General features: G+C 36.3%; 1 protein-coding gene across 8 annotated transcripts; it reads left to right on the top strand.

Moving 5' to 3' along the window:
* Nucleotides 1–74,921: 74,921 nt before the first annotated feature.
* Nucleotides 74,922–124,346, top strand: Tmem196 (transmembrane protein 196). 8 transcript variants are annotated; one of them, XM_040742304.1, is made up of 6 exons: nt 75,779–76,490; nt 114,090–114,146; nt 115,289–115,370; nt 117,728–117,982; nt 119,134–119,207; nt 121,588–124,346. In XM_040742304.1, exons 4-6 carry the CDS (start codon nt 117,728–117,730, stop codon nt 121,592–121,594), a joined length of 336 nt encoding a protein of 111 aa, XP_040598238.1. In that variant the 5' UTR covers nt 75,779–76,490; nt 114,090–114,146; nt 115,289–115,370; the 3' UTR covers nt 121,595–124,346. The 8 variants fall into 8 exon arrangements, with proteins under 8 accessions (XP_012979406.1, XP_012979407.1, XP_012979409.1 ...); XM_040742303.1 differs by having other exon boundaries at nt 115,225–115,370; XM_040742305.1 differs by having other exon boundaries at nt 75,840–75,894.
* The last annotated feature ends 19,833 nt before the right edge of the window (nt 124,347–144,179 follow it).

Here is a 144,179-nt window from a genome sequence, read left to right as displayed (position 1 = left end):
GTTTTTTTTAATTGTCTATTTCAGTTTTCAACCCTTGCACTGTTTGAATTGTTTCTTGCAATTTTTGGTTTATCTTTTTGTCCATTTCTTGCATTTTTTGGTTTGTTTTTACTTCCATTTCTTGCGTTTTCTGGTTTGTTTTTTCTTCCATTTCTTTTAAGGAGTTTCCTATATCCTCTTTTAGGGCCTCTATCATTTTCATAAGGTTATTTTCAAGGTCATTCTCTTCTGCTTCATTTGCATTGGAATGTTGAAGTCTTGTTGGTGTGGAGTCTCTAGAATCTGGTGGTGTCATATTTGTTTTGCTGTTGCTGAGTGTATTTTTGTATTGTCTCTTTCCCATCCCTTCTTCTAGTGGGTGCAGAAGGAGCCCCCTACTGGTCTGGTGCTTAGGGGACCAGAGTTCCCTTTCGGTGGGTACAAGCAAGTCTAATACTCGGTAGTTCTCCTCATCCTAGTCCGAGTTCTGGTCCCATGGGTGGAGAAGAAGACAGGGAAACTGGAGTGACTAGGCTCATGATGGGAGAGAAGGCTCACTGGTGGTCTGCAGGCACTGGCCCCCTGGTCCTGTTGGTGGAAGAGAAGACCAGGAATCTGGGGTATCTTGCTCTTTCCAGGAGGGGAGGCTCTGTAGCAGTCCCCAGGCACTGGAAGGAAGGCCTGGATACAGGGCCTGGTTTATCTGGTCCTGGTCTGTTGGTGGAAAAGAAAACCAGAAATCTGGGGTGCCTGGCTCCTGCAGGGAAGAGAGTCCCCAGGTTGTCTCCATACACTGGAAGGCAGGCCCAGACACAGGGCCTGAATTATCTGGTTCCCTGGTCCCATTGCTGGTCCCGTTGGTGGAAAAGAAAACCAGGCCTTCCTAATTTTTTTATTTATGTGGTTTTGATAGATTTTTTAAAAGTCTTTCCAAATAAATAATCATTACAAATATGGGTAGAGTTTTATTTCTTCTATGTTTTTAATAGATTTTAGGTTTTGATTTGTTTTGTGTTTGGTTTTTTATTTTTGTTTTTGAGACAGTTTCACACTATGTAACTCTGGCTGTCATGGAACCTTTTATGTAGACTAGGCTGGCCTGAACTCATAGAAATCCACCTGCCTCTGCTTCTCAAGTGCTGATACTAAATGGATGTACCACTATGACCAACGTTTATTTATCTTATTTCAGTAATTCTAAGCATTGTAACAATGATGAAAAAGAGAAATCAAAGTGGGAAAGCTAATTTTCTCCACATTCTCTAAGAAAGCATTAACTCTCCCCCATGAAAGAGGATCCTAACCATAGTTTATAATGACTTTTTTTTGGAATAGCAAGATATCCTTCCCACTGTTTGTTAACAGATTTTATTATGAGTAAACAATGCAATTTGTCACACACCTTTCTGTTGCATTGAAGACATTATGAGGGATGGATTTTTGTTTTGGTTTGGGTTTGGTTTTGTGGGGGGTTTGTTTTTGTTTTTTAATTTTTCAAGATAGGGTTTCTCTGTGTAGCTTTGTAGAGGAGGCTAGCCTCCACCTCACAGAGATCTTCCTGCCTCTGCCTCCCAAGTGCTGGCATTAAAGGTGTGTGCTCAATTGAGGGTTTTCTGTTTTTAACACAGTACATTATAGTGATTGGTTTTCCAATGTTCAATAAAATTTCCACCACCAAAAAGAAACCCATTTGTTTATAGTATCTTGCATTCTTTATGTATTATTGAATTCTATTTTTAATATCTAATTTCTAAACTACTTTTATGCTATTCTGCTTTCTTAATTATTTTTTAATTTTTCAATCCCTTTTTAATTTTCACATAAATATTTGAGTATACTACCCTGTTTTTTCCAGGTTTTCTCCAAGGATCATGTTTTCAACTTATTATAGAATAATTTTATTTGGTTATGTCAGATACAAAGTGTAATTTTGAAGTATAATTGAAATTTATATTTTTAATACTTTGTATTATACTCATGTTAGTCAGCCTTCTATTACTATGGCAAATGCCCACAATAAATAACTGGTAAGGACAATTCTGTCTGTGGTTACCTGGCACCCTTGCATTGTGACCTGTGGAGAAGTAGATCATGAGTGATCACATGGTAGATAGCAAGCTGCTGGCCTCATGATTGCCAAAGAGAGGAAGCAAAGAGAGAAGATGAAACAAGATAGGCTCTGAAGATCTCATTCAAGGATACCACCAATGATCTGATTTTCTTCCTTTAAGTATCATTGTCTAAAGTTCTATGACACCCTAGCAACAATTTTTGAAAAATTAGTAGGATAAAATAATGTAGCCTATATACCACAATACTTTACCAGATGTCCTCTTAATTGTTGTCTGTGTGTTTATTCATTTCTTTTGGGTTTAGTTTGTTGCTATGAGGTATACTCATTTCATATTTCTTACAGATCTGCTTCCCTTGTAATTTCTCTGAGAACATCTTTATGTGTAGCTACAAGCTAAACATGATTTTTATTTTTTACCTCTTATTATTTTTATTTTATTTATTTATTTTTTGGTTTTTACGAGACAGGGTTTCTCTGTATTGTTTTGGAGGCTATCGGTCCAGCCCGGCCTCGAACTAAACACATTTATTTATTTATTATGTGTAAGCATGAACATATATATGAGTGTACCATGGCATGCATATAGATGTCAGAGGGTAATTTGGAGGAATTAGTTCTCTTCTACCCTGTAGGACCCTGGGACTGAACTCAGGTCATCAGGCTTGTCATCAATTGCTATAACTTGACAAAAACTCTCAACACTAGCCGCTAACTTCTGTATTTTAAAGAGTTTGCCAGGCAATGGTGCACACCTTTAATTCCAGCACTGGGGAGTCAAAGGCAGGTGGATCTCTGTGAACTGAAGGTCAGCCTGGTCTACAGAGCAAGTTCCAGGACACCCAATATTACATACAGAAATCCTGTCTTGGAAAAAAAATTTAAAAAGGAAAAATAAGAATGAATTTATAACACTAAAAAAGTAAACTGCAAAATGCTAAATAGAATTTTACTTGTTATGTGACTATTTTTAGTTTACAAATTTTTATTACTCTTAATTTTTGAGATTATAATATAATTACATTTCCCCCTCCTTTTGAATCCTACAAACTATCCCATATACTCCTTTTGTTCTTTTTCAAATTCATGGGCACTTTTTTTCATTAATTGTTGTGACATGCATATATGCATATATACTCCTGAATATAACCTGCTCGGTCTGTATAATGTTACTTGTATTATGTTTCGAGGAGTGATAATTTGGTTTTGGGTAACCAGTTGGTGTACTCTTCCCTGGGAAAGACTATTTGTCCTACTCTCAGTGATCCAATAGTTGCCTATAGTATTTTTGTGTATTGTTGAGTCTCATGGTCTTTCCCCATACACTTTACCATGTGTAACGTGTATTCTTCCCACCAGCCACTTGGGTTCTGCTGTTGTCTCAGCCCCCAAATAACACATGGCACACTATATTAATTATGAAGCTTTTGGTCATTTGTTTGTTTTTTTTTCGGCTGGTTTTGACTTATTAACCCATAACTGTTAATCTGAGTATTTTTATGTGTTTATTTTTTCTTACTGGAGAAGGGATCTAAAGATAAAAAAGAACTCCTTTGGCAATCCAGGCCATTTATAAAAGTCTATATCATGAAGTAAAAACAAATGGAGAAGTAAGTCTCATTAAACAGAGTGATATAAATAGCTGTTGACTCAAGAAGGAAACAGTGGCACAGTTTTAGCCTTTATTATAATGGGAGATAAAGTCATACTAAAGTCATCTGTATAAGGAACAACTCTTCATAAATGAGGGCAGTACACATTTTCAGACAAGTTAAACCAGTATTTCTATGGCAGAGAGTACAACATATGGTTTGAGATAAAACATGAACATAAAAAAGAAAGAACCCCAGGAAAATGAAATATTTAGGTAAATATAAAATATTATTGCCAAGTAAGTACAGTTTTAAATTTCACTTAAAACTATGCCCTGGTAACAGCAAAAATAACCATAGAAATATGACAATCACTGAAGTAAAAAACTGAAAACAAATATAGACTAAATCTAACATAAGAACTTATACTATTCATAAGAAAACTTATTAGTTGAAGGTGGGCCTGACTGATTAAAAAATCATGTTATTTCTTTAAAGAAACCACAAAAATAAGTATAAAATATGTTAGACAAAAGATAATAGAAGAAAGCACAGTGTGTTAAAAATATGTGATTCACTTAAAAGGGAGTAGAGCTGAACATGGGACCTGTCCTTACTTTTTTTGTATACAAATTGCTTTATAGAACCAATGAGAGTCTATTAGAATAGACTAATTTTCCTTTGTGAATGGTTATCAATAGCTTTTGAATTAGTGATGGGGAATTGTGTCCATATCTCTCCTCAACATTGGAATCCCACCTGTCCTAGACCAGTGAACACCCTATGCATAGTGACACAGTCTCTATGAGTTCATATGTGTATCTGTCCTGCTGTGTTTAGAAGGCCTTGTTTCCTTGACGTCTTCTATGCCCTTTGGCTCTTAGAATCTTTCTATCTCATCTTTTGTAGCATTCTCTGATCTCTGGAGGAAGAGAAGATTTAATAGGGAAATCTCATTTATGACTGGGTATCTCATGATCTTTCACTCTCTCAGCCCATTGTCCAGTGGGTCTTTGTGTTTGTTCCCATCTACTGCAGTAGGAATCACTCTGGAGATGGATGAGCAATTCCCTATATATGACTATAGGAGAACATTAAATGGAGTCATTTTATTGCTATGTTCTTTAAGCATTACAGTATTATCTGATTTTCTCCTAGCTCCCTGACCTATCTAGTTTCAGGTTCTTGGCCACCTGAGCAGTTTCAGGTATCTGTTCTATCATGGAGTGGGCCTTTTAAATCCAATCAGATATTGTTTGGTTACTATGGTAATATATATTATTTATGATTTATTAAAGCTTGCCTAAGGGTTAAGAAAGCAAAGTCGGCCACAAGCTGTAGAAGCCAGGCACACACCTGTAATCACAGCAGCCAGAAGCTAGGAGGTAATGGTACACACCTTTAATCCTAGGGGTAAAGACTTTGTATGGACAACAACTTGATTTCTCTATACTCCGTGAATTCAGCAATAAGGTAAGGCCTTACAAAGTAATAAAGTCTTACCATCAGTTTATGAAGATCAGCCAATAGCCTTGTCAATATCCTGGGTGGTTTAGGAGGTACTAGAGGTGGATAATTTACTTAAAGGGGAGAGAGATGAGAGAATTACTAAAGATATGTTTTTGGGCCAGTGAAGGAACTAGATTAGTTAGTAGGATAGGATTAGATAGTAGGATAGTCTTTGGTCTATAATAACAGGAGGAAAATGGTTGTCTGTAGAATCTGTCATCATCTCAGCAACATTTCTTATCCATTATGATTTCTGTTATATCATGCAGATATAATCCTGAGTATTATGTCCCTCACAATTACTGGGAAATAATCTATTAGTGAAGAAGATTTATGTAACATTTGGAATTTGAGAGTTAAATCAGTCACTAAGTAAATAGGCTTGTGGCTCTCTTGTGTATTAGGGCAGCATAAATTTCCAATTCTTCCTGAAAGGCACTCATTTGATCATTTTAAAATGCACCTTAAACCTTGCTTCTAGGGTTCTTTCTCTTGGACTTAAAGTAAAATCAGTAAATATGATTTTATAGATTTCTTCAGTCACATTCATATCTCACAATAAAAAAATCTGAGACAATTGACTATAAGGTCCAAAGAAATAATTTCTCAATATTATGTGGACATTAAACTTTGGATACATTTTAAAATTATTAATGTGTTCTCTTCTCTCCCTCTCACACTCTCTTTGTTCCAGCAGTCTTCATTAAATTGTTCTAGAGTGAAACCTAGCCATTATAAAATTTAAAGTTACTGGAGAATCATATTTTTATAGACTTTGAAGATGCCCGAGTACAGAATTTGTCCTAATTTTGTTTCTATTCTTAGTGTTTCTTACACTCTAGATAAATAAATTTTAATTAGAAGAAACAATAAATGATGGGAAATGCAGGCATTGATGGATGTTTTTCTCTTTGATTCTATCTAATGGATCTGGAGTACCATTCTATCTAATGGTTTCTTTAAGTTAGTGATTTATAGTCTATGACAGATTGAATTTTCAACTATGCAATTCCTTACACTTTCTTTAGAAAATGGTCAGCTAAAATTCCAAGACTAAAAATAGAATTGTGGCCTGAGATCTACCATATTAGTCAGCTCCATCTACTACCTCATCCACAGGTAGTAAATCATGGTAGTTTGGTTAAATGATAAGTGATTTCCCTGGTTTTCATAAGTACAAAACTCTACTACACTTATTGTTCTTCCTCATAGGAAGACATGCATTTGACAGGAATCTCATCAATTGATGGGAAGTAAGTGGTAGGTACCCTCACCATCATAAATAGTACTCCCAGCCACTATTTTCATGCCTTGTGCATTGGCTTAAAGTAGATGGACAAGCCAATGAGAACATGCTATAAAGATTCTGAAGATCAATAGAAGGATCCTAAATTTTTGAATCACCACTTTGGGCAAATGTCTCCTCTGCAGTAATAGCTGCTTTTAACTCTATGAGTGATCCTTTTTGTGAAGCATTATGAGTTTTTATTGGTTATGTAGTATTAAGTAGAATATTTGTTATTTTTGTAAATTGTCTCCATATAATTAGTTGTTTTTGTCTGATGGGCTGTTATTGCTGGTAAAGAACAGGATTTTATTTCAAGTTTCATTTTGAAACTACTAAATAAACAAGAAAAATTATGGGGCATACCCTAGATTGTAAATGATAGCATTGTCTAATGAGGCTCCAGATATGGGTCCTGAAATGATATTTCTCAAATCAAAGTAAGTATTTGAATTGCATTAAATAGTATTCCAATTCAACTTTCAATATCTTTTCTTTGTACCTTTAGTGTTTTCATTTCTATGTGCCTTGGGGAGTTTCTTTTCTGGTCCTGTCTATCTGGTGTTCTCTATGCCCCTTGTACCTTAATAGACATTTTTTCTTTAGATTGAAGAAATTCTTTCTATGACTTGTTAAAATATTTTCTATACTGTTCACATTGGTTTCCATTTCTTTCCTCTAAATCTATTATTCATAGGTATGTATTTTCATAGTGTTCCAGATTTCATGGTTATTTTGTTACTGGATTATTTTATATTTAACATTTCCTTTGGCTGAGCTATCTATTTCTTCTTCCTTGTCTTCAGGAACTGAAAATGTCCTTCCACTTAATTCAATTTGTTGGTAAGGCTTTTCCCTGAACCTCTTGTTTGACTACCTGAATTTTCATTTTGAGTTTCATTTCAGTTTGACTCCCACAAGAAGATGCTGCCTACATTTAGGGTGGGTCTTTCATTTCATAAATTTGACCATGAAAGCTACAGGGTTCAAAGCAACTTAAATTTAGTTGATTCCAGATCTAGTCAAATTGACAACCAAGATTATCTAACCAAAAGTTGATCTCTTACAAACTTGATACCCAGTCCTTATAATTGTTTGATTTCTAAATAAAAACAATAACAAAATCATAACAGGCAAAAGCACCCTAGGGAAATGGATAAACTGTTCTATCAGAATAGAAAAAGAAGACAGAATTCCTAAAACTAGTTTTTGAAGGACACTTATGAAAATTCTTTTTCCAAGATAAAGGAAAAGACAATATTTTTCTTTTTGTCTTTTTTTTCCTTCACCCTTACTAACCAATCCATCTAACCTGTTACAATTCTTGCTGCATTCGTTTACCATTATTAGGATCCAGCTTGGGCTTCCAATTGGGATCAAAGACCAGTGACTCTATCGAAATCCTGCCTTTGGTACCAGATTAGGAGAGCTGAGATATCAACCTTTTTGAATTGAGCCACTGCTGGATTCTTGGCCTCTCTGGTATGAGGCAGCCATCATTGGACTCTCTATATTGTATTTTCTAAACCTATTTAATTATATATATACATATGTATGTGTGTGTGTGTATGTATGTGTGTGTACATGCATATATATGTAAGTAAATTCCATTGGTTTTCATCCTAGAGAGACTCAATGCAACATTTTAGGAGATAAAAAAGAAAAACAACAACAACAATGAAAAAACTAAACTTTAAGAATGTTTATACAATGTAATTAGACTCTGGATCCTATTATCTGTAGATGACCTATAGTTTGGTATCTAATCCTGGACTGAGAACCTTTTCTTCTAGGTAGAAGTGAATGTTTCAGTGAGTTCCATGACAGCAGTATTAGAAATGACATGGTCAGAGAAAGTATAGAAACTAAGGAAAATTGTAGACAGAAGTTTATGTTCTGCCTAGTTCTGCAGCCTTTTTGTCCCAAACACATTGAGACTTATATTAATTATAAACTGTTTGGCCAATGGCTCAGGATTCTCATTGGCTAGCACTCTTAATTATTTACTCACTTCTATTAATCTGTGTATCTCCATGTGGTCTTGGGCTCTTGATTTATAGGCAGGTACATGCTGTCTCTCTTGTGACTCATTCTCTGCCTTCCTCTTCCCAGAATCCTCTTAGTCTGATAGCCCCACCTATACTTCCTACCTGGCTACATCCTGCGTATTCATTGACTAAAATAGCTTTACCTCTCAGCCAATAAAAGCAACATATTTGCAGCATACAGAAGGACCTCCCACATCAGAAAATGATTCACTTCTATTTTGGGGGATTCAAGAAGAGCAGACCTAATGTAAACATGAGATACAGCATACCTGATACAAAGGAGCTAAAATTACCACTCACAGGTTGCACTGTGTTTAAAAAGGAAAGGTGAAAGACTGTTCCATTTTTAAAATTTTTCTTTTACTGAAAATAGATTTTTCTTAGGAGTGTGGGGGGAAGGGAGGGATGTAGGAGAAAAAGGGGTGAGAAGGGGAGGAGGAGGAGCACATGAGGGATCAGGAAGGTCAGGTTGGAGGAAGGGCAGAGATGGAGAGCAATGAAAGAGAAACCTTGATAGAGGAAGCCATTATGGAGTTAACAAGAAACCTGACACTAGAGAAATTCCCAGGAATCTACAAGGATGACCCCGACTAAGAATCTAAGCAATAGTAGAGAGAGGATATTAAATGACCTTCCCCTATAATGAGACTAATGACTACCGTAAATGCCGTTCTAGAGCCTTCATCTAGTAGCTGATGGAAGCAGAAGCAGAGAATTACAGCTAACCACTGACCCAAATTCCTGGAATCCAATTGTAGAGATGAAGGAGTGATGAGAAAAGGGGTCAAGACCATGCTGGGGAAACTCACAGACACAGCTGACCTGAGCATGTGAAGCTCACTGACAGCTGGAGAACCTGTATTAGACAGAACTGGGCCCCCTGAATGTGGGTATCAGCTGGAGGGCTTGGGCAGTCTATGGAGCTGCTGCCAGTGGAAGCAGTATTCATCCCAAGTGCATGAACTGGCTTTTTGGAGCCTATTGTCTATGGAGGGATACCTTGCTCAGCCTAGATACAGGGGGAAGGGTTTCCGTTCTGCACCAAATGATGTGACAGAGTTTGATGACTCCCCATGGGAGGCCTCACCCTCTCAGAGGAGTAGATGGGGTAAGGATGGGAGGATGGGAGGGAGAGGGAAATGGGATTGTTATGTAAAATGAGATTATTTTAATTTAAATTTAAGAAGTGAAAAAAATGGTAAACAAAATGTCAGTCAACATTTAAAAAAGGAAATAGATTTTTTTATACAATATATTCTGAGTAGTTGCCCTCCTCCAGCTCCTCTGAGATCCTTCCTACCTCCCTTCCCATCTGAATCAATACCCTTTTTGTCTCTCCGTAAAAAGCAAACAGGCATCTGAAGAATAATAATCTTATAAAGCAGAAACATATAGAGAACAAAACAAACAGAAACAGAAGTAAAAGAGCCCCCAAATACAGTTTAAAAGGTACAAGAAATGCATATACCCACAGAGACACATATGCATACACACAGAGGTTCCATAAGAACCACAGAGCAGAAGCCATAATATATATGCAAAGACCTCATAAGATACTACAAAAATGTTTGTTAAAGTCCTAACAAAACATGAGACAAATAAACCTCCAAAGATGTCATTGAATTTATTTAGTGATGGCTTTCTATTGCTGGGCATGGGGCCTCCCATTAGGAGTGGTTTTTATACCCAATGAGACTCCACTGGATAGAACTAATTTTCATTTACAATTGGTTATCTTATCTGGGTTAGGAATGACGTGAGAGATCATACTCACTTTTGTCGGTGCTGAGAGGCTCGCTGGTGCAGATCTGTGTAGGCCCTGTGCATGTTGTCAGTTTCTACGAGTTCACATGTAAATTATTCCTGCTGTATTTGGAGGCCTTGTTTCCTTGGTGTCCTCCTTGCCTCTGGCTCTTACAATCTTTCTTCTTTCTCTTCTGCTGGGTTCCCTGAGCCTTGAGTGGAGGGATTTGATGGCAACATTCCCTTTAAGACTTTGCCATGGTCTTTTACTTCCTGCATATTGTCGATCTGTGAGTCTCTGTATTTGTTCCCATCTACTGCAGGAGGAAGCTTCTCTGATGATGCAGAACAAGGCACTGATCTATGGATATAGCAGAATGTCATTATGAGACATTTTATTGCTATATTCCTTCAGCAAAACAGTAATATTTGGTTTTCCCCTAGATTTTGGTCTGTCTGGTCTCAAGTTCTTGGACACCTGAGCAGTTTGGAAATGTGTTCCATCTCATGGAGTAGACCTTAAATCCAATAAGATTAATTGATTAGTCCCACAAGCTTTGTGCCACTATTCAACCAGCATATCTTGCAGACAGGTCACCATTGTAGATCCAAGGATTTGTATCTAGGTTGCTGTTTACCATTTTCCTTTGGTAACATGGGGAGTATCTTCTAGTTCCATGAACACTAGTTTATACAATAAAGGCTCTATCTAGGCACCAACCTGTCTTCTTCATGTTCAGTGAGTTGTGTAGTTGTGGTCTTCAGCAATAAGGCTTTACTCTCAGTTTGAAGGGAGCCACAAATAGCCTTGGCAATAGTCTGGTTTGTTTAAAGGTTCCCATGGGACCCCTTTGGACAACAACTCCATTATACATTCCCTGCACGGGAAGCTTCATTTGATGACAAGATATATCCAGCTGTTTTTAATCCCTAATTATTTGACAATTTGATTTAGATTACCTTTATAATACATGAAAATTCTACTGTATTAGGTTTCCATATGACCCTTCAAATAGCCCTCAATTTCTAGTTGTCCCTCCCTGAATTCTCTATATCACCTCTCCCTTCCTTTTTCCATCTGAACCTCTCACTGCTGGCCCTCACATCCACCTATAACTATATCTTCTATTTTTCTTTCCTAGGGAAATCAATCCCTGTACACTATTCCCCTACTCTATACCCAACCTCTGTGGTTACACAGATTATAGCTTATTTATTAAAGACTTCACAGCTAATAACCACATATAAATGAATAAATACCATATGGGTGTGGTTACCTCACTCAGGATAATTTTTCTACCTATATCCATTTACCTATAAGTTTCATGGTTTAATTTTTAGTGACTGAGTAATATATTAAATTTTGTATACATACCACCTTTTCTTTATTCATTCATTCATTGATGGATAGCAAGGCTGTTTCCAATTCGTGGCAATTATGAATAAAGCAGCAATTGTTGAGCAAGTGTCTCTGTAGTAGAATGAAGTGTCCTTTGAGTATATGCTGAAGAGTAGTAAAGGAGGATCTTGAGGTATATCTAGTCCCAGCTTTCTGAGACACCGCCATATTCCACAATGGCTGTATGAGTTTGCACTCCCACCAGCAATGGGTGAGTGCCCCCCTTCCTCTGAATCCTTGCCAGCATAAGCTTGTTTAATTGATTTTTCCCATTCTGACTTCTTGTAAGATGTAATCTCAAAGTAGTTTTTATTTGCAGTTCCCTAATGACAAGAGATGCTGGACATTTTTTAAGTGCTTCCCAGTCATTTGTTTCTTTTTTGATTATTCTCTGTTTAGATCTGTAACCTATATCTTAATTGTGTTGTTTTCCTTATGTCTAATTTTTGTAGCTCTTTATAGGTTTGAAAGAAGGAAACTTTTATATATGGTGCCAAATGAAGGGTAAGGATCTTGAAGAGAAAAATTATATAGCAGAATCTAAAGTGGTTATAAAATATAAAGAATTCCTTCTGCATGGTGATCACTTTGAAACCAGTGGGGATGTGAAATTCTTTTGTAATGGAAGTGTTATACACTTGATTTTCCCAGACACGTTTATGTTCTATATTAGTGAGAGAAAGCTAGAGAGAAAGAGGTTATATTTCAATTATAATACTAGATGAAAACTAAATAGAGTACAAGGGCTTGGGAAGAAAGCAATGTAGTGAAGGTTAAACTGGGCAGACAAAGATTAAATTCACAGATGAATACTCAGACAAAGAATCAGTTCCTTATCCATAAGACTTAGTATACACAACCATTTCCAGTAATAGTTTCAATTTTAACTCCTTTTTAAAAAAATTATAAAAAGCTTTGACTGCTTAAATTTTTTTTGCATTTTTCCATATATTGCATGTTATCATAAGGACAAGTACAAGGTCCTTATTAAATAGTAAGTAAAAATATAATGTTCTAACAATGTTCTTTTAATGTTAATTTTGTTGTTCATATATGATCCTGTTTTTTTCTTTTTTATTTAACTTTTTACACATGTTACTCTCAGTTCCCTCTCCCTCCACTCCTCCTCCAGCCCCCCAATCCTCCCAATACCCCACCCCACTCATAAAGCTTCTATCTTAGAAAATTTGTTGACTTTTTAAAACCTGATAATGTTTAACCCTGGGCAATTCTTATTGCAAGTGTTGGGAAGATTAAATGTTGCAATCTTTGTAAGTTTACTGGAAGTAGTCATAAACTTTGTGTTAGAGAAGTATCTCAGTGGTATAGCCCTTGTCTGACAAATTTAAATTTCAAATATTGGTATCTATCTATCTATCTATCTACCTACCTACCTGTCTATCATCTATCTACTTATATACCTTTTATCTGTTTATACATATATAATAGATTATTGTCACTTATAACATTCTATTTAATCTCTTAATGCTGTAATCCTTTCTGTATACGTCTAGGTTCAAAGTCTGTTTTAATGATATTATGGACATATAAACTCGGTACAGACCATTTTCAGTTTTTCTAGCACAAAATTTATCATCACCTGTCTTTTATAGTTCCAATGTGTTTGCTTCCCTTGCTAGAGAAGAGAGGAACCACGTCCATACACTCTTTTCAATAATCTCCAGTTACTATAATGAACAATGAATTTCCTGTTTTGGATGTTTTCATATAAAATTTTCATTGGACATAAAAATACCAGAATATATAAGGTTTGTATATTTGCTAACAGTTATAAATGCATATATGTCTAGGTATACCACATTATATATTTTTTGTGTTTAAATTTTTATTTCAATAGAGTTTAAGTAGCCTCAGTTACCAATATAAGACTTTACTGCTTTTACTGGAAATTATTTTCTTTAATACATCTTTAAAATAATTAAAAGTAAAATAAAATAAAAACTTTAAGAGGAAAAAAACTTGAGAAAAGAGATAGAAGAGCCAGGGAAAGATAGGTAACAATGGAAATAAATTGGAAGCAATGCTCACTGCTGCTGGTTATAAGAGCTTAAAAAAGATATAACAAACTGAGAAATGTGGGCTCCCTTGAGAAACTCCAAAGTCAAGAAAATAAATTCTCCCCTCCACCCTCTAGATATAAAGAACTTTTAATCTACAGAACAATAAAACAGTAACTTTATGTTGTTTTAAGTCAGTAACTGTGCTATTTATAGAACAGAAAACTGTGACTAATCCAATAAATTACCTGTTCATATTTCTAAGACATAGGCTAATGCCAAGATGGCTTTGGAATTATCCTGTGTCCCTGACTCTGTGAATAGTAAGGTAATTAAGTAATAATAACTCCCAGTTAGGCATTTATGGCAGGTACTCTGCTAAATAAATATCTGAGCCCTAAAATCTATTCTGTAATTAACAATTATTGTGACCATGTTGTATGTGAGGAAATTGTCTCAGAGAAGCCAATCAACATGGCCAAAATAATAAAACTAGAAAAAAGAGAAGTCAAAAGCAAGGTCCTTGACAAAAATAACACCAAACATTGCCCTCCTACTTCTGAATATTAGAATGCACAAATGGGTCTTTTGAAACTAGAACCATGCTGTCATCAGGGCTGGGCTCATTCTGGAGGCCATAGAGGAACCTATATAAGTATATAAGGCTGTTTCAGAAGTTTTATTCCATCCTATTTTCAAAATCAGATATTCATGTAACTACTCATTCTATTTAACTTTATGGATGTCAGTTATTAGCTACTTTACATAATCCTTAGGATCAAGAAGTAGGTACTCTGGAAAGGCAGTTTCTCAAATATCTCTATCTTAAAACCTAGAGATATATCTTCTATAAATATGAATTTAGATGTAAATATGATTTTCAAATATCTGTTTATATCTTTCATGTACATTCAAAGAATAAAAGGCCCTGCAGGAATTATTTGAACAAATATAGAAATGTCAATCAAGCAGCCCTCAAAGCAGGTTCAGGGTCCTCTACCTGATAAGAGAGCACATAAATGGAGAAGCTTATTCTTAGTCACAACTTTCTGCTTACACCATTCTGACAGCCATGTTTAGTTTTCTGCTTTCTCTAATTCTAAAACCTCTAAGCCTACAAACAGCAAAACCTTATGTTGATGGCTCATGAGATGTAACCACAGATTCAGAACATCTGGGTATTAGGGGGACGTTGTTAACTGGCTTCATGTCATTGTCACTCTAGTCCTTTGGACCTAGTTCCAAATATTAATATTAAATTTAGAAGCTGTGTGGGTACAAGCCAATTATCCAGCTTCTCTGGCCCTTCCTTCATCATCTGTCAGACTGTGGTGGTATCTATCCCATAGAACAGCTACATGTCTTCAATAGCATTTTGTTGAATACTGCACCCAGCACAGACAAGTACTGACTGGAGGCCTTTTAGGTTTTGTTTTTTGAAGATGTAATGTTGCCTGGAGGTTATTGAACTAGAGAGTACATGCACGATCAGTGTTTCAGTAAAAGCACATTCCTGCACAGAGACTTAACTAATACATTTGCAGTCAGAAAACTTTATTTTCCTCTAGGAATTTTGATCAAAACTGTGTGACAAGAACACGAAAGAATTTATTACTTTATAAATCCACTCACCTAACTGAGACACAATGAGATTCCACTAAAATCAGGAACAAGGCAAGGCTGTCCAATCTCTCCATACCTTTTCAATATTGTACTTGAAGTTCTAGCTACAGCAATACAACAACAAAAGGAGATCAAGGGGATACAAACTGGAAAGGAAGAGGTCAAACTTTCATTATTTGCAGATGAAATGATAGATTACATAAGTGATCCAAAAAACAATACCAGGGAACTCCTACAGCTGATAAATACTTTTAGCAAAATGGCAGGATACAAGATCAACTGAAGAAAATCAGTAGACCTACTATATACAAATAAAAAAAGAGCTGAGAAAGAAATCAGAGAAACATCACCCTTTACAGTTGCCACAAACAACATAAAATACCTTGGGGGTAATGCTAACTAAGCAAGTGAAAGACCTGTATCGTAAGAACTTTGAGTCTTTAAAGAAAGAAATTAAAGAAGACATCAGAAAATGGAAAGATCTCCCATGCTCTTGGATAGGTAGGATCAATGTAGTAAAAATGGCAATCTTGCCAAAAGCAATCCACAGATTCAATGCAATCCCCATTAAAATACCAGCACAATTCTTCATAGACCTTGAAAGAACAATAATCACTTTTGTATGGAAAAACAAAAGACCCAGGATATCTAAAACAACCTTACTCAATAAAGTAACATCTGGAGGCATTACCATCCCTAACTTCAAGCTCTATTATAGAGCTGATAGTCCTGAAAACAGCTTGGTATTGGCACAAAAATACACAGGTAGACCAATGGAATCGAACTGAACACCCTGATATTAACCCATACATGTATGAACATCTGATCTTCAACAAAGAAGCTAAAAATATACAATGGAAAAATAAACCATCTTCAACAAATAGTGCTGGCATAACTGGATGCTGGCATGTAGAAGAATGTGGATAACTCAAAAGCAAATCTCCAAAACACCAAACGAGGCAATTAAAAAGTGGGGTACAAAACTAAATAGAGAATTCTCAATAGGGGAGTCTAAAATGGCTGAAAGACACTTAAGAAAGTGCTCAACATCCTTAATCATCAGTGAAATGCAAATCAAACAACTCTGAGATACCATCTCACTCCTGTCAGAATGGCTAAAATCAAAAACACTGAAGACAATTTATGCTGGAGACAATGTGGAGAGAGGGGAACACTCCTCCACTGCTAGTGGGAGTGCCAACTCGTACACCCACTTTGGAAATCAGTATGGAGATTCCTCAGGAAAATGAAAATCAATCTACTACAAGACCCATCAATTCCACTCTTAGGCATATATCCAAAAGATGCACATTATACAACAAGGCATCTGTTCCACTATGTTCATAGCAGCATTACTTGTAATAGTCAGAACTTGGAAGCAACCTAGATGCCCCTCAAGGAACTGAAGAGTGGATAGAGAAAATGTGGTACATTTATACAATGGAGTATTACTCAGCAGAAAAAAAAAACAATGGAATCCCGAAATTTGCAGGCAAAAGGATGGCACTAGAAGAAACCATCCTGAGTGAGGTAACACAGTCACAAAAAGAGAAACATGGCATGCACTCTCTCATATATGGATTTTAGACATAGATCTGGGGAATGCCAGCCTACAATCCCACTGCCAGAGAGTCTGGGAAACAGAACCTTCATTCAGTGGCTGATGGAAGCAGAGGCAGACTCCCATAGCTAAACACTGAGCTGAACTCAAGGAATCCAGTGACAGAGAGGGAGGACTGATAACCAAAGGGGTTAAGACTGTGCTGGTTTGACCCCGAGAAACAGCTGACCTGACAAGGGTTAGCTCTTGAATACCAGACTAATGGCTGTAAATCCAGCATGGGACTGATCAAGACGCCCTGAATGTGGGTGTCAGTGAGGAGGCCTAGGCAATCTATTGGGCCTTGGGTAATAGAGCAGTATTTATCCCGGGCATACAAATGGATTTCGGGTGCCCATCCAACAATGAGAGATACACTCTCAGACTGGACTCTTGGGGGAGGGTCTAGGCCCTGCCCTGGATGAAATGACAGACTATGGACACCCCCATGGAGGGCCTGCCCTCCCTGGGGAAATGAGAGAATACTGGGAGGGGGGTTGGTGGAAAGGCGTGGGAGAAGGAGAGGGAAGGATAGAGGGACCTGGAATTGACATGTGAAGCAACCTTGTTTCTAATTTAAATTTAAATTTAGAAGTAAAAATTAAAAAAAAGAAAAATGTTTTAGATTTTTTGCTGAAATTTAAAGGAAAGAGTAAATGTAGAGATTAATGTTTATAACCCTTACAAATCCAGTTATTGCATTTACAAATGAGCCAGTGATGTATAAACAAAAGAAAAAGGAATAGAAGAGAAAAGTTTTGGGTTGGTTCTTGTGTCTTAGGTTAAGGTCCATTTCAGTGAACTGGAGTGTCGTCAGGAGAATGGACCACAGCTTAGATAATTATTTGGGTTTTTCAGAGGATTCCAAAACCAATTTAAATCTGATGCCATTAGGAGTAATATGAATTTTTTTATTAGTAAATTCAATGAGATCATGAAGGAGATTTTAATGTAGGTTTGTGCAAACTTATTTTGTAGAAAAGGAAATTGAGGTCTAATGACATGTGCTCTGATCCATTTTGTGAGTCATCCAAAATTAGAAGACTCAATATTTATCTGTCTAACCATCTTTTGACCTCTGGAGTGTTATCCAGTTTTAACATCACCTTAACTTACAGGCTCAGTTCAAAATGACTCTTAACTATTTTCCAGAATGCGCATTCAAAATGGTTTTCTCTTCAGGTTTATCAAGGAATGCTTCCTGATTTTTTTGTATGTGAGTAAGAGTAACCATTATTTCCAAAGGAAGTTAATATTTCCTCAAATAACACTGTCTAATAAAAATATTTTCTGAGAGACATGTTTGAAAAGTAAAAAGAAACAGGCAAGAAAATTTGAATGATTTATTTAGGCCAGCAACCAAGCATTAAATCATCTAAGCCTGTAATTCCTGATACAAATTATTAGGCATTTCACATTCAGATTTTGATAATATCTTCACCACACAGCATGAATTTTTATACTGTAGTACATTTCACATTGGGTTAAACATATTCCAAGTGCTCATTTGTCAGTTATGGATTGTGTTTTCCATATTAGCTACCGTAGAACTAAAGTTAACAATTCTTATTCAAATTCTAAATAAAAATTCAATTTCTTGAGTTACTTCATGAATAATAATTATTAAATAGTACCACAATAGGCAATGTTGGATTCCTAAAATATTAAAAAACACCATTTAACATGGTTGATCAAGTGTCTGTGTGGCAGGATGAAGCATCTTTTGGATATATGCTCAAGAGTGGTATAGCTGAATTATGTGGTAGAGCTATTCTTCCTGTGGAACCACCACAATGATTTCCATAGTGACTATATGAGTTTGCACTCCTAACATCTATGTATATGTGTTCCCATTATAACACATCCTTGCCAGGATTAGCTGTCATTTCTTTTATTTATCTTGGACAGTCTGACTGGCTTAAGATGAAATTACAAAGTAGTTTTAATTTTCATTTCCCCAAATGACTAAACATTTCTTCAAGTGCTTGCCATTTGAGGTTTCTCTTTTGAAATTTCTCTGTTTAGATCTGCACTCCAGTTTTAGACAGGGTCATTTGTTTTCTTGATTTCTAGTTTTTTGAGTTCTTTATATATTTTGGAAGGAGCTGTGTTCACCACTATATTACCAATGCAAATTATATATTTTGGATATTAGCCTTCTCTCACATATGTAGTTGATAAAAATCTTTCCCCATTGTTAAGGCTTCCACTTTGCTCAAATAAAATCCTTTGCATACAGAAGCTTTTCAGCTTCAAGAGATCTAATATTTTATTCATTTAGTTAGTTTTTTTCAAGACAGGATTTCTTTGTGTAACAGTCCTGACCTTGAACTCACAGAGATCCATCTGTATCCTAAGTGCTGGAATTAAAGGCATGCATCACCACCACCCAGCATAAGAGATACCATTTATTAATCATTGATCTTAGTGCCTGTTGTGGCCCATAGAAATGTCTTCACTTCATCTTGGCTTAAGGTCAGAGAGTTCTAAATTGCCCTTACTCTTCCAAGGTTAAAGTTATAAGACCTAAAGTTCTAAGGTGTAGCTACTATAGGATGTTAGGTGTTAGGCATGGATATCTTTTCTAAATAACAAGAGACTTGGTCTAAGGTGTGGTTACTCTTAACCCACAAGGCCAGATAAGGAGAGATTTAGTCTAAGGCATGTTTATTAGATGTTTGGAGAATTAAGAAAGAAACTCTGTTTCTTCCTTGTATCATAATAAAGAAGTCCCCTTTTTGGTTTGGGTATGTTAGAATTTTGAAAAATAAACTTGGGGTATTCATTATTCACCAGATTGCCCTCCTGACTCCTTTGTATATATCTGTCTTTTCCTTAGTATCTTTACCCACTGTTTCTCAATTCACACCCTCCCTTTCAGGTACTAACTGGACAAGCTGACTGTATCTGGCTGAAGCCCCAAAAAGATGGGTTATGACAAGTGCCTGTACTAATGGTGTCCTGTTCATAAAGTCTTCTCCTGTGTCAATGTATTCAAAGCCTCATGTTTGTGATCTACTTGTGTTGTGATGGTTCTTCCCTCCAGACTGGTCTCACAGCCTTGTCAGCCCCAAATAAGCACACAGACACTGTAATAATTATGAAGTTGTTGGCCAGTGACTAGGGTTCTTATTGACTAGCTCTGTCTTAATTATTAACCCATTTATATTATCTAAGCATTTCCACATGGTCTTATCGTACTGGAGAACACCTGATTCACTTCCTGTCTTCCCAGACTCACATGATGACTCCTGTCTGCCTACACTTCCCAGAATTCTCATCATCTCCTGACCCTGCCTATCTTCCTGTGTGGCCAAACAGTGTTTTATTCATCAACCAATAAAAGAAACATATGCAGAATAACATTTTACATCATACTTGGAATTGAATTTTGTCCAAGGTGAAAATAAGGGCTTATTTAAATTATTTGACATGCAGCCTCCGAATTTGTGTGAATTTCTGACTTGTTTATTGAAAATCAGGTGCCCTCTGGTGTATGTATTTATGTCTGGGTTTTTAATTCAATTCTATTGAGCAATGTGTCTGATTTTTTTTTTTTTTTGGTTTTACGAGACAGGGTTTCTCTGTATTGTTTCGGAGGCTGTCGGTCCAGCCTGGCCTCGAACTCACAGAGATCTGCCTGCCTCTGCCTCCCGAGTGCTGGGATTAAAGGCGTGCGCCACCACCGCCCGGCAATTTTTTTGTCAATACCATACTGTTTTTATTACTATATCTTTGTAGTGCAACTTGAAATAGTGTATAGTAATACCTACAACAGTTCTTTTATTGTAAAGGATTATTTTAGCAATCCTTAGTTTTTCTGTGTGCGTGTATTCTCAAATGAAGTTGAAAATTTCCTTTCAAGATTTGTGAAGAATCATGTTGGATTTTTTTTTTTTAGGAGGATTGCATTGAATTGGTAGATTGCTTTTGGAAACATGGCCATTTTTTATTATTCTATAATATACAATTTACAAGTATGAAACATCTTTCAGTCTTTTGATATCTTCTTCAATTTCTTTCTTCAGTGTCTTAAAGTTTTTATCATGTGTAAGTCTTTCACTTCCTTGATTAGACAGACCCCAGAATATCTTATATTTTTGAGGTCACATGGAATTCAGGAGCTGCCTTCTGGTCTTAGTTTTTCTTCCCTTGTTTCCTTTTCTCTGGTAATGAGTTTTCTCAAAGATCTGTGTATCATGTACAATTCTTGCATGGATGATATGTGTATTTCTCCTCATTCATAGAAAAATGTGCTGTTATTTGTGGTGATCAAAATTCTGCTTGAGTCTCTCTTACACAACTGAAAAGCTCAGCAAGCATTAAAAAAATGCCTCAGGTGTAATATGCACAATAACAACTTCAGAACAAGCTGGAAATATTGAAATTACTAGGTAAATAAGATGACTAGTTAGTCTTTAATAGATGTAAAAATAATGCAGAAATAGGTTCTATATTCTCATTAATATTCCATAATCATAAAACAAAAGAACATTTTAGATACAAGTCTGAAGGAGATGAAGTATGTTTTATTTTAAGCCAAATGTAATGGTTGTGCACTCTAGCTTCTCATCATTACTTGTTATTTAGGTGGAAGACACATAAGCTAATTTACTCAGACACAATGACCAAGGTATTTTGCTAAAATTTTGTTTAGCTTTCACATTAAGTCAAATAGATATATATATGAAAGAAATATTCACATACAATCATTTTTAAAAAATCACCACATTGTACTCCTTACATACAAATATATAATTATTATCAATAAAACAAAAGAAAATCTGGAATATAACCTTATGTAAATGGTTTATAACTTTCAAGCATCTGTCTTGCATCTATGCATAGTGTTGTACAATCTCAGTTACTGCATAAAGCTAGAGTATGGTGATGCTACTAAACCTTTAATTAGCCAAGAAAAGTGAAATGTTTAATGTTTATTTTTCTTGTAAAGGCAACAGTGTATTATAATAGGTGATACATATATGACTTTAATCTAAATATTTAAATACAGATTGTTAATATCATGCTAATAGGTAAAGTTAAACTAGGCATTTTATACCCAGTTAAACATAAAATGATTCTGGGCTTTGGAGCTTGTTTGGTACCAATGATGATCCTTGTTAAATTACATTAATTCAACCACATCTTTAAGAATGTCAATAGACTTCTAACCAGAACTTTGAAAAGCACAAAACCATTCATTCATAACAGTTAAATGAAATGAAACATATTTTGTTATCTTTTCTTATTTTGTCTAGCCTGGTCATCTATTTGAGAAACAGCTCTTGAAATGCTGTTTAATAAGGAAGAAAGTGCATCCTTTCTAAAAATCACCATCCTGGGGATTTAAAATAAAGTCCTGAGGATTAGAGTGAATTTACTCAGAGGGAAATTATATAGTCATTAAAGCATAGTACTGTTACAAATCATATCAAGGGTTTTACCAAGAAAGCCTGTTTAATTCTCTTAATACTGCATTATTAAAGCTTAGAGTATGATGTTACCAAAGAGATTATATTATTTAAAAGATTGGCAAAACCCAGTTACCAGTACAGAAGATTACATTGCTATTATAACGGCTAGCTCTGCTACTCAATTTTATTAAAAATCAACATTAAATAAAATGGAAGTCGAACAAAGTGCACATTTATTTTAATAGGGAAATATTGTCTTAATTATAAGGTCATACAGCTTAAACACATGTGTACACATGCATACAACCACATATATTCACCTAGAGTGGTTAACTGATGTCTACACACTAGCTTTTATGTCAGTAACTTAGCACTTGAGAACTTTCATCCTAGCATGGACAAAAATAAGTTCCAGACAGAGAAATTAATTAAGGTTCCTCCTAGTTCAACGTCTGTTTGGCCAATAAGTCAGAATTTAGGTGCTCCAATAATTCAGCTTAAAGAAAATTATACCCATTTAAAACATTTGAAGTTTAATGTTCATGTAAATAAGTTTTTCATATTTTTTAATTTAACTTTTTACACATGTCACTCTCAGTTCCCTCTCCCTCCCCTCCTCCCCCACCCCCAATCCTCCTAACACCTTACCCCCACTCCATTTCCCCTCCTCTCCCCAGGGAGGGCAAGGGCTTCCATGAGGGATTTTCAGAGTCTGTCACATCATCCCGGGAAGGGCCTTGGTTCTTCCACATATGTCCAGGCTGAGAGAGCATCCCTCCATGTGTATGCCAGGAATAAATATTGCTCTACTCTCCAAGGTCCCACAGATTGCCAAGGCCTCCTCTCTGTCACCCAGGTTTGGTGGGAGGGATGTCTGGATCAGTCCCATGCTGTCCCCTCAGTCATCAGTCGGGTCCATGTGTTACCCCTTGTTTAGGTCAGCTGCTTCTGTGGGTTTCGCCAGCCTGATCTTGATTCCTTTGGTCATGACTACTCTTTGCAACTGGGTTCCAGGAATTCAATTTGGGTCACAGCTGTGGGTGTCTGCCTCTGCCTTCATTAGCCACTGGGTGAGAATTCTAGGATGGCATATAAGGTAGTCATCATTCTCATTATCACGGCATTTAAAGTAACCTTAATGCCAGTTGATGTCATTCTTGTAGATCTGTGAAGATCTCACTAGTGCCAGATCTCTCCTCTGACTTATAATGGCTCTCTCTATTATGGTATCCCTCATCCTTCTCTCCTCTATTCTTACCCTTTTCTCCTCAGTTCTTACCCTGGTGCAACCTTCCTGCTCTCCATGTCCTCCTCTCCCCTCCTCTTTTCTCCCTTTCTCTCATCTCCTTCTGCCCTCCCTTTCCCCCCCCCAATCCAATTAGGAGATCTCATCCCATAACCTTCTCTGGGTTACTATGCATGTCTCTCTTAGGGTCCTCCCTGTACCCCAGACTCTCTGGTGGTGGGATTGTGGGCTGGAATTCTGTCTTTTGGTTAGGGTTGATAAAGGTTTGTCTAGCTTGTTGATTTTCTCAAAGAACCAACCTTTTGTTTCATTGAATCTTTGTATTGTTTTCTTTGTTTCTACTTTATTGATTTCAGCTCTCAATTTGATTATTTCTTGGCTTCTTCTCCTCCTGGGTGAGCTTGCTTCTTTTTGTTCTAGAGCTTTCAGGTGTTCTGTTAATTCTCTAGTGTGGCAATTCTCCAGTTTCTTCATGTGGGCACTTAGTGCTATGAATTTTCCTCTTAGAACTGCTTTCAAAGTATCCCAAAAGTTTGTGCATGTTGTGCAAAGTAGCAGGATACAAAATTAACTAAAAAAATCAGTAGCCCTACTATATATATAGATAATAAAGGGGAAGAGAAAGAAATCAGAGAAACATCACCCTTTACAATAGCCACAAACAACATAAAATATCTTGGGATAATTCTAACCAAACATGTGGAAGAACTATATGACAAGAACTTTGAGTCTTTAAAGAAAGAAATTAAAGAAGATACCAGAAAATGAAAAGATCTCCCATGCTCTTGGATAGGAAGGGTCAACATAGTAAAAATGGCAATCTTGCCAAAAGCAATCTACAGATTCAATGCAATCCCTATCAAAATACCAGCATAATTTTTCACCTCCTGAAACTGAGAAGCTTCTATAAGGCAAAGGACACACAAACAACATGACAAAATGGCAGGTCACAGAATGGGAAAAGACATTCACCAACCACACATCTGACATATACAAAGAATTTAAGAAGCTAGTCACCAAAACATCAAATAATCCAATAAAAAGTGGGGTACAGAACTAAACAGAATCCTCAATAGAGAAATCTATAATGGCTGAAAGACACTTAAGAAATTGTTTAACATCCATAGTCATCAGAGAAATGCAAATCAAAACAACTCTGAGATACCATCTTACACCCATCAGAATGGCTAAAATCAAAAACGCCAATGACAGCTTAATTTTGAGAGCATGTGGAGTAAAGGGAATATTTCTCCACTGCTGATGAGAGTGCAAACTTTTACAGTCACTTTGGAAACTAGTGTGGTGGTTTCTCAGGAAAATGGTAATCATTCTACCACAAGATCCAGCAATTCCACTCTTAGGCATATACCCAAAGGATGCACATTCATACAAAAAGGACATCTGTTCAACTATGTTCCTAGTAGCATTACTTGTAATAGCCAGAACCTGGAAGCAACCTAGATGCCCCTCAAATGTAGAATAGAGAAAATGTGGTCCATTTACACAATGGAGTACTATTTAGTGGGGGAAAAAAAACAATGAAATCTTGACATTTGCAGGCAAATGGATGGTACTAGAAGAAACCATCCTGAGTGAGATAACCCAGTCACAGAAAGCAAACATGGTATGTGCTCACTCATATATGGACATTAGATATAGAGCAAAGGATTACAAGCCTACCAACCTACCATCCACTCCTCCCAAGAAGCTAGGAAACAAGGAGGACCCTAAGAGAGACATACATGGCCCCTTAGAGAAGGGGAAAGGGACAATAACTCCTGAACAAATTGGGAGCATGGGGGTGTAAGGGAGGTAGGAGAATGAGAAGGAGAGAAGAGGACAGAGGAGAACATGAGGGATCAGGAAGATTGAGTCTGGGGGATCAATAGAGGAGAAAATGAAAAGAGATACCTTAATAGAAGAAGTCATTATAGGTTTCAAGAAAAATCTGTCACTAGGAAAATGTCCAGAGATCCAAAAGGATGACCCCAACTAAGAATCTAAGCAATAGTGGAGAGGCTACTTTAAATGCTCTTCCCCTATAATGAGAATGATGATTACCTTAAATGCCATCCTAGAACCTTCATCTAATAGCTGATGGAAGCAGAAACAGAAATCCACAGATAATCACTGAGCTGAACTCCTGGAATCCAGTTGTAGAGAGGGAGGAGTGATAAGCAAAGGGTTCAAGACAATGCTGGGGAAACTGACAGAAACAGCTGACCTGAGCAAGTGGGAGTTCAGGGTCCACAGTCTAACAGCTGGGGAACCAGCATAGGACCAAACCAGACCCCATGAACATGAGTGTCAACTAGGAGGCCTGGGAAAATCTACAGGGCCTCTGTCAGAACAAACAGTATTTATCCCCAGTGCATGAATGGACTTCAGGAGCCCATTCCTCACAGAGAAATACTGTCTTAGCCTAGATACACAAGGGGAGGGTCTAGGCCCTGTCCCAAATAACTTGACAGACTATGATAATCCCCCATGGAATGCTTCATCCTCTCTGGGGAGTAGAGTGGGATGGGGGGTCGGTAGGGAGCATGGGAGGAAGGGAGGGAGAGGCAACTGGGATTAATAAGTAAAATAAAATTGTTTCTAATTTAAATCAAATTTATAAAGAAAAGTTTCTCCTTGAAAATTTAATGATTAATCTTTGAGTCACATTCTCCATTTTATTCCAAAATGTACAATTCTATTGTATCTTACTTAAGATCATTATTATTTGTAAAAATGCTTATTTCCATTGCAGATCATGGTCAGCCCAAAGATATATAAGTGCATTTTAATCAATTTTATACCCCTAGTTCCTGTTTCAGTGTTCAGGGAATTGTCAGAAGAGGCATTCAGAAATGTGTAAGGATTTTGGACAGTCATATCAATCCTCCATGGATGTTGTTAGTCTACAAACATATGAGGAATAATGATATCATGAGTCATCCTATTGGGAGGTAAAATAATTCAGGAGTGTAATATTCTGTGTTAGATGTCTTTATGAATTATCTTGCAACAAGATGCTTTTGTGACTGGAATGTCTAGAGAGAGAAAAGATCTTGGACAGTCAGAAGAAAATTAATTGTCAGTGGTAGAATGATACAAAGACCCGCCAGGGCACGCAGTAACAGACACCAACACTGACTTACTTCTTCAGGAAGATAGGACCTTCTGATGAGGAATGAAGACTAGATAGAGTTCTCTTTCATCTTTCTTCATTGAGATATATCTTGTTCATTGGTTAATTCTTTTCCATTTATAATTGTGCTTAGAGTATATTAGTTTGGGAAACTGTTTATTTCATTTCTAAATTGAGCATATTTACCTATTTAGTACTTATGCTGGCACTATGCTTAAATGCTTAGAAAATATTTAAAGAAAGCTCCCTATTTTTTGCAGTAGTGTTGGTGTCCTCATCATCATATTTTAGGGTTTTAGGAGGAATATTTTAAGAATAATAAACAAGATCTTCGACAGTCATCTTCACTATTTAGTGCTCAGTAGAAAATCAATTGTTTTATTATAATACTTTATTCATTAGAATTAGAATTTGATTTCATTCATTCTAATCTATGATAATCACAACCAGATAAGCCCAATTTTGAGAACAGCCCATTACTTCCATAATGCTGTTTGTGTTCATTGTGTGTGCTAATTGAGAAAACCAAAATTTCAATTTGGAAGTGTATTCAGTACACATCTCTGCTTTATTCTGATACATTCTCTACTTTGCTTTTGCAGACAAATTGCTATGACTGATCTCAAATATAGAAAAGTCAATTAAAGCAATACTTCCATGAATGACAAAGATACGTGGTTAAGCTCTTCAGTTATGTCTCTGTATATTAAGCAGATTTTCAAAGTCTTGAAGGATACATGTTTTAAAATCTGTGTTGGATTTTTCCTATCTGAATCATTATTGGCTTCAGTATCAATAAAACTAATAATTGGGATAAAATTGGTTCTTGAATTATAAAGAAAGATAATTTAAGGAAGTGAGAGGGAGCAATGTAAGAAATATTTTGTACCTTTTAACAAAATATTGTGATTTCATTTTATGAATTTAAAATGATTTTCCTAAGATTATAAACCAAGTTCTGGGCTGGTTGATTCTGAAGTTTCCATATTAAATATTTTCTTCCTTTAGTGTCTCTAGTGGATATTAAATAGTGGTTATTTAACAAAGTATATTCAACTAGAACCAAATTATACAAAATTATAGAATATCGACTGCCATGATCAGGGTCTAACATGACTGACTCTGTAGATTTCACATTGTAATAGAGAGAAACAATGAGTAAATGAGTAGGCCATTCAGTTTATTATGTTATGTAGGAGAATGTGAGTGTAATGGGTAAGGTATAGTGGAGATTCAAGTATTCGGTAATTGGTTATTTCTGAGCTCTTTTAGAACTTGTTAACAAATACCCTATAGTGGAAACAATCTACTTCACCAAAACAGTAATTTTATGAGGAAATGATATAGTCCTTACTTAATTTTGAAGTTATTTTAGTTAGTATATACTAGCCCAATTCTTTAACAAGTTTATGCCGTATAATTATATATTGTTTTAGCTTATCATAGTCCAAATTCTATCCTGGAGTCACCAGAACTCCCAAATTATCATGATTTTAAGGTAATACACATATAAGCAAACTTTTATGCCTGCAAGATTATGTGAATTTTAACAAACTCACCATTTCTTCAACAACTATAATATATTTCAGACATTTTTGTAGGCCTCCATGTCCTCCTTTGTCACATCATGAACTACCAGTTCTGGCTGTTATTTATGGTCTCTATGGATTTATTTTATCAGGATGTCACAAAATTGGAATCATATAGTATATAGCTTCTTTCAGAATGTCTGAAGTCATCTACATCATTTTGTGACTCACCAACTGTTGGATTTAATTTTAACTGTCAACTTGCTTGGGTCTTAGGATGATCAGATAGTGTATCTAAAATTATTCTGGATAGATCTATGAAAGTATTTAAATTTAATTAGAAATTTGAATCAATATACTAAGTAAAGACGATTTCCCTTAAGATGTGGGTGGCCCTTTTGCAGTAGTTGAAGTCTTTGAAAAATGTGAAAGCCTAACCCTATCATCAATAAAAGAGTGCTACTTATCTTCTTTGACCTGAGACATCATTCATTTGCAGATTCTGTCTCCAGCCAGTTCTTATCTGGCCTAGAAACTGCTGGTTGCAGATCATAGGATGCTGACTTCTTGGTCTTTGAGCATCTCAATGTTCTTTTCATTTGTTTCCTGTATATGCTAATTTTTAAATGTTTACTTGACTTGTGTGTATCTCCTTTGGTGAGATGTCCCTGTATATCTCTTGACCAATTTCTAATTCTTCTGCCTACTTAGCTTTTAGCTTTAAAAGTTCTTAGTATATTTTAGATAAAAGTTCTTTATTGCTTCTAAATATTGACATGCATACTGTTTATTACCCTATAGTATTAAACAGACATGTATAATGTCTAAACCTCTGGTTTTCAGATTTGCAATAGTATACAGAAATAGCATTGTGATTTTAAAAGACCCATTAGCAATAACAAATTCTAAAGGTAATGATTTTTCTCAAGAATAAGAATGATGGGCCCCAAATATACCAACAGACTTGACATCTACAAATACTTGCTCATCCATGTTTCTAGGAGAGTGAAACAAACTAAATGTCCTTCAGCTGATTAATAGATAATTAAAATGTGGTTCATTTACATTATGGGATACTATTTAGCTCCAGAGGAAAAAAAAAAGGAATCATGAAATTTGCAGGGATGTGAAACTAGATAAGACTATATTGAGTGATTCATCTGAATCCAGGATCATTATATGTGCTCTCTAATCTGGAGTTCCTAGCTCCAAATCTTCATATGTGAGTACATAACCCAGAGTAACTACAAAGACTGGGAAAGTAAAATGTGACCATTATGGGGAAAGGGAGAAGAAGCAGCATAGAGAGAAATATTAGTACATGTGATCTGAAGGGGGAAACAGGAAAGTAGGGTAAGAGAGGTAAATATAGAAGAAGATGGATAATAAATACAACAGTAAGTATGTCTGAAAGTCATAAGGAATCATACTATAAACTATATAAAATACCTGTAATAGCATAAGTTGGTATATCAACACACATATATAATCTAAATGAAATATTTTCATCTTGGCTGACAATGATTCCCCAAGAACCAATACCATCCAACACTAAACATGAGTAGTCCTCTTTTGAGTTGTTGGTCAGAGTTGCCCAAGAGACTCCCCAAACATTACAGTGTGTTGCTATTGTCCCTGGTTGCCCTCCAAGACAGAAAGTAAGTTCCTACTGTTGTGCTACATACAGACCGCAGAATTATGCAGTGAGAGCTCAGCACATATTTCAGAGGTAAACATCTCATAGATGCATATTTCATATAGACTAGACATCATTTAGCAAGGCAATGAGGAATATTATCACCAGAAATTCACATCCCATTAACCTTATCGACAATACAATGAGGAATGCTGCCTTCTGAATGTGTTAGCTGTCCTTGTTGCAGAACTCTTTTCCGCACATTAAAGCCTGGAGATTTTTCTCACAGCACTACAGCACTACAATGTGTTAATTGTTTACTGAGCACAATTTCCCCTATACATTGGTATATTGGATGACTCCCCCAGCAATTTGTGATTCTGGCAAGTAGGAAATCACAGTCAATAATACCCTTACTCTATTAAGCAGGTCTTTGTGGTGATATACTGTTTATAATTTATTAAAGCTTATCTGAGGGTACAGAAAGCAAAGCTAGCCACAGGTCATAAATCCAGGCAATGGTGATACACACCTTTAATCCCAGAAGCCATACTAGCTATCCATAAAGTGGTGGCATACACCTTTAATACCAGGAAACAAGAGGCCAAAGCCACAGGAGCTACAGGAAATTGATCCAGTTTAAAAGAAACAGCTCACACAAAGGTGATCTCAGCACTTGGTATCACACGCCTTTAATCCCAGCACTAAGGAGGAATTAAAGGGAGAACCAAAGGGTCGTATAAGAGATTTAGTCTCCAACTATGCTGAGAACAGGACAGCCTTTTCAACCTGAGATAGATGTAAGAGCTAGTGACCAGCTGCTTTGCTTCTCTGATCTTCAGGCAAGTTTTAATGAATCATAAATAATATATCACAACTGGTCTTTGTATAAACTTAGAAGTCTGCCAACCTGAAGTGATCTTATTTGGTAGAAAGTTGCCCAAGGACAAGAATTATGGCACGTCTGAAGTTCTTGAGCCATTGTTCTCAGAGAGAAAGAGAGAACAAGAGTGCCCTGGATTCACTCTGCCAGCAGATAGGGAAGTGCTGACCTTAAAGCAGATGCTTAACTCTTAGTACTTATTTTTACCTCAGTTTATTGAAGCAAGAAATTTACTGCTTGTATTTTACCCTGAAATATAGCATAGGATGTAATCCTTAGAGCCAGAAGATTCCTTTTAGCTAGCTAACAGTTAGTGAAAGTGCTGATATGAGCCAAACATCATAATACACTTTCCCTGTATGTTTACATATGTTGCCTAGTTACCTGACACTCAGCACTGGCATGCTAAGAAAAAGATGATTCTTGCTTTGCTCCTGATTTTCACTGATTATAACTTTTAGTATACTTACCTAGTTACATTTAAGAAAAGAGCAAAGCACAATATTCCCCCTCTTAGATTTCATTAATGACTTAGTCTCTCTCTCTCTCTCTCTCTCTCTCTCTCTCTCTCTTCTCTCTCTCTCTTTATCTCTCTATTAGCCTCACTTTCCTTTAAAAAAGTTATTGGAAGCTTAGAACCACTCCCACTCTGAGCCATGAAGAAAGGCTAACAGTTTCCCCTTTGTGTAAAACTTTTATCTGTTTCTATTACCCTGAAAAACTCTAGCCTTTCACCTGGATATAGCAAGAGAATTGCTGGTTGTAAGTGTATATAAGCTGAAAACTTTCACAGCACAAGAAACTAGACTGTAGAACAATAAAGAGCATGACCCTCAGATTGTGTGTGAACTTACTATAGAAGTCTTTTACCCCCCCCTCCTTCACTCCTGGGACTTATTTCCCCTTTGGAACCCTGACTAGGGGCTTGAGCAGGTCTCTTAGTCCTTACACTGTTGAAGACACCATGCACTTCAGAAATAAGGTCCTGAGCACCCCCAAGCTGACTTTGACCTGAAATCCTCCTCCCTGAGTACTAGCTTTCATGGCACCAGCAGGCAAAATGCAAAGTCCAAAGGAGGGAAGCAACCAACAGTCTTATGCAGCTGTAATATTTATGAATCCCAACAATGACCAGCATGGAATTATAACCTAAAAAAGCATTAATGGTACTCATACTTTGGCAGTAACTAACAACTCTCTAATTGGGCTTAATTTCAGTTCAACAAGAGGGAAATCATGCATGGTACTGGAAACTTAGCCAACTACCAAGTTCTGCTAATAAAGTCATAGCTCTAAGATGAGAACCTACAACATTGTAAATATCTGTCCTTAAACCCACATATAAATATAGTTCTAACTCCTCAACATGAAAAAAAAATATTTGCATCAGATAGAGACCATTGCAGAAACCCACAACCAATTAAAATGCAGAGTTCTGGAGCCCAGTCCCAGCTGATACAATTACAACACAACTCTTGCACATATGGTTTGGTAATCATTACAGAAGAAGGAATGGAAAAATTGTAAAAGGTAAAGGATCAAGGAGTTTTTTCCATTGATTCAGAATTGTGGCATACTTGATCGTTGCTGATGCCAATAGAAATCACTCAGATTTCATAGTAGTGAAAAACATTGTATCATGTCAGAAGTACATCATATTAAAACCTTCAATATGCAGCATATTGTTTTCCTTTAAGCCTCAATTAAATTTTAATCTCCTGCTTTCAATAAATAAGAGAGATAAGGCCAATCCAAAGAATCTCTATATTGGCAGGAAAAATATGTATCCATTATCTCTCACTGATTGCAGAGACAATCAGAATCATTAGGTTACCTCACTCAGGATGGTTTCTTCTAGTGCTGTCCATTTGCCTGCAAATTTCAAGATTCCATTGTTTTTTCTGCTGGTGGTGCACGCCGGTAGAATTTGCTGTAAGACATTACAGTTTAATTGTAAGAAACAAGATAAAATGTGAAGGGTCTTTACCATATCTACATATCTACTCAGAATTTCTTTCCCTTGCAAGGTTTGGTGTGATCATTGCCATACCTCACTCACTGCCTCATCAAAAAAACAAAGACAAAAACAAAACCCAAAAGGACAAAATAGAACAATACCACTAAGATTAGGGAAGTTGAAATCACCTTGGAAACTGGATTGCACTTATCTTGCTGTATAATGTCTGGTATCCTCATATTAAAGGCAAACCAACACCATGATACCAACCAACACCATTATTTAAAAATAAGTTCCTCTATTTAATTTGGCATATCTAATGTTATCCTTGTTCAGCTCATGTTTGGGCAGTCTCATTGATAAGGGTTTTATGGATATGACTTCTGGCATTACTAGGAGACACATTCTCACAGCAAACTTCTAGATCTTCGGGTTCTTTATATCTTTCTGCTCCCTTTTCTATAGTGTTCCTGAGCATTATGCTGCTTTGTAGATGTAGCTGTTGGGACTGGGCTCCACAACTCTGATTAGTTGTGGTTTTCTGTAATGATCTCCGTGAGTGCAAGAGAATGTCTTATTCAGGAAAGAGAATAGCAATTGGTTATTCAATACCAGATGCTCGGGTCTGAAGACATATATACAAATAACATAATAAAGGCTAAGTAGGTTGTATATAGAAATTTATCAATTCTACTTATTTTGATGCTAACTTCCAGAAACACCTTCCCAGCTTGACCAGATATCCCATCATTCCTTTAGAAATCAAGTAGACACAGTATGAACTTATTATCACAGACCTCATGGATAGCATTCTTCTTTCACACACATACTTTTTCTTTGGAGAACAATTGTGGAGGAATTAAAAATGATATGTATTTCTTTGTTTATTCCTATCACCATATACAATTTAACTCTTAAACTCACAAAGACAAATGAAAAAAATAACTCATAAAAATGCCTCAATTCGAGTCTGCTACATGGAAGTTAATAATATGGTATGCATTAGAGAAAATGAAAACCATTCAAAGAAAAACAGTTTGAACATTTGAACAATGACTGAATTGAAAGCTTAAAGTTCTCATCAGTCCTCCATAACTGCAGTTGGGGTAGCTAGAGCTTGATAAAAACTCATGTGATTACATGCCCTGCACTGATGATGTGAGTTTTATCCAGGCACTTATGGCCAGATGAGAGAACTTAGAGTACTCAGAAACCTTATGTATGAGATCTGTTAACTCATTAAGATTCTCTCATGTGTCTTGGCCATTCTGAGAATACAATTTTCCAACCCTTCCTAAATTAGATGCTGGCAAAGTTGCCTAGTACAGTGGCATGTTATGCTGAATAAGAAGCAAGAAAACCTGTGCAATGCACAAACGCATTCTCAGACTTTCCCAGCAGGTTTTTTAACTCTCTAGAGTATAGTGACTATCTCTACACCTGAATTTTATTAAATATCACATCCAACTATAACTCAAAATAGAACCAGAGCTGAACTCAACACATGATTTAGCAGCCACCTGGCATACATTGCTGAAAAAAACCTTAATTTTGGAAATCAGTCCTTCTACATTTGTTCCACATAAAATAAAAACAAAAAACAACAATAAAATCACAGCTGATGGTGAGTGTATCATTACCCATTCTTTTAATTCAGTAGGAGTGGGGAGGTTTAACCAGTAAGGTAATTCTTTAGTAAAATGAAAAGAAAATTACCTTGTTAGTCTGATCAAAACACACAAGGAAAATGCTAGGTAAACAGGAAAGGAATTTTTCTCTATAGATGCTTACTGTTCACACTATGTGTGTAAAGGGAAGAGAAAATAGACTATTCATAAACAGACTATACATTAAAATTTGACCATTATAATGTGAGAAAAAACAAATATCAGTCTTCTGAGCACAGAGAGGCACGATCAACAACCTCTATGCCCTTCCCAGGAGGTTATATCTAAATCTCCAGAAATAAACATTTCTATATAGCAATAATACGCAAACAAAAATTTAGAGACACTCTAAATGATTTTCCATACAGCATGACTATTTGAAGATGGCATCTAGTTTTTTAAGCTGCATTTTTTATTTGTTCTTTTGATGTGAGGTATACATGCTGTAGACTGCTTGAGGAGGCTAGAAGACAACTTCTAGTAATTAGTTCTTTCCTCTGCCACGTGGGTCCTAGGGATTCAAATTTGCATTTTCAGACCTGGCAATAACTACCTTATCCTTTAACCATCTTGCTGACCTGAAATATATATTTTTAAATAGATACATACCTTTTGTATATTTTTCAAAGATCTTTGGGGTTTACAAAGGACTGTGACCTAAATATGTTCATTAAAATGTGGTTCAATATATTTGGAAATGCAATCTAAAAAGATCTAGGAAAATGCATTTCTTTCAAGTTACACATGCCTGATGTACATGAAATATTTAGTCCTCCAATGCCCACCAAAGGGCTTTGTGTTGAAGGCTTGATCTTCAGTATGGTGCTCGGGAAAGGTGGTGAAACATTAAGGAGGCAGTCTGAAAACAGTTAACACCTTTGTAGCTAGCCCTTCATGGCAGTATTGAGATTCTGACATCTTCCTGGTTTTCTTTTCCATTTCTGGACAACCATGAGCTCAATATTACTCCCCCACCATGTATTTTTACCATGATATACTGTAAGAGATCTAAACAGAAACCTCGTCCCTTATATGTTTGCCAAATCACAATTTACTACATAGATTTACTGAATCTGATCAGACTATTAAAGTCAAATACCTGGGCCTTAACTCGAGAAATTGATCTAGGTATTTTGGGAGATTCTAAAATGCATGTGGAAATCGCTCTGTCTCTATCTGTCTGTCTCTCTACCTCTTTCCTCCTCCTCCTTCTCCACCTCCTTTTTCTTCCCCTTTCCCACAACTGAGACTGAGACTCGTTCAAATTCACTTTCCTAGATGAGTCTAGGATCTTAAGGCAGAGGCTCATGGTCAATCCTACTCCTCTTTAGGCTTAGCTGAGTCCCACAGGCTCCCCCTTTTACTTTAATCAGATTTCCTTTGGATGAGCCTGTCAGGTGTACACGGATCTGTGATTTTCATGGGAGGTTAGTCTGTTTTCCTCAGCAGAGTTCTCATTTAGGTTTTGAGGGATCTGTCTTTTCATTGGAGTTGCTTTTATGTATTCCTGATTTGCTAAACAAAGAAATCACTGTTAGGATATCAGCCAGTGTGTACATAAGTGGAGCAAGGAGAGAAGATTAGCAGGAAAGAAAAGATGAGCAGGAAAAAGAAACCAGACATTTTTTTCCTTCATCAGCTGAGATTCAATCTGCGAAACCAACTTCTCCTCAGTGTTCTTGGACACATCAATTTTTGATAAATGTCTGACTGATGGATGAAAATCTACTTTTGCTAATAAAAACTTGATGAACATGAACATAACAAAGTCTCTGAGGAAAAATTTAAAACTCCAAAATTATTCTGGGCCATGAGAGGATCATGAGTGATCTCTTCAGGTGTAAAGCTCAAAGACAAAGTTTGTGCTTTCTGCACTAGCACAAATTACTTTCTAAGAAAGCCAGTGACAGCTTTTATGTTTGATTCATGGCTATGCTATTTCTGGATATCTGTTAAGTGTCTGCTGTTATCAGAAAAAAAGAAGCCTAATCCTAGTTTGTTATGAATGATCTGTTTTCTTCCATGATTTTTAAAACAATATTTTGTCAATTATCTGATAATTCCATATGATGTATTTTGAATATATTTGCTGTTTCCTTTCCCAATTTCTCCAATAACCATCCTCTCCATCATCCCACCCATGTCCACCCAACCTTTATGTTTGTAGTTCTTTTGATGAGCCCCCTCTCACCTTATTTTCTTGCCCAGCTAATCTTGAAGTACAGCATGCTCTGGCATGTGATTGACCTACCATGGGCTATATAATTTTATTCTCTCTTCAAGAAACTATAAAATATTATTAGCTCCTCGATAGCGGTGGGATTTTATGCCTACCCTCTCCCCTTCAATGCTGGGATTTTGGCTGACTATAACTTATGCAGATCTTGTAAAAGTTTTCACAATTACAATGAGTTCATATACACAATTGCACTGTTATGTCTGGAAAATACTGTGTCTTTCTGATCCCTGATTATTGGGGGGTATATGGTCTGGATATCCCATTTAGGACTGAGAACTCTAGAGTCTCTTATTCCGTACACACAGAACAGTTAGCATGTCTCTGTATTAATTGTTATATACTGTAAGAAGAAGCTTCTCCGATGAAGGTAGAGATATGCTCTGATCTATGGGCATAGCAATAAGTCATAGGGTTCACTTAGCAGGTTAATAGTATTAGATTCTCTCTTAATTCTTATGACTTATTAGCCACAAATTCTTGAGCCATTTTAAAATGCTGTACATAGATGCCATCTCATGGAGCAGGCTTTTGATCCAATCATAAAATGGTTGGTTATTACTACAACATTCATACAGATGTTGTACCAGTAACCATATTTTGTCAGGTTGCTACTGCTTGCAAGGTTTACATCTGGGTGAGACTGAGGATTACTTTTCTCTTCCATGAGCAACCATATTACCTTCCAGTAAAATGAAGGCTAGCCAGCAAGGATGAAGCTTCCAGGTGAATGCCAGCCTGATTTCTCTATATTCTATGACTTGAGTATGTGTCATCTTCAACAATATAGTCTTTGAAGATATAGATTATTTCCTGCCTGGTCCCACAGCCCTTTTAGACCCAAATAAATACACAGAGGCTTTAATTATGAACTGTTTGGCTGAGGGCTCAGGCTTCTTATTGGTTAGCTCTCTCTTAATTATTAACCCATTTCTATTAAACTATGTATTGCCATGAGGAAGTAGCTTTCCTGTAATGCTCTGGTATGTTATTCCTTTGGCGGCTACATGACGTCTCTCCAGCAACTCTCTGCCTTTCTCCTCCCAGCATTCTCCTGGTCTGGCAGCCCTGCCATACTTTCTGGACAGTCAGCATTTATTCATTTCATAAGAGAAACATATACTCACAGCATACAGAAGGACATATCCCATCATCTCCTCTTTTCTGTCTAAATAAAAAGGAAGGTTGAAACTTTAACATAGTAAAATTATATATAACAAAACAGTTATCAAGTAAGATGTAAGATCTACAGTTAACAATATTTAGTCCATTAATGTTAGGCAAAATTTAAAGAAAATATTCTATTATCTGTCCTGTATTTGTGAGTCTAAAGTTTTATGTATAACTTATCTTTTATCATAATTAAGGAAAACCATAACCACAACTATCTGTTTTCTGTGGTTCATCAAAGACCACAGAAGGACAATATATAAACTCTAGAATTGACAGAGACATCTCGCTGTCTGAACAGTCACCCAAAGTTCCTTTGTAGCATTGGGACATCCATCTTCAGCCTATAGGTCTAGAGTGTCTGACAGACTTATTAGCAAAGCAGGAAATTTGAAATTGTCCTGTCCATATTGGCAGTTTGTCAATCATTTTTCTTTGGGTCCTGCAGAATGTCTGTCAGACTCTTCCATGAGGCAGGGACCCTTGAAGGACTGTCCCATCCTGTTTTGGCAAGTTCAGCAGTCACTTTTCCTGTGGGCCCTGCATGTTCAGTTTATACAGCATACAAACAGCCCAGGCAAGAGCAGTTTCTAGTCTTGCCATATTTGTTGCCCATCTTCCACTATGACATAATTGGTCTTGCCCAGAAAGTTGTATCTCTTTGTTATGGAAAACCCTAATAAACCATTTTAAATGTCATATTCTGTAGGAGTTTGAAAGGTTTGAAGATTATCTATCCATCTCAAATATATCTCTGTATATCTAGAAAACTAACATAACTGGAAGTTTTGACTATTATAGGTAACTATCTATAATCTGTATTTAATTATACATTACATTTTTAAAAGACCTGCATAAACACAATACCTAAAAAGAGTAGAAATATACATATAACAAAATTTGTATGAATAAACTAAAATCTACACCAATGCAAAATATTCATTTCTATATCATATTTCCTTTTTGTCTTTAGAAAGAGAATGATGGTGATCATTAATCATTTATAACCAAACCTGTTTAAATGAAAACAAACATTAATAAACACTATTTGGGAATGTAGATATAGTTCTTTCTAAACTGCTTCCTGTTGTTTGGGGGTGCTATCAATCCCAAGGGGATCATGAGAAAACCCAGAACCATGGCCAAATCCTGGCTGTAATAGTCTGAGGCCACATAATCTCAGCTCCTTTGGCTGTTGGATCACCTGGGCCACTGCTTCAGGGGGTTTTGCTTGATAAAAACGTATTAGTCTGGAAGGAATCTGTAGCTTTTCATCTTCTGTGGAAACAAAAGCAGAATCTCTTTTCCAAAGTAACATGTTCAATTTTGGACTTCAATTTTGAAATCCAGGCATTTTCAAAATATATAGGTTGGATTAATCCAGCAGCATTTTAATCAAATGTCTTTTAGCAGCTGTTGTCAAACAATTCAAAGACAACACAGTAGCATACAGTATCTAGACTCTGAGTATTTTCCATTTTTATGTGGCTTTTTTTGTTACCCTATTTCCTTTATCTTTTGTGTTTTTGGTTTTGGGGGGGCAGGGTTTCTGTATGTATTTTTGGCTGTCATGGAATTCACTCTGCAAACCAGGCTGACCTTGAAGTCATAGAGATCTGGCTGCCTCTACTTCCAGATTGCTGAAACTAAAGGCCTGTGCCACCATACCCAGTAACTCTATTTCTTTTCTAAGCACTTTCTCTATCCTTTTCCTTTTTCTCCCAAGCCTATGTATATTTTTGAACATGGTGTACACTGTTTTGAGGTTTTCCTTTTTCTTTTCTTTTTTTTTAATCTATCTTTACTGTATGTATATTTCTATCTTTTTCTGACCACATGAGTCTTTAATCTGCTAAACAGCATGGCTAAGATCAAAGCTGTGGCCGGCAGCTGGCTACACCCAGTTTGGCTTTCCAACTTGGCAGAGTAACTTTACTGCCAGCTCTGGGATCTGTGCTCTCCACCTCAACTCCTCTCTATGCTGCCACCATACAGCTTGTAGCACACTCCCCATAAACCTTTTTTTTTGTCTGTATAAGTAAAAGCTAAATCTGCCATGTAGCATGCTGTGCAGCTTAGAGATGAAGCCTATGTGTACCATGGTGGGAATCACCATGCTGTGCGCAAGCCTGATTGTCATAGCATCTCTGCACCATGTCCTGCATGAGACTGTGAGACTAGGAAGCCCACTGGAGCTCTGTTTTACATGGGAATTCTTCCCAAATGTGGGACTGCATGTAGGTAAAATTTTCTGTCCCACCTGGTTTCACAGCTCCTTAGTTCCAAATAAACACACAGAGATTAATATTATTATAAACTCTCTGGCTGATGGCTAAGGTTTCTTACTGGCTAGCCCTCTCTTAATTATTAACCCATTTCTATTAAACTATGTATTGCTGTGGTACTCTATCAACGACTACATAGTGTCTCTCTGTCTCTCGACCCTCTGCATTTCTCCTCCCAGCATTCTCCTAGTCTGGTAGCCCCACCTATACTTCCTACCTGGCCACTGGCCAATCAGCACTTATTCATTAACCAATATGAGAAATGTATATTCACAGCATACAGAAGGACATGCACCATCAGCTCTTACTCTCAAGTTATAGAGATTAGCTAAGAATATTGACAATATACTCTAATTATTGGACACCTATGTGGGATTCCATTGGCCAGAAACTTTAAAAAGGCAATCAATTTCTAGTATCAGGATTTTTGTTTGCTGGCATGAGATGTTCAGTTGGGGTATCATCACCTCATTGCAGAGTAACTTCACTAGCTCAATATGACCTTTTAAAAGGGCCTTTAATGCTACTTATTACCCCCTAACCATATTCACTATCCTGTCCTCTCATGTCCTGCCCTATTGCTGCTTGATTTATAATTACTAGAAAATAGGAAAAGTTTCCTGTGATCTTTGCTCCCCATCCTCTACCCATTCTTATTCAGCTCCCTGGGAAAGACTGGCACCAACCCTGACACAGATTTTCCAAGATGGTTTCAGGTCTTAACTACCAGCCATTGGTGGCAAGCATCTTTAAAATTGCCACAAAACATCTGCCAGCCTTTTTATTAGAACTGTGTGAAGAAATAATTCAAGTAATTTTGTCCATTGAGAATTTGCATTCAATGGTGATAAACTTACAGCATTTATGATTATAAAATATGAACATGCCATACCTTTTTCTAAAATGTTATCATCCTATATCCTTGAGAATAGTTAGCATGAAATTTTCCTGGATGGTCAAAAACTAAATTAGTTTATAAACTCCAATTTCTTGACTTATTCTCCTTTATGGGTCTTTCCACTTGAATTTCTTAAGAAAGCATGAATATCTTTGGATTTCTCAGCCTGAAAGAAAGGTTAAGATAGAAATCAGATTATAAAGATTCATAATTTCTTAACTTCAAAATTTTATCAGACATCCATACTGATTTCCAGGGCTAGAAACACTGTAGTGCAAATCTTTAATGCATAAAGTATGGAGCATTCAAGTTGGAAAACAAGATTAGACTTACTTTTTCATTTAAATTAGAAACAAGCTTGTTTTACATGTCAATCCCAGTTCCCTCTCCCTCCCCTCCTCCCCTGCCCCCCACTAGCCCCAGATCCCATCCCCTTTCTGCTCCCCAGGGAGGGTGAGGCCTTACCTAAGGAGTCTTCAAAGATTAGACTTATTTTTTTACTTTCTGATCCTTTATATTTCATTTGAAGAGCATTAAATTTCCCATATTTATGGACTTCATGTGATAAGTATATATAAAACATTCACTGTCAAACTCTCAAATTAGGACAATCATGCACATGTCCTTCAGCATTTGTCAAAGTGTATGTGTGTGTGTGTGTGTGTGTGTGTGTGTTCACGTGTATGTGTCTGTGTGTGTGTTTGCGCTCGCGCACACGTGTATATGTTTGTGCCTGTATACGTGTGGTTAAAAATATTCCTGTCAACAATTTAAGCTAATAGATGCTGATAAATTTATGTATTTTGTTTTACACAGAAAATGAGCATGCATCCTTGTTTATAAATGTGTTTATTTATCAAGCTTATAAATAAAGAAAAGGTTTGATCAACCTATACCATTCCTTAATTTGGCAGTAAACCTTTTATATTACATAGATTTTTTTTCATCTAATTGCAAATCTTGTAGCATTCTTCATTCTTTTTTTTAATTCACAGGTTTCTGGTGTTAACTTTGAAATGGTATTTATGATGTTTGTCAGCCATCTCTAGAGCCTTGATGACTATTTAGGGTAATTCATATGCAAAGTCAACTCTTTCTGGGCTCAGAAAGAAGTAAATTATATGGAGGTGTCTTATTGTTTATTCTGATGCATTTCAGAATGCATCATTACCCAGACAATGGAACACAATCATAGAAAATCAGCTAATTAATATTTTATAACAGCCATTATTTGAAATTTAAAACTTTAGTGTTACTGTAGATGTCTTCAAGCTATTATAAGATAGAAAACTAAATTATCATTGCCTAGAATTCTAAACTGTTTAATAGTTTTAGCTCAATTACAAAGAATGAATATTCCATTTCTCAGAGATAAATGGACAAAGTCTGTTTATAAAATTAATATTATAAGATAGTTAAAATAAGGTAATATTTAAAGGGAAGACTTAAGTAATTTTATTCATAATAAAAATAATAATGTATCCTTAGGAGTATTAGCTGTGTTCTTGCTCATGATAGATTTCATTAAATAAAGTATAGAACATAATTTGTCCCTTGCAGAACACACATTTTATTATATTTTCTTTGTTAATTTAATGCATGAATAGAGCACATTCGATTATGCCCACCTTTCCCTCTCCAGTTCCTCCTGGAGATAGATGAATAGATAGATGAACAGACAGACAGACAGACAGATAGATGATAGTTAGATGAGAGATGAGAGATAGATGATGTATATATATGATGTAGCTATAGAATGATAGAGAAGATATAGCTAGATATAGATATAAGTATAACTTATAAAAGCCTGCACAAAGTAAACTCTACATTGGTCAAAGACCTAAACTTGAAACTGAAACTACTAGAGGTTGTTTATATTATCATTCTATGCAAGCTAACTGCATTCAGTTTTGTTCTTAAAATGATACTGCAATCCCAGAAAGTTTTCTAAAACGAAATTGTCATCCTGTGCTTCCTGTTCTTGAGTTACTTCAACTAAGGTTTAAGAACAAGACCCTTGTTTCACTCTGGCCTTTCTCCAGACTTGAGTGTTGTCACATTGTTCTATCTTCTAGTGCCATCTGCACAACACTTCTATGTTTAAGGGGTGCTGGATTCTACACCACTTGGGGCTTTTTACACAATTTACATGTTTCTAGGATGCTACTACCAACCCAAGCACCTCCATTCCTTAATTAGGGTAGTTTTCCATCTAGAACAATAGCAGTGTGACTTCTAGCAGGTTTTCCTTTATGGGATAACACTTTCCTGTGCAGCAGCTACTACTGTGGCTCTTCTTACTTTCTGATTGTTGTATATAAAAACTTACAAAGCACAACAGCTATGACATTCACTGTACCATGTACAAATACAAGCTCAAATAGAATATGTACTTGTACTGTACTTTTTATTTGAATAATTAATTGTAAATTATGTCACTTTACAAGTCATGCCATCTCTGTATTATATAATAATATGGCCCATGTTTGTACATGTTATATAAAGAACAATAAATATAAATTTTCCTTTCAAGAAACTAAAATTAGCAGTAAATGCAAAAAAAAGCAAATTCAATGTAATTGAACTAGTTTGAATACTCTAATTATATGTTGTTCATGAATTTTCAATTTGACACATCAATTTTAAAACTGTGATTTTATTGTGTTATATTATAATGAAACAGAAGACTACTTGAATTGCATGAATTGTTTTTTAAATATATCTTAACATACTCAACTGTCTTATTTTTATTTGTAAAACAATCTGTTAAGAAAAGAAAGGACTATGGGAAATATTTCAGACTGAAGAAGGATTTTAAAAGCACTTGCCATTTCCAGAGTAATAAGTGTTATCTTAAAATTGTGGTGATATATCATTTATGATTTAAGAAAGATTACCTGAAGTATCAGAATGCAAGCCAGCCATACTAGTTAGCTGTAATAGAAGCTAGCTGGTGGTGATACACTCCTTTAATTCTAGGACTCAGAAGACAGGCAGATGGATCTCTGTTAGTTCAAGACCACACTAAGCTACACAAGGACAGGACAGCCCTTTCAGTCTGAGGAAGAGGTCAGAACTGGTGGCAGCTGCTTTGCTTTTCTAATACTCAGCTTGAAGCTTGAATCCCAACATCTTTCTCTGGGAATTTTTTATCTGTGTTACATCAAATGCTGTAAAGGTCTACTTCCAAATATTACAAAGGAAGGAGCCATTATTCAGAAAACTTAAAGTCAAGATTTCAAGGGCTTCTTGACTCAGTGCCAAGACCCCCTCTGTACAGACTCAATATTCTTTCAATGTTTAGACAAATCTGTTGGAAAACCTTGTTTACATTTTTCACAAAACACCAAAGCTTTGTGTTGTGGCCATGCATTTCCCATGGAACTACCCATGTTCTGGAGGTGATTTTTCTGCCTTTTTCTCCACCATTTCTGTAAAAGAAAATTGCATCATTTCGTCTGATTCTTAATAGGTCATAAAAGGTAACTCAAGGTTAAAAAGTGATTTCAAGGACTTGAAAATCCTTCAACTTCTTTTTTCCCATATATTTTTTATTTAACTTTTTATGCATGTCACTTTCAATTCCCTCTCCCTCCCCTCCTCTCCCACCCCCCAATCCTCCCAACATCAAAGTCTAAGTAAAATTATAGTGGAAGGATATAGTACATCTAATAAATACGCATATATATTATATATTATAAAGATTTCTGAGCTGCCGTCACCACGGGCTGCCGGTGCTGGACAGGACCCTGACCAGGGGCACCAGGCCTTCCGACTTTGTGTGAGACTCTTGGTCTGGGCGGTTTTGTTTGATCGTTTGTTTTTTTTGGGGGGGGGATCAGGCCCTACTTTTCAGAGTGGCCTGGACCAAAGCTGAGACCACACCCTTGGGTGGGTCGGACACATTGTTACAGTCCAAGGGCACTGAGAATAAAGCAATAAGTCAGAACCTAAAAAAAAAAAGATTTTTTATATTTTTTTCCATTTTAAAAGTAGCTATTATATTACATTCATGCATTTTTCTAATCATTGTGGGACTAAATGAAATGAATAGCTACCGTTTTCTCCTCTTGGTACTAACAGTTTAATGCAGAATGTGACAAATGTCACCATAAAGGAACAGGTGAAACAGAGCAATGTAGAGAAAGTTACTTCTGCTTGTCGGGTGTTGTGACATGAATAAATAATTGACCCAGAGACTGATATAGGGGTTCTAATTTCAAGCTGAAGTTTAGAAAAGCAAAGCAGCTGACTACTAACTTCTTACCACTACCTTAGGCTGAATGGCCTGATCCTGTCTCCATGAGCTCTCACCAAGCCTCAGACTGTAACCTCTCCTCAGTGTGACTGGAGACTGAATGCTTCTACTGAGCCCTTGCTTCTGTCTTATATACTTCCCTAATGTTGGGATTAAATATGGGAACTGTAATTCTCTTTTTAACTGGTGCACTCTTGTGTAGGTCTGAGTGGCCTTGGACTCACAGAGATCTGTCCATCTCTTAATCCTGAGTCCTAGGATTAAAGGTGTATACTATCACCTCCTAGTTTCTGGCTGTTGGGATTAAAAGTATGTGCCTGGCTTCTAAGACTTGTGGCTGACTCAGCTTTTCTGAATCCTCAATCAAACTTTAATAAATCATAAATATATCACTACAGAAGTATGTGTGAATCAAGGCTTGTGAGAACGACCTTACCTAAATGAGTAAATAGAAACAACTAGAGGTTTTGAGAAAGTTCTGTGAGTGTAGAAAATGCAATGAAAGTAGTTAGTGATGGATACAGATACTTGGATGATTTAGAGAATAGAATAAACAAAGCAATCCCAGAAAATGTCTGAGAAAGCAAATTAGGACCCAAGTTCAGTTCGTGTAGTTCTGTGACTTGGGAAGCTGATCAATAGCTAAACCTTGAGATATATGATGAATTGAGTTGAGTGTTTCCTTGAAAAGATAGGAGATTACAACTGCAAGGATTAGATAATTTAAAGTCTTTGGTGAGACTAAATTTTCTCTTTAGACGATGTTTAAAGACCAGTGCTTCTCACACCCAAACTGGCAAAGATTCTGGATTATTTTTATGGCTCAATTCTACTTTCCCATTTCTCTTAATTTACTAAAATAGTAAAATATTACTTACAATTATTGGCTATTTCTTCTATAGAAACAAGTTTATATACTGATAATCAAACTTTATCAAAAAAGTTGAACCATTATTATAAATGTTTAACCTGTTATATTAATTACCCAGAACATTGTAATGAACTGGTTAAAATGAAAATTTTAATTCTCCATAAACAGAGTATTATTGTAGAAATGTTAAACATAAAAAATGAAATTTGGGGGATTTCATTTTTATTTTCTTATGTTTAGTATATTAACAGAGATAAAATTCAAACAGAATACTTTAATTCCAAATAAACACAAACAATCTAGCACAAAATTTATTGGAAGTTCAGTAAGTCCAGTCTTCGATCTATCTTGTCTAAAAATCCTTTCAATTCTATTAATATATATCTTCCTTTCAAGTCAATCATTTCACTTGTCACTTGAATTTTCTTTTTTTTGTTTTGTTTTGTTTTGTTTTTTTCAAGATAAGATTTCTCTGTATTGTTTTGGAGGCTGTCCTGGAACTTGCTCTGTAGACCAGGCTGGCCTCAAACTCACAGAGATGTGCCTGCCTCTGCCTCCCAAGTGCTGGGATTAAAGGTGTACGCCACCAATGCCTGGCTCACTTGAATTTTCTTAATAGACATATAAACAAACTTTCTTTTTCTGCTTTCTCTTCATGAAACATGGCTTCTTCTACATTTATCAAGATGGATTGCTACAATTCCATACTTTGTTCAATATTAATGGAATATAGTGGACATATTCGAAATACTTAAAAACCACTGTGTCACAGCAATAACAAATCCAAATGCACCACAGAGTATTCAGATTCAGCCACAAACAATGGTTGCCTTGTACATATCAACTGAAATAAATATTTGGTCTATATCCTATTGAAGCTTAGAGGAATCATTGCCATCTAATAAAGACTGACTCATCATTAAGCTTTTATGTAAGAATTGTCATGACAAGTCTTAACTCTTAAAGAATTAAGTTTAGGAAGTGGAACTTTAATGGGCTATATTATGCTTTCTGCTTATAGCTTCAGAAACCCCTGACTTGACAGCCTGGAAACAGGGACCATAGCATGCACTCTGCAATGGCTCATGGGAATAAGATCAGTATGTATCTAGGTTATCAATGTGACAAGCAAGAGCAATGACAAATTTGAAATTCACATATGATGTCTATATGGGTTCTCCTCTCTCTCCCTGATGAGTGATTCTACATACAAAATAAGCAGAGAATTAATATATTGTCTTAGTAAGTTTATTTAATCAACTCTGTGCCAACTCCTTTTTTCTACTTTCCTTCTCTGAATCAATACTTTGTGTTTTTTGTCATATTTATAAGTGAACCTCTAGAAAAAAATTGGTGAAGTTTCTTTAGGTAATGATTCACTAATCAGTGTTATACTAGTTTGTTTTCTGTTGCTGTGATAAACACCATGAACAGAATCAACTTAATAAGGAAAGAATTTATCTGCATATACTTCCTGATCACAAACCATCATTGTGGGAAATCAGGGCAGGACCACCACAAACAGAAGCAGACGCAGGAATCGTGGAGGAACATTGTTTACTGGCTTTTCTTATATAATCTTATATAATGTGACTTGCTCAACTTGCTTTCTTATATAATCTGGGCCTTCCTACCTAGAGATAATACCACCCATAGTGTTCTGGACCTCCTATCAATTAGCGGTTAAGAAGATGTGTCACAGACATGGCTGCAGTCAAATCCAACTAAGAGACTACTTCAGTAAAGGTTTCCTCTTCCCAGATGGCCCACAGTTTGTGTCAAGTGAACCACTGAAGCTAACTATCAGTTGTTTTCTAAAATTAACTCTTCATAGGATTCCATTGAAAATCCCTTTTCTCTTGAAATTGTCAACCCCTAAGGGATCACTTTTGGAACTTCCACATTATGCTGACCCCATCACCCCTGACAATGGGTGGCACATGCATAGTAGCATGGCCACATCATGGCTACTTCACTCTTTACAGGTCAGGGTAAGGACTCAGTGCTCATGCGCGAGCTTCCCCCTTTTAAACTCACGCCCCTCATCCCCCTCCCTCTCTGCTACCAGTTGGCCAACACCTAGCCCCCCCCTCCACTATCTCTTCTCCCTTCTCTCTTCTCTTATCCTCTTCGTCTCTTCTTCTATCTCTGCCTCTCGCTCTCCTTCCCTGTAATAAACTCCATGGTTAATGTATCTCTCCTATCCCTCGTGTTACATCTTGCCTTAGTAATCTTCAACAAAAGAACAACAATCACTATTAGTTGATTTATATTCATACTCATATACACATCTGTGACTTCAAATAACAGCTTTCTATTTTCAGTCTGTACTGTTTATTTCTAAGAAACATATGTTTTACTTTTCTCTATAGTCACCTCATCCAAAATATAGTTTTCCTCCTGTATCATATGTTCACAAATGGGTATCAACACCAAATCCTGCCATTAAAAACAGAATCATCAATGTGGAATTTCCTTTATCTCTCACCATCTCTACCTCCTGACCTGGTTTCACAACCTTCAATAACTTAATAGTTTACACACATCCATTTATGTGGTCTTCAGTGAGTATGTCATTGAGTGGCTAATTGATGGAAAGGGAAATGAGGGAAGTTTGGTCTCTAGCTTCAAGAAGAAAAAGATCAAGGACATGTCTAGAATATTTTTTATTTTCATCTTACATAGAAATGTTGTGAGATTCCAACTGGAGACATGGTTGAAGCTATTTTGTAAAATGTGTTACATGCCATTTTGTAATAGTGTACATGTCTATCATCTTCATGTCATAAGTGAAAAAACCACATGTCATTCATCTATACAAAATATCTTCCAACTAGTCAATAATTGGAAAATGTTAATTAGTATAAAGAGAAGAAATCAATGCTGATGTAACAAATATCTAGATATGTTAAATTATCTCCTTTGAAGACGATAATATAATATATATACTTACAAAATACATATACATATGTATATTTGATACATGTGTGTGTATGTATCAAGTTCTCATTTCAAGTTTTTGAAAGTTATTAACCATTTTTTCCATTGTATTGTTAAGAAGCCATTAACAGGACACACCAATGGCATAATACCCCAGTATTTCACTGAAAAAGAATCAGGATCATTGACCTAAAGGAAACTTTGAGTCACCAGCAATTTTGGGTGATTTGAGAAAAAAGAATATCCCTCTATATTTTTGTTTGTTATTTTTATTGACTCCTATATCTTATGACTTTTGAAGAGAGAATAGTACTAACATTCTAGAAACATGGCTTCTCAGACAATAGAAAGAAGCTACTTGCCAATGCACATAACAGGACATAGTGACGATGTGCCCAAACAGAAGTCTCACAGTAGGCACTAAGGAAGAATATTTAATGGGATAAATGAAAGATTTCTTCATTTCTTGAACCTGACAGGATGTTATTATCTAAGTATTAAATATCAACATGCAATAAAAAATCTGAAATGAGTCAAGAGAAAATAAACTGTGAACTACACTTTAAAGCACGACTTATTTCTAAAGTGTTCTGTAACCTGGTTATTGCTTTCTGGATTGTTATAAAAATAGTATGATTGGTGTGTTCTCACTGCCAAGGATGTTGGAAGAGTTCAATGAGAGTGAAGGGAATAAAATGACTGATGAGATGTTTACTGTGCAAATCTCAGCTCAACAAATAATGCAATATTGCTTTTTTTCACTAATTCATATTTTATGAGAACTTTTTAAAATGTGTTCTTCCTTCTCTGTTGACATTGATTATACTTAATAGACTCTGCCACACTTAGAAAATATTTGTAATTATATATCTCACTGAAATTACTAATTTATTTACTGGAGTATGTCTTATCTATCTGTATCTACTCCCTAAATATGAAGCGATGTTATCCTGACATTTGTTGCCTAACTTAACTGAATTTATGATGCTATTTATAACTGCTAATGAAGGATAGGTTAGTGCTCACCCATTTTCCAAAAGAAAAAATAGCTTTAATACTTGTTAAAAAGAGTATGTAAACTTAAGTACTGTCTGCACTGAGATAAATTCCTATCTAGCTAGCATATTAGCAATCTCTCTTCCCATTTCTAGTAAAGCAATTTAAATTTTATTTATAAAACAACTATTCTACTTTCATTTTTGTGGTCTATTTTGGACTGAAGCATCTCCTAGCTTCATGGATTAGAGTATTTGATTTTGTTGTTTCATTTTTAATGTGTGTACATGTGTGCAGACATGTTTATGTGTGTCAGTGTGTGTGTGCACATGAGTGTGTATATGTGTGAATGTGTGAAGATGCCTCTGCTTCCTTGTAGATAGGCTTAAGACTCAGTACTCATATACTGTGTTCTCAACCATAGTAGATAGTAGATGTAAAGCAAAAGATAACCAGACTAAAAGCCACAGTTCCCAAGAAGCTAGGTAACAAGGGGAACCCTAAGACAGACATGTAGATCACCCTGAGAAGGAAGATTAGATGATATCTACCAGTCAAACTGACAGCAGGGGATTGACAAGGAGGAGGGGAGGGAGGATGAGAATAGGAGGGGAAAAAATGGCTTAGGTAGGAGGAATACAGTGGAAAAGCAATGAAAGATATATCTTAATGGAGAGAGCCATTATGTGCATAGGGAGAAGTCTGGTGCTAGGGTAACGCCCAAGAATTCACAAAGAGTACCCCAGCTAAGACTCCTGGCAATAGTAGAAAGGATGTCCGAACTGGCCTACCTCTGCAATCAGACTGATGAATACCCAAGCTATCATCATAGAGCCCTCAACCCATAATTGATGGAAACAAGAAGCAGAGATTCACAACCAAGAACCAGGTTGAGCTTTGGGAATTCAGGTAAAGAGAGGAAAGAGGGAATATATGAGCAAAGGAGGTCAAGACCATGATAGAGAAATATAAAGAGAATACTGAGCCAAGTACATGGAAACTCATAAACTCTTGACCTAAAACTATGGAGACTCCAGGGTACTGAACTAGGCCATTTGTATGTAGGAAACAGTTGTGAAGTTTGGACTATCAGAGTGGCCCCTAGCAGTAGGACAAAGATACAAGCCTAGTACATGAGCCAGCTTGTTGGAGATCATTACTTAGGGTGGGTTGCCATGCTCAGTGGCAGTAGGACCATGATATAACCCTGGTACATTATCTAAATTGTTGGAAACCATTCCTTATGGTGGGATGCCATGCTCAGTCTTAGTGCATGGAAGAGAGGCCTGACCCTGCCCCAACCTATTGTGCCAGGCTATATTGACTCCTCATGGAAGCCATTACCCATGAGGAGGAGTGGACTGAGTGTGGGCTACAGGGTAGGTGAGGGGGTTAAAGGAGGTGGGTGGAGGAGTGGTAGGAGGGAAAACTGTGGTTGGAATGTAAAATGAAATCAAAAAATAAAAAAGGAAAAAAGAAACTAAGAATCATATCCTCTTATGAGCATAGATTAAAACACAGTAAACCATTATCAAATCAAGTACAAAATTATAACCAAAATGTACATATTTCACTAGTATGCATATTAGAATATCATGTATGATTTTAATATTCCCAAAACCTAAATACTGAGTGTTCAGCAACAGTTGGCTATATAATTGTGGTATAGAGGCATTTTGTAAGATATTACACAATAAAGAGAATACTGATCTATAAATACATGCAGCGATATGGATGAAAATCACAATGCCAAGGAAGACGAACACTATTCTCTATTATTGTATTGATATTAAATACAATAGTTACAATATATGTTATTATAATTCAAGATTCTGGTCACTCTTTTTTTTGAAGATTTATTTATTTTTATTATGTATACAGCTTTTTGCCTGCATGTGTTTCTGCAGAGGACACCAGATCTTATTATAGATGGTTGTAAACCACCATGTGGTTGCTGGGAATTGAACTGAGGACTTCTGGAAAAGCAACCAGTACTCTTTACCTCTGAGCCATTGAAGTTTGATGAGACAGGTAGTGAATAGAAGCATATATTTAGGAACTTAGACTCTAGTCTCAGTAGTAGTCACATATGTATACTCATTCTGCAAAACAACACAAATTTATACACCTCAGTGAACTTTTCTGAATACATTATATAATTCCTTCCAAACGTAAAATACTGAGACACTGTTCTGCAAATATTGAAGATGTTAGTAACAAGCTATAAGAGCTCACACTATCTAAATTTAAAACTCAGCTTTTAAATTGATTGATAATAATCCAATTGTGAGGAATAAAAGTCAAAGGACACTGATCATAACACATTCATCAATACTAATTTTGATGCCTATGTCATAGACTTCAGATTTGTTCTTCAGAATCACCAGTATAGATAAATGAATGATGTATTATCCCTTTCTAATTCATTTTTGTATTCTTTATCCAGAGAATAATTATCTTAAGCACAATATCCCAAGAGGTCATATGTTTATAAACAAGTACCACACACAATGACTACCAAGTAAATGTAAGATCAAATAAAATTTGCCTCCACATGGTGAAAAAAATAGCAATAATACCAATGTTATTTTTGTCTTATATGCCCTGGTGAGATTATTAATACCACTTTCAACCTGGCTGTTAATGTTGTACACAGAGAAGGTGTTTTGTTGTGGGGTGATATTTTTTGGGTGGGGAGAGGTGCTCAGAAGCCTCCACCAGTGAATTAAATGGTGCAAGGTAGGGTGAATTACAAAGATAATTTGTGTAGTTCCATGCACGTAAGCATAAACAAGAAAAATAACTGACTAAAAATACATGGAAGTTTGTTTTGTCAAGAAAGACTAGGTACAATATAAGAATGGTATAATTCTAAATGTGGGTGTCAGTGAGGAGGCCTAGGTAATCTATTGAGCCTTGAGTAGTAGATCAGTATTTATCTCAGGTATACACATGGACTTTGGACTCCCATCCAACAATGAGAGATGCACTCTCACCCTGAACTCTTGGGGGAAGGTCTAGGCCCTGCCCTGGATGAAATGACAGACTATGGACACCCCCATGGAGGGCCTCACCCTCCATGGGGAAAAGAGGGGGTATTGGGGGGGTTGGTGGTAGGGCACGGGAGGAGGGGAGGGAAACTGAGAGGGACCTGGAATTGACATGTGAAGCAACCTTGTTTCTAATTTAAATTTAAAATATATATATATATAAACTAATTATTGAAATTGAGAGACACACACAGAGACAGAGAGAGATAAAGAGACAGAGACAGAGGAGTATTAGTAACAGTAGACCTTAAATTTTTTTTCAAGAGCTGGAGTTAAATGCCAGAAATCTCCTGAGGGAAACCACTCACTGGCTGTAATATCTTCTGTTACAAGAGATGGTATAGATTCTGTTCCTCCAGACAATATGAACAAAAGCAGGTTCAGTGGTCAGTGAACTGCAGGGAGTCATTCTTGGTTGGATACTCATGGAATTTAGTATCTAAAATATCAATGTTGATCTCTGTCAAATGTGTTCTAAGAAATACCTAGGTTGAGGTTATTTCACTTATTTTGTACTTAATTTGTCTATCAAATTTTTGTGCTTGAGAGGATAAGAAAAATATAATCTTCTAACATTTAAACTATTTTAAAGGTAATGATAAAAATAACCTGGTTTCTCTTTGTTAATTAATAAAATTGGGCACCATACGTTGTAGGTAGGTAATAAGTGTTTCTAAGATAAATGATGAAAGAGAAAGTTTAGGAGAAAACACACACACAGTAGGTTCATTCTTTTATTGAAAATGAAGTACTGTGCCATGTCAAATCAAAATTTTAAAATCATAAGTTTCAACTTTTGTTGGGTTATTTAAATGTTGAATAAAAATACATACATTCTGTAGTATTTGAAAATCAGTTACCTTGGCATTTTTTCTTAAAGATCTGCAAAGGCCCTTTTTTCATTTCTTTTTTATTTTATTTTTTTAATTTAATTTGGAAATAAGATTGTTTCACATGTCAATCCCAGCTCCCTCTCCCTCCCCTCCTCCCATGCCCTCCCACAAACCCCCTCCAGGCCCCTCCCAATCCCCACTCCTTTTCCCAGGGAGGGTGAGGCCCTCCATGGGGGATATCCAGAGTCTGTCATTTCATTCAGGGAAGGGCCTAGGCCCTCCCACAAGAGTCCAGTCTGAGAGAACATCCCTAATTGTGGGATGGGCACACAAAGTCCATTTGTATGCCAGGGATAAATATTGATCTACTACCCAAGATCCCATGTAATAGACCATATAAACAAGCTGAGAAACAAAAATCACATGATCATCTCACTAAATGCAGAAAAAGCCTTTGACAAAATCCAACACCCCTTCATGATAAAGGTCTTAGAGAGATCTGGGGTAACAGGAACATACCTAAACATAATAAAGCTATATACAGTAAACCAACAGCCAACATCAAACTAAATGGAGAGAAACTCAACATGATTCTCTAAAATCAGGAACAAGACAAGGCTGTCCCCTCTCTCCATACCTCTCCAATAAGACAACACAAGGAGATCAAGGGGATAAAAATAGGAAAGGAAAAGGTCAAACTTTCACTATTTGCACATGATATGATAGTTTATATAAGTGACCCAAAAAACTCTACAGGGAACTCCTATAGCTTCAGCAAAATGTTAGGATACAAGATCAACTCAAGAAAATCAGTAGCCTTCGTATATACAGATGATAAAAGGGCTGAGAAAGAAATCAGAGAAACAATTGCCACAAACAACATAAAATACTTTGGGGTAACGCTAACCAAACAAGTGAAAGACCTGTATATCAAGGACTTTGAGTCTTTAAAGAAAGAAATTAAAGAAGATATCAGAAAATGGAAAGATCTCCAATGCTCTCGAATAAGTAGGATCAACGTAGTAAAAATGGCAATCTTGCCAAAAGCAATCTACAGATTCAATGCAATCCCCATTAAAATCTCAGCACAATTCTTCACAGACCTTGAAAGAACAATAATCAACTTTATATGGAAAAACAAAAGACCCAGGATAGTCAAGGAAACCCTGTACAAAAAAGGAACTTCCAGAGGCATCACCATCCCTGACTTCAAGCTCTATTATAGAGATGTAGTCCTGGAAACAGCTTTGTATTGGCACAAAAATAAACAGGTAGAGCAATGGAATAAAATTGGACACCCCAATATTAACCCGTACACGTATGAACACCTGAACTTTGACAAAGAAGCTAAAATTATACAATGGAAAAAAGAAAGCATCTTCAACAATGGTGCTGGCAGAACTGGATACTGGCATGTGGAAGAATGTGGACAGATCCATGTCTATTGCCATGCACAAAACTTAAGTCCAAATGGATCAAAGACCTCAACATAAATCCAGCCACACTGAGCCTCTTAGAAGAGAAAGTGGGAAGTACCCTTGAACGAGTTGGTACAGGAGACTGCTTCCTGAGCAAAGGCCCTTATTGTAGACACAAAATCCCAATAATAATTTCAGAACCTACCTGTGTATGCTAAATCTTTATAATATTTGGTGATAATTAACATAATAGTAGGTAAAGTGACAAGTTGCTATTTTTCTGACATAAAGCTTTTCCTCAGATTCTTCTGCAATCTCATACAATTATACACCAAAATATGGGGATAATAATGAAGTTGATAGCATGGAAAACCTAACTATACCCTAGAGGATAATTCGATGTTTATAAATTTCATAAATGTATCATCTGTGCTTGCTCTTTCAATATCTTCTGTGTTATAAATTATCTACAATATATTTTAATATCATCTTATTATATATTACTTAGGATATTTTATTGGTATGATCATTCTTCTTAAGCCTCATATGTAGATCCTTTTCAACACGGTGGGGCTATATATCTAAACTTTCTGAAAATTGAAAATATTTAAGTAAAATATGTATTCACTATACCTAATTTACCAAGAATCATTGTTGAGCAACTTTATAACTACATAATATTTGCTATTTGTCCTTATGATTACATGGTCAATGGAACTTTGATTATACAGTAGTCTACCACATAGCATTATCATAAGAAAAAATAAAAATTTAAAGTGCAGCCGGGCGTTGGTGGTGCATGCATTTAATCCCAGTACTTGAGAGGTAGAGGCAGGAGGATCTCTGTGAGTGCAGCCTGGTCTACAGAGCAAGTTCCAGGACAGCCTCAAAAACAATACAAAGAAACCCTGTCTCAAACCCCCCCCAAAATTTAAAGTGTGATTTATACTATATATGTGTGTGTGTGCGTGTGTGTGTATGTGTGTGTGTGTGTGTATAAAATCACTTTCACATCTTCATAAACTTGAATAACATAAATTGAAACTTGTAAGCCAAGGATCATTTGTGTGTGTGTGTGTTAATAAATTAATATTTCTTTAAGATTGCTATTATCTATAATCTATCACTGGATTAAATGAAAAAAGAAACTCCTGTATAGCTTCTCTTGATACACAATGACTGAGAACATATGTTCTAATTTCATATGCTCTATTTTTAAGCCTGCCCTTTTACAACTCATGACATCCATTCATCCCCTCTCAGCCACTGAGACAACATAATATTTTCCAAAACCCCTGTTTTAACAATCACAGTTAACACTTCCATCATATATAATTCCATCTCCTTAGGCCAGAAATGAGTATAGGGATCATATTTTCCTAACTTCAGAGGAAACACCTCTTCAGTGCTTCCTCAATTTTGAGAAATCCAATATATCCTAACTCCTCAACACATCTAAGATCCTACAAATTACTTCCTTCTGTCTAAACAAAGACTCTTGATTTTTCATTGGTGCAAAGGAAGTTCCAATCTCAATTTGAATTTTTGAGTTTGTAAAAAGGAATTACCTCACATTCTTTTTCTAGAAGACCCTAAAAAGAAATAAGGCAGCATAGTTTCTTAATCCATTTAGACATGGACAACAAAACTGACTCCTGCTTTTGACTGTTATTTCCTATGAAATGATGTTTCCTCACATTTCAAGGGTTTTCAAAATACGGTAGGTGAAGAATGACAGCAGACATATGGTTCATTGGAAGAAGAGACTGAGACTGGGAAACACAATGCGCTTGACATTCCCTTGACATGATTATACTTGAGACAGATAAGGGATCCTTACATATTTCCATGGACCAGGTAGGTGTCAAACACTACAGGGAGCCCTACATATCTCCAGGGTACCAGGTAGGTGTCAAACACTATTGAATACTGGTAAGAATAAGTTAAAATCAATTGAAGTTGAGAATAAATTATTGATACTATAAACATTCCTTCCGATGTTCATTTTCTTATAAATAAGTGAAAATGATAGATGGTAGCACAATTTTACTCCCTTATTAACAACTATTGAGCTCTTCCTTGTAGCCAACTGGTGTGATCTTATACCAATTCCTATCATCTTGAATACTTCACAGATATCTTGATACAATCATGCAATGATAATAGCTGGCTGCCCCAGCTCCTGGAGGTTCAACTTTAGCTCGGACTATTTGAAAGAGTTTGTATTAGACATTTTGCTCCCACAGCTCTTGATGGACTCTGTACAACTGAACAACCATTTCTACCATTGCTAGAAGAGAAAACTTGCCCTCATGGTCTACTAGGGTCAGTGCTGTAACTGGGTCCATTGGATACCCCAAAGAGACCCAATAGAGGTAGGTATCCCAAGTAGTCCTAGTCACCAAGTTGTGCATGGATCAGGTAGCTCAAGAAGCATCTCAACAATTCAAGAACAGTCAGAGCAGAAAGAAAGTAGATGTCAAAAGAGGAGAGAGACAGAATCAGATAGAGGGAGGGAACATGAACAGAGGGGCAAGACTGAAATGTGATAAAATAAATGAGAATGTGAAGGTCCTGACTTCCAGAAAAGTTCTACAGAGCTGACAAGTCTTCAGGGTTAAGGTTCTCAGACCCATGCTGAGAGTTATCTCACCATCAGGAGCTAATAATAACAACACCCAGGAGCTCCATGAGATCTGTAAGAGGTGCCACTTCCTGACACTTCTGCCATCTATAGCTGAAGATTACTGTTGCTAAGAACTGAGGAAAAGCTGCTACTCACAATTTTTAACTGGGTAGCCAAAAGAACACTCAGACAACTGATTGATGGTATCACTGGGATTACAAACTATGCAAAGCACAGAAAATATTTTATTTTAAATGTATAGAAATGTCTAAATACATCTGTAAAAATCTAAAATTATATACAGTTTATATCTTTGAAATGAATACCTAATTTCAAATAGGAGCATTGCTAAGATTATTTTTTCAAATACCTGAAAATAATTTTGTTAAAAATTACAAGAGTTTAAGTTTTAAAATTTTTTACAGTTTGGCCATTCTATTATTTACATTTTTTTGTTTACAACTTTATCAATAAATACCTAAGCCTTTCGGAGGAGTGGATGGGGGTGGGGTGGGGGAGTAGTAAGGGGGCAGGAGGAGAGGTGGGAGGGAGAACTGGGGTTGGAATGTAAAATGAAATTTTTAAAATTAAAATTTAAAAAACACAAAAAATAAATAAATACTGTTTGAAAGAACCTATATTTATCTAAGGTGTACAATGTGATAAATATTTACATTATGATTTCATTTCCATAATTAAGAAATCCGTCACAGAATTTGTGTATAATAAGAACACTTAAGGTGAACACTCAAGAAATTTCAAATAAGTGGCACAGTATTAATAACAGCAGTCATTATCCCATACATATACATTAAAGCTCCAGAATGTTTTCAGCATTCTGTCATGTCACAGATCTGCTAGTCCCTCGAAACTACCATTCTCTTTGTGTTCAGCTATGTTAGTTTCCACATACTAGTGATACCAAGGATATTTACCTTTTTGGGTCTGGCTTATTTTACTTAGCATCGTGACTTCTATAATCATTCTTGTGGGTGTGGTAACACTTCCTCCTGCTAGGGCAGGCGCATGACCAGTGTGTCCACATCCTGAGCCAGGAAACACAGAGAACAAGTAAGGATTCCACATACATGGGCATGCTCGTGAGTGCGTGTGCACACACACACACACACATACACACACACATATCATCATCATCAATCTCCATACAAATATTTTACATCTTCCTCTCTGCTTCAGATGTTCTTTTTTTCTCTTTAATTGTTCTGGCTAAGAATTCTGACAATATAACATTGAAGAGAAGTGGTGAAGCTTCTTAGCCTGTACTGAATCTTACATGGAAGATTTGTGTTTTAATTTGAGTTTGAATTCCAAGTGAACTAAGATGTTTCACTTTTGAGAGGTAATTATTGTAAGGGATCTTATAAGTTGGATTAGGTTACTTATCATTTGTTTTCCTGTCCCTTTCACCATGTAAGAACATACCTTCACATAAATGCAATATTCATCTTTCTGAGTCTGGCACATTTTGCTTAACATGATAATCTCCAGATCCATAAAATATTGTTTATTACCAAACTAAATTAAGTACCTTTTTACAGGGTTAAATTTGAAGCAAGATCTTGCTATGTTGCACAGGTTGACCTGGAATTTACTATATAAACCAGATAATCTCAAACTGGTAGATACCCTCATAGTTCTGCCTCCAAGTGCTGAGATTATAGATTGTGTTATGATCTCTAGCTCATTGACATTTTCAAAATTATCTTTGACTCCCTGTATGGATGTGTTTAGTAACAAAGCCTCCCTCTTCTTTCTTACTGGTATTGATTTATTGCTGTCATTGATTTAATTCCATTGTGGTAAATTAAATAAATGAAACAGAAGACTTTTTAAACCTGAAATGTGATCAGTCTTGGAGAACATTCTGTGATCTCTCATTTGCTGAGGAGTGGAATATTCTGTACCTGTCTTTTGGTCTATTTGTTCCCTTATTGATTTTCAGTCTGCTGTTTACTTTCTAATTTTGTATATGGATTATCTATCTATAATTAAATATGTGTTATTAAAATTCTCTAATATTATATTGTTGTCTATTTCTCAATTCAGTTCTAGAAATGTTTGTTTTATATACTTATTTCAGTGCTGACTACACACACACACACACACACACACACACACACACACACACACACACCAAAAAGCAAAAAACAAAAAAATATGGTGTCCATTTTGTGTTTACCAATGACTCCCTAACTGTGGAGCCTGTTCTGTAGGGTTGTTGATATATCAGGGTCATTCTGTTGGAGAAAACTGATTTTCCTTTGCCCAACAGGTATCAATTGTAAATAGCTTCATGATAAGGTGTGGAACTTTGTACCTACTTCCCTTTCTCAGTATTGAATTTTTATACAGTTTGAACCTGTGCATTTCTTATGCACATTGCCACAAGACTCTGTGATATTGGTCCTGTTGTGTCTGGAAGATGCTGTTGCCTTGGACTCATCCACCATTTCTGTCTCCTAGAATCTTAACTCCTCTTCTGCATAGATCCCTGCACCATGAGAATAGAGGCTTGATTTTAAATTAATTAACTAATTTAAAAAAGCAGTCCATTTAAGGCTGACTGCTTTAAAGTCTCTTACTTTCTGCACATTGTTCAGTTGTGGGTCTCAATAGTAGTTCCAACTTTCTGCAAGAAAAAAAGCTTCTGTGAAGACGGCTGAGCAGGGCACCAATATATGTATATAGCAATATGTCATTATGAGTCATTTTATTGCTGTGTTCCTTTAGCAGAATAATAGGTTTTTCCCCCTAGGCCCATCTACTATAGAGTCACAGGACTATTGGCCTCTTTAACTGTGTCAGGTATGGGTTCTATCTCATGGAGTAGACTTTAAAAACAAGTCAATATTATTAGTTGTTCCCATAACATGTATACCACTATTATATTAGTATATTAAGTAGTATAAAGAGTAGGTCTCTATTATAGGTTGCAGAATTTGTAGCTGAGTTATGCTGATGCTTACAGAGTACAGAATACCTTTAATCTCTGTGAAAACTGTCTTGATTTCTCCAAGTTCAATAGCATAAGAAGTTGTGTCTTCAGCTATAGGGTCTTATCAGGTTATACAGAGTACCCAATAGCCATAGCAACTGCACGTGATGTTCAGGGTGGTCTGTTAGACACCTTTGACCAATGACTCAAGAAGATGTATATCACTGTAGGTTTTACTTGGTTGAATAAGATGTCTAGTTGGAGCATTCTCTCCCCTATTATATGGAGACTTTATCCAGATTCCTTTCATATATTCATATGTGTATATATATATATATATGTTTTAAGAACTTTTTTACAGCAGCAGATTTCCATTTGACTTCCCAAAGGGCTTTAGTATTGTTCCTTTCCATATTTTCTCATTTTCTCTGCCATCCCAACCCCTTTTACTGTGTCAAAATTTTGCTTCCTTTGTGCCTTTGTTTTGTCTTTTAGTCTGTTTACATGCTGGACTTACATGTGTTATTATGGGATTATTTTCCCATTCTGTGAGCTATCTCTCCAATCTGAACTATTTATTTGCTTGACCAAAGTTTTCCATTTCATAAAGCCAAGTCTATGATAGTTGACTTTATTTTCTGTGTCCTATCCAGAAAGTACTTACCTAAAGTATTTTGAATTTGACTCTATGCCTGCCTGTATTTTGCAGTAGGATAATTTTATATTTTTCTTATTAGTATCCTTTCATTTAAACTGGATAATTTTCCCTTAGCATTTCTTAAAAGATAATCTAGTATTCATAAATTCCCCCAAATCTTCATTTTCTTAAGAAAGTATGCATCTCTCTTACATTTTTTAAGAACTCTGGGATTGATTGGATTTTTTAGAACTTTTGACCCATATAAATGTATATGTACATATCATGTAACCAACTCTAGCACTGATATATTTTAAATTTTCATTTGACTTCCTGTTTAAACTAGGAATTGTTTCAAATGTATATTTAATGGCCATGTATTTTTTTAATTTCCCCATTGTTATTGTTGTGGTCTCTTAGAGTCTGTATCACATCTGTCCAGGCCCTTCTGGCTTTTAAAGTCTCCATTGAGAAGTAAGGCATAGTTCTAATAGGTCTGCCTTTACATGTTATTTGCTCTTTTCCCTTGCACAATTTAATAGTCTTTCTTTTCTCTGTACATCTAGTGTTTTGATTATTATGTGCCAGAGGGACTTCCTTTTCTGGTACAGTCTATTTGATATTCTGTGAGTTACTTGTACCTTGATAGGCATATTCTTTTTAGATTATAGAAATTTTCTTCTGTGATTTCATTGAAAATATTTTCTGTGCTTTTGATTGTGTTTCTTCTTATTATTCTAATCCTATTATTATTAGGTTTGTTTTTTTCAAAGTGTCCCAGATTTCCTGAATGTTTTGTGCCAGGAGGTTTTTAGAGTTAACATTTTCTTTCACTGATGCATTCATTTCTTTTATCATGTCTTCAATGTCTGAGATTCTCTTTTCCACCTCTTGTATTCTGTTGGTAAACCTTCCATGCCTGTTCCAAGTCTCTAAATTTTTCATTTACAGATATCCCACAGTTTGGGCTTTCTTTATTGATTCTATTTTTGCTTTCAGATCTTGAACTCCTTACTCATCTCCTTCTACTGCTTGTGTTTTCATAGATTTCTTTAAGAGATTTATACATTTCTTCTTTGAAGACCTCTACCATAAGGCTATTTTGAGGTAGCTTTCTTGTGTTTCAGCTATATTCACATACTAAGGGCCTCCTGTGGTGGGGTTCCTGGGCTTTACTGATTAGGAGGATTGTAAATAAATCTAGGTGCTGGTATCTGCTATTGTGCTTATTGGACATGTGCTTTGTTCCTTGGATTCTGTTGTCCTTTCTGGTTCTTAGGAGAGTGTGGTATCTGTGTTTTGTATGACAAGAATTTTTGGGATCCTGCTGTGTGGCCCCTAGTGGTTCTTGGTAAAATGTGTTTCTGGGTATTGAGAGCTGACACTTAGGAATAGGAATGGGCTGTGGAGGAGGCCTGAGGTAATCCACAGAAAGGAGCAAAATAGGGTGTTCTGTTTAGTTCTCTGAGAATGGGGGCAGAAAGTAAGGATATGGTCTGCTACAAGCTGGGATTGAGTCTGGGTGGCAGATTATTAGTCTTGGTGGAACAGAGGGATAGATGAATATCTGCAGTTAGACTACTTTCTTCCCTGGCAGGAGTGACCTGTGGGTCCCTGAGAGTAGCTCCTGGAGTTGGGGGCTGGGGTAAAGCGATGAGTTGAGGGAGGAAGGTTCAGTCTGATTCCTGGATATGGAGGCAGAAAGAGAAGGGAATCCTCAGAGCTCCAGTGAGACTGGGGTAATGAATTTGGAGGAGCTCTGGGAGAGGAGATCTGTTCCCTGCTTTCCTGGCTTGAGTCATGAATCAGGTTTTCATTCCAATCCTTAGAACATGTTTTCAGGATCTCAGCTCACATGTAACTTCTCACTAAGATATGATATATGTGGGTGGGAAAGTTGATTACAACAGCTCAGAAGAGATTTGTTTTAGGCAGACTTGTGTTTTATGTTATTGAGGATATAGAAAGTAGAAGAAAATACCAATTCTAATTATGTCTCAATGGTATAATGTAGGGAGAGATTTTATGTATCCATATATTATAAAAAAATGAACAGACTATCTGCTGTTTCTTTGCACTCCCAAGAGCTGCAATTTGTATGTTGGCTGGAGAGAAAGGGCTTTCTTTGAAATTTGTAAAACTTGGTCAGTTCATCTCATGCATATGAGCTGATCCAGTTGGAGCCTATTAATGAAGAAATAGACACTGCATATTACTGCATTTGTTATTCGTAAAGGGAAAAACAATTTATATTGTTTAAATACTTAAAATTTTCTCATTAAAGCCATTTTCTAAACTTATGGTTATTTTCCTACTTTCTGAAACAGAAATATTTTATCATAAAATAATTTTAATTCCCAAGCATGATTAATATATTTTGAATTAAATTTTAATAGCTTTCTGGAGCTATTGCGATTCGTAGGAATTGCCCCACTAACATCAAATTACCTCAGTCTACTGGGCTTTATGGATTACTGTTTCTATCATATGACCTTTTCTAATTAAAGATTCATAAAAGCATTATTATTTACAAATTTAAATACTCACAAAGTATAAAGATGAAAAACTCCAAAGCATTACCTAAAACACTGATAAAATTAGTGTATAGTTCAGTGCAGAGTTCTTTATATATGTTTTTCAAAAGATTATGACACTTTGTTTTATTAATTTGATTTTAAAGTGTCAACAGCTATAAAATCCTTTGAAATATGATTTTAATGACTGTCAATGATGGATCTGATAGCTTCATTACTCTTTATTTCACCATTATCTCATTTCAATTTTTTCCCAAGACTAACAATATATTGAATATTCCTGTGTGGAAATCTACTAAAGAGAAAATTAAAAAGTTGGATTACTGCCTCACAAAATAACAGTTTAGGTAATATTGTCACTAAATGTATTTTAATATATGCCCTTTTTTCTCATAGTATTTGTAAGAATTGCTATTTCATTTCTTCCTAATGATGCTAATTGCCATCTTAGAACAAATATTTCTGGTGCAGTGAGAGTACTAATTAATTGTAGTGTTCATTACTATCTAGTCTACAATTTTTAAACATTTTAACTCAATTTGTTATTATTTTTAAGGTATAAAAATTACTTGTTCGTTACACTGTAAAATTTTCTGAGAAATTGTTTCCCTTCTTATTTTAATAGCTATTAATGTATGAAAAAACTGTCATAAATGCTTCATTTTAAATTTATAATTCTCCTTTTTTTATGTCTTTAAATGATTCAGTAAAAGAAACAAAGAGAATAATCATGTTGAGTTGTTGTAATTAGATTCCATGAAAATAAATAGTGTCTAGGAAATACGTTATTGTAATTGCTGTAGTTTGGATCCAAAAAGCACCCTCCATTGGCCCCAGCTTGGTATTACTTAAACACTGGGAACTTTTACAGGTGGAGTCCAGTAGATGATCTTGGGTTATGTGGAACGTGCCCTCCAGTGGCTTATGGAACTCTCTTCCTTTTCTGGCCAAGGGTTGAATGTGTTTTCTCCTCCATGTTCTCCCTGCCCTTCTCTGCTGCCTCACCACAAGCTTCAAAGCTACAAAGCCCAGTGATTAGGACTTCAAATTCCTAAAACTCTGTACCAAACCTCCTTTCCTCTTTTTAAGCTGATTATCTCAGTTATTTTTAATAGTGGCAACAAGCATTGATACTTTGAGTTTTTCTAATCTGTTTGTGCATGAGGTATTTATAAGCATTTGCTCAACAAGCTGGCAAGTTCGTGCTATCTTAAAATTAAACAATTAGTGAAAGAAGCACTGGCAGAGTGAGACATACATGTCTGTCTCTAAACACATGGGTAACCCCTAGCCATATACTTTGCTGGAAATAGAACTAAATGGACAGCTGTCTCTTGAAACCAGAATTCTGATTATAATTGTAAATCATGTGTTGAATAGCAAGTAAATGAATAGAAAGTATTAAACATCTTCTTATGAACTACTGAGATGAACATGTATTTTGAGGGAAGCAGGAGAAGAAATGTGAGGGATATGGTAAGTAATAAACCCTGGAATGGCAAAATCTAGAATAACAGAGACAGAAATACATAATGCACAAAAAACAGAGGTTGTTAAAAGTTCCTATGATTATAAAACTGACATTTTTAGAAATGTTCAGAACAAGAAGCATGAAACTTGCATAGACAGGTACACTGCTTAGGCTCCACACCTGATATGACAGAAAGAAGATCCAAGTAGCTCTTAGTGGGAAACAATGAAGCCAAAGGTAACTAGATGAAATTATATAATAATAAATTAATGGACCTGCTCTTAGGTTACAAGAAAAACAACTATACAAATACAAGACTGAGGAAAAAGGACAGTAGGGTGGGGGACACTCCATAATGTTTTTTGAATAAAAATTCAGCATGAAACAATAGCTCACAACATGTCCCAAAATGAAGACAATCACAATAGTTAGCATTTACAGAAATGTAAAATATTAGAGGTAATTATCCTCTACTAGATGGAACTAATCTGAGCTCTTGAACTTTATTCAGTTATTTTGTATTCCTTTATGAGGTGTTTACTTTAGAAACAAGTACCAATAAAGACACATGAAGAACAAGGGCCATTTTATGCATATCCTCAAAGACCTAGAATTTTCTCCTGTGAATACTATCCACAGTGTAAAACATATACAGTTTTAAATTATTTAATAGTTATTATGATAACATAGCTTGTATACATGTTCTCTGTCATACAAGAACATAGAAGTTAGAAAACTAGGTTGAACTCATTAAAACAAGATGTTAGCTTATGTTAGCAATACCGGGTGAAGGTGGGACCATGGCAAGTCCTGCAACAGGTGAGAGACAAAGGGCAGGTAGGAGATAGATGGATACCTACAGACAAAGCTTATGTGGAAAGTTTATTGATAGAAGGTAAGGGCATAAGGGAAGAGAAAAAAGAAGAGATAAAGAGAGGCAGAGACAGCGACAGAGGGAGATAGCTAGAGCTGCCTTCTCTGAAAAAACACCTGGAGACAGCAGAAGTGGGCACAGCTTGCCTCTTAAATGGCCAGAGTACTGCCTGCAATGTTTAGAGGGGTGAAGTACTGTACCATTTTCCCACGGGGCAAGAACAGGTCTGCCTGGATTATTATAGTTTAATATTTAGACATTTTATTAATTCAGTGTATTCCTGGCCGTTCAAAAAGTTGAATAAGTCAGTTGTGTGGCAGAAAGGATTTAAATATGGTGAAAATCTAAGAAGAGAGGTATGCCCAGCTCTTTCAGCTCTAGCATTTTATGTTAATCTACTTTTCACTTTGGTTAACATAACTTAATAGCTTATTCTCATCAATTTCTTTTACTTTTAAATAAATATGTAGATGATTGCTGTTATCAAAAGAATATAACAGAAACAATTGTTAAATATTTAAATGCTAATTTTAAAATGATCGTGGGATTATCAGAAATCTTAAAAGGATGTGGAAACTCTTTTTCTGGCTATAAGATTCATGCAAATATCAGCATTTCGATGGGTCTCTATAGTCAGATGTTTGATTCTCATTAAGATAGAAAATTCAGAAATATGATGCCTATTAAACAGACTACTAACATTTGCTTGATAGTGTGTTCAGATCTTCTATGTCTTTGATTAATTTTCTCATTTGCTCATCAAATTGATTATCAAAAATCACCAACTGCAACTATAGAGATTTACATTTCCATTTTGGGGGTGGTGTTGTTTGTGTTTGTTTGCATTTTGTTTTGTTTGGTGTGTGTGTGTGTTTTTTTTTTGTTTCCTATTTTTGAGACAGGGTTTCTCTGTGTAACACCCCTGGTTGTCCTGGAACTCAGGTTAGCCATGAACTCACAGATATCCAGCTGCCTCTTCATCCTGAATTCTGGGATTAAAGGCAAACACTACCATGCCTGAATTTTTCCCTCACATGATTGAAGTTCTGTCATTAGGAGTGTTCACATTAGACATCTGGGTATTGAGGTTCATCTGTGAGTGTTCTTGTCTTACAATTTGTTTGCTGTTCTAAAAATTACCATGGCAATATTTGTTATCCAGGAATATGAATATCAGAACATGGGAGCAGCACAAGTGAGTCTTTCTTTGGGATTAGTGTGTCTGATAGGCCAATGAGCATTACAATCCTCAACTTGACAAAATGGGTTCCCATGTTGATCAAGTGGTTGGTAGCAAAATCAGCCCTTTGTTCATTGTTGAACTGAGGATGCTAATTCTTCGGGGGTTGACGGTCTTAATCCACCCTCAAGTCCTGTTCTTGTGGAACTTTACAACACAAAAGCATATTTTTTAGAAGCCATGCAAACAGATGCAAGGATGGGTCAAGAGAAAGCACATACTGTCTACCTGATGAGCTAATCTTTTATTTTTTATTTTATCTATTGCTGTCTCTAATAACAATTTGGTTTTGAATTATATTTTATCTATTGATAACATAACCATTGTTTCCCTTCCATTAATTTTTAACATAGTTAAATTTATATTAAAGTGTACATTTTGCACAAAACATATGGTTGAGTCTTTTCCCCTGTTTACCCTTTCTGATAATTTCTTCTTGTTATTTATTATGTATATCTCATCATTTAAACATATTTAATATAGTTATTAATATCATTGCATATCCAGTGATAAGTATTAAAACTTTAAAAGAACCAGATAACATGAGAATAAAGGAATGAATTGCAGATTTCCATCTAATACTAAAACTATCACAGGAAGAGGACAAATTGAATCCACTACATTGATTAAATTTAAAAATAAGCAAAAAAAATAGTGTAGAATTCTTTATACAGAAACATACTATAAAAAGGGAAACAGATTTTCTAAAGTAATTATTGAGCTGACTCGCTGTCACCAGACTCTTCCTGCCACCAAACCCTGCAGAGGGACGTGGAGGCATCATTGGCTAACATTCTGATCTTGCCCCTCTTCCCTCTGAGAGACAGAGAGAGAGAGAGAGAGAGAGAAAGAGAGAGAGAGAGAAAGAAAGAGAGAGAGAGACAGAGGATCAGATAGAGTCTTGAACCCATACCCACCAGGAGAGGGAGAGACCTCCCTATACCCCCTGGAATAAAAGATGGGAAGACAATAGTATAAGAACACATCCAACAACAGAAAAACTTATATGATACCACCAGAATCTAGGGGCTCTACACCAGGAAGACCTGAACATCCCAACACAGATGAAACAGAAGATAATGATCTTAAAAACAACCACATGAAAATGATAGAGGCCCTCAAAAAGGATATGAGAAAATCCCTTAAATAAATAGAAGAAAACACAAACCAAAAAAATGCAAGAAATCAACAAATCTCTTAAGGAAAGCCAAGAAAAAACAATCAAACAATTCATACAGTTCAAGACCTGAAAAACCAAAATGGAGACAATAAAAAACACAAACTGAAGTAATGCTGGAAATAGAAAATCTGAATAAACAATCAGGAACTACAGATGCAAGCTTAACAAACAGAATACAAGAGATGAAAGACAGAATCTCAGATGCTAAAGATAAATTAGAGGAAATAGATTCATCTACCAACAAAAATCTTAAATCCAACAAATCCTTAACACAAAATATCCAAGAAATATGGGATACTGTAAAAAGACCAAACCTAAGACTCATTGGTATAGAAGAAGGCAAAGAAGCACAGTTCAAAGGTATAGAAAACATATTCAACAAAGTCATAGAAGAAAACTTTCCCAACCTGAAGAAGGAGATGCCAATGAAAGTACAAGAAGCTTACCAAATGACAAACAGACTGAACCACAAAATAGTCCCCTCACCACGTAATAATCAAAGCACCAAACATACAAAGCAGCAAAGGAAAAAGGCCAAGGAACATATAAAGGCAAACCTATCAGAATTGCACCTGAATTCTCCATGGAACTCTGGAAGCCAAAAGGCCCTGGATAGACATTTTACAAACACTAAAAGACCACAGATTCCAGCCCAGACTTCTAGTCCCAGAAAAGCTTTCAATCACTATAGATGAGAAAACAGATATTCCATGACAAAACTAGATTCAAGCAATACATATCCAGTAACCCAGCCCTACAGAAAGTTCAGGAAGGAAAACTCCAACCCAAGAAATTTAACTACACTCACAATAGCATAGACAATAGATAATCTCACTTTACCAAAATTCAGAAATAGGGGAAAAACTCACACACAATGCCACCACCAAAAAACAAATCCAAAACAAACAAAAATTAACAATCAATGACCATTAATATCACTCAATATCAATTGTCTCAATTCACCTATAAAAAGACACAGGCTAACAGAATGGATATGAAGAGAGAGTCCATCCTTCTGATGCATACAAAAACCACACCAATATTTCAAAAACAAATGTTACCTCAGAGTTAAGGGTTAGGAAAATATTTTCCAATCAAATGGACCTAAGAAGCAAGAAGGTATAGCTATCCTAATATCTAACAAATTAGACTTCAAACTAAAATTAATCAAAAGAGATGAAGAAAGACATTTCATATTCATCACAGAAAAAATCCATCAGGATGAAGTCTCAATTCTGGACATCTATGCCCCAAATACAAAGGCACCCACATTTATAAAGGAAGCATTACTAAAATTCAAATCACACATTAAACCCCACACACTTATAGTGGGAGACTCCAACACCCCACTTTCACCACTGGACAGGTCCTCCAGACAGAAACTTAACCAAGAAACAAAGGAACTAACAGAAGTTATGACCCAATTGGGTTTGTAGGAGGAAGTCTGATGCCGCCATTAAACATGTGACTTACTAAGTCTATGCTGCCATTAAACATGTGACTTACTAGAGGCGCATACAGATGAGGTAATAAAAGGGCGGTTTACCACACCGCTAACCACACCCACTTTAGGCAGGACTAAAGACGTGTACGGCTGGACGTAAAGACGTATACATACATAGGCGGAACTACGTCACTAGCCAAGCCCACTTTTGGGCATGGCTAGGGGCGTTACGGGGGAAGGCATAAAAGACAGCGCACAGGAAGTCTCGCTCTCTTTTCCTGGAGTTCGGCTTCCGGTCCAGTCACTAGCTGAGATCTGCTGGGCTTCTCGGGGTTTGGTATCTTGTGAGTAATTTTCTACATTAAATACTTAGCTTCACTTTCCGTAATTGTGTGTCGCGTATCGTTACAGCGTCCGTAAAGCCAACAGGAGAGCACAAATGTGTTTGGAGTCACAAAGCACCAGGGTGAACAGATGTCCATCGTGCACGGCCAGCTGCGGGTTCTATATGAAGATGGTGTTTTCTTCCTAAATGCAGCTATGGTGTCACTGCCTTTAGGAAGAAAACACCATCTTCATATAGAACCCGCAGCTGGCCGTGCACGATGGACATCTGTTCACCCTGGGTTTAATGGCGGCATAGACTTAGTAAGTCACATGTTTAATGGCGGCATCAGACTTCCTCCTACAGGGTTTAATAGACATCTATAGAACATTCCATCCAAAGACAAAAGGATATACCTTCTTCTCAGCACCACATGGAACCTTCTATAAAATCACCCACATATGTGGCAATAAAGCAAACCTCAACAGATACAAAAAAATTTGAATAACCCTCTGTATCTTATCAGACCACCATGGCTTAAAATTAGATTTCAACAACAACACAAATTACAGAAACCCCACAAACTCATGGAAATTGAACAATGCTCAATTGCATCACTCCTGGGTAAAGGAAGAAATAAAGAAATTAAAGACTTCCCAGAATTCAATGAAAATGAAGGCACAACATACCCAAGCCTATGGGACACTTTGAAAGCAGTTCTAAGAAACTGGAGAGTAGCCAAAGTAGGAATTAACAGAACACCTGAAAGCTCTAGAACAAAAAGAAGCAAACTCACCCAGGAGGAGTAGACACCAGGAAATAATCAAATTGAGGGTTGAAATCAATAAAGTAGAAACAAGGAAAACAATACAAAGTATCAATGAAACAAATTTGTTTTTTGAGAAAATCAACAAGACAGACAGACTTTATCCAACCTAACAAAAAGGCAGAGAGAGAATATGCTAACTAACAAAATCAGGAATGAAAAGGGGGACATAACAACAGACATCGGAGAAATCCAGAGAATCATCAGGTCATCATTTGAAAACCTGTACTACACAAAATTGAAAAATTTAAAGGTGATGGACGATTGTCTGGATAGATATCACTTACCAAAATTAAATCAAGAACAGATAGACAATTTAAATAGGCATATAACTCCTAAAGAAATAGAAGCAGACATCAAAAGTCTTTCAACCAAAAAAAGTCCAGGGCCAGATGTTTTCAGTGCAGAATTCTACCAGAAATTCAAAGAAGAGCTAATACCAATACTCTTCAAATTGTTACACACAATAGAAGCAGAACTGCCAAACTCTTTTTACGAGGCTACAATTAATTACCTTACTACCCAAACCACACAAAGACACAACTAACTCAGGGAACTACAGACCAATCTCCCTCATGAACATTGATGCAAAATACTCAATAAAATACTGGCAAATCGAATCCAAGAACATGTCAGGAAAATCATACAATGTGATTAAGTATGCTTCATCCTAGGGATGCAAGGATGGTTCAACATACGAAAATCCGTCATTATAATCCACCATATAAACAATCTGAAAAAGAAAGACGACATAATCATCTCACTAGATGCTGTAAAAGTCTTTGACAAAATCCAACACCCCTTCATGATAAATGTCTTGGAGAGATCAGTGATAACAGAAACATTCCTAAACATAATAAAGGCAATATACACCAATGGACAGCCAGTATCAAATTAAATGGAAAGAAACTCAATGTGATTCCTCTAAAATCAGGAACCAGACAAGGTTGTTCACTCTCTCCATATCTGTTCAATATTGTACTTGAAGTTCTAGCTAGAGCAATAAGACAACAAAAGGAGATCAAGGGGATACAAATTGGAAAGGAAGAAGTCAAACTTTCACTATTTGCAGATGATATGATAGTCTACATAAATGACACAAAGAATTCCACCAGGAAACTCCTACAGCTGATAAATACCTTTAGCAAAGTGGCAGGATTAACTAAAAAAAGCATTGTCTCTACTATATATAGATAATAAAAGGGCTAAGAAATAATTCAGAGAAACATCACCCTTTACAATAGCCACAAACTATCAGTATTTAACTCTGGCATACAAATGGACTTTAGGAACCCATTCCACAGGGAGGGATGCTCTCTCAGCCTTGACACATAGGGGAGGGCCTAGGCCCTGCCAGGGATGATATGATAGACTTTGAAAATTCTCCCATGGAAGGCCTCACCCTCCCTAGGGAACAGGGGGGGATGGGGTTGGAGGGTTGTTGGGGTTGGGGTACAGGGGAGGGGGAGAGGGAGCTGGGATTGACATGTGAAGCAAGCTTGTTTCTAATTTAAATGACAAACTGACAAATATATAAAAAAAGAAATTTCCATAGAGAAAAACCATTCTGAGTGAGGTAACTCTGACACAGAATGATAAAAAGAGATGTAGTCACTCATAGGTGAACATTACACATAAAGGAAAGGATAGCCAGCCTACAGTCCACATCCCCAGAAAAGCCAGGAAACAAGGAGGACCCTAAGAGGGACATACAAGTATCCCCAGGGAAGGGGAAATAGACAAGATCACCTGAGTAAATTGGGAGCATAGGGGAGAGTAGGCAAGTTGAGATGGGAGAAGGAGATCAGAGAGGAGAACAGGAGCACACATGAGATGGTCAAGTTGAGGGACAGGGAGAGCAAAGAAAGAGATGCCTTGATGGAGGGATCCATTATATGGTTAGTGAGAAACCTGGCACTGAAAGAATTTCAAGGAATGCACAAGGGTTAGAATCTAAGCAATAGTGGAGAGGATACCTTAACTGCCCTTCCCCTGTAATCAGATTGATGACTTCCTTAATTGTCATCATAGAACCTTTATCCAGTAATTGATGTAAGCAGATGCAGAGATCCATAGCTAAGCCCTAGGCCAAACTCCTGGAGTCCAGTCATAGAGAGAGAGTATCCATAATATGAGCAAAGGGGTCAAGACTGTGATGGAGAAACCCACAGAAATAGCTGATGCAAGCAAGTGGGAGTTCACTGACTCCAGACTGACAGCTAGGGAATCTTCATAGGACCAAACTAGTTCCCTGAATGGTGGTGTGATATGGTCAGTGTGTGGCGCCATTAGCAGTGTAATCAGTATTCCTCTTGCATAATCTGACTTTTGAAGCCCATTCCCTATGGAGGGATCTCTTGCTCAACATAGATACAGGGGGAGGGCCTCAGTCCTGCCCCATATGATGTGACAGACTTTGTTGATTCCCCATGAGAGGCCTCACCCTCTCAGAGGAGTAGATGGGAGTAGCTTGGGAGAAGGTGGGGGGGATACAAGAGGGAGAGGGAACTAGGATTGGTATGTAAAACAAGATTGTTTTAAAAATAAAATATTTGTGTAAAATACCCTCGAAGATATTTATTGAACACAGAGCTTTCTTGTGACAGAGATTGTAGTTCTAACACAATCAAAATAGTTAGTATCATAAAAAATAAATGAAAGTATAGAAGTTAAGCTATGACGCAAGCCCTGATCAAATGTTTAAAGATGAAACTGACACTTCCACTGCAGAATTAGGGTTTCTGTTTCTTCAACATTGGAGCTTGAAAAAACAAAAGAATATGAGCCATGTTTGGGCAGAGGCCAAGGTTGTAACTGGACCCCCTTTTCTACATTTTCCTTCAAGTCATCTCTAATTGAAGAACTAGTTCTTGAGAAAAATGGTTGATGGATCCATGCCTCAGACCCCCTCCACATTTTCAGTAACTTTCATGCAACACATTAAGATGTTTCCTGGGGCAAAATCTGGAAATTGAATATGGTCTGATCCAGTTATGCCCTAGATCAAACATTTTCTCTGTTCATAAGTAATGCTTCTTTTGGTGTAGTATTTAAGTATATGTATCTCTCAACTTTTCAGTCTGATCTGTTCAGTTATCTTTCCTAGATAAGAACATAGGGCTTCTGTCATGCTGGATCTCACTCAGGATATGTGGACACTTGGCTAGCAAGGGAAGTGTGGCTCCAGCTGACTGCTTCTTCCCCCCTAGAATAGAAAGGTGCCAGGAAGTGAAGGCAGAGATTGGACCCTCTCTCTTAATAAGCAGGCTCCAGCCTGGGCTCACTGGGACAGAGGAGTTTTTCAATAAAAGTCCCCTGAAATTTTTGTGATATCAGAGGTCTGATTTCTCTTTTTTCTGGTGCATTTGGCCTTCATTTGCTCTCGCTATTCCCTAAGCAAACTACATGTGGAGGAAAGTTTTGCATACAGTTAACCCACAGTGACAGTGACGTAGGCATCAGCCATAGTCACCCCTCCTGGCAGGGTAGAAATCCAGAAGGGAGTAGAGGAGATGCAAAGGTAGAGTTTGGGATCCTCTGGTTGGCTCCAGGGGTGGGGCAAATAAGGGGTCAGTCAAGAGTATTGGTCCAAGACCCACAAATACATCAGGATTTTTCCCTCCTGTCAGCCTCCTAAACCCCAATGAGGTCATAGCAATGAGAGAGAATCAGATCAAGAGAGAGGGGGAGGACGACAATGGAGAACAATTAACCAGATGGAAAGAGGCCATCAGACAAGGTCGCGTTTCTGGCGGCACAGTAAGTGCGAGGAATGTGGTGCTGAATACCATCCACCTGCTCTGCCTGGAGACCTAGGGATTCACAGAAGCGCTTTGCGCTGCCAGGGAAACAAAGGAGGGGAAGACAAAAGGACTGGCGGAGAGGGGTTGTGAGTGGTCCCCCTTTATCTCTAGGAAGCCAAGCTCCATTCACCCACTGGGAAAGAGGAGGGAGCCTGAAAGGTGCAGAAGGCTCCAGGGAGCGCGGAACCCAGACGCGGCAGAACTCTGGACAGCTCCTTGCAAGCTGCCTGGGCTCACATCCAGAGTCTGCTCTCCAGTGCCCCGCTCCCCAGTGCTGGCTTCTAGACTCCCACCCACCGCCGGCGATTCCTGTGTGAACGTGCCAGGGGCTGGACCAGCTCTTTCTCCTCTGGCCTGGCCACGGAAATGGTTCTCTGGTTCTCGAAATCCAGATCTTGTGGATACTGTTTTGCCGGTGAAAAGAGAAAAGTTTGAGGATATTGACTGTGGTAGGGGGTGGAAAGGGCTAAGGAGGACTGGAAGAAAAAGGTGGATGATTGGCTTCCTTCTCTGAGCTGAAAGGAATGATGACTCAAGGAGGATGTGCACCAGCAGCCAGATCATTGGGAGCCTCTTGGTGCTCTCTGTGCTGGAGATAGGGCTGGGGGTGTCCAGCGTGGCCGTGGGGGCAGTCAGCTTCAGCCTCGCCCTCCGAGAGCACACACCGCAGCTCGGAGACTCGTCCCCGGTATGGAGCGGGGTGTGTGTACGTTGAGCCATTTCACTCTCTCTTTACCTCTTTTCGGGATGGTCAGTGTGTGTGCCTTAGTCACTGTCTCCTGGGGAAAGAAAATTATAATTCTCCTCTGCCTGTAGATTCGCATTGACAAGCTTGGCTGATTTATATTGTCTTTTTATGTACTGGGGAAGCTTTTTTTACTCTTACCTGGGCTTAAGACCCAATTGAAGGGCTGGCTTTAAACTTGAGGAGAGGGTCATTCTCCACTGGCTGATTCTGTAAAAGGCTGACCAGTGTTAATCATTACAGGGTCACACCTGCCAAGGGCAAACTCATTTATCATTTATTTCTTTTACTGAAAATGTTACATCATTTTATTGTACCAAGAGCAAGCAGGGATTATTATCCGTTTAACTGTGGTCAGTATGATTAAAGTGCTCCCATGCAACAGTGATATAAATAAAAGGGAAAGTGAGCTGAGACTTTGAAATGTCTGAGAAGGGGTTGAGCACCACTCCAGGAAGCGCTACTTTGAATTTGCCTTGCTACCTTTCTGATACTGAGCTCTGAATATTCTGTTGTTCTAGGCCATCAGTTAAACAAAGGTAAGTAATGCAATGCCGTTCTAATTGTAGAGTAATTCACTTTAAAGAGTGCCTACCTGTTCAGAAAATAATGTCGTTTTTTTCAGGTCAGGGGCAGAGCTAAAAGCCTCTTGTTTAGTTTAGTTATATAGGATGAATTGCAAGGAAGCAGATCCTTTGCTGCCACCAAGAATCAATAAAATAACTACTTGATCATGAAAAAGCACCCTTTTCTCTTTGCTGTCTGTACTAGCCCCCTCTCTGTATGTGCGTGCCTGTGTGTGTGTGTGTGTGTGTGTGTGTGTGTGTTGTCTGTCTGTCTGTCTGTCCCACCACCTTTCTTTTCTTCCTTCTCTCTCCTACCTCTTCAGAGCTGCCATTCCAATATAGGTCTCTAGCACGACTAATTTTTTTGCATAATTCATTAGAAAGCTATTCTGTTGTTAACAATCCATACTGCATTTACCAATCATAATTTCATCTCTAAATTACTAAGCAAAAGACCATTTAGAAACTTAAGAAAATCCATTCCAAAGCTATTCATAAAAGGTATTCTGGCCCTCTCAATGCTGTGAAATTGTACATTGGATAATTATCTTTTATACTCTTCTACCCCACATCAGGTGAGATACATGTTTATAAATTGCAGAACTTAAAAAATTAAAAATGCAAATCTAGAATTGAATTCTCCCAAGAATCTTTTTTCTTGATTCCATACATTTGTAGTTAACACCCATTAACTACCTTATTATTTATTATGGGAGTCTTGCTGATGTAGGTAATAAGTTTGAGTTTGAAAGAATAAGAGGCACATCTTAAATTTTACATCTAATGTATCACTATAAATATTTGAGAGTTGTGTTTGTTGTAATTATCAAAATTTCTAGTGGGCAACTGTCAAAATAAAGTGCAATGCCAACATGTAAAGAAAGAGGGAGAAATGTGATCTCCTGATGGTTCAAGAAAGAAAAGCCTCATATAGGCAAATGTCTCCCATTTCTTAAACACAAGAAATTGAGTGAATTAAAGTAAACTGTCTCTAAATGATATCTTAAAATCATTTTATCTTTAATATCTTTTAAGTAACTGTTAGCTTGTTATTTTTAAAAATAATTAACCTTTTCTCCCTTCCAAACAGGATATTATATAAATGAGTTAATATATTCACATATGCAAAAACTTTTTATTCAGTTCAAAGAAAACAAGTCATTTACATTGATATAGTTATTACTATAAACAATAATTTATACTTTAATTATTTTTTCCAGTAAGCACAACTCACCACATTTCCTGGAAGAATAGTTTTGAATACTGTAATATGGGTAAAAATCAAAGGATTCAGTCAACTGAATAAGTTATTTGGAAACTGAAATGTTTGAATTACTCAGTTTTTTAAGTCAAAAACACACAAAAATTTAAATTTGTAAAGAAAAAATTCCAAATTGGAATAATAATGGTTTTCAAGTCAGAGATTTGCTAAGCATATTGCTCAAATGATTTCAAATTATTTTGTGATATATTTTGGACTATCTGTTCATTCCTTCTCTGCTAAATCCATATAACCAATATTTGTAGAGAGTTCAATATGTGAATGGCATTTTATTACTCTCTACAGAAGCTATAAAAGATAAGTCAGAATACAATCTTCAAATGGGTATCACTTGGCAAAGGAAACAAAATGGGTATATCGTTAGCACTGGTAGAGCTAAGAAGTTAAAGTATGACCTCAGAAAGATAGTAAGTAAAAGAGGAAAAGAAAAGTTGGCAAGGACAGTGAGATACCAATAGAAGTACTAAGAGCCTTTAAAGTTTTCTGGAGTTGAAATAAGTATGTCAAAGTGTTAATATTTCATGAGGTAAGGTCATAAGGCAAACCAACTGGATATGAATCTCAGAATTACCATTATGTAGTTGGGAGACTAACAAGTTTTCTCACACCAAAAAAGAGGGTTGGCATATGTACCAATTAATGAATATTTTACAATCTTTTATAAAAGTGTGTGATGTATCATAAGAAGTAAATGTGAGCTGCTTGTCCTGGATACCTAAGATTGCAGAGGTGGGTGTAAGAAATGAGAACCTCTGGGGCTGCATAGATGGAAACAATGATATAGGATGGAATGGGATGTAAAAACTCCTTTGTTTTTATGAGGTTTAGGTGTAAAGAAGATAAAGACAGAAAGACAGCATAATATGCTTTGTGCCAGGATGAAGCAATAGATTTTCTCATTTTCTAATAATCATCATCATAATAGTAATTCTTACTTCCTAAAGAGACTCCAGGAAGACAAAGAGGGAAGCTCAATATAAAAATCAATAATTTCTCTGGGAATTTATGAATTAAAATCTGTGTTTTTATGAATATGAATGAGACACACAATAATTAACCTGTCAGAATATAGTCGAAATAAGACTGTGTTTTGATTAGTGCATGAAGTTTTACTTCAAAACATTAATATCATTATTACAGATTTCTGAATTAAATTTACAGTCAGTGGAAATAAAGGTTGCAGTGCAGAGGATTATTTTTATAGAGAGAGACTGAAATTATAGGTAGGACTAGTAGCTGGAAGTTTTAGGAAGCTACATGATTATTTGTCCTCAAATATGCTAATTTTAATGACTTACATTGAAGTAATGCAAATGTAAAGGGCTTAAGGATGTAATACACATGCTTACAGGGATGATTTTCAGGCACTATTTCACAACTAGAAAAATAATATTCTATAATCAATCCTAAAAATGAGTGCAATTAGAAGGAAAAGGATCATTTTATTTCATTTCATAAGGATATAGATTTTCATAGCATATTTGTTCTTCCTTGACATTTCACTACAACTAAAAAATTAATAATTGAACCAAAAAAAACAAGAATTCATAATTGTGAGGTGACAGTGAAAGAACCATTGAATAAGCTGCTTTGGAAAGGTCAGATATGTGAGGCAGAATCAATTTGGAAGATTTATTGAATGGAATTCAAGTACCCATGTTTCTCTGTGTGTCACTAATCTTAACCCACAGAGCATCCTTGACAATAGGGATGGATTTAGCAGCATGCAGGTGCTGAACCACTTACTCTCCTGTTGGTCTAACTTGGTGTTTAGAAGTCCAGAGATTCAAATGATAGCATTCAGAATTGTCTAAGTCTGAATTGTATTATCAATACAATTGATTATTATTAATAATAAATTATTATTGTTGATCTCATACTGTAATTCTAGCCATCTTTATGTGATACTCATTTTGTGAGGTCTAATTCCTTAAAGTTTCTAATCATGGTTCTTCCAAATGTAAATTATAAGGCAATTTCTTTTGAAATTTTTAGTACTTCCATTTTGTAAATCATTTAGTTTGAGGAAGTTTTTCTCTTACTTTTTTTGAAGAATATTTGGCATTATATTTTAACTTACCTAATTAATAACTCTGATATTTTGTCTGGATAACATGTGTAGCATAATCAAAACAGTTATCAATTCTACATATTCTTAGGTCGTCATGTCAACAACTCAGCCAACTATAAGTCTTTTATCATTTTATTTCAGCCAAACGCAAGACTTTTTATACTTTATTTCAAAGATGATGTGCAGTATGTATCAAAATATAAATTTTAATATTTAAATATATCAGTATTGTTTAATTAAAATAACACAGTGTAAACTCCTTAGTGACCTTAAATTTACACAACTTTGAAGCTAAGTCTGTCTTTGTCCAGGTGATTTATTTTTCCACAGTGACAAAATTCCTTATAATACAATGTAAAATCCCTTCCATATACTCGGATAAAATAAATAAATAAATAAATGTATATTTATGCTTTGCTTTTAAATTAATTTTAATTGCATAAGTTATCATGAATGATTTATTTAAGATGTTGATTTAAAGAATACCAAAGTTCTTTTTTCTTATTTATCATCAATATTAGTAACAATTATTTTATTAAAACCTCAGGGACTTTAGTCCTTAAATAGTCATGTTTTGGTAATAGAACCCAGCTATGATAGAGTTTGTAGGTATAAGGAAAATTATTCATGAATTCTGTTAAAGCCCAGGCAGAGACTCTTATGTGACTCAAATTCTCATTTTCAAATGTGACTTAGTATTTAATGGTATTAGAAAAACTGAAAAGGCAAATGTGTTAAACTTCTACAGAATGTGATATTGTCCAAGGACCATGTCATGTATCAAAAGAAACATAAGTATATTCCCTTCTAATATTGAGTGATAATAGGATGATGGAATAAAATGGTGTTTTGACCATTGTCTTATGAGATATTATTACATCTAAACAGTGTTCATGGCTAGGTGGCATCTGTTAGAGTTTCCATCTAGTCTGTAATTGATTCAAAGGTGTAACTTGCCTGAAGTCTTTGTTTAGGAACAATAGGGAAGGGAAATATTTGCTAGTAATTCACTTTATATAAACATGATCTGAACAAAATCACATCTATTAATTTGAATGTTTTTGACTAAAATAATTGAGTTGATTCTTAATAGGAACTCAGATATAAGCTAACCCATATAGTATACACTTAAACTACAAGAAATATTTTTGAATAATCGCTTACTCTTTGTAAGACAATCAATTCTATTCATAAATAGGAAGCATGCCCCAAACATCCACTCATGAATATTTGTCTTCCTCCTCATTAACAGCTACCATATACTTTTGGTATGTACATATACATTTGCACAAGAGCACACATCGCATTCATACATACAACTGAAGGAGGAGACACTTTGGCAGTTTAATTAGCAATTAATATTTTGTTAGAAATGTCATTTGAGTCGTGAAGTCTACATGTTATTGTTTTACTTCACTGAAAAAGCAGAAGTCTTGTGATATACCTTAATGGTAGAGGAATTTCTTAGCATGTTCAAGGCCATGTGTTTCAACCCTCAAACCACATTTACACACAAAAAATCAAGTATGAATGCATGCACTTGCATACAAATGTGCATGCATGCTCACACATACACGCAGTGGACTAGAAATATTTCAGATTTTGTATTGTGTCATATTTTGGAATAGTTGTATATATAGTGAATCATTTGGATCATGGGACTCCACTTTTAAAATAAAAGTTACTTATGCTTTACATATATATCTTATACACAAAGACTTCAGGCATATTTTACACAATATTTTGGTGAACCTACCTTTTGGCTCTGAGGAATTATATAAGGTTAACTCTGTAATTTTCTATTTATAGTGTTATGTTAGAAATCAATTTTATATTTAGAGAAGTTCAGATTTCAGAATTTTATTTTGTTACTTAATTCAAATAAAGGGGCTTGTGATATAGCGTGGTGTCAGAGTGCACATTCTGTGTATGGGTACATACCATACACACACACACATACACACACACACACACACACACACACCTTACAGAGAGTGTTTTTTCAACAAGGTAAGTAGGCCTACAGTTTGTCAAAAATATCATAAAATCATCTGATAGCCAGTGTACAAGTAGATGTTTCAGCATGCAAAGATGACCATACCCAGATAACTAGATGACTGAGTAGAGCACCCCAGTGCGCATATTTTTAGCAAGGACAATGCAAGGTGAACTGTGTGGATACTTTCCTTTGCAAGAATCAAAACTATGCATTCTTTCTCTTTAGTGCTGATCTAATCTGTGTATACTTCATCCAAACTGAATGACAGTCAGACTGGATTCTAACAGTTCCGTAATTCTAGATAAGCTGTGTTTCTTTACCAAGACAAGTCTTATTTATAAAGGAAGGGAAATCCTAGTCTCTCTCTTTATATATAGGATGTTAAGAAGACAATATTTATCAAGTGTTCATCCAGAATCTTGCACAGTGCAGGTGCCCCATGCATGTTAGTTGCTAATGTTCTTCTATTGCCCTTCTGCAATGGAGACTGTTAGGTCTCTCAGTTAACAAGTGGTGCCTTGATTCATAACATATCCCCAACATTCTCAGTCAACCATAATTTGACTATCCTTTGTGTCTGTTGTGTGAAATATGTGTTGTTAGGTTTTGATTTAATTGAAATATGTACATTGGCAACTACAAGAATATGCCAAAATAACTATAGGAAAATTATTATGTAAGTATTTAACCTAGAGACAAATGACAAAAGTAGATACTGGTATAATATACCTCTCTCTTTGGTTTTCTGTTTAAACATGTTAAAGTAGTCAAAACTACAATAAAAATACTCAGCAATCAAATATATTAGACAATTAGGTCAATTAAGCAAGTCAAATAGTAGGGATATGGTGACTGCTATTTGAATAACAAAACAAAGTCCCTAGGAAACATTTTAAAAGACTTAAACATCTCCCATGAGATAAAAACAAAAGTACATACTAATGTCTCTGTTAAAGATACTTCATGTTTTTGAAATTTGTATAGTTTTACTTAAGTCTCCAAGCAGCTCTCTAAGCAGTTAACAAACTTGTATTATTTACAGATGTATTGTTTATCTGTCTATATCTCTACAAGAAGCACTGTAACCTTCATTAGTGGTATGACTTTTTAGTCACTATTGGGACAGTTGGGAAGCAACCATGTTCCATTAGTTTATGATCTATTGTTAAACGCTGAATAAAATTACATGATCAAAATATAAGGAAGCATTAATAGTCAAATACACTACATTGAAAGGCAAAGTGCTGTGTTTTATTTGGTTTTATTTGGAAATAGCAATGGCATGACTTATTATTAGGAATTACACATGTCCAGGTATGACCATAGGCACTGAAGTTTATAATAACAACAACAATTATTTTATAAAGTTTAGACAGGATAAGAGCCCACCTAGAACTTATGTCTCTTATTAATAAGCTGGATTAGTAGTAAAGCCCTTCAGTTTTATTTTAAAGTCTATACTTTTTAAGCATGTGTAGAATTTTGGAAATTTCCATGAGAATAAAAAAATCATTAATTGAGGCTTTATCTCATTATTTGTTCTTCATAGCTGAAGTCATATATGATGGCATAACGCCAGGACCCAATCACATATTTATCTCTTTCCCAAAAATACTGGGATAGCCAATCAACCAACAAACATAGACCACAAGTTAACAGAATATATCATCTTAAGATCTTCTACATGCACTTTCATTGTCTTTAAAAGTTAAGCCTTAGCTTTAAAAATAAAAAGTGAGCTATGGCTCTGAATGCAACATGATTTTTAATATTATGATTAAAAGTCATATAGATGAAAATAGCAAACTTAAACAGTACTCAAAATAAGAAGGACAGGCGATAGGCCTAAGATAACTTCTTCATGAAGCTTTATCTGGACCCAGAGATGAGGTAAACTTCCATCAGACAGAGGGAAGAGGGTTGAGTAACAATGCCAAGTTACTTGTAAAATCATACAGGGTGGGAATAATGATATTAAGGAGTGTTTGGGGACTGGCTTTAATAAGGCAGACATAAGCACATATGGAATTGGTAAGTAAAAAGTATACTTACTTCTCTTAGTTACTGGTCTATTGCTTTGAAGACACACCATGACCAAGTCAATTTATAAAAGAGAACATTTAATTAAGGCCTTGATTACAACTTAAGAGGGTGATTCCATGATCATCATGGTAGGGAGCATGGCAACATGCAGTCAGCCATGATACTGGAGCAATTTCTCAAATTCAATCCACAAACAAGACACAGTGAACAAGAGACAGGACATATTGTGGGCTTTTGACACTCCATAGCCCATCCCCACCAGTGACACACCTCCTCCAACAAGGCCAACCTATTCCAGCAAAAAAACAAACTTCCTAATTACTCCATGAACAGTTCCACCAACTATGGACCAATCACTAAAATATATGAGCCAATGGGGTCACTCTTATCCAAAACATCACACTAGATAAAATGGAAGTTTTAAAAATGTTCTATAAGAATGGCAAGACCAGTGATTCTGCACTAGGCTTGGGGAGCTGTGCTAAGATAGAACTGGATGAGGCTGAGGTAGTGACAGTAGATACAGGCATTACTGTTCAAATTCAAGACAGTCTCCAGGGGTTGACCCTAAGTTATACATCTTCAATTTTAAAATAGCCTGAGAAAAATCATGAGAGTAAAGGGAGTATAAATGTATGCCACAAATCTAACCACATCTATGACTGCTCATCATGTTAATGGTATAAGTTCATAATTTCTTGTATTCAATTATTCTCACAGATTCTGGCATGTGGAAAATAAGAACTTGTATATTTTGTTAGAGTTATCAACATAAAACGAAGAAAGCATGACAGTCTGGGGAGTTTGGGGAGCTATTAAATTCTGGTCTCAAATTCTGTAGTTAGCATTTTACAATTGCTTAAATGTAAACAAGTTACATTATCTCATTACTCATTACCCTTCTACAAAATAGCAAGCCTACTCATTTTAATCTTCTCTTAAAACTAAATACATACTTATATTAAACAATTAAATATATGTCTTAGTTCTTCGACAGGCATGTCTGACTCACAACAGCTGTGTGTGCTTACCTTTTGTCCACAAAATAAATATTCTGAATTGATTTTTATATGCTATAGATATTTCTAGAGATGGTTTTATTATACTCTCATTGACAGCATTGAACATGGACTCTAGATTTGCAATCATTTAGGTTGTATTTCCTAGTTAGAAAGTGTGTTACCTTGATGACCAATTTTGGACCAGCAGTAATGGTTGTGATTTAATGTGCATGCTCAAGGATATCAGAGTACTTATTTTAAGTAAATATTGAGATAAAGAAGTATAATTTATGTTTAATCTACCAAATATATATATATATATATGTTTGATTTTTCTCCTCCATTTTACTTTGACTGTTGGAAATATTAGATCTTTTCTCTATTTGTATGTTGTTGATCATTTTCCTACATGGCCTTTGCTGGTGAAATAAAAAGATAATAACATTAATATTAAGATAATTGGAAATTTATATGTGCAATATTCTATGTTGCCTAAGAATTGATACTTTTATTCTATGCTTTATCTTACTAAACAAAATTATTCATGTAGGGGATGACAATGAGATAATCCAAGATTTTTATAATTCAGTGACTTAAGAATAGTTAATGAAATGACTGACAGGAAGTAAAAGTCTAAATAACATAAAGAAAGTAATATGTATGACTATGCTATGCACACATTGGCATAGGGCAAGTGATAGATAAGTAATTCTTTGAAGAAGATGATAATTGTCACTTACATAATTATATAGTGCATTTGAGTTGCTCGTGTTCTGACAGGAAACAAATTTACTATGTGGCCTCTGTTGCAGCTGCGCTCCATTTCCATAACTGACCATCTTTCAGGAACTGCCACACATGTTGGATAGTCATCCATCTGTTGTGTTGGCTATTCATGGAAAGAGCATAATTTCCATCCCCTTCTTCCCTCAGGTCACTGACTGTTTTCAATTCCAACAGAACCAGTCACAAATCAAACTCCAAACTGGCGTGTAGCAAAGGGATTAATTATTTTCTTTCTCCATCAACAAGTCCATCCTCTAAAGTTTAAAATCTTTTAGACTTCCTTAATCAAATTATGGATCTTATATTTGATTGTCTTTCAAGTTTTTCCAGTATCTAAGTTAATGTTATTGATATCTGGCAAATGACTCTAAAAGACCAAATATAAACAAAAATCAAGTAAATGAGGATAATCTACATTAATACTTAAATTACTTGCAAATATACTTTTTAAATTGCTGTTGTGATTTAAATGATAGGAAAGTTCTATTTAATACTTAAAAAGTTTAATCTTCTATAATAAATTAAATGCTACAGATAACAACATATATATAGACAGTATTGACCACATGCCCTCTCACTTCCCCTCTAGAAGTCATGATTATCTTAAATGTTCATAGTATTTAATTTTAAAGCAATATATCTTTATTATCTGGCTAAAATGGTAAAAATTTAGAATCAGAACATTTCCTATTTTGTGTCTGCTATCTGAGACAGGCTTTGTTTTTATGGACACTTATGTGAAAGTGACTAAGATTTATTTGAATAATAGACATGTAAAGTCATCACAAACTCAAAGTTATTCTCATGAAAAATTCATAAGTTTAGTTATAATTTCCCTTACCACTTTTGGAACACTAACAGCCTCCAAACCAAACCTTGTTTATTTAGCATGTTCAAAATATTCACTGGATAATTTTTTAAAGAAAAATGAACACAAAACAAAATTGGAACAGAATGTGATACAGAATACCTTGAAAATACCTTGAACAAAAGAAATATCACATTATATAAATACAAGAAATGTGACATTATATCGATACTGATGTAGGAGAAGTGAAGAAATGTCTTTCTAAGGATCAAGAATAACTTTAGCTCTGTATCAAAAGATCTGAGACCTGGTACAAGGATAGGTTTCTGCAATGGCTTTATTCAAAGTGTTTGGCTCTATGTCTAATGATTTTTCGGTTTGTATGTGTCTATGTTCATCTTTCATTCAGTTGCCACACCATTTACAAAAAGCATTTTCTTAGTATCTGCTGTGAATTCTCATTTAATGCCTCTCTCTCTCTCTCTCTGTCTCTCTGTCTCTCTGTCTCTCTGTCTCTCTGTCTCTCTCTCTCTCTCTCTCTCTCTCTCTTTCTGTCAGGTTTGTTGCTATTGTGTTTTCTGTTGTTAATTCCCATCTTTGCTTGGGTAACTATTATTATCTCCCCAATCAGCAAAAACAAAACAAGGTCCAGTGCCAATGGAGGACAACTTGTATCTACAAAACATTTTATCATCTCAATATTTCATTGTTTCAGTACAACTGACTATAATTGTGATAAATCTTGGCTCTATTGATAAACACATATATTGACCCAGATTTCCAGTTCTACCGATTGTGAAATATTTTTGGACTGGAAGAAACATGCTATACTGAGATGTCAGTGCATCATTCTGGAATGGAAAAATAAGAAATTAGTTTAAGTTTTGGGGTAAAAAAGAACACTGCATAATTGGCAAGGTTTTTACATGGACTAAGAAAAGTAGAGAATATAAATAGGAAAGCAGGAAAGTTGCTCCTCTTGAAGATGAACACTGGCAAATATGCAGAAAAGTTGGGAATGGGTGAAATAAAGGATATCCTGGAGATCAGTGGATCCAGCAACAACAGACAGAGCCCAAGTCAGTAAACTGAGAGAACACAGCATAGGGCTGGGACCTACATTGCAGGCTTACAGACATGGAACAAGTTACTGTTGCAGCAAATAGCAATATTTTCTGGGCCTGAGCTCTGTGTGAGAAAAAAATAATAGCAAGAGAGTGTGGAGGAAGAACTGAGTAGGAAGCAGAAAGGGTGATTCCTGTTTCCATTCCCATGAGCTAATCACCCACTGTACTCAATTTTATTTCTTATTCAATTTGGCCACTAAGTATTAATTCCAGAGCTAACACACTCTATGTTCTTAGTTAGATCTAGAGTAAATATGAGAAACACAGTAGTGCTTAATCTTCTGAGGCTTAATTTTAAAGCTAATGTAAATAATGAATATATAATGCATGCATTCAAGTGACATATTATGCCTTATGGAACAGCATAAGATACAGATTTATGGAAAATATAAAAGAACCTTATTAACAGCATGGAAATGGGGAAATGCATCTGTAAAAACAGCATTTTCTAAAGGATAATGCTTCTATAACAAGGAAGGATAGTACTGCTTCGAGTTGGAAATAAATATGGATGAATGTCTTGAGGTGAACTACATTTTCTGTGCTTCAGAAACAATAGGTTAGGGTTACTAAAGCATGGTCAGCAACAAGGAGGGAGAAGTCACAGAGCAAGAGGTAAAGCAGAGATGCAAAAAGAACTAGACCTCACTTAAAGCTGTATATGAACATCATGCTGTTTTGATTTCACTGAAAATTTTAGCTTGCTTTGTTGTTATTGTCATTGTGTTTTGTTTTGAGATAGGGTGTTGTTATATAACCCCACACACATATATGTATATAATCTTCTAATCCTCCTGCCTCAGCCTGATCATGGGGAGTTATTTGAGTTAAGATTACTACATCATGCATATCCCAAGTCACAGGCCACTAAGAGAAACTAGGGCAGGAATTCAAACTGGGCAAAAACCTGGAGGGGGAACTGATACAGAGACCAGTTAGGGTTGCTGCTTAGTGGCTTGCTCCTTTTCATTGTAAATCTGCATAAGACTGATCATTGATAATCATTGGATGCAGTCAATACTAGAGTGTATTGAGAATCTCCTACACCCAGTGACATTAGTTCAAAACTTTTCAATTTCAGCTCCAGCAGACTTTTTTGTACAGGGTCCAAAGTCAGCCAATTCTTTGCCAAAATAGCACAGGAATTTTCTGTAGCCCAGATCATATTGTTCCCTTATGAAATCTCTTGAGCTGAGGCCCTACAGTCCATATTGTCCTCAGCACTACTGTCTTCCGTGGTACTACTTACATGGCCCTTTAAGCCACAGTTTAAAGAATCCAACCACATTTATAGTCCCAAGTCTCAAAGCCTTCAAAACAGCATGATCAGGCCATCACAGTAATACCCTAATATTTGGTACTGACTCCTTTCTTAGTTAGTGTTCTATTCCTATAAAGGGACAAGGTGATCAAGGCAAGTCTTATAAAGAGAAGTATTTCACTGGGGGAGGGGGTCTTTCTTACAGTTTTAAACATTTAGTCTATGATCATCACAGTAGGAAAAAGGTAGGAATGATTTTGGTGTATTACGTGAGAGCTTTACATGCTGATCAGTAGGTATCAAGCAGAGACAGGAGAACAAAGACTGGGCATGGTGTGGGTTTTTCAAACCTCAAAGCCCACCCCAAGTGACACACCTCCTTCAACAAGCTACATCTACTCCAACAAGGCCACATCTCCTATTCGCCAAGCATTCAAATATATGAACTTATGGAGGCCATTCTCATTCAATCCACTACAGACTTGCATCACTACATCTAACCTGATTTTGCTCTAATTTTTAAGAGAAGTCAACAGAAGAGGAAAATGAACAAAACTATATTTGCACAGCAGTTAAGGAAACATTGGAGTTCAACAAGTTAAGCCATAATTTTATATAGAAGGCTCTCGGTATAGATTCTATAATGGATACTGTGATTAGCTTTGGAAGTAAGAAAAATACAAGCACATCTATCTAAGATATAAAGTGGCCATATTTTGTACTTCATCACAAACTTTCATAAATGCAATCATAAAGCATGAACTCTAGGCTGTGAGATCATTATTCAATTGAATTAATTCCCCATGTGGTCTTTGAATTGCCCTAGGTGCATAGGAAAAATGCTGATTTCACTCATACAGTCTTAAAATTAGAAAATTATTTTATAAGGCAAATGCTTTTTAATAAAGCCACATTAAGATGCAAATAGAGTTTATTTCTGATCATGGTAATAGCTATGTACTTTTTATTACAGGGGTGGGCTTCGTTTTCTACTGTGGAGGTAAAACATTAAAATGTCATTATGAGAGAGAAGAAGTATTCATCACCTCTTTATGGCACTTACAATAAAGTTTTTCTCAAGTATTAGTTATTTTGGAAAGAGGGATATAACTCTGTTGATTTTGCTACTGTGTTTCATCAACCATCTTAGGCTGACAGATTTCTAGAACAGTCTTTGGAGCACCAAGAAAGACCTGCAGGGTTGATAAAATTGAATTTATGGACTTCTCACATGAGTTCATCCTTTAACTAATAACTATATTAACACTGATATTATTATTTTTATAAAGATAATGGATATTGTAATTTACTTATATATTACATAATTAGTATTGGAAAGCCATAGCTTATATCATAGAGGAGAAATATCTGCTTAAATGAATGAGAAAAATAAAACCATATAAGTAAATGATAAGAAAATGTCAAGACTGGAATAAATTTACATTTCCATTTAACCATCATTCCTTTCTCCAAAGATGAGACTCAGAAAATTCCATTGACTTGCATAATATAAATATATACATAATAAAAACTAAGTAAGCTCAGGCATTCTTGTCACTGTTGTAAAATTGTTTGTCCATAGTAGATAACCACAGAAGGTTATTAGCAAGCCTGTGACTACTGAAAACAATTCCATCAGAAACTGCGTTTTGATAACAAAGCCCTTCAATACCTAGTCATGTTTTATGGTAAAATTTCATCTTGTTTGTACAAAATTCCTTTCTTATACTAGAGTTGGAAAGTACAATTACCATTTTTATCATATAATTTCTCCCATGTTGAAACTCAGATGATTTATCACCCCTTTCTTTCTTGTTTGTTCTTTTAATAAGACAGATATGATAAAAGTAGCTTTTCATATACCAAGGTTTTAAAAGCCATGTGTTGGCACATGCCTTTAACCGGTATTCAAGAGGTAGGGGCAGGTGGATATCTGTGAGTTTGAGGCCAGCCTGGTATACAGTGCTAGTTCTAGGAGAGCCAAGGCTATAGAGAAACCCTGTCTCAAAAAAACAAATCAAGGGGGGATAGTAGGGGGTGCGGGAGGATGGGAAGGAGCGGGAACTGGGATTGACATGGCAAGCTATTTAAAATTAAAATAAAGCCGGGCAGTGGTGGTGCACGCCTTTAATCCCAGCACTCGGGAGGCAGAGGCAGGCGGATCTCTGTGAGTTCGAGGCCAGGCTGGACCGACAGCCTCCAAAACAATACAGAGAAACCCTGTCTCGTAAAAACCAAAAAAAAAAAAAATTAAAATAATAAAATAAAAAAGCAAATCAAAACAAACAAGTAACTACAAAACAAAACATAAAGCTTTAATACATTCAGGGTACTGTAATTCCCCAGAAAAAGAAAACAAGTTGACAACTGCAAGAGTACTTTAAGAACTTGAAGATAGATAATGTACTGAATTCCGCATCCAGATTGGTGATGCGAAGATACATGCAAGAAGTGATAATTATTCAGCACTGGGGCTCATCTAAGTGATTGACGACCAATATTTTATTTAGTATTTGAAAGAGTTATACAAATTATACACTCATGCATGTAGTTAAGTGGTAAATTGAGGAAACAATTTAAGTAACTTTTCAGAGCTACGTGGACGTGATTCAAACCTCCTAATCCACCTCCAGAAAAGTCACTTTTAACCACTAAATTAGACTACCTCCCACTAAACACAAATAAGTAAAGTTTGGTGATGAATGAAGGGAATGCAAATCTGATACATGAAATAATATGAAACGGGATGACAGTGCCTTCTACCAGCTAGAAAGATGAGGAAGGCATGTCATGTCAAGTTGATGGAGGCATGGCCCATGAAAATTTGAGAATAGCAAAGAGGATATTAGTGCTAGAGCATAGAATGCACAGAAAATCAAGAGTAGACTTGTTCTAACAATGATAACTGTAGCCATATGATATTTGAATGATATATGTTTCAGTAAGGAATTGGTATTAAAGTAGTTTAAAGTTTATGAGGATGAAATATGACATGATTAATATGTTCAATAATTAACCATCCAAGTAAATGTGAATAATTAGAACCAAAGATGTTATTTACGCATTTAGTAGTAAAATTAATAATTAGAATAGAAGAAATAACAGTGAGAATGGCAGTAAAAATGACTCCTTTGAGAAACTTCATGGAGGCAGAGTCTTAAAAAAATGTATTGGGTATCAGGTTACGGAAGATGATGATGAAGAGTATGGAAACTGAGACACATTCTGCCTGGGTTATAGAGATTGGTGAGCTGAGTCAGGAAAAGAAAACTGAAGGCCCATTTGAGAGTGGCAGGATAAGGAATATATTCTCTTTGATACATGTTTTCATGACGTATCCACACTTTAATTATGTACCAAATGTTATGCTACACTTTATTGTAGTAGAGAATAAAAATAAATCCCACAATAATGCAACCTCTACTTTTTCCAGAAGTTTGTTTTATGGAAGTAGATTAGTATTATTTGTTTAGTTACTATGCAATAAAAAAGGTGACGATAGCATGACTCACTTCAGAAAGTTGCTGAGGATTTTCATGAAGCAACAGCCAGTATTCAGGCGGAAAGCTGAGTCATGAATGATCATCATCCAAATAGAAAAGAATAAGGAGATTTAAAGAAAATGAAACATTGTATTTCAGGTCCTTGTAGGAAGAAAATTTTGGAAAGTTTGAAAAGAAAACTACAGGAAAAGTATGTAAGGATAAGGCAGAGCAAAGGTATCTTATGATGTACATTGTAGACCAAATATCTTTGAAATATTTTTTAAAGGAAGTAAAATTTTCAAAGGAAAATTGATTTGATGAAAACAATGAATGAATAACTTGAAACCTTCCTTGTAACACTAATGAGAAATGCTGGTGCCTAGGACTCACACTGAAACAATGATGTGGAGACATGCACAATGGTTTTGGAAAATTTCTGGAGATCTTAAAACTATGAGTTTTCTGAAGATCACAGGAGATAGGCCATGACTTTCACTGAATTATGAAAGAGACATCAATAAGGATATAGGCATTGGAATGAGAACAGAGTAGACCTCTGTGCTAATCCCAGAAGTGAGTAACAATAGAGGATAAAAGATTTCCAGTAGGAAAATGATAGCAGTTGGGACACCAAGAGAATAAAGGATGATTGCGAGGCAGCTCAGTGCCTTGGTCTTATTCTTATTTCCCTGCCATGTCCACTAGTAGGTCTGATGTCACTCTTATACCGAGGACCAGCAGAAAGTGACTAAAGAATCAAAATTTCTAATATTCATTGTCTTTCCCTCTTACCTTATTTTGTTGCATGACTCAACTCGCAGAAATTACTAAGATCAAAGATAAATTATCATAACATATTTAGCCCTGGCTCATGGACCTGTGGGGAATGGAAAGCATACAGTCAACAGTAAGAGCCACATGACTTCCTCAGTACAAAAATAAAGCATAATTACCAAGGAACTGATAAGTAAATTGTGAACAAAACAAAACAGCAGCTTTCTGCCATTATACACATTAAAGTATATATCAAAGATTTTAAAGTGTATAATTAAAACATATGTCTTGCATTGAAAAACACAGATGGAACTCTGTGTCTGGGTTCAAAGGAGGACAGTGAAAGGTTATTGAGAGAGAAGTAATAACTGAAGTTGCAACTACATGTAGTAAGAAGAGTTCTCAGACAACAAAGTCCCAAAGAGTGAGCAGAGGAAAGAGTCTGGTAATAGATACCATGGAAATTAGGAGAGAAAAAAGTTCATTAATCATCTTTAAAAATACAGTTTTAGTGAAAATGGTAATTAAAACTATCACTTGGCAAATAAGCATTGAGAAGCTAAGAATAGCTAAGAAATATAATCAAGGAGTTACCTTTATAGTACATAATTTTAGCAAGTGCTTGCTCTAAAGTAGTGAAAACAGAATATTCCAATGGGAGTACTGGGATGATGGTAATTGTGAAGATAAATAAATCATGTTTTTGTCCTTGAAGAACTCCAGCTCTATTAGTATGGATACTAAATGAATGAGTCAAATGTAATACTACTCTCAAAGAGGTACTATGAGAATAAAAAAATACATGATACCAATATGATGACAGAATTTGAAGTGCACCCTGAAGAATAGGTATGTGTTAGGATTTATATTGCTATAATAAAAGCTTGTGACTCAAAGCAAATTGGGGAGGAAAGGGTTTATTTAATCTTACAACCCTCAAGTCATACTCAGGTTGCACTGAGAGAAATCTGGGCAGGAACTCAATGTAAGAAAGAACCTGTAGGCAGGGATAGAAGCAGGGTCCATGGAAGAATACTGCTTACTGGATGGCTTCTTAGACTTGTTCAGCCTGCTTTCCCTTACAACTCAAAACCACCTGTTCAGGGGTAGCAATGCCCACAATGGGCTGTGCCCTACCACATCAATAATTAATCAAGAAAATATTTCAAAGACTTGTATATAGAAGAATTTTCTCAATTAAGATTTCCTCTTCCCAGATATGTCTAGGTTTATATCACATTGACAAAAACCAAGCAGAACAGAATAAGAACATAAATAAAATTTTGCAAGTACAGAAGTTAAATGAGCAAAGATGATATGTTCCAGTGTACAAGGGATTACTTAAATTCAGTCTGACAATAGAAGGCAAGCTTCAGGGGACCCTTTGGCAAACTGAGAAGGGACTACAGCTGAGTCCTGCTGGCAGGCCGGGATGTCAAGAAAACAGTTGGGAAAAAAGCAGAGTGAAAGGTCTAGATGCTGAAACTTATACTTAAAATGAAAATAGAATGCTATTTGAGAAATGAAACTCTTGTAGGTTCCTAGACAATCCAGGTAAGGGCCACTAAGGTGCTGAATAAAATGAAGATTTGTATATGTGGAACAAATGACACACAGAACCTAATTCAATGAAAATTATGTGAGAAGAAGAGGAAACATCAATAGTGTCTCCAAATTTTGAGAGAAGACATTAGAGTGATGAGCATAGGAAATAATTGAGTAAGATATAATTGAGACTCATTTTGAGAGATGTTAAAGCTGAAAATATCCCTGTTTGATCTGTTTCATTGATTGCCTTACATCTGGCTGTGCACACAATGAACTGCAAAATGATTGTAGACTGAAGTAAAAATAGATGAAGCTGTCACAGTGACCAGTATGCTCTGTTATTCCCCTGTCTCTTGAAGCACAGACATATTTTAAATATGACATTTGATTTGAAAATTTATATTCAGAGGTAAGAATTATTGACAACATTTAGACACTTTCAATACTTCAAAGACAAATTTATAGAGTTCATTATTCTCTTAAAGATAGTCCACTCAGTCTTGAAGTCTTGCTTACTACAGCTCAGAATACTGAAGTTACAGGTTGAAGAGCATAATGGTGTTAAATCCCAGATGCATGCTGATTCCGCTTGGAAAAATAACTCCATGGAGAATGAAAGAATAGAGAAATAAAGATACTTGTAGGTTTGGCATAGAATAGACAAGATTCTGTAAATGAGAAAAAGAAGCCAATAGATCAAATGTTTCTTTTTTTTTCCCCTTGGTTTTTCGAGGCAGGGTTTCTCTGTATTGTTTTGGAGCCTGTCCTGGAACTTGCTCGGTAGACCAGGCTGGTCTCGAACTCACAGAGATCCACCTGCCTCTGTCTCCCGAGTGCTGGGATTAAAGGCATGCGCCACCACCGCCCGGCCAAATGTTTCTTATAATTCGATCAGGAATTCAGATACTGTTCTGTAGCCAACATGTTCAAAATATCACAAAATTTTAGTAATTATTACTGAGCAGCTCCATTCATTTATGGATTATTGGATACTATAAATTTAAACAAAACACATTTTATTTCATTTTAATCAGAATTGTGAGATAAATATTAGCATGCCTTAGTAGAATACATATTTTAAAGATGTAATCCAGAGAGCTGAAGTAGCATTTATTAGCCCCACTCACATGTGAAACAGTAAAATTTAATGTCCGTGACTGCATGAGTTGAAGAATGTATTCATTGTGTTACACTCTGTCCACTTTCTCTAACTTTTGGTTCTAAAGATCATTGTTGGTTCTATCCTAGACGTTGGCATAAAGCACTCATCAACTTATACTTTCTCAGAGTGCAAAGTGTTGTCTTGCATCTATCTGGCTCCTCTTGTGCTTACAAAACATTGTTTCAACATAAAAATACATCGTAAATGCCAGTTAGCTCATACTGTAGACTGCTAGCCCATGATCATACCTTCTAGTGTGCCAGGGTATACGGATTCCTTTTCCCTTCTAATCATTGAGTTTTTTCTTCATACTTCACATGGTTTATCAGAATAACTGCCAATATACCTTTTGGTAGTTTGATACTACCTCCCTGAAAAAAAACAGCAATAACCATAAAGATAACCATTAATTAAATTATCACAGCTGAAGCAAATGAACATGATAAATTAAAACTTTTAGGAAAAAATAAAAAGGCACACAAATAATTGTCTTGCCTTCTGAGATTCTGAAGATATGTATTTTGCTATAAATTGTGTAAGATTAACTCTCTGTAATGTTAGTGATATTTTACTGTAGAATTTAATACATGACAGTGTCTACCTATAGACTTATGAGCATTGTAGACATCATTTATTATGATATGTTTCTTGTTTTTATGGTAGGAAATGGTCTTAATAAAAAGAGAACACCAGAAAGTAGCTATTTGAGCCACCCACAAATACTATTGTATGTATTTATAGGATACAATGCAATATTTTAATACACACTCATATTTGGGAAATGATTAAATTAAGCTAAATTAAATGTATTGCCTAATATTTGTTTCGTGGTGAAAATATTTGAAATTTACATGCTCTCCTGAATGTCTTTTTCTTTTTTCCTTCTCTCACTCATTTAAAAAAGTTTGGCAATCTCTCCCCTTCCCTCTGTAAGTGTAAATTCTTTGGTTGGACAGTATAGAGTTTTCCTAGCTCTGGGATTAATCATCCCACAGGGGCAATCTTTAGGTTCCATGATACACATATTAACACCAGTGTTAAAATACTTCATAATTTCCTAGGCCCGCAGGCCCACAATGCCATGGCCTTTCTGTTATTGAGGGACTTGTGTCTTAAGGTCCACAGTTGGTATGGTGAGCCATAAATGATGTTGACAAAATACAAGTACAATTTCTTGAGACTGCACACCTCAAGACCTTCAGGCCCTGTTCATGGACATTGATCTGGGATGAGGAGTTGTTGGGTTCTGACTGTTTCTAAGTGCAACCCAGCAGTGAGTTTCACATCAATACCTGTGTTGATCATCCTGCCCAACCCCTAAAAAATGGAATCTTGCTACATACTGTGCTGTCCAGGGATGGTTTAGTGGAGAAGGAAGCTCCTTACCCACTGAGACTAAATTAAGCTTGGCAACATTTGAGGCTTGCAATTTTAAGAACCAGTGAGGTCTCACAGTGCAGTTAGGTACTGAGCACAATGGAACTAGAGATTATATATGCAAAACCGTGTATCCATTCTACCAGGACAGTTTGCCTATATCCACAGGTGACCCAAAGATTCTGCCTATGAGACTAGGCCTGTGCATAGTATTTTTTCTTTACTACATTTTCTTGTTGTTGCATGTTAGTGAAGTGGGTCTGACACAAAACTTCAAGGCAAAATTCTATGGTAGCTTTGGTGACCTGTTCCCAGCAGGAAGCATCTCATTCCCTCTTCTGCTCCCTAAGGTTGAGAGAGAGAGACCAGATAGATTCAATCACTTGGCTACCAGACTGATACACTTATAGTGTCTTGGTGCTTGGTACCTACTTGTTGGCAAGATATTTGGGGCTCTGCTTAATTCTGGGTTTTGTTATGGTGGGCCTGACACTGGATTTCCAATCTAAAGTGAGTTAAATTTTGTCTCTGCCAAGTGGGAGGCAGTTCTTTCCATTTCTATTGGTTATTCCGGTAAGGGATGATGGAACAACTTTTTCTTTCTGCCTTTGTCAATGCATCTTTTCTAACTAGTATACTAAACCTAGACACTGTGCATGTGGACTGTCACCTGGGTTCTTATCTGTTGTAAAGGTGGCATACATTAACAGCTGTTCCAATGTGTAAATCTATGAAGAGATTGTCACTAGGGAATCTCACTCACCTGCCAAATTTTTCTGCCTTTGAAAATAGTATCATAAACACTTCACTGTGGTTGAACATATCATTAGAAAATGTAATTGTTTCTCTCTTATGTTTTTGACTGTGAGCCTAGCTTTTAATGGCTGAGTCATCTCTCCAGCCCAGTTTTGAAGAAATATGAAACAGATCCTAAAGACGGATGGTTTTTCACAGAGAAATATATTTTCTCTCTCCTTTGGAGAGAGGAAAAAAGCTAGAGTTCCTTTTGTCATGCCTTCACAGGTTATTTTTTGACAGGATTTAATGTGTTAAATTGTTCCACTGCCCTTTAGAACATTCCGGGCACAGGTTTGTGCTAGTGTAAATGATGAATGTGTGTTCTTAATTGAAAATTTAAACTGTCCAGGTGGCACAGAATTTGCTCTTTTGTAAAAGTTTCAAAATTAAATGTCTTCTAAAGCACTAAAAATAGAGAGAAAATGTAATTGTTAATACTTTATTTTAGTAATTCTTATTTTGTTTTCAGATTATTCTAATTAAGATGAGCATTATCTATACCTCATTTAAAACTAAAAAACAAATTTCTCTTACCTGTCTTTAGACAACTCCAACTATCCATTTGCCTTAAAAAGCTAAACAGAACATATTCTTTACAATTCCACTCTTTCTAATTATTTCTACATCGTATACTAAATCATCCTTGCCATTTTTAGTCCCCTGGAACATGAAGATTGGAATTATTTCTAGATGTACAACTCTCCAAGCAGAGTAATAACCATTTTCATGCAGGTAGCATGAGATAATATAGAGTACAGATGCCTTAAGCCATATAGTCCTGAATTCAAATATTTGCTCTGCCATGCATTAGCTAAACAAATTTTCTGGTTTATTTCAAACCAAGATTTCTAAGTTTTTCTGTACCTGTTTTTTCCCTCTAAAATGTGGACTAATTGCATGGACTGAGACATTGCTTGTTGTTCTTTGATTAATGTAAACTCACTGTAACAATTTCATATTTGATTACAAGTTACCATCCAAGTTTAGTGTCAGAATCCCTCATTCATACTTTCCAATATACATCACTACCTTGCTTTGGTCTTTACTCACATGGTGAACATTTCTAAATATAGAAAGGTTAATAAAATAAATTTCCTGTAAGATTTTAATTATAAAGGCAAATGCATGTATATTGAGAAGGTTAGGACATTGATGATTTCTAGGAAGACATCACTAGACAATAATAGGTTGTAAATAATTATGATCTATATCCATATATAACTGAATTTTCTGAAAATAGGACTAAATCATCAATAAAACAAATCTATTTTTGAAAAGTCATTCCCAGATAAAAAGACCATTATTTTGGTTATAAATTGAGACTCAGTGTTATAAATTAGTTGGTAGCTGCTGCCACCAAGTGTCAGCAAAATACTTCTTCATAGATGAACCCAATAGACTTTAGAGGAAAACGGAGGGATCTATGTTTCATCCTTCATATCCCATTGGGCCATAAACACCCAAGCTGTGATCTTCGCAAAATGCTAAAGTGTCTGGTTTCTAAAACCACACAACCTTCAAATTCTGCTACAAATGAGACTTAAGACTGCCAATGTCTTTCCCAGGAGAGTCCTCTAGTACAAAAGTAAAGGGTACAATGCATTGAATACTGACATGGGTGAGACAAAACCATAAAATTCTAAATTACTTCAACCACAGACTTCAAATGACTGGTGTGTAGATATCAGTACTGCCACATACTTGTTTGATAATGTGAACAAAAAATTATCTGAGACTTATACTACTCAGCTAAAATTTGGAGAATAAATTAGATAACATGTGTATACAGATTACCAAGAACCTGGAAGTACTCAGTAGAAATAAGCCTAGTCTTTTATTATTTTGATGCCTATTTCAATGTATTTCCATGTCTTTCATTCAATTAAGAACTTGTTTTCATTACAATTATTGCTGATATATCCATCCATTCCATAAGGAGATTCAAACAAACTTACATAGCACCAACTGTTAATCATGGTTTGTTAGTTAGTTTTCCTTTGTTGTGATAAAATGCCATGACCAACAGCAACTTAAGGAATAGTCTATTTTGGCTTATAGTCCCACAGGGATACATGTTCATAATGGCATCAAGCAATCAGAGGAGGAATCTGCAAAACCATATGTCACCCACACACAGAAAACAGAGAGAGAGAAATGGATGTAGCCCTGAGATTATACATCTTCACAGCCCATGTCCAGTAATATACTCCATTATCTCTCCTAAAGGACCAACATGGGATCAAATGTTTAAATATTTGAGATTGTGAGGGACATTTCTCATATACACTATAATAACAAGGATATTTTATGATTTCCCTAGTCCCCAAAAGAAATGCACAGTGGGCAGGCAGAACTGAAATATTTTGTGTTCTACATTTATGTTGGGCCACTAAGACTTCTTTCTGATAAGTTCCCAAGTAAGAAGGCAATTAAGTCTATATTTCATTTTTGTAACTGTATTATAAAGAACATCAATTAATATTTGTGGGTTATAGCTTAAATATAAAATCAGTGTGTAGATGCAAATTAAGCAATCATATACAGAGTACCACATGTAGCTATCTGAACTCTAATTCTTTGAAAATTGAGCATCCATCCATGGAGCAAATTGCTAACAAACAGAATATCAGTATATCTCATAGGATTCGATTCCATGTCAGAATTATTCCAGCCTTATAATCTATACCTAACAAGTGATCACGTATACTTCCCTTAAAATTTTCCAGTAAAACGAAACTGATTTACTGTAAGAGGGAGCTCGAGCTATAGTGTGGTTAAATCTAGTTATTAGAATGTATCATAAATGAGTTGAACTTGCTTATGTGCAACTCTTCTCCATTGCTGTTGGATACAGTATTGAGATGCAGAAACAACAGGTGACATTATGGACTACCTCTATTTCCTATATAAGTTGACCAATAAAATTTTGAGTAGAAACTTCATTATATTTAAGAGCACAAAAATCTATAATTTTGACATAGACTATTATTCATAAATAATTTTTCCAAGATTTTAGTTTTTAATACAGATATTCAGAGTCATTGACTCAAAACATCTAATCTGTATAAAAATCAGAATGGAATGCAAAAGAGTCATTCTTGTGTTAAAATAAAACACAGGATATAGCATATCACTGACCTCTAGCCCTTGGTCTCCTAAGATTTAATAACCTCTTGGGATCCTCCACATTGGGTCCCTCTGGGATCATGTGGGGTGAGAGCAGGACTTGAATATTAGATGAATGTGTATCAGGAAGGAGTTAGATCTTTCAATCTCTTATTTTGATTTTCTATCCTCTTTTTTCCTAATTGCATTCTTTTTAAAGTAAGGAATCAACGAAAAGGTGCCTATTTAATGTTCATTTAATATATAAATAGCCAACAGACACAGCAGGAAGCCAGAAGATAAATATGATATTGAATGTGATGGGAGAGGAGAACCATTTTGCAGGAAATAGCTGACACGAAGGTGATAGGCATACTTATATCAGTACCACAAGAGAAATGCCCCTTCAAACTTCCAACTAAGTACACATTACATGCTTTATCAAGGAATATCTTTTGACAAGATCGTCTTCATGTTACCTCTGGATTGTTCAGAGGTAACATGAAATGGAGCAAGTGTACAATGGGGGATAATGTGGGAATCTCAACTTCAGCTCCCATTAATGTTAGACAGTGGGTTGCTATGTGATTTTTGGCATCTTCATTCTCTACACACAACATAAAAATAGTAAAATATGCATTTGTAGTTTTTCTATAGTTGTCTGCAGGAGAACTCATATAATTGATGCTGCAAACTTTGAAAAACCAAAATATAGAAACTGAATAATTTATTTAAATAAAAAATCAAAACTGTTACCTTTTGGGATGTTTTAACAGGAAACATTAAATTATTTGATGATGAGGGTAAAGATCCATCTTCTGAGACATATTGTAAATTTTCTTTCTGCAAGGCTAATAATAGCTAAAGGATAGTGATGGAGAAGGCAGTGTTTAGTTTTCTTTCCAAAGCCATAGCCACATTCTTTATTATAACCCAATTTAAATAGATTACCACATTATTATTTCTTCCTGCAACCTTTGTGGGTTTTTCAGTAAATGCACAACTCAACTCCAGGAAATAGGAAACCTGTCAAGCTAAATCTTTTTTGGCAATATTATCTGGCTTGTTTCCCCTGTGAGCTATTTTTGACTGACTATAGTATCTTCTCATAATACTGCTGAGTGACAAATGTATAGTCCTTTATAACTTCACTAGAATGACAAAATTACTGAGTCATAAAGAAAGGCCCTAGTGAAAGGTTGGAAGAAAGGTTCAGATTTTGCAATGTTCTTCATCCAGAGGAAGTTAAAAGCAATTAAGTTAATGACATAGTTCAATGAGGCTCAGAAACTACCATTCAGAGCTATTCTGAAACAACTCAGAAATTTAGCATCTTTGCTGCATCCTTAATTCATAAATCATCTGCCCTTACTGTTCTTCAGTTAAACCATCCTGTTCATAAACCCTCACTCTCCAGATTTGTTTCCCAAAATCTCCTAGCTGGAACAGCTTGGATCGTGTTTTTGAAAGATCCTATTTTAGGATCTCATTGTTGTAGCAATGGGAAAATTGTAATTTCTTAAAGGAATTTTTAATCTCTTTTTAATTTTGTAGTTCCCTATTGTACTCTTTGAAATGCTCCATTTCCCATTTGAGAAGCTCACCCTCACCCTACTTTGTTGCCCTTTGAAATAAATTTTATATGAAGAGGATAGATATGTATATATAATGAAGAGACACTTTTCCTCTCCAAGCAAGTTTTATTAACAGTGCTATGCAACTCTCTGTATTTCCATGGAATTTGGAAATATCTCTTCCAAGAATGGTTATTTTTCCAGTCCCTTAGTTATCCTAGTCTATTTTTCAATGGTGATGAATTCTGTGTATATATACATATGCAGGAAAAATTACAATCTTATGGCCCATGCAAAATATGAAACTTCCATGTAATTATTTCACATGCTCTAATCATTTGTTTCAGTGACACTTAAGAGGGCGAGGTAGAAAATGATGGAGACAGAAAAATTTAGGTTAAAGAAATTTATCCTCTGTTGATGCTGTTTAAAAAGCAATACTCTTTCTGTTTGGAAAATCTAAGTGAAATATTGAGACCCATTTTTCCTTCAGTATTGGTGTCCTGAGCCTCAAAAAATGATTCAACTTAATGGGAAACTGAGCAGCAAATGAAGCATAAAAGAACTTAAGAGACCAACAATACCATCGGTTCTTTGAGGGAAGAAATCGGCCTGTAAAAGACAGACCACATAGAAAAAGAGCTATGGAGAAAGAAGCCGCCCTGCCACATGCTGCGCTTTCTTTGTGTCTCCATCACTAGCAGGGGGCAGCTCTCTGCACTCCACTGGACCCCAACGTGGTCTGGCAGGATAAAGCAGTCAGGCTACAGTCCAAGATGAAACAAGGTTGTGTCATATACTCAATCCATGTATGTCCTAGTAGCCACTAGCTCCCAGTTTCAAAGGGTACAACTGATGGCAAGCCTATCTTTGATGTTGCCAAAAGCTAAAGATTATTACCAACCAGCTAACCCCAAGCCTTTAGTCTATTGTAAAGGAGAGAACTAGATGCCACTGTGAGGTTTGGTGAATCGTGGTTTATTACTGGGTTGACTCCAAATATAAATTATTTGATATTATCTTCATTGGTCCATTCCAAAAAGCTATCTGAAGAAATTATTACTCACCATAGATCACCAAACCAGTCAAAACCACGAGATCTACAAGCTGGCATTATTTCTACAGGAGAGCCTTGGCCTTGGAAAGAGCCATAATTTTTAATTTTTTTATTATTTTATTTTTTACATTCCAATCCCAGTTCCCCCTCCCTCCTCTCCTCCTGCTCTCTCCTCTTCATCCCCACCTCTCATCTGCTCCTCAGAGAGGGTAAGGTCTCCCCTAGGAAGCCTACTAAGTCTGTCCCATCATCTCGTTGAGGCAGCACCAAGGCATCTCTCCACCCCCACACTCCTGTGTCTAGGATGGGCAAGGTATCTCTCCATATAGAATCGGTTCCACTAAGTCAGTTTGTGCATTAAAGTTAGATATTGGATCCACTGCCAGTGGCCTCATATATGGTCCCAGTCACACCATTGTCACCTATATTAAGGAAGTCTAGTTCGGTCTTATTCAGATTCACCATTTGTCAGACCAGAGTCAGTCATCTCTCACTAACTCCGGTCAGCTTATTCTGTGTGTTTCCCCACCATGGTCTTGACTCCTTTGTTAGTATTATTACTCTTCCCTCTCTTCAATTGTATTCCAGGAGCTTGGCCCAATAGTTAGTTGTGAATTTCTGCATCTGCTTCCACATGTTTCTAGAAAAGGGTTCTAGCTTCTCTGGGGATGTGGATTGTAGGCTAGGTATGTATCTTTTGCTTTATGTCTAGTATCCACTTATAAGTGAGTAAATACTATATTTGTCTCTCTGGGTCTATGTTACCTCACTCAGCGTGTTTTTTCCAATTCTGTCCAATTTTAGAATATCATTGTTTCTTACTGCTGAGTAGTACTCCATTGTGTAAATTTACCATATTTTCTTTATCCATTCTTCAGTTGAGGGGCATCTAGGTTGTTTCCAAGATATGACTATTACTAATAATGTTTCTATGAACATAGTTGAGTAAATGTTCTTGTGGTGTGAATGTGCCTCCTTTGGGTATATATGCCCAAAGTGTTATTGCAGGGTCTTGAGGTAGGCTGATCCCCAATTTTCTGAGAAATCACCATACTCATTTCCACAGCACCTCTACAAGTTTGTATTCCCACCAGCAATGGAGGAGTGTTCCCCAGAAAGGGTAATAATTTACACCACACTATTGATGGTTCTCCCTGTGTATCTGGAGAGAAAAACAATTCTCTTCAGCTCCACAATTACTGCTAGCATAAGAAATATTTGTTAAATTTATAACCTATATAAGACAATAAAAAGATAAAACACATATAACTTGAAAAACAAATACATAAAATGCCTAAAATAGTACCTAGAAAGAGAAGCATTAACTTCTCCCCACTCTGGTTGGCTAAAGTAAGAATGAGCAAACATAACTCTTGCTAGAGTTGTTTGAAAAGTACACCTGGGAATGAAGTGATGAATTGCCTCTATGAAGAGTGAGAACTTTCAAGAAACAGGACTTTGATTCATTAAGTTGTGTTTGTGATGTGATGTTAGATACCAATCATGGTTCCCTTTAGGGATATTCCCTAGCTACCCTACAGAATGACTCAGGTTACAAACCTGAATAGTTCATAGTAGGATTGGTCCATCTAAGCCAATGTAGATAGGTAAATCAGTACTCTGAGTCTACAGCCAAGTTTCTTCAACTACAGGTAGCATACAAATTACTTTAATGATGATCCAAGGTGCAAATTTTTAATTTTGCCCACTAAAATTTGAATTAAGAGGGGTCCACTAAAGTGTATTTATAATGAATATCTCCAGGTTATGTTGATGAATATTGAAATGACCTACAAAAGGCATCATTGGAAAATATTCTCCCAGTGCTTTGCAACTCAGGTCATATGAGCAAAAGAAAGTCCATTTGTCAAGATAACCAGAAAATCTTCCGATGGTGAAGAGGCATGGAGTGTGTATACCACCTAAATCTCAAGAGTGCTATTGCATACCCTGTAGTGGATTGATATATATTCACACAGAATTATTATGTAAAGATTAGTTCTGAAATTCAGAGATTCTAGGAGTAAACATTAGCATTCAAATGAGAATATTGAAGTGCTGCCTACCTTTTCAACTTTCAACAAGGCAGGTAAGCTATTCTAAGTTTATTCTTGAGGCAAAACTCACTTTCTGAGTTAATTATAGTCTGGAATATATACTTATAGGTAACTTTCCTGACTCATTTTCTGTCTCACATAAAAAACCTTTTCTTGAGACTGAGAAATCAATTTTTACCACCAAAAGAAGAATCCTTTCCACTGACTTTGATATAGCCTACATTATGTATATTACCATATCAGAAGCATCTGAAGATTCAGAAACAAGGTATGATTGTGACACTTACAATGGCAACACCTTCCAAACTGTTTCACTGAGGATAGACTTAATTATCTGAACAATTATAAATATTTTTGGCAAAAGGATAGTTAACTAAATTTGATTATGTAAATAATAAATTGTGTTCCAGTTATGTGTTTTAGAACTGGTTAAAATTAATTCACTTTGGTCTATTCTTCTTTCACTTTGAAGTTACAGTACATGATATAGAAAATTTATTCCAAAATCAAGAGCCAGTGGTAGAGGGGAAGGCAACAAACAAATGATCTTTCACTTGAGCAATGGCAGCAGTGGAATATAAAACAGTACATTAAATTCCATTCATAGATGGAGTTCATATCAAGTTTAATACAGAATTCTGTGGTTTTTATATTAACTTGCCTATCCTGAAGCAAAAATCTCTTTTCCAACACATTTTTTTCTGCAGGGTTAAAAAGCTGTCAAAATGTTTGAAAAACTTTATTGTAGCTATTATTATGAATTTTGAGGCTACACAATCATTTTTATCTAAAGATTAATATGACTGTCACTGAAGGTATGCCTGCTCTCACTTTAATCTAGAGCAGTTTGTTTCAGTATATTTGACAGAGAAGAAAGCAGACCTCACGGTGAGCTTCATGCCACTCCATGATATTTTTCATTTTCTTCAAGAAAGATTGATCTCAATTTTTGAAAAGCTACCCTTTGGTACTTTTGATTTGTGCCTGGAAAGTCTAATCCTAGTCTGATCTGAATTGATGTCAATTCATTGTGAAAAACAAATCTTTTATATTGATAAGCACCTTGGTGTTGTGATTAAAGACACTCTAGCAGAGTTCTTACATGCCAAAATATTATTTTACTTCTCTAAGAATTTCTCCAGCTTTCATAACACAGTCTAAAGTCATCTGAAGAGGGTATCTCAAATTAGGGATAGCCTACATCTAATGGAGCATGTCTTTGGGAGACTGTATTGACTGGTTGATGTAGAAGGGCATAGCCCACTGTGGGTAGTGCCATTCTTTGGCCATATAGTCTTGGGCTATACAAGAAAAGTAATTAAGCATGAGCCTCGGAGTAGGTGAGCCAACAAGCAGTTTTTTCTTGGTTTCTTTAAGTTCCTGCTCTGACTTCCTGCAATGATAGACTGTGAACTGGAAATGAAAACCTAATAAATCCTTTGCTCCTTTTCTTAGTTATGGTTTCTACTGCTGTGAAGGACTAGCATGACCACAACCTCTCTTATAAAGGAAATATGTCATTGTTGTGACTCATTTACAATTCATTATCATTATGGAGAGACATGACAGTGTTCAGGCAGATGTGGTGCTGGAACTCAGAGTTTTACATCTTACAGGCAACAGGAAGTGAACTAAGACACTAGGAGTGGCTTGAGCATATATGAAACCTCAAAGCCCACCTCCACAGTGACACACTTCCTCCAAAGGCTATACCTATTCAAGCAGAGCTACAACTTCTAATAGTACCACTCCCTACGAGTTTATAGGGTTCAATTACATTAAAACTACAACAGTTCCTTATAATGCCTTAAGTTAACATGCTTTATCACAGCAACAGAAAAGAAACCAGGATATGGCCGGGCAGTGGTGGTGCATGCCTTTAATCCCAGCACTCGGGAGGCAGAGGCAGGCGGATCTCTGTGAGTTCGAGGCCGGGCTGGACCAACAGCCTCCAAAACAATACAGAGAAACCCTGTCTCGTAAAACCACACATAAAAAGAAGAAACCAGAATATGCTTGTTTATGGACTTTTTAAAATACATGGAACATGAAACTGAGTGATTCATTAGCACAAATGAATCCCAATGGGCTACCTACATAATATTTGTCTGTTGTGGAAATAAGAGGCACTTTGTGAACATTTCTAAATAATTAACACCTGACTATGATACAAAAACTTATCTACTCAAAAGTAGGAAAATCTTTCTCTTCATTATTTAGCTCAGGTAATAATAGCTATTATTTCTTTTGTGGTTTTGCAGAATTAGTATACATATGTATTCAAAGTTGTCTGTAAGTTGTATTATACAGTTCTTTTGTGTCAAAAGTACTTTAAATATATATATATCTGTACTTTTCTTATAAGTATAACTGAAGTAGTGTTTCTAACATTCTATCATAGGTTTAGAAACTTTAACTGAATTAACCAGTTCTCTGATGAATGACAGTTAATATTATCCTTCTTATGGTTTCAGTAGCAATTCTGAAACAAATCAGCACAAACTTATCTAGCTTGTAATTTTGAATAAATTCTCAAATATGAGACTCTTGTGGCAAAGGAGATTTACATATATGTGTGAATACATGTGCTTTATGTATGAAATATTGATAACTGCTCAAAGCGACTTTCAAGCTATTATCTATAAACCATATGTTACTGGTTATCTAGACACTGTACAAGATTAAAAACTTATTATTAAACATTGAGACCTGTCAATAAAAGAGGTGGAAAACATGTCTGAATTAGTATTAGTTTAAGATCATATTTCTGTCATTATAGATTAATATAAGCATATTTATGTTGAAAAGTTAATTACATTTTATGGAATTATCTCTTCATATACTTTGCCTATATTTCTATTGGAACATTCCTTGAAATTTATACCTAGAAATAGTTTCCCCAATGTGTCATTTGAATGGGATTATTGTTGTTGCTGTTTTTCCTTTTTCCTGTTTTCTGAGTTTTTCTTTGCTTGTAGCTTTTTAATTTTGAGAGAGAGAGAGAGAGAGAGAGAGAGAGAGAGAGAGAGAGATTTATATTTGTGTGGGCATATATACATTGTGGTGGTCTTGTGGAAATCAGAGTATACCCTGGTGACTGGCAGGAAGACTACATGTTACAGAAAGCTTAGGAGATATCAAAGGTTTGGAGGGAAAGTCTATTAACAATAATGAAAGTCCAGGTTGAACTAAAATTACTGGAGGATGAAATAATTACCTGTTTCTAAAAGCCATTAGAGATCAAACAACCCTGACATATTGGACTTATGTTATAACTTAGACAATGTTTCTCCAGTGAAGAGCCCTTAATTTGGCCTTCATGCTTTTCCATATCTCTCTGAAAGTAATCATAGTGCTGTTGCTACTATACAAGCTGAAGTAAATTGGTTCACTGGTAAGCAAGGCACAATTAGTTATGCATGTGATTCTTAGGTTATGTGATTCTTGGGTCCATACTATATTCAGGAATCACCTGGAAAGATTGAAAAGTGCTGACACCTGATTCCACTCAACATTCCAATGGTCAATTCCCAATATGTTTTAATTAAGCTGCTGACAAACTTTAGAACCATTGACTTTGGAAAGGTTTTCCAGATTGTTGTACATTTTATACAAATAGTTTTACAAGAATCATTAAATAAATGCAACCCCAAATGAATAAGCTCCAGTTCAGAGGATTATGGGTCTGTGTCTAGCCAGGATTTATGGAACAGTATCCTAATCATATAAGCACAATGGCAAGAAAGAAAACTGTTAAAATGTGAATTTTATATGTAAACCTCCAAAGTAATCATTTTAATAGAGTTAATAGTGCTCATTTTTAACTGAGAAATGATTGAAGTATAGTAAAATTATTTAAGAGCCAACAGTGACCAATTTATACAATTTCCAACCCAGTTACAGAGGAAACATAGCCCCTGACCAGCACTGGACTATGTTTAATAAATTTTATAGCTTTTAACATTTCTTGTTTTCTTGATAACATTTCTGTACTTCTTTAAAATAACTAATTTTTTAACTGTGTAAAACAGTAATGGTTATTTAAGTATTTAGCTCAGTTTTTAGTTCTGCAAATTGGGGGAAGAAACATGGGCTTCTCCTGTTTTCTGGACAGCACATCTTCTGTTCAGCTTTCATGCAAATCTATTTATCTGAAGCAATTAATGTAGAGTGAGAAATAATATTAATGGTCATTCTTAAGTCTAGACTGCCTCATCACCTCTATAATTAGATCTATTACCATGTCCTTGGACAAATGTGACGTCATTCTCACAAATCTGATGTTTGAATATGTTTTGCTAGATGGTTTGGCTCAAAATTTGAGATCTTTATATTAAGAATTCTGTGTTTTATTTAATGTTAATTTAAGTTTTTATATGAAAAGAATCATTCTAGTGAGAAATGACATTTTTGTTCTTATGACTATCTTTGAGATGCCATAGTCTTCAAATTCTATTTCTCAAGACCTGTGGTTGGTTCTTCCTCCAGATAGTGAGTAACCCAATGTTACCACTAATCTCCAATGTCAGTGGCCTAGGGTCCAGAGATAGGATGTTAGTCTAAATTGGATTCCTACCTTCCTTGGGTGAAGACTTTTTCTTATACATTTTTTCCTAGTTATATTTGGCATCTATGCTTATACATGCCATGAAAATTGAAAGGCTTTGCTAGTCTTCTTCTAGTACTTATGGATATTGTTTCTTAAAAGAGAAGGAATAAGAAAGAAACAGTGTTGTACATAAACACACACACACACCACACACACACACACACACACACACACACACACACACACACACACACACTGGATACCTGTGATTTTATATATTCCATGTTCTGCAACAAGTGACAGTCTGGCTTTTTCTTTTTTGGAGGACTTTGCCTATCCTTTGATCAAATTGTTTTTATTGTTTTAGAACCTTAGTTCTCAAGTGGGCTCTAGAAAAGCTGTCATTCTGACAGCATATTGGAGTGGAAATTATATCTTGCTTGTTTCTATACCACAAACAAAAGCAAAATTTTCTATGGTCCTTTCATAGAAGGTTCTACTCATATAAAACATAGAATGCTAATTTCACAATAGTTTCACTTTGTTTGATGACCTTAGATGCCTCTACTTCATTTAATTTCATAGTATAGTACTTGATAGCTTATCATTTGGTTACTGTATCACTTTTATTTCATAGCAAAAAGAAAACAAAATCCCCTCCCTTCACTTAATATTTTTCTAGTAAAATCATGTGTATTATTCAAGCTGCATGCACGAGTGTACCTACAAACAAATACCACACACACACACACAAATACACACACCCCTGACTACCATCAACTTTTTAACTTAAGAATTTCTGTGATGAGAATATTGGATAAAGTACTTACAAAAAATACTTCAAATTAGCAAATGCACCTATAAAGTGATGAATAATATTGAAGTTTAGACTATAGTACAATTAATAACTTTCACTCATTTTATTACAGCAAATGTTAACACTGATAAATAAGGTCAAAGAGTATCCTTATAGGTGAGCAGGTGTTTTGGTAGTGTAATACATACTATGTGCACTCTAAAACCTCTTTTTGAAAATCATTTCCAGTAAATAATTATAAACAGAATAACATACACTTAGAAAAACTTTGATTGCATGTGTGAGCTTTAGAGCACTGATAAACTTGTATGGCCTTCTAGTTCTCTAGATCCCTATCTGTAAACTACCAAGACTAGATTAGACCATCTGTGAAGTACCCTTTCAATGCCATGGCTTGCTGTAAATAAAGATAGACAATAGAATAAAAGGTAAGTTGGTTACTTTGTTGAGGTGATACCCTTCTCTATAGATTTTGATGACTAAGTTTAAGCCAAGAGCTCTTCAACTGCACTTCAAATTTCCATTATTTTAGATACTATAACTAAAATAACTATTACAGAAGGTATTTTAAATACTCAACTAAAGATCAGTCTAAAATGTTTCCTAACTTCTCTCCTACTCTACATTCTCCCTCCCCAAGCCCTTAGCTCCATCCAAGTGAAGTGGGAAGAAGAAATTTCTTCAGATCTAGATGTCCTAACCAAGTACCTGGAATAGAAAATTCTCTTCATGCATCTCTGGCCCTCTAAGCTTTGCTGTAATCAAATAATGACAGTATATATAGATTTAAAGACAAACCAAGGAACACAAAACTGCTTTGCTACCAATTATTTGAAGAGTGAATTTGGGTGAATTGACTTCCAGTTGAATAACAGATTAGTTAGTGAAATTTGAAGAGAAGGACATGCTTATACTTTGATCTAAAATTTGGGAAGCTAAAATGAACATAATCCTTAAGTTGTCCAAACTAGAATTGCTTGAGCATAAGCTTGAAGCCTGTAGCATAGAAACAGTACAAAATACTCTACAAAAGGCCAAGGTACATTTGGGAGCATGACATTGGTTTTAAACTCAGAAAATATTTCTTAGTTCTCTGAATTTATGAAACTATACTAATTTCTCCTGTGTGATTTTCCAAAAAATGTACATATAAACACTAAAATTACTCCATGTTAATATTTCTATAAGATATTTGGAAAGATTATCTAGCTTATTTGATGAATTAAATGATCCTTATAGTGTTCCTGGTAATTTGAAATGTTGTCTAAGTTCTTTACCAAATTTTTATGTATCCTCTCCTCACTGCCTTCTCTTGCTACATACTATCTGTTTTGTGTGTGTCTGTGTGTCTTTGTGTGTATGTGTGTGTGTTATTTAAATTAGAAATAAGCTTGTTTTACTTGTCAATCCCAATTCCCTATCCCTCCCCTGCCCCCCACAAACTCCCTATCCCATCCCCTTTCTGCTCCCCAGGGAGTGTGAGGCCTTCCATGGGAGGGGGATCTTCAAAGTCTGTCACATCATTTGGAGCAGAGCCTAGGCCCTCCCCCACAGTGTCTAAGCTGAGAGAGTATCCCTCTATTTGGAATGGGTTCCCAAAGTCCATTCTTATACTAGGGATAAATACTGATCCACTACCAGAGGCCCCATAGATTTCCCAGGCCTCCTAACTGACACCCACGTTCAGGGGATCTCTACAACTGGATTCCTGGAGTTTGGGTCAACTACCTGGTTTATAACTGCCTTGTTCTCTTATGGTAGAGTCCTTTCACAGAAGTTTCCCATGCCCATTGTTTTTCAATATATTCCTCACATTCACATTATCTCAGGGGAGAATTAGAATATGTGGTATGTATTTTGTAAAAATATGTCCAGATAAAAAATACTTATTTGAAACTAGTATGACTTGAGAATTTTTGAAAATTTTATTACATTTATTTATGTAATTTGTGTGTGTGTGTGTGTGTGTGTGTGTGTGTGTGTGTGTGTGTGTGGTATTTACACATATGAACATCAGAAAAGAACCTGAAGAAATTGGTTATTCTTTTCCACTATGTGAATCACAGGAATTAAACAACAAAAAATTAAAAATCAAGTGGAAGAGAGTTTCTTAGCAGATTTGAAAAATATTAGTTTTCTTATTATTTATTTATTAATTATTTTAACTACAATGTTAGCCCTACTAAAGTATAAACAAATTTGTATTCAAACAACCTTAAATATTTCTATACAAATTAAACTCTTGATTATTTAATGACACAAAATATATTTATCATGGGTAAATGATTTAACATAATTGATTCTGCGAAACAGCTTTGTAGCCAGTTTCTTATGTATATGAAATTGTATGCCGTTAGTTTATTCATCTGTTTGGGTTCTTTGGACTTGTCCACAGAGGCAGTCTTTCTGTCAGAATGATGGAATCATTGTCTCAAAATGAGAAATATGAATAATATCTATATGGAGGATGGTCCCTTGTTTGATTTCTTATAATTTTATCTGGATTATTCTTTCTATCCACGTAATAACTTATTGAGGTCCTAGTGCTTACTATGAATGAATGTAGATAACATGTTTGTCTCTGAGAAAATAGAAAGGGAAATGACATTTAAATGAAACAAGAGGAACAGAATTTGAGTTTGTTTACTTCACATTTTCTTCCTGGTGACAAACTGATTTAAGTTTTGCTTAAGTCGCACAATTATTTTTTACAATAAATGAATAAATGTTAGCCTTTGATATTCTACAAGTTTTTTGTTTGTTTGTTTTGATAGTAATCTGAAATATGTATGCTTCCTGGGAGCAATTGCCATGAATGAATTATAATGAGTTAAAAAAATCTAAGCTTCTCCTCTCTATGTAAATATAATAATTCTTTTTTTCTTTTGCAGTTTCTTCTTTGTGGCATATGTGGAATACTATGTGCCAAAAAAAAGTCAGGACTTGTTGTAAGTTTTTGCCTTGTTTGTACCCTATACTTTTTTAAAGATTTTATTTATTATGTATATAGTGTTCTGGCCATATGTGCACCTACATACCAGTAAAGAGCACCAAATTTCATGACAGACGGTTGTGCCCAGCATGTGATTGCTGGGAATTGAACTCACGACCTCAGAAAGAGCAGTCAGTGTTAATCTCTGAGTCATTTCTGAGAGAAACTGAGAAGGAAATCTTGGGCTTATTGTTTCAAAGAAAGCTATCAAGAATATTAGAGATAAGAAAAAAAATAAAGTCCCTGAAAAGCTTTTATACACTCCTTAAATACTTGAATATTCAAACTTTAATGTTTGCTATGCAGGAGAGTCTTTACATTTTTCCATTTAGAGACTTCCAAGCAACCACCTGGGTCCTTCAGGCAGCTAGTAAACATAAAACTTATTCTGTGGGAAATTGAAATGGTTAAATATGGATCTGGGCCTAAGGACTGCTTACATTTTATGACTAAGAAGCTAATTTTGCAAAGCACCAAGACAGTTGTGGTTCTATGGTTGCAGTTAATTCATTTTTAATATTTGTTTAATACATTTTTATTACTGTGAATACGCATATAATCATTTTCAGATGTTTTGTTGTACTATCAAAGGATTCTAGGGTAGGCAACGTGCTCCCTGTTAACTCCGATACTGGCTGTAAGGGAGCCCTACATACTGAAGTGTGGACTCCCTTCTGCCCTTATGGCATTTTATGAGAGTTGAAAAGAAGGAAAAGGCATAAATTTTTACTAATTGGTAAATTTAATTACACAAGAACTATGGAGAATGTTCTTTGAACTCAAAGTAAGTTTTCCAATGACAAGGTCAGGTGTGCAAGCAGAGCAGTAAGGAAGGATCCTCCAAGTCATGCTCATCTTCCATATTTCTCTAATGTCTTTCTTTGTGATGATATCTATTTAGGGAAGACAAATGAAGCATTCACTATGACAGTCGTGTGTAGTATAATTGTTAAACATTTGAAGGTAATGTGAACGTTTGAGGAAATATGTTTATATTTCTAGTTGACATCTATAATTCTCCCATCATTCTTTAGGTGTGGCCTTTATTCTTTATATACTTTTTAACTATCAATACCTGTTATGGTTGTGTTGGAACAGCTTGTTTGGAGAAGAAATTAAAAGAAGACAAAAATGAATGGAAGGCATGGATGGAGGAGAGGGGATGATTTAATTTTAAGATGTATGTCTTCACTGTCTTTCTAATTCTCTTATAAGTTATAAAGGTAACCTTTATGCAAAGTTTCCATGTAAATGCTAGATGTAGTTACCATTAGACAGTGCATTATCTTCCTGCTTTTTTTCTGAAATCCACAATTGGTGCATAGTCCCAAGGATTTCCAGTTGTATGGTAAATGTTTTACATGTCTTCTTTACTAATATCTCTTCAGTCTAGAATCCTTTGCCTAACGGCGTTTGAAATAGTACATTATTAAGAACCTGGGCATTAATTCTAATACTTTAATTCATAGGTGACAATATTCTGCCAACACATATCAATGCAGTATCATTAACTATTAAAGACACTGAGAATAGCATTAGCAGACACATTGGTGTTCCTGTAAAAATAAATATTTCATCTATTTTTAAAATTAGTATTCATTTACTAGTTGAAGGCTAGAATGTATGATCATTTAATATTATCTTTGTATGAGTAAGCACCAAAATATGTACTATACTGAAGAAACTGCAAGGCAAGTGAGTATCATTTAAAATAGGATGCAACTGGTTGATTCTACTTAACTTTTAAAATACACACTGCCACTAAGTGGAAAATTTTGTGGTTTAGTAATAAATTTTTGACATTATATTCAATCTGATATACAAAGATTTTATTGTTTTATCATTGAGTTTTTAGCCCTGATGATAAGTATCATGATATAAGTACAATAAATAAGGCAGAATTAAGTTGGAGAAATGAAGCAAATGACTGGGCTGGTAGAAATCTTTGCCTGTCAATCTTTTTTTTTTTAGTACTGTTTCATGAATTCATGGCCTGGCCCTCTCTTGGAACTTCACTCAAGGAAACTGCTCACAATGCTACTTTGATAAATTTTTCCTCTCTATATTCCTAAAGCAACCTATTTTCTCTCTCTCTCTCTCTCTCTCTCTCTCTCTCTCTCTCTCTCTCTCTCTCTCTCTCTCATTTGATATTGACCATGCCATGCTTAATATGTTAAACCTTAATACACTCAAGGGTATTAAAACACAAATACCAAAGCTGTCTCACTTGGCGCCAGTACTCAAAAATTACTTGTCAAACTCTGCTGACTGTTGACAGCAAACAATATATTATTATAATGTAGAAAAACAAGCTAAGTAAGATATAAAGCTGTTTGTACTAAAGAATTAAAACAACAGATGAGATCAATACCTAGGAATGCCTTTTGAAACAGCTATGACTTTTTACTACTAGTTGTCCAAGAAAAAATCAAAATTATTTCCAGGACACTATAAATGTCCTTGTTATGACATGTGTGTGGCATATCAACTGTCAAGAAAGGTTTGTTGGTGGTATAGCACAGTCGTAGAGTGCTTGCATAGTATATGAGTGGTCCTGCTTGATCCTATGAACTGGGGAGAGGAGTGTAATTGGCTACTATGCTCCAGAAAATGGAAATGTGAGTGGATAATAAGTTAGTATCACCCTACAAAAGATCGATTAAATATCATAGGGTAATTTAGACCATCTGCTTAAATCAAATAAAGTTATTATAAAGTACTTTAAAGAGTCAACTAAATCTATTAAGTATTCACAGAATATTTCAAATACAGAAAGTATATTACTGTTGCCAAGGGTCCTCTTTAGATTGAGTTAATATCTTATCCCTATGAATAGAGATCCATATTAAGTCAGTAATGAGATCAACAATAAAAGCCATGCTCTGTATTCCTTCAAAACAATCAAGCAACACTTTTCAAACAGCTACTGTGTAATATTCACTGTGGTGTCACAGGGAAACAAAAGATTTGACTAATGCTGGGCCAAGTTATGGAAAGTTCCTAAATTGCCCATTTTGGGAAACACAAAAAGTAATGAGAAAAAAAGAATGAGCTAAATCTCCCAAGTTCACCTTGGTAGAAAGTTATGGATACTTGGATACTTAGAAAAGATAACAGAATGAAACTGAATTTAAGTCAGAGAATCTGACTTGATCATCACTCATTCTTCCACATTGTATTAGTGCTTCTTGCAGAGGACCTCTGGGAGGGATCAGGAAAATGATTCCTGCTCCTCTCACAAAAGCATGCATATCAGAGATAGGTATTATTTTCATCAGGGTCTAGCCAAAAGCCAAAAGCCAATATATATATATATATATATATATATATATATATATATATATCATTGATTCTGTTTTAGAAGTTCTATGATGTACTTCCTCTGCAGTTAGTCTGAGTGGAGTCTCCACTGACAGGCACACCTGGTGTACCTCCTTATAATCAAAAAGAACACATCCTCTTCATTGCAGGTTTACCATCCTTGGCCTGCAGCATCACAAGGCTCCGTGTTAATACCCTCTTTCTTCTTCTTCTCAGATGATACTCTTTTCAGCCTGTTGCATCTGTGGACTTATTGGAGGCATCCTGAATTTTCAGTTTCTTCGGGCGGTCACAAAGAGGACCTCATCTGTGTACCCACTGCACCTTGCTTCCATGTCTTTGGCGTGTATTGGGATTGGGGGCTGCACTCTGTCCTCCTGGCTCACTTGCCGTCTAGCCAGCTATGAGCAAAGGAGAATGTTCTCAGAAAGGGAACATTCCCTGCATCACTCTCATGAAATGGCTGAGAAAGTGAGTTTTGTCATTCTGCCTCACACTGCTGCCATGTGATGAACACTACAGTCTAGGTGAATCAATGTACAAGCTTAGATCACAAGTTGGGAATCACATTTTGTAAGTTTGACCCTATCAGGTTAAGAAAAGTTTTTTTAATTAGTTTCTCTCTGCAATTAATAAGCACAGCCATTTTAAGCAGAATTTTGTAGCCTTTGTCTACTCAAAACCATGACTCCTGAAATAGCATTTCATAAAATATTAAGCACCTTATAAATATGGATTTTCATGTACTATTCTGAGGAAAAACATAAACTAAATACAGCCTCCACTTAATAATGCCCTCTTTAGAAATCACATGATTCTCTTTTTCAGTACATCATTTGTGCTTATAAAGTAAATGTGTTTAATTATGGAAATTTGGTCCTCAAGCATAAAAGAGGCTCTTTAGTTAAGAGACAAAAAGCATTGTCTATCAGTGCAGATATTACAACCCTAATAAAGCTTCATTGAATTCTCATCTACACTTCATGCATATTTGGATCACTTTGCCTGTATTTTACACAGTGTTGCTTGTATAATTGTTTTATGAAGCCTATTCAAACAGAAAGTTGTATTAGCTGCATTAAAGAACAAATAGTATAGAAAGAGCTCTGTGTGTTTCACTTACATTTGCTATACATTTCAAAATTCACTTCCTGTTACTCCATCTATTGAAGAAAAAATAACAACTGTAAAAATCAACTCACTAGATAATAGGAAAATTATACTTTGATTTATTTCTTGAAAATAAAATTGTACAGTCATAGCATAAAAGAAATAGTATCAAGAGTTATTCATATTTCTTTGATATTATTTTAAAGTTGACAAATATTTATTTTGTAGTTCATCTGTCTTCATTTCATATACTATCTATATATAAGGAGAAGAATTTTTCATTAACTGTCCCAAGGAAGTAATTTTTGACATTTTGTACATGTAATTTAAAACAAAAGAATTGAGATTACATTAGAAAAAACTATTAATTTTAAAATAGAAAATTAAGGTGGAAGATAATTGCATATTTTGATGGCGGATCCTTTATGTTATATTTGTATGCTAGTATTACTTAGCTTTTCTTTGTATTTATTTGTTCAATATTTATTGTATAATTGTTATATTTATATTAGAGATTGAGGGCTATTGAAATAACCGACTTGCCCAGCTGCCCGGTGGTGCCCCCGACACCAGAGTTACCTACAAGGTACGCTGACTTCTAGGGAGTTACCATGTTGTAATGTTGCTATAGGAAGCACTGCCTCTATTAGAAAGCCATGATGTCAGCGGATCAGTCTGAACTGATGCTGTATGTTCCTCAAAGTAGCCTTTTTAGAAGGACTACTCTGAGGAGCAGACATAACCTACATGGCAGAATCTTACAGCTTCAAACTTGGTTGAGTATTTCAAATATTCAGCCTGCCTCTAAGCATGCAAGCACAGTTCTGCTTGGATGATTCATAATTCTCTGTATTCTCTGCTGCATCACAGTTCTGCCTCAGTGTCATCATTCACAGATGAGACTTTTGATTTTAATAATAGATGAGTCTGGGTAAAGAAAAACTGTGTGTTTTTGTAGAGACAATTTATTGGATAAACAGAAAACTAAAGTTTAACATTAATATAGTAAAATGTTTGTATGTAAGTTTTCTGTTCATAAATTATCTGATATACTACATTTCCCATATTTCCATTTGTTAACAATAGTCAAGGCTCTTGGTTTGGCCAAAGAGCCTAAGTGGAAATACAGGAAGTTACATTTGCATCTCATTTGAAGGAAATATATTTATTCATGAATAATCAAGTCTGCTCTTGCCTGAATTAGGAGTAAGGTCTTAGTAAATTGAAAAAGCCAATTTGTAAATAAAATGGTGAGACTCATCCATTTAAAACTAACCTTCACTATTATTTTCTATCAGTAATTTTACTGTGTCTGAGTTTGAGTGACTTTAGTTAAGAATATTCTTGACTTTGTAAGATTTTAGAAAATATTTTTCTTAAAATCTTACACTAAAAGATCAATACTCTAATTTTATGTTATTTAGGCAATTTTTCTTTATTTTTTTTTCATTTGCAGTCATTTAGGGAATGGAAAAGAGAGCTGAAATTTTTATTTCTATGCATTTACCAAGTAGTTTTCTTTCTCTTCTAGCAGAATAAATAAGAAAATGTGCTTCATTAAATTTTATAATGATAATTTTGGGAATTGAGTTTGGTTAATCTTGCCATTACTCAGTTTTTTATTATATAAACTTAACACCAGCCCAATGACCCCTACATTTCCAGAACTACTTTCACTGTGCTCATCCTTAGAAACAACAGAAACAAAACAGAAATAAGTAGCAAGCAGAAGACTATGAAAACAGTAGTTTTCACTTGAAATGTATTTGCTGCTATTCAGAAAGACAACTTGATGGATAATAGACAATTTGCTAATACATGCCTATATTATATGCTAATATATTATTTATAATACTATATACTATGATAAATGTGAATATGCCTGTGATCTCATGGCTTCTTCTGTAATGAAAGGCTTCATAGCTAACAAATAGGAGCTGGGAATTTGGCCTAGTTGGTAGAGTGGTTACCTAGCATCTCGAGCATCTTGTAGACCAGGCAAGTAACACATTTCTGGGTTTCTACAGTTGCAAAGGTGGAAACAAGACGATTATAAATTCAAGGCCATCCCCAGATACATAGAAATGTATATTAAGCCTGTGCTTCATGAGATCCTGTTTCAAAATCAGCTAACCAACCTAACAAACAAACAAAAATAAATGAACTATATGAATTAAAATCATCTAAAATTTATTTAAATGTTTGCTATAATTGCAAATGGAATTCTTTTTACTACTTTATTTTTCATGTCTGTATATCCATGTCTTCATAATCATAACTCCCTGTTACTTTCTTAGTAATGAGTACATTAAAAACATGTCTCAAGTTTTCATTGCCCAAGTAGTTTTATACTATATAAATTATAGTGTCATTATATACAATTTTCCTGGATAGGCATGATGGTTTACAACCAGAATCTCAACACTCAGAAGGCTAAGACAGAAGGTTTGCAAGTTCAAAACAACTGTACACTCAAGTTTAATGTCAGTCCAGGTTACATTTTTAAATCCTTTTCCAAACAAATATCATTCTCACTGTGAATGTCTTTCAGCTCATAAACAAAAGGAACCACATTTTTTATTTTTCTATAAACACCTGCAGAATATGTTGAAATTTTGTTGATGTGATTCACAGAGGAGCTGTGTATTGGCAAAACCTGATCATTCAGGCATGTTCATTCTAGGTTAGTTCCTTCCAAAAGTGAGTTGAAGAAAAAGGGAGAAACTTGGGCATGTGGTAAGAGAGTGAACTGATTTTTGTATGTAAGTCTTGGCTGTCACTTCAACATTTTCATATGATTCAAGATGCCGTGAAATTTCATTTCCTAAATTACAGTAACAGTATCACTCATTGTCCTTCCCCCCAAAATGTTTTTCAGTGACTTGTAATCTCTGTTTTTCTATTAAGCATATCAATATCTGACTATGAAAGCGAGTTTTAATTGACTCATATTATTTTGCTAACAGGAAATGACTGACAACATGAGTAATGGAGGACCACAACTGATATTTAATGGAAGAGTACAATCAATGTTTTAAAGACTGAACATTTTTCAGGTTGTTCATGAATCAGGAGAGTCTGAAGGCCTGGGAGCAGCAATCAAAACATTTCTTGCATTTGCTGAGCATCCACTAAAATTATTCCTTCTCAAATTTGCCTCATTTACCCTCCAGACTTTTATATAGGGTGAAAACTTTACAGAAATGTTGTAACTTAGTCTTTTCAGCAGACTGACAAGTTGTTCTGAAGAAGACTCTTCCAGAACAATAAATGGAACAGCATTGATAAATACTATACACAAGCAGCATTTGACTAGCATGAGCTTTAGAATTGTAATTGCATATTCTAATCAAGAACTAAAAATAATTACTGATGTCTTTGTTTTGAAAGACAAATGACTTCAAGTAATGCCTTGTAACAACATTATAATTAATTTCAATTTGTGAGTAAATTGTATTTCATAATTTATTTGTAAATTACAAAAAGTACAGCATAAAAGGTAATTTTTAGTGAAAGAATATTGATCTGTATGATATTTTTGCACTTTTGAACAAGTGAAAATATAATGTAAGGAAATTAAATGTTTTCATTATGCTGTGCAGATTCATCTGCATGTTCATAAAAGAAGCTAAGAATAAAGTATGTGTTTATACATAGGTGTATATATACTGTAAATATAGAAAATACACAGAGCATATATTTATAGCTACATGAATGTAAAAAGGTAATAGAAAAGAAATTGTGATGGTATGAGGGGTATTCTACCAGTTATAGTTAGGCCATTGCTCAAAGGTTTCTAAGCACACAAGGTCACATACTTAATTTTTACTCTATTTCCTTCTTTTTGTTAAATATATTGTGGGTAGATAGAATTGTGGCTTACATATATGGAGCTGAGTTACTTGAATATTGAAGCATAAATATAAATTATTTAGTTTTGGAGTATTTTACAGTGATTATGGTGTTTACGTAAAAGTAATTGTTAGTATTGATTTATAAATACAACTTCAATCATATAACTCTGCACTTATAAACAAAAATTATTATTTATGATTATTTCTGATATGTTTCTTTCAAATAATTTTCAGTCAAATTAAATTATATAGAAGGAAAGATGATTTACCACCCTAAGTGGAGTGACCACTAGCTTTGCTATATTTTATTTAAATGTCTTGTGTCCTTTAATGATTAATATGAAATAATATAGACTGGTCATGTTTGGGAAAGCATATATTCAAAGCATCCAAAGGTATTCTCACTATAAGAAAATTGAAAGATAAACTGACATTCATATAGCTAGATTCAATTCTTCTCTTCCACAATGGAATATTAAAATAGCAACTAGCAATATGTATAAATGAGTAAATGGTCTTTGAGATATTTCTGAAAATTAATCTGTGACAACATACAAAATAATATTTTTAAATAAGTAACAATGCATTATATATTTTTGTTACTTCCCAAAGCTAAACAAATTTCAACTCATTTTTATGAGTTATTTAATCACAGTTAAATTGATATATTTAGTGCTCAGTATAAGAATACATTATAATCACAAGCAAGACAGGAGTTTTCATTGTGCTAACATAACAGCAATAATTTTGTCTAAGGGTACCATGAGACTTTGACAAAATCATCATTCACCCTGTTGAGATAAACTCCTTAGAAAATTATGGCCGAACAGAAATAACTGGTCCCTATTTGTTTTGGGCATAGTTTTTACTCTTCCCCACTTGTTTGGATGCTTTTGTCTGGTATATTACAAATAATGTCCATAGATTCAATCTCAATAATGATTAAGCATCATCACTATTCATTTTATGCCACATATAGGCATGATATTTGCCACTAAATATCTAAACTGCAAAATGCAGAAGTCATGTGTATATATGGTTCTAACAAATTGATACATTAGGTAGCTTCATCTTTAGAGAAGAAACCACTGACTCTAATTTTGGTAGCATTTCTCTGTAGACATGTTGTGACATACAGCATCAAGATACATCAATACATTTAATGCCTTTTGGATTTATTTTAAAATCACATATTAAAAGATCAATGTAGGCTATCACTGCTTTGAAACACAATTGAAAAGAGATACACACACCTCAGTTATCTAAATATTCCACCGTGTGTGTGTGTTCAATTCTAGACACATCTTAAACAGCAGTGATTTCAAACCAGTATTTTCATGACTCAAATTGGAATTATTACTTGGGTTATTAGGTAGTTCTTGAGATAAGTGGGGGAAGTTAAGACATTATGCAAGTGATTGAAATTTTAATCTTGACAAAAAAAACTGAAAAGAAATAAAAAACATTAGTGCCTACATCATAGTTTTAGTACATACCTACCCTTGAGGAAATATAATGTGATACTAAATTAGGAAATATATGTAAAACGGATGTGGAGTATGCCTTACATATAAAATGAAAAAAATTTTTTTGGTTTTTTTTTTTTTTTGGTTTTTACAAGACAGGGTTTCTCTGTATTGTTTTCGAGGCTGTCAGTCCAGCCCAGCCTCGAACTCACATAGATCCACCTGCCTCTGCCTTCCGAGTGCTGGGATTAAAGGCGTGCGCCACCACTGCCCGGCTTTATTGGAAATTTAAAAATATATTTGTATGTGCATATGTGTGCAATATACACACAGCTGTTTTGAAGTGAAACATTGTATGATGACTCCAGATGTTTATGGAATAAAACCGTATGCTTTGAAACTAAAGAGCCTATGAGGTTCGTTCTCTTTATAGTACAAAAATGGTGTCTTTCAATAAATATGCAAAGAAACTACTGTTCTAACACTGGCAGAGAAACAGGTTCCTGTGAATGAGGAAGAAGGGAGTCAGAGCCAGAGAATAATGGAACTCAGAAAGGTGAGTATTTGACATAGAAAAAATGAGAAAATGTTCTAATGCAGAGAGGCTGAAGAGATTGAAGATATAGAAAAAAGAAAATAGTAAAGTAAACTCCCTGAGATTCTGGAGGAAATAAGGTATACACCATCAGGGGCATAAAGAACTACAGGCAATATTGAGATTACAAATTAAAGAAAATTCTGATGTCCTACTTGAATTTCCCAAATCAGTTGCCATCAGCATTTGGTGTGGCAATGACTCATTTTAAAGACTCACATATATCTCAAGTTCAATTAGTTTCCATTTCATATGTTCTAAATGCCATAAAATGAATCAGTTATTCTAACAACCAAGCAGTATCTTAACACAAATTTATGTTTTTCTTGTTGGGGTAATATTACCCAATTTAGAACCATGTAGAAAACTCTTGAACACAATTTGGTGCAGCCAGTTTTAGTGGTGTCCACAAATTCAGAACTGACATGGATAAGCAACATAATCATCATTCTAAAGTATTACAGTTAGGTTTTCAATGTCTTCTTCAGTCCCTTTTCAGGTTCTTCCACAGTCAGTAAAAATTCTACATAGATTAAACACATCCACAGACTTATCAGAACTAGTACAAGCTACTGAATGTGGTGGTAGAGCTACCTAGAGTAAAATCAAGAACTTGCTTTAGAGAATCAATAGTTCTTTTTTTCTACTTTTAAATATCTGCTTGCAGAAAGATTACACTAACTCAGTAACAGTCAATGTTTGACAGGCAAAATGAGCTATTGTGGAGATCCTGGTCCTGAAGAAGTTTAACCTTATGTCCCAAACTATATTTTCAAAGATTGTTTAGAAAACATGTTTTAGAAACTTAGGGAGAATATCTTAAGCTCCATTTTGTTGGATCACTGTTACCAAATAAAATTTCAAAAATTGGCATCACATCACTCTTTTCTTCTCTAAGTAATCTTTCTGGAAACATATAATATTTCTTGTTCAAAGTACATGACAGCCAAGAAATTCAATTACTTCAAATCCATAAATCACAAGTTGTCGGTTATTCATCACAGAGTACAGAGGGACTTTTTTCACTTCTTTTGCCAGGAGAATGCTACACATTGAATAGATGTCTCTGCTAGGAATTTATTTTCCAATGTGTTGTTAAAATGATGAAAACTGTCTTGAGATTGTGGCAGTTTAATATTGTCTATCATCTAATTATAGCAAAAGTAGACATCCATAGTTGCAAGTCTTAGAGGATGAAGGGACATCTTTTTTTTTATATCAACTAAAGATTATTGATTTTCAAAGTCGTACTTTATTTGTAGTTAAAGGATTCACTTCCCATTCACCCAGTGCATTGCAATCCCTTACCAAAATTCAGGTATGTTTTGCTACTGAGAATTTCCAAAACATCTCTAAAACTTCACAGAAAAATCTAAAATGCCATCCAAAATATTTTGTTAACTATCAGAAATCAGAATGGGTGACCACTCCTTGCTCTTTTTTCTCTCCTACATACCAGAATACTGGTTTTCAAGCATCATTCCATAGCATCCTGAGTAAGAATTCTAAGGACTTAAAGCTTGCCTTTCATTTTGGATAGCTCTACTGGCTCTTACTTGTCCTCATTCTGTACTATAAATAAGCTTAGGAATAAAAAAAAAAACACCTGCCTTTGTTAGATTTTTGTCAATTTGGTACAAGGTAGAGTTAACTGGGAAAAAGAACTACAACTGAGAAAATGCCTCCATCAGATTTTCTCCAGGCAATTTTGTAGGGTGTATTTTTTATTAATTTTTGGTGGAAAAGGACCCACCTTATAGGTGGTTGTCTTAGGTGGTATTTTAAAAAGCAGGCTGACAATCCATTGGGAGCAAACCAGAAAGTAATGCTCTTTCACAGTCTCTGCTTCAGTGCCTGCTCCCAGGTGCCTGCCTTTGGTTTCTTCCTGAACTTCCCCTGATGAGGGATTATAACCTGTAAACAAAAAAAAAAATCCCTTTCTTTTCCATGTTTATTTTTGTCTAGTATTTTTATCACAGCAATAAAAACCTAACCCTGACAATACACCATACACACTCACACACACACACACACACACACACACACACACACACACACAAATCCCACTGACTGTAACCATATATACTCTATAAGCCCTGTTTAAAAAGATGTCTAGATGTCCAGAGCCCATATTTCTATTCAGAAAGTTTTCATTATCCAGCTTTTTTTCTGTTTGCAAAGTACATTAATAAGTCCTCTTATATAAATCCCTTAGCAAGTAAAATCAAGATTTTATGTCCTGTTGTGAAATAATCTTTTAGTATACTGTGATTAATGTGTCATTGCCAAGGTGCCTTCTTATTGGTTTAATAAAAAGATAAATGGCCATTAACTAAGCAGAAGGTATAGGCAGGACAGTCAGACACAGGATGTTGGGAAGAAGAAAGGCAGAGATGTCATGAGATGCAGACTGAGCAGTATAAGCACTACAGAGATAAGGTAATAAATCCATGAGGCAGATAGTTAAAGAAATACAACATAGAAGAATGCAACACCTTCATCCCAGTCTGGCCAATTCCCAGAGCTTGAGGTGGGCGGGGGCTCTGCTCTGGGCCCCAACTCACAGCATTCCCCTGCTTCCATCTCCCTGGGCATTATTTGCACCTAGAGAGGACCCACCACTCCAGAAAGGATTACCTTGAGTCTGGCCACACCTCAGTATTCAGTGCCCTCCAGTCCCTGCCCTGTGATTCAGGTGAGTGGGGTCTTTGCTCTGGGCCCCAACTCCCAACATCCCCTTGCTTCTGTCTCCCTGGGCATTCTCTGTGCCTAGAGAGGACCTGCTCTGCTAGAAAGGACCACCATTAGTCTGGCCACACATCAATCTTCAGTCCGCTCCAGCCACTGCCTTGTGCGTGAGTCTTCAGTCCCCTATGGTGCCCTTCCTGAGCCTGAGTCTTCAGTCCCCTATGGTCTCCACCCTGTGCTTGAGAGTGTTTCAGACCCACCTGCACCCATCATGAGACCCATCTCAGTATTGGACCTGCTTGAATGAACTGGAAGAGATCCTTAGACCTAAACCCACCAGGAGAGAAAGAGATCCCATGAGCTCCTACTGAAAGAAGTGATGAGAGGACAGCAATAGAAAAACACAGCCAATAACAGAAGAACCAGTATGACACCACCAGAGTCTAGGGACTTTACACCAAGAAGACCTGAACATCCCAACACAGATGAAACAGAAGAGAATGATCTTAAAAACAACCTCATGAAAGTGATAGAGGCCCCTCAAAGAGGATATGAGACAATCACTTAAAGAAATGGAAGAAAACACAAACCAAAAATTACAATAAATCAACAAATCTCTTAAATAAAGCAAGGAAAACCAAGAAAAAAACCAATCAAACAGATGAAGGAAACAATTCAAACAGTTCAAGACCTGAAAAACTAAAATGGAGACAATAGAAAAAGATACAAACTGGGGTAATGCTGGAAATAGAAAATCTGAATAAACAATCAGGAACTACAGAGACACCAACATCTTGTGCCAGGGTCCAACCTGTATCAGTCCTAAGCTACAGGGGCCATCTATTCCAGACTGATGTCTTCAGGGCTATGTTCAGAACCAGCCAAACAGCCCCTGGTTCGGACTCTGAGTGGGGTAGTGTGGATCAGGAAGTCCTAGCGGTGTAAAGGAGGAGACAGAGACATCATGTCATCTCAGGAGGGCTCTCGGTTAATACTGGAGAGCATGATTTATGCAAGCATCCTCTTAAATAGCTTTCCAAAAGTGGGGAGAAGATACCTGATTATCATGTATATAGGGCTGACTAGGAGACACTTCCTTTAACCCTAGAGATGGTCCTAGAACTCATGTACACAAGCCCTCAGATATTCCTTAACAGCATTCCTTAACAGTCTCACTAGTCTTCAGGCATGTCCCACTAGTCCCCAGGCACTTCCTACTAGTCCCCAGGCACATCCCACTAGCCCTCATGATGGGTGTGGGGCCTAGGTCTATTGTTACACAAACTTGAAGACATCCTCCACTGTGGCCAGGCCATCTGGAGGTAACCACCCAACATCTAAAAGACAATAGGAGATTCAAGCTCCTGGAATTGAGCTGAGGCCCATATCGAAATATCATATTTGGGCCCCCAATACTCTTGGACAGAACAACTCCTAAATTCATCAGCTTTCCATGGTAAATAGTCATTATTAGAGCTGGACCACAGCCTGTGATACATTGTAATACATTCACTTTCTACATACATAGATTTATTCTATGTTTATTCAAACATACTTTATTCTATAGTTGTGTTCAGTAGAGAACCTTGACCAATACTGCTGGATTTTTGTTTGTTTTTCACATGCATTCTTCCTTTCTTTATTTTTTGCAAATAGTTTACCATGAAGACTATTCTTTTTGCTATTATTTGTTAGTCAAGAATTTGATACAATTTCAGGAAGAAAAAGCCTAAAGTAACAGAATCATCATCCAGACTTCTGAAGGGAGAAAGACCTATCATCTTGTTAGTGTTCTGTTCCCTGCTTTTCTCTTATGGTTATCTGAAGTCCCTGTGACAACCAGGTTAAAAGTTACATGCAGTTTACCTGATCTCACCATGAAGTCACAGAACAAACATTTTTTTGTGTCCTAAAATCTCTCTTTAATTCTTTTTTTTTTTTTTTTTTTTTTTTTTTGGTTTTTACGAGACAGGGTTTCTCTGTATTGTTTTGGAGGCTGTCGTCCAGCCTGGCCTCGAACTCACAGAGATCCGCCTGTCTCTGCCTCCCGAGTGCTGGGATTAAAGGCATGCGCCACCACCGCCCGGCTCTCTTTAAGTCTTAATATTCTGGTTGTGCATCAACCCATGGGACGGGGGAATCACCCCACTCCACATTGAGTAAAAGGTTGTGTAAGCTAGACACATTGTCCAGGAAGAAGGAGAGGTGCCTGTGGCGAAGAAGAAATCAAGATCAGCTATTGGATTCAGAGGCAAGTGTTACTGAAATGTGTATCTCTGCAGATTTGGAAAAGGTCTGTGTCTGGGGGAAGAGAAGGCTAGGAAACAGTGTACTGTGTCTTTAAGCACAATGTATCCCTAAGGGAGGTGCTCTTGTCACTCAGGCTTCACTAGCCAATCAGGCCCTTCAGAGGACCTGCCAGTCAGAAGTGGTGCAGGGCTTCAGGACTGGCCTAGAAGAGGATCTGGCATCGGTTGTTGTGTGTCCTGTGCTGACATTGCTGCTTCAGGGAGCTGAGAAGAGAGCATGGGTGAGTCAGTAAACCACAACATGGTGAGTGAGGGGCTGCTCTCCCCAGATGGGAAGTAGCAGATGGTGAGGTGCGGGAGTCAGTGTGGTGCATCATCCCCAGATCTGGGTGGAAACCTGCAGCCATATTTTCTGCCCTGTGAGGTCCCATGTGGTCCTTGCAACTCCTTGGGCCCAGGGGCAGGCCTCTGAATAACTTTGCTCTGTTGGGTGAATCTGCGTAGAGCACTGAGAGCAGGGAACTGCATGTAGAAATATCTCTGTAGTCAACTTCAACATGCTTTTGGTGCACTCATGGAAAGCTGGTTAGTTGCCAAACTTGGAGAGGCCTAGTTTCTCCAGTATCATCTTCTTCTTTTTTTTTTTTTTTTTTTCCAAGACAGGGTTTCTCTGTTTTGGAGGCTGTCGTTCCAGCCTGGCCTCGAACTCACAGAGATCCACCTGCCTCTGCCTCCCGAGTGCTGGGATTAAAGGCGTGCGCCACCAACGCCCGGCTTTCTCCAGTATCTTCTAAACCATCAGCACTTTTCAGTTAACCTGTAAGATCCATTTATAGCCAATTTTGTGGATGTTGTAAAAGGAATCTTACGTGTCATGTAACACTCCTTACTATACCGTTATGGTAGAAGAGTAGAATTTGGTGATATAAAGGATTTACCGATGCTTAGGAGATAGTCTCATAAAGTAGAATTTAGCTGAGGGGGGGGGGGCTGCCTCTAAACCAACCCAAAGATAAGTATATGCTAATCAGGCCTGTTAGAGATTAGGATGATAGGATACACATTTGTTCATCAGTGTTGTTAAGACATTTGGCTTCAAACTACTACAAAGGATCCACCGCTGATTTATAACCAGTCTCTAGTCCCAAACGTTTATTAATGAAAAGGCCTATAACAAGCTGCTGAAGGAGTCATTACATGGTCATAACCAACCTTAAGGCTGGTGTGCCGTGAAGTTCCAGTTTTCTGAGAAAAGCGTAGTTCTTCCATATGGGCAATATAACATCAGGTGATAATTATTTGAAAAGTAAAACTATTTTGTTAAGTACTTGCCTGATCAAACAAGGCTCTCATTTAGGCCCTCAGGAAGGGAGGAGGAACATTTTTGGGAAAGCTAATAACAGCCTGGGGTTTAGGCATTAGAAGCTTTCCCTAAGGGCCTGACATTTTGAAAATAAAACAGAGATCCCTCTCTAAAACCAGGGATATGCTTGGGAGAGCTGGTAATGGTCTGGGACCAGAGTTTGTGGAAGGGTTTCTTCAAATCCTGAGAACCCAACTCTTCCCACTACATGGAGCTATGATTATCATTCCCAAGGTCACTCTGGGTTTAGTCACTAATGATCTTGAAATAAGCTGTGTTACCCTTGTGCAGCATTGTTTAATTAGCCTCCTCCCTGGGTTTGTACCATTTCATGATACTTTCTGCTGACTTCATAGAAGTTCCTTCCTTTTATCCTTAAAAGTAGTATACAAGCTATTTTCTTTTTCCTTCCCTTTTTTTTTCTTTTTTCAGACAGGGTTTCTCTGTGTAACTTTAGAATCTGTCATATAACTCACTCTGTAGACAAGGCTGGCCTCAAACTCAGAGATCCACCTGTCTCTGCCTCCCAAGTGCTGGTATTAAAGGTGTGTGCCACCACTGCCTGCGTAAAATGCTATTTTTCTTAAGAAGATTACTTGGCATGGGAAATAATTTATGCTAGATCTCCCCAACCCAACTTTTATCTTTTCTACCCTCTGCTTTTCCTATCTTTCTCATCCCCTGGCACTTTCACCTTCTGATTCTGTCAGTGAATAATGACCTGCTGTTTCATGCCACTGGCGTACTCAAGAGATAATTCTGTGAATATCTTTGCTGTGTAACTATCCCATCTGCCTAAGTGGCTAGACTTTCAAGTTGTCTGCCTCTGTTTAAATTGTTCAAAGTATAACCTGGAGCATGAACCTAAAAGACACTTAAGATTGACAGCATATGTGGAACACAAAATCTCTTTAGGCTGGCTCCTCTTTGAACATTAGCCAAAAATCTATATATACCTATGTATACTATCATTATAGAGATTATTCTTTGTTAAGTATGTGAAGGTATATTAATTCTAGAACAGCTGCATTTTCAACTTTTTAGAAAAATGTTTCTGAGACAAGTTCTCTTATGTTGATTCAAGTGGCCTTGATTCCAGTCTTTTTGTTCTCCAGGGCAATGACTTTGCTGTTTTTTTTTTTTTTTTTTTTTTTTTTGGTTTTTCGAGACAGGGTTTCTCTGTATTGTTTTTGGAGCCTGTCCTGGAACTCGCTCGGTAGACCAGGCTTGGTCTCGAACTCACAGAGATCTACCTGCCTCTGCCTCCTGAGTGCTGGGATTAAAGGTGTGTGTCACCACCGCCCAGGTGACTTTGCTTCTTAAATTAAATGATTGTATCACTTTAGGGTTTTAAAATTATCCATTTGAGTCATGTAGTTGACTATCTAATGCAGTCACAGGAAAAGGATTCAAATATAGAGCATTGCTTCTGTCTTTAGACCGAAATAGGATTGCTTTATTATGTGCACTGCAGGTGAAAACATGGTAAGCAATGAGTCCCTAAAGTCACCATTATGAAAAGCACCTGAACTGGGGATTGACATGTGAAGCAACCTTGTTTCTAATTTAAATTTAAATTTAAATTTAAAAATAAAAATATATATTAAAAAAAGAAAGAAAAGCACCTGTTTGTGTTACAGTGAGTGATCTTTTTTTTCCAGCAGGTGTTAATTCGCATGTGTTTATTTGAATGAACACAGACAAGATTGTGTGACTGTACAATTAGGGAACTCTCCTATGCAGATATCTTGCTTGACACAGTTATGCCAGCTCAGAGGTTTGAGAAATAGGCTATTGACTGTAACTCTGTGTGTCAGGTTACAGATCTCAGCAGCCAACATTTGCATATGGGCAACATCAATCTCTCTTACTAATGACATTACCTCTACTAGGGAAGGGCCTGCTCTTTTTCTAACTCAATATAGCTAAGTTTTTTTAATCCTAAAAGTACATTATTTTTATCATTTTAAACATGACTTATATGTATAATATTTTAATGTTTTCTTTAAGGTCATTACTGCTCTTATCTCTGTTTCTATTTTCCAATGTTTCTAGGTCATTAATAGTTTAATTTCTTTTTTCTAAAGTGATATTGATTGTTGATTTCTGTGTAGAGCAATGTCTCCTGTGGCTTTGGCTTACCTCATGATATGCAATTGAATATTTGTTTGAATACCTAATTCTGCCTCTGCTGCCCAGTGCTTGGAAGACAGTTTTGCAACTTCTTCCAGTCTGGGCCTTGACTGGTCAGTGAGGAGGAAAAATAGACCTGTTAGTGAGTTCATTCTAATTACTATGACTTTTTTTGGTGAGGGTGCAACTTATAAATGAAGAGGTATCTGTGCAAGAATTGGGTTCAGTGGAGTAACCTTGCAGAAAGGGAGAGGTAGGACAGAGGGTGAGAGCTCTCTAGTTTCAACAGTAGTTGAGATTAGCATCATGGAGTCATGTAATCAATTTTAGATGCTCTGTAAAAGTCCTGATTGGCCATTTCTTGTGGTTCACAGACCAGGGCAATAAAGAATCTGGATAAAGGACTCAACTTATTGTGAAACCAAATTTCTATAGTTACAGTATTTCAACTAAATTCGATCTGTGTATAATGTTTTGGTCCTGCCTAACAGGACTGTTATTTTTCTGGTTTTAGATGTTCATCCTTGGAGAAAAGGTTTGAGAAATCTTTGATGTGCTCTAATACAAATCCCTAGTCTCAGGAGCACATGGACATAAAGCCTGTTTCAAATTTTCAAAATAATGCTTTGAGATTATAATTACTTCATACCCACATTCTATTTCCTGCCTCCCTCTACAATGACCCTTCATTGTTTTCTAATTCATGGCCTGTTTTTCCTTAAGAACAGTGACACAAGAACAACAGTTACTGTGTGGATGTGACCTGTGTTTGGCTGCAGGACTCCTACTTATGAGGCTATGGGTTGGCTGTACTGCACATTAAGTGTGTAATGGAATGTACACACAAAGTACCCTGTGCTTTGAATGAGGAATGTGATGTGCTCTAGGAGAGCAGAAGAGTGTCTACTGCTCTAGAAGGGCAGAGTTGGAAGAACTGTGCTGTCTGAGTCATTTGATTTCTACTAACCCAGTATGGGAACTGCTAATATTCTGAGGCCCAGCTTGGTAGCCATAGCCAATGAGGGATTCTGGAAAGGCTTAACAATCAGGAGTACTAGTAGCAGGTAGCTTGTGGATTCTTTCCATTATTCTCCTCTGCTTCTGCTGTAGGGAGTTGTAAGGAAGACCACGAGCTATACCATGGTGAGTGTAGTGTGTGCTGAGCTGGCCTGCTGAGCTGTTATTTCTGCTGGAATTTGGGTGAACCCTGCCTAGACTCTGGTTCTTTTGGTTCATGTGGTTACCTGGGCAGTGTTCCTTATCCTCTGAGCCTCCCTGTGTATGGATTTCCTGGGGAGATGATATTCTGCAGCATTGGCATGGGAGGATGTGATACTTGTAATATCACTCTCCAGTATGCACACTCAGGTTCTCAATCTGGAGAGAGTCACAGTTCCTGGTGGGACTCTGGATGTGCTTTCCGGCTGGCTCTGGATGTGCCTTACAGTAAAAGGGCCTAACAGTAGCATGCAGAACATAGTAACCACCCTGGGAGGTCCTATAGGCCACAGCAACCAGTTGACCAATCAACATAGGACAGGTTGCCCAAACCTGGAAGTGTACCAATCTTGAGACTGTTGCATACCCCTAGACACTCCCTTTGCTCTCCCCGTATGTTCCCCACCTCATGGTTCCCCAGGAACCCTTCTCATTCCACCTGATGAATGGAAGAGGGGATGAGTTAAAACAGTTAACTCTTTAAAATAAAAGGCTCTTTGCTTTTGCATTGGAATGGGTCTCTTGGTGATTTGGGGGTTCAGGATTTGGGCACAAAAATACAAATCCCTGGAGCACATGGTCATAAAGTGTGTTTCAACTTTTTTACAGAATTTCTTAGGATTGTAATTATATTCTTTCCACTATCTCTTTCCTGCCTCCAATCCCTCCCATAGTCCCTTTATTGTATTCTAATCCATGGCCTTTATTTGTTTAACAGCAGTTACTATTTGTACCCTGCTTTTGGTTTCAGGACCTTTCAGCTATGAAGGAAAGGGTTGGCTACATTGGACATTGATTGTGTAATGGAATGTGTACACATAGGACCCTGTGCTTTGGAAGAGGAACATGAATTGCTTTGTGAGAGTGGAAGATTTTTCTAAACTGCAAATTTCCCAGACTAGGGTCTTGTCTGACCATAGTGTGGAAGGACAAACCTGGGAGAGGTTTTGCTCTCTGAGTCAATTGATCTCTGCCCACTCATTAGGGTAATTGCTAATGTCCTAAGGCCCAGCTGGATGGTCCCAGCTCATGGGGGCTCTGGTAATGCTTGGCAATCAGGAGCACTGGTAGGAGATAGCTTATCAGTCCTTTCCAGGTTTCTCTTCTTATTCTGCTACAGGGGCCTGTAAGGAGGACCACAGCCATGCCATAGTCAGTGTGGGGACCACTGTCTCCAGACCAGGAAAAGCAGGTTGGCTGAGCTGTCAGAGTTGCTTGGACCAGAATAGACCATGAGCCAGACTGAGTTTTTGTTGGTCCCTGTGGTGACTTGGGTAGTAGCCCTTGGCCTCTGAGCTTTCTTGACTGTAGATGGGAGGGAGGCTCTGTCATCCTGGCTTGGGAGATGATAAGCTTGTTAGATCATTGTGTCATGCTATGTCTTTGAGGATTACCTCATGCTGTGTAATTGAGAATTGCTTTGAATACCTAATCCTGCTCCCTTCTGAATTTGTATACTTCCTTTTTTAACCAAACTATTGATTTACATTAGCAAGAGACTTGCTGTTGCATTTGGCACAAATCTCCAGCCAGTCTTGGATAGGTCTATGTTACAGGAGGTAGCAAGGTCTCCTAACCACTGTGCTGTGTCTTTTCAGCTCACTGGCTCCTGTCACTCAGGTTTCATTAGCCAATCATGGCCTTCAGCAAACCGGCCAGTCTGATGGGAGCATTATTCCAATAGCCAGGTTTCTAGCTCAGGTCCTTTAATGAGGAAGTCTAAGTAGACTTGTGTGTGCTTGGCTCTGGGCTCCATTGTGGGTAGAGCATGGAAGAGCCTGGCAACTGCCCATGGTAAGTAAGGGGCTGCTGTCTCCAGACAGGAATAAGTGGCTGGCCGTTGTGAGTATGCAATCTCCCTAAGAAAGACCAGGCAAAGGGTAATGGTGAAATATTCCTGAGAAAGTTGCTCTGGGATGGGTAAGAGAGCTAGATAAGCAAGAAACAATGACCAGGTAAGACAGAAAGCTAGGAATCAAAGATTCTTCATGGATTTTGCCTTCAGTTTGTAGCTTAAATTTTTATTCTAAGCTTCTACAATGATGGGTTCTGATCTTCCAGAATCAGGGGGGGAAATTCACTATCTGAGATGCTTTAGGTTACAAAATTTCATCACAGCAGCAGAGAAACAAGTTAGAACAAAAATGACACACCCAAATTAATTTTGTTGTTGGGCAGAACCTGGGAATGTTATCTTTTGGAAGAATATGGATAATGTGGAAGATATTGGGACTTTGAATGGCAAAAGCTATAGAAAACTCTACACAGAACTTAATCAGCTATGTTTGAGGACCTAGAAGATGGAAATATTGATAGTAATGACAGACAACAGAGGTGCAGGTCATAGGATTTCCAGGTGAAAGAATCCATGATAAATTAAGCTAGAGGTCATTTGTGTGATATTTTGGCCCTTAATCTTTCTTATTATGAACATGCCCCCAAGAAATTGAGTAAGACAGAATTAAAAAACTAATAGGTTGTTTTCTTAGATGGAATATTGAATCTCTTGGTTGGCTATTACTCATGATTCATTCAGAACTGCATTGGAAAAAAGCAACAAGTAGGCCATAAATAATAGAAAAGTCTGTGGGTTGTGGAGAAAAACAGCACTGCATAGTTTCAGATGGCAGTAAAGTACTGAAGAGAGGCAGGGAGATTATCACCATTAAAGGGAAAATCCTTGCTCTAATTTGGAAGCTTAGGAAGGTGCCCAAAAGGTGAAAATTCATCCCTTTATGCCCTTGGAAAAAATTGGGCAAAGTAATTTCTAGTCCTGGGAAGCAACTTCATACAAAGCCTAGTGCAACTCTAGTCCAAGCACAGCAGGGTCCATCACAACTTAGAAGCCAAATTTGGGGGAATCATTAATGTTGTACTGGTTGTAGAAAGAAGAAAGATGAAAAATTTAAGACCATGCATTCTTAGTCTGTGGTTTCATCTCAACACTGTGGTAGGTATCTGTGTTTGTTAGAATCACAGCTCCAGTGAGGGGACAGTGAGAGTTTACTGCATTAGTCTGTGAAGATGAATCCTGAGTTGTATTTTGAGATCATTAGTTGTTGAGATATCTTCCACAGAGAACTGCATATATTGAGTGGAAGTAACCAAAGAAAGAGATGTATAGGATGTTGTGGGGATAGAGCCATCTAAGCCCTTTGATATTGAAACCCCATGTGTCTGACACAGAGTTACTGGATTTGATAGTTTCCCTGCTGGGTTTCAGTATTGTCTTGGTCCAATTTTCATTCACCATGTCCAAATGTCTACCCTTTGCAATGGGAATGGTTATTTTGTGTCATTGTATGTTAGAAAGATTTAACTTGTTTTCTGATTTTACAAGATGACACAGTCAAGAGAAGGCTCTTTGGACATTTGAACATGTAGGGATTTTTATATACTATGAATATCATTGAGGTGACTAAATGCATTCATAGGATTTCTCTCCAGTATGCATTCTTTTGTGTCTTTTAAAGATTACTGTGTCATACAAAGGCTTTACCACACTGATTACATTGATAGGGTTTCTGTCCAGTATGGGTTCTTTTATGTGTTTCAAGATGATTATGTTGTGTAAAGGCTTTACCACATTGATTACATTTATAGAGTTTCTCTCCATTATGTGTCATTTTTTATTATTTCAGACACTCTCGTGACATGCAAAGGCTTTACCACATTGAATACATTCATAGGGTTTCACTCCAGTGTGTGTTCTTTTATGAGTCTGGAGATTCTTGTGACAAGCAAAGGCCTTACCTCATTGATTATATTCATAGAGTTTCTCTCCAGTATGTGTTCACAATATGGAATAACACCAGAGGGTTTCTCTCCAGTATGAATTCTTTTATGCCATTGATGATGATCTGAAAAGATTTTAATACATTGCATATATTCAGAAGGTTTCTCCCCAGTATGACTTCTTTCATGCCTGCAAGGACAATTGGCACACGTAAAAGCTTTATGACATTCATACCAATGTTGAATCTTATATAAGTATGAATTGACTTTACAACTTGGTCACTTTGTTTACATTCATGTTTCCCTTCACTGAGTACTGGTTTGAATACTTGAAGATGCCTGTGATGTTAAGAGCCTTTATTGCCTGTCTCACATTTATGGCATCTTGTTTTCTCTATGAATTTTTTCACATATTTGAAGAGAACTGGAAGAATTCAGACCATTACCCCATTTATTTAATTGATAAATTTTTCTATACTGTGAGTCATATTACATTTGCAAAGTGAACAAGCACAAGTGTTTACACATTCCTATGTCTTTCTACAGTATAAGATTGGTGATGTATTCCCAAAGAAGCTGTAAAACCAATTACTTATGAACTTGAATCACATTCCACATGTCTACTCAACAGAGGACTACTATATAGTTTCTAATTGAGATGGAGAAAGGTACACTGCTTCTTTCCATATCCCAATACTCATATGGCTTGCATCCATGGTGACATATTACACTCCTGTGAAAAGAAGAATAATAAGCAAAAGGGTTCCACATTGAATTTACAGTTTGACTTTCTATTTTTCATAGAAAAAATAAAAACACATACAACAAGCAGAAAGAATATCACACACCTGTAATCCAGTAACTCAGAAGGCCAAGGCATTACTAATGGTATGAATCCTGCCATTCTGGGAAAGAGAATAATACCTTCTGACAAATTTCAAAGTTCAAGCTGGGGGTGAATATATATATATATATATATATATATATATATATATATATATATATATATATGAATGTTAGCCCACCTTTAATCCCTTTAATCCCAGTATTTGGATCAAGAGTCATGTGAATCTCTGAATTTGAGGACATTTTGTTCTACAAAGCAACTAACTTTCAGGACAGCCAGGGCTACTCAGAAAAACCTTGTTTTCGAAGCACAAACAAAATTTAAATAACAAATGGCTTATCATTGAATAGGAATTGCTTCAATTGTACCTAATGTGATTCAGTGATATCCTTTTTTTTTTACTTTTTAATTTATTTTTTTCATTTCCATATTTTTTCTCAATATATGTTTTTGTTTAAATTAGAAATGTGAATGTTTCACATGTCAGTCCCAGCTTCCTCTCCCACCCCTCCTCCCTTGTCCCTCCACAAGCCCCCCAGTCCCCCACCCAATCCCCACATCATTCTCCAGGGAGAGTGAAGCCCTCCTTAGGTGGATCTCTAAAGTCTGTCATTTCATCCTGGGCAGGACCTAGGCCCTTTCCCATGTGTCTAGGCTGAGAGAGCATCCCTCCATGTGGAATGGGCTCCCAAAGCTCATTCAAAAACCATGGTGAACACTGATCACTACCCAAGGCCCCAGTGATTTATGTGGCCTCCTCACTGGCACTAAATTCATGAAGTCTGGATCAGTCCCCTGTTGGTCTCTCAGCCATCAGTCTGGAATTCCAGAGCTCCCCCTTATCCTGTCAGCTATCTTTGTGGGTTTCATCATCATGGTCATGACCCCTTTGCTCATCACTTTTCCATCTCTGTCACTAAGTTCTAGGAGTTCAGTTCAGTATTTAGCTGTGGGTATCTGTCTCTGCTTCCATCAGTTCCTGTATGAAGGATCTAGGATGGCATATAGGATAGTCATCAACCCTATCATCAAGGAGGGGCTATTAGTGTAATCTCTCCACTATTGTTTAGTTTGCCAGTTGGTGTTATCCTTGTAGATCTCTGGAGATCTCACTAGTGTCAGCTCTCTCCTCAAGCCTATAATGACTAGATCTATTATGATACCTCTCATCCTGCTCTCCTTTATTCTTACCTCGACTCAACCTTCCTGATCCCCCATGCCTTCTTCTCCTCTCCTCTTATCCCCCTCTCTTTTTCTTGGTTCCCTCTCCCCTCTCTCAATGTTCCCACTGCTCAGGAGATCTTGCCTCTTTCCACTTTTCTGGGGTATCATGCATCTCTCTTTGGAACCTCCTTGTTTCCCAGACTCACTGGCACTGGGATTGTAGACTGATACTCCCATGATCCATATCTAAAATCCATATATTAGTGAGTACATACCATGTTTGTCTTTTTGTGTCTGGGTTACCTTACTCAGGATGGTTTCCTCTAATACCATCCATTTGCATGCAAATTTCAAGATTCCATTGTTTTTTCCCACTGAGAAAAACAATGGAATCTTGTGGTCCCTGCCAAGGTAGGTACTTATCAGTAGAATCCTGTCTCTTTGGCCAGCTCATTGAACTTATCTGAAGCCTGGGTATTCTCATTCTCCAAGAGGAATAATGCAGGTGTTTGGGGTTTTTTGTTTTTTTTTTTCATCTGTTCACCGTGGAAGATTTGCTGGCTAACAAAAATGTTCATAAATACATTCTCCTTAGTTCCATTATTCTCTAAGTATTCAACTTTCCATGAAGTCTACAATTTAGGGGCTGGTGAGATAGCTCAGCGGTTAAGAGCACTGGCTGCTCAGCTAGAGAACCTGGGTTGAACTCCCAGCACCCACATGGCAGTTCAAAACTATCTGACTCCAATTCCAGGGGAACTGACACCTTCTTATAGACATACATGCAAGCAAAACACCAGTGTACATAAACTAAGAATCATTTACAAATGGAAAAAGAAAGACAACTCTTTATTGTTATTCATTTCCCAAGAGTTTGCTCTGAATCTCTGGCTCCTAAAGCAGTGGAGCCATCATCCAGCCTTCTGATTGGAGAGAGACCTATTTTCTTGTTTGATATCTGGTTCCTGCTTTTCTTCCCCGGTAGTTTGAAGTCCAAATGACAACCAGGAAAAAAGTACCTTCAGTTCATCTGACCTCAGTGTGAAACTACATAACAAAAATCTCCTTTTGTGTCCTGAAATCTCTCTTTAGTTGTTAATCTTCTGGGTACCCTTCCACCTGTGGGACAGGGATTAATCACTCCACCTGCATTTTATAGTGGTCTGTGCAAGCTAGCTAGCCACATTGTGTCCTGGAGGAAGAAGGGAGTAAAGAAGATAGCAAGTGCTATTGAAATGCAAATCTCTGTTGACCTAGAAAAGGTTTTTTTTCTGAGGTAGAAGGCAAGGTCAGGAATTAATGTACTTTGTCCTTAAGAACAGTTTAACCCTATTGGAGTTGCTTTTGTCACTCAGGCCTCATTAGCCAGTCAGGCCCTCCAGGTGACCTGTCAGTCAGAAGAGGTACAGGGCCCTACCAGGCACCAGTTTTAGTCTTGTCTCTGAAGAGGAGTTGGTGCCTTTTTGTGTGTGCTGTGCTGCGAGTACTGCTATAGGAAGCTGAGTGGAGAGCTTAGGCAAGCTGGGCAACCATGATATGGTGAGTGAGGAGCTGCTGTCTCCAGATGTGAGAAGCAGATGGTGAAGTGGGGAAGCCAGTGTGGTGGGTCCTCCCTGATCTGAGTGGGAACCCAGAGCCAGATTCTCTGTCCTGTGAGGTTTCATGTGATCCTTGCACCTTCCTTGAACCTAGTGGTAGGCCTCTGAATAACTTTGGTCTGTGGGTTGAATCAGCTCAGAGCATCGGGAGCAGGGAGCTGTGTGTAGAAACATCTTTTTAGTCAACATCAATGTGCTTTTGGTGCAGCCATGGAAAGGTTGTAAAGCTTGCAAAGACCTCATTTCTCTAGTATCTTCTAGACATTTAGCACTTTGCATTTTACCTTTATTTGTAAACATCCATTATCGTGGATATTGTAAAAGGCATCTCATGTGTTTGGTTGCATTCTACTTACAAGCCATGATGTAGAAGAGTAGAATTGTTGATATAAAGGATTTGCCAAAGCTTAGACAATAGTAAGTCTCACAAAGCAGAATTTAGCTGAGGGAGGACTGTCTCTAAGACACCCAAAATATACATGTATGCTAACCAGGCCTTTTAGAAATTTGGATGCTAGGATACACATTTGTTCACTAGGATTGTGGCATTTTATTCCAAACCATTACAAAGAAATCTCTCCTGATTTACAACCAGCCACTAGGTTCATCCCCATATCAAAGAACAGTCCTTCCTCTAACAAGCTGCTCAAGGAGGTATTACAGGGTCATAACCAACCTTAAGGCCTGCTGTGCTATAAAGTTCCAGATTTCTTGAGAAAAGCATAGTTCCACCAGATAGGCAATAGGATACCAGGTGACAACTATTTGAAAAGTAAAACATTGTTGTGTTAAGGACTTGCCTGATCAAGCAAGGCTTTCATCTAGGCCTTCAGGCAGGGAAGAGGAACATTCTTGGGATAGCTAGTGACAGCCTGGGGCTGAGGTCTTGGGAGGGTTTCCTACATCCCTGGTGTATTGGCAATAAAACAGAGCTCTTTCTCTAAACTAGGAATATGCTTGGGAGAGCTGGTAATGGTCTGGGGCCAGGGCCTTGGTGGAGGAGTTGCTTCAGATCCTGAGAACCCAACTCTTCCCACTATATGGAGCTATGGTTATCAGTCTCAAGGCCACTGTGTGCTTAGTCAGTAATGTTCTTGAGATACCTTGTGTTCCCCTTATGTAGTATCATCTGAGTAGCTGCCTTCTCAATTTGTTCCATTTTATGATGCTTCCTGATACTTCATAGATGTCTCTATTCCTTCCATTTCACCCCTGTGAGTAGTATACAAGATACTGTTCTTTTTTTTTTTTTTTTTGGTATTTCGAGACAGGGTTTCTCTGTAGCTTTGGAGGCTGTCCTGGAACTAGCTCTTGTAGACCAGGCTGGCCTCGAACTCACAGAGATCCGCCTGCCTCTGCCTCCCAAGTGCTGGGATTAAAGGCGTGTGCCACCAATGCCCGGCACTATTCTTCTTAAGAAGCTTAAATCACAGCACTCCAGAGGCAGAGGCAGGCAGATCTCTGTGAGTTCAAGGCCAGGTAACTTGTGTACTTAAGAATTTATTCTAGGATATATCTTTGCTGTTTAATCCTCCCATATGCCTAGTGGCTAGACCTACAAGTTGCCTGCCTCTATTTAATTTGTTCAAAGTGTAACCTGGAGCATGCACCTAAAAGACACTTAAGGATGATGGCATATGTGTAATGCAAATGTGTCAAAGCTGGCTCCACTTTGAGCATTAGCTAGAGATGGATGCATACCATCATTAAAGAGATTTTTCTTTGTTAATCTCACAAGTGTGTGAAGTGATTTCTCCCTGGGAAGGCAGATTGATTCTAGGACAGCTGCATTTCTATCTTGTTAGAAAAAAATGTTTCTGAGACAAACTCTCTTAAGCTGACTTAGGTAGCTTTGATTCCAGTCTCTTGCTTTCCAGGGCAATGACCTTGTTGTCCTCTATATTACACCTTCAAAATTCTTAAATTAAATGAGTGTACTACCTCAGAGATTTAAAATTGTCCATTTGAGTCATGAAGTCTACTATCCAAAGGATTTTCATGTGTCCACTGCAAGGGAAACAGGGTAGGCAATCAGCTGCGGGAGTCACCATTATGAAAAGTGATGTTTTTGTAATTTCCCAACATGTTTTAATTCATGTCGTCTAAATGAACACAGACTGGTGTGGTTGTATATTCGGAAAGGTTATCTTGAGCCAATGAATATTGAATTTGCAATTAGGCAACTCTCCTACGCAGATATGTATGTGCAATCCTGGTTGACACAGTTAAGTCAGCTCAGAGGATTGAGGCACAGGCCATTGGCTGTAACTCCATGTGTTCTGCTTACAGGCCTCATTAGCTAATATTTGACATGGGACTAAGTCATACAATGTCTTATTAATGGCATTCTCCCTACCAGAGTGCCTACTCTGTTTCGAAGTCAGTATAATTGTTCTTTCAATTATTTTTATCTCCCTAAAAAATCAGTTATTGGTAACATTTTTAAAATTTCATTTTCTTTAAATGCATTACTGCCATAATCCCTTTGTTTCTATTTTCCATTGTGTCCTGGTTTAAGAATTTCATTCCATTTTTTCTTAAATGCTTTCTTTCTTTCTGTCTTTCTTTCTTTCTTTCTTTTTCTTTCATGTATCAGTTTAGAGCAGTGATTCTCAACCTGTGCAGTCACAGCTCCCTTTGGGGGAATC

The sequence above is a fragment of the Mesocricetus auratus genome, unplaced genomic scaffold (assembly GCF_017639785.1).
Source record: "Mesocricetus auratus isolate SY011 unplaced genomic scaffold, BCM_Maur_2.0 Super-Scaffold_15014, whole genome shotgun sequence".
In the NCBI taxonomy this organism is placed as follows: domain Eukaryota; kingdom Metazoa; phylum Chordata; class Mammalia; order Rodentia; family Cricetidae; genus Mesocricetus; species Mesocricetus auratus.
The sequence above is the reverse complement of the archived record's forward strand: the minus strand, read 5'-3'. Positions and strand labels throughout refer to the sequence as shown.

Coding starts and splice junctions, on each gene's coding strand:
- Tmem196 (XM_013123952.3), top strand. CDS start 75,748: ATGTGCACCAGCAGCCAGATCATTGGGAGCCTCTTGGTGCTCTCTGTG. Junction 75,913..114,089: donor CGGTATGGAGCGGGGTGTGT/GTACGTTGAGCC, acceptor TTTCTTTTGCAG/TTTCTTCTTTGTGGCATATG. Junction 117,983..119,133: donor CTCATGAAATGGCTGAGAAA/GTGAGTTTTGTC, acceptor TATTTATATTAG/AGATTGAGGGCTATTGAAAT.